Source organism: Meles meles, chromosome 2, assembly GCF_922984935.1.
Source record: "Meles meles chromosome 2, mMelMel3.1 paternal haplotype, whole genome shotgun sequence".
Lineage (NCBI taxonomy): Eukaryota > Metazoa > Chordata > Mammalia > Carnivora > Mustelidae > Meles > Meles meles.
This window is the reverse complement of record NC_060067.1, coordinates 198,886,847-199,031,025: the sequence shown is the minus strand read 5'-3', so window position 1 is coordinate 199,031,025 and position 144,179 is coordinate 198,886,847.

Sequence of the window (144,179 nt, the reverse complement as noted above, 5' to 3'; positions counted from 1 at the left end):
GCTTGTGTTCCCTCTATCACTGTGTCTCTCTCTGTCAAATAAGTAAAATCTTAAAAAACAAAAAACTAAAGAAAAACAAAAAACCCTTCCCTGCTCACTGAAGTATTCATATTATATTTCTCTAAGAAACCAATACTGATCCTACAAGTTCATGGTCCAGACACAAAGCAGGTGTTCTGTGGTCAAGGCTGTGCCCCACAGTACTTCTGGACCAGCTCCATTCCTGATCTTTCAGGGGAGGGATGGTGTCCTCTAATGATGAAACTAAAAAGCCCCCAAGCTAGGGGTTCCCTCCACAATGTCTAATATGTATTTCAGATCCTTAAATTCCCCAGTAAGTTCATTTCTAAAGGCTTTCAGTGTCTGGTCATTGGCTTGGATTTACTGACATTTTCATATCGCCAGAGATAGGTTTATAGACTGTAGCTACCCAGGGTGTCTTAGAAATTTTACGTTTTAACTTTGATTAAAACAGCAGGGTCTGGCCCATCTCCCTTGGAGTTCCATTTGGCAGTGGTTGATAAGCATGAAGAATTGAAATACCCTGCGGACGGAGGGAAGCATGGAAAAAATTCTGGAAAACAAATGTCTGGTGGGAAGTTGAAGGCCAGTCCAGAAGCCTGGTTGGCTTTCCTGTCCACAGCCCATGGTTTGGACTCATTTCTCTAGGGGAGTGAGGGACAAGGACAAATAAATATTCACCAACTGCCTCATTAGTGGTCCAGCACTGGGGAGAGCTGAACAAATCCCAGAACCCTGGTGGGACTTGTCACCACACTGCAGTCACTCTGCGGAGTTTGATGAAAGTGTGGCAGAAGGAAAAGGTGCAGACTTTTCAACCTGTATATATTAATAATGGGATTGCTCAATTTCAAAAGGTTACCTCCTGTAAAATACTATCCAATATGAAATCTAGCTTATGCAAACCTTCCTCGTGTACCTAATGCACATGGGTGTATTTCTTTGGAGTAGGTCTGGAAGGCTGCAGTCCTTCACCTCTGAAAGAATCCAGATGGATTGGGCCAAAAATAATGTGTGCTCTCTCCATTTAAAAGCCCGGAGCTTCCAAACAAAGATTGAACATCTAAGCGTTCAGAGATGGAAGGAACACATGCACTCCTATCACTAAAGGAGGGATCAGTGGATTGGGAAAGCTTGGGTATTAACCAGATGCCCTCAGTTTATGGAACTCTTAGTTTACTGAGCCCAGATACAACTACCACGTACTTGCTATTACCGTCTACACAGAGCTGGCTGTACATTTTTAATATATGCAAAACAGGCCCTCCTCCAGTATCCGTTCACTTTGTAATTAATCACATCTGACTCTGATTCTCCATTCACTGGCTGTAGTTGGACTCAGATGGAAACTGAGCAGCCCTAAGATGCTGATCCTCTAAGAAACCGTGTATATCCCTAGAATCAGGCCACTCTTAATAGTACCAATAAAGTGCTAAGATCAGGACAAGGACTCAGGGTCCCATTTAACACACACTTGTTACAAGGCTTCAAAATGTTAATCCACATAGAAAATGGAGCTTACCTAGTGTTTGCTTTAAGCTTTATCTCTGGTTATTTCTGACACCATCACCCTTTCCTCACCAACCCAGTTTTGGTAGGGAGGTCTGCAGATGTGGGTGGCTTACTTTTACTGTCATGGGAGCTCCTTGAGAATTGAGGCCACATTTTAATTTTGTGTACTTAAAAAAAAAAAACAACACACAAAACAGTTGAACTACAGATCTTGGATCATTTCTCTTTATTACATGCATGCTTGAATACATTTAAAATAAGCACATTTCTTTACTTTTTTAACATTTTATTTATTTGAGAGAAAGAGAAGTAGTGAGAGAGAACAGGAGCAGGGAGGAGAGGGACAGGGAGAGGGAGAAGCATGTTCCCTGCGAGCAGGGAGCCCAACACGGGGCTCGATCCCAGGACCCTGAGATCATGACCTGAACCAAAGGCAGAGGCTTAACCGACTGAGCTGCCCAGATGCCCCCATATTTCTATAAAAGTACATTACAAGGGCGCCTGGGTGGCTCAGTGGGTTAAGCCGCTGCCTTCAGCTCAGGTCATGGTCTCAGGATCCTGGGATCGAGTCCCACATCGGGCTCTCTGCTCAGCGGAGAGCCTGCTTCCCTTCCTCTCTCTCTGCCTGCCTCTCTTGTGATTTCTCTCTGTCAAATAAATAAATAAAATCTTTTAAAAAAAAAAGTACATTACAAAATAAATGCCATATTTAAATTTTTTTGCGTGGACTGCTAGTTGAAGTAGAGTACTCTGTCTGTTAGTAAAGCCTGAAATGGATTTCTGGGAGTTTAAATAGAGACATGAAACCGATGAAGATTACAGGTGTTCTCTGTCTCCCTTGTATTGTTGATGGTATCATAATCTCCTGCTACCCCTTATGTTTTCAAGAGTTACTTAAAAAACCAAAACGACCTAGACAAAAAAAAATTACCATTGAGAGAAAAAGCATTAAAATAGTAAAAATTAAATAAATAAGTGATCTATTAATTAAAAAAAAAATCTACAGTTTGAAACCAGTTAAAAATAGCCTGGGACTCTGAGGCAGAAAGTACATTCTGTGTCTGAAAACTGGCAGTAGGTAGGCTAATCCAAAGGATGTTCTCAGCTGAGAGAGGTACAAAAACTGATGAAACATCAGGTCCTAAATTTGACATAGAGTTTGTGTAATTGAAAAGCTTGCAAGTAACTTGAGAGTACAGTGGCGGTAATAAAGCCTTCTGCATCACTATTTTTAATTCTCTTTCAATATCTTTATATACATTCCCGTGGAAAAAACTCTGTCATTTCACTATCCAAACAAGATTTTATGTCCGGTTAGCCCAAAGAGGAATAAGTTTCTCTTGGAAAACCTTTCTGTCAGGCAGAATGTCAGTTTGCAAACACTAAATTATCTAATCCTTTGAATAAGGACTGAATCTCTGACCATATGTGAAGATTCTTACTAGAAGCAGAATGTTCCTTACCTCCCCGAGGAAGGACCTGTTTCATGTGGGTGATTCCTTGAGGCACATGATTGAACGCAGATGGCTTGGGACTTATTTACTTAAGTACTTTATTTTTTTGCTGAGTGGTTTGTTTTAACTAAGGGCAGTGGCTGCCTAGTGCCAGGTAATAGAAATGATTTTTAGACCCTGTGTAAAGGAAGAGAGTTGTAGTCATACACCAAGCCCTGGAGAGGCACTCTGTGTGGGGGCCGGAGCGTGGGGGAGGGATATACCGATGTCTTGTGGGGAATTTGATTGAGTTTCCACTGTGTGGATAAATGAGTCTTTTTCCCTGACACCCCATGAAACCTTTTGATAAAAGTGTCTTTATCTAGTTCGTGTTTGCTGGGTTGTAAAGAAACTTTCCTGTTGTGCATGGCGGCCACATGATGAGGCGATCTGTGAACAGATATGGCAAAGAAGTAAGTTACATAAAAATGGCACAAGAAAGAACAACCTTCATGGAGCTCCTGGGTGGCTCAGTCGGTTAAGCATCGGCCTTTGGCTCAGAACATGATCTCAGGGTCCTGGGGTCGAGTCCCACATTGGCCTCCCTGCTCAGTGGGGACTCTGCTCATGCTGTCTCTCTCTCTCTCTCTCTCTCAAATAAATAAAATATTAAAAAAAGAAAAAACACCTTCTTAAAAAGGCATGTTATAAACTAATCCTCCGTAGAAGTGTTTGACAGCTCAAGTCTGTTAATTCTTAATTAATTAAAACAAGACCTTCGTGATATACTGAGAAATTTATGAACAGAAAATGAGTGGTTGTTTCCCCAGTATGAAGAATGGTCACGTTTCAGCTCTAACAAAATGGAGTTTACACTTACATGAGAGCTACAAGAATTCTGAGGACCTGGTACCGTAGAGCACTGTATGCCAGCAGTAAATTTCAGAGAAACCAAAGCGACATAAAACAGGATAGGTAACCAGAAACACTTGATACTGTCTGATTCATAGTAGTGGAGTAGTTACCCTATGCCTCAAACGCTTCTCATCGTCATCCTACAGCTAGAGTAATTTATTTGGAGTGTTACTGTGATTAGTGGTGGAAACCTCTCCATGTTCTACAGAAGACCCAGAGTTTCTCAGCAACTCTCCTACCCCAAACCCCCTACATATGCTTTTTTTTTTTTAAAGCATTTCTTACCGTCCAATGAATGCATGCATTTGCCCATGGTTTTTTGTGGGGTTTTTTGTTTGTTTTGGGTTTTTTTGTTTGTTTCTTTGTTTCTTTGTTTTTTGTCACTGGAATTCATGAACTCTTTGCTTTCTTACAAATATTTTTTCCCCAAGTTACTCATCCATTGACGAGAAGCCTAGCAGAGTTTGGTTCTTCCACAAAACAAATCCTGACGTTCTTGTGTGGGGTAGACGCTTGTTGCCAGTGCTCACTGAGCACTCCAAAGGTGCTTTTGCCTTAGCAGATTGTTTTAATATGTCCTATGACATGCTGATGTTTATCTCCAGCCGTAACCTGTCTTCTGAGGTTAGGAACTTTCCGTCCTTCGTCTTTTGTGATGCTGGAGACAGAGCACCGTACAGAGTAGGAAGTTAATAAATGTTGGTTGAAGGTAAAGTTGAGTCATTAGGGAAAGTAGGGAGAATTTACAATCGATCCTATTACCTATTCTTGGCTTGTGCGGGCGTGTTTAATTGCCTGAACCGCATACACAGTCATTTGGCAGTAAAGAAAACTTTCACTGGAGAGTCGTAATAGATTCTAGTTTCACTTTGTCATATTATTTGAGTCTTTATAGGACAGTCCTTTATTTTCTCAATGACTTGCCAATTCTGGGATGTGGAGTCCAGAAATAGCCTTAAGAACTACCTCACCATCCCTGTTTATTGCTAGAACTTTATTTTCGGGCCTGTTTACAAAGTTGTCCAGTGGTCTTTTTTATTATCTATGTTATCTTCTCCTTCAAATTGTAGACAAAGTTATCCTCAGAAGATACAGACCAAAATTTCTGCTGCCTGACGTAGAATCCCAAACACTGATTTAGGAATTTAGTGCCTTCTTACGATCTGTTGCCGTCAGCCCTCTCTTCCCCCTCATGTATTTCTTTTTTTTTTTTTTTTTTAAGATTTTATTTATTTATTTGACAGACAGAGATCACAAGTAGGCAGAGAGGCAGGCAGAGAGAGAGGAGGAAGCAGGCTCCCTGCTGAGCAGAGAGCCTGATGCGGGACTAGATCCCAGGACCCTGGGATCATGACCTGAGCGGAATGCAGAGACTTTAACCCACTGAGCCACTCAGGCGTGCCCCCTCATGTATTTCTTACGTATCATCACACTGCTTTTACATCTCTTAGCCTTCGTTGCACTTCTCATTCACTGTTTCCTTGTGTTTATTTAGCTTGCACTGTCTTGTTTCTGTTTCTGTTGTCAACATGACACCCATCCCTTACTTCCAACTTCACCAGTCTCTTCCAGAAATCCTTTACATTATACCTCTTATCAGATCAGTGTCATTTTTTATAGTATCACGTAGTTCATACTACAGCTACTTATGTTTCTGTAACTCACTCAAATTTATTTCTGAGTAGGAAAAAATGCCTTTAAACTTCTAAGTTTATGTTTGGTATAATTACCAGTAGCACTAGAAAACTCAATGTTGAAGATAAGAATCTTTGAGTAGGAAGGGATCATGCTGTCTAAATTCCTCATCTGAAGAATCAAGATACACAAAACTGTTCCTAAAATTAGAATTTGAAGATAGATCTGGGTGGGTAGTTTATCTACCAATATATTTCTTTTTCCATAATACCTTTTGCTTAATACATACCCTTAGTTTTCAGCACCAGAAGCTCTATACCAGCACTTTCAGTGAGCACTTTGTACAACCATGCATCTTCTATAACTGTGTGTGGTCCAATATGGTGGTCACTAGCCATATATGGCTCTTGAGTATTTGAAGTGTGTTTAGTGCAACTGAAGAATGAAATTCTAAATTCCAGGTAATTTAAACATCTATAACCACATGTAGCTAGTGGCTACTCTGTTAAACAGTGCAGTAAATTTTTTGAATATTTTCTCAGATAGTTTGTTTTCCCTTGAGAAAGGGGATATGCAATACAAAAGCTGTTGTGGTCAAGAAAAGAACAAATACTATTATAGTTTTCTTTTAATTTGGTGCACCTTGTTCTCAGAGCAGTAATGGATGACTGTGATTTAGTCATTGAATAATGTCATTGGACTCTTCACCCTGACACCCGACAAGTGTAGAAAGACAAAGACTGAATTGCAAGCAAAAAAGAAATGTGCATCAGATAACTAATGAGATGACTTGATTCAATCTCTTTTGCATTTGGAAAAATGTTCATTAATGAGAAATAGCTTACAAGGAAGGAAGCCCGGGTTTTATAGACTACAAGGGAGCAATGGAGTCATGAAGAAGAATGGGATTGAGTCTTAATCTGAGGAATTGAGGAAGTATAGAGGTGGGAGTTCACAGAAGCAGGGTGGACCTTAGTTTGGTCATTTCTCTGGACACACAAGGAAGCCCGATGTGGGACTCGATCCCAGGACCCTGGGATCATAACCTGAGCTGAAGATAGCCACTTAACCAACTGAGCCATCAGGTGTCTCATATATTCTCTAATTTAAATAAATAATCTAGCATTCAGAATCAAATTCTGAAACATTTATTCATTATCAGTTATATATTAGGCAATTCATAATTTAATACATATTTTTTTCTATCAAGAAATAACATTTTACAAGCAAGGAAACCAGGGTATCATTGAAGTGATATACTCCATTTAGATCTGGACCTTCTATTTCCATGAATTTAGTTATTAGTAATGACTACATTATATATCTGAAATATCCTCTGGGATCACCTCAGCCCTATGGTTATCAGCAGTAATTGATGTGAAATTTAGGATGGTTAGATAAACTAATGCCCACTCTGAAATCTCTGCAAATACCTCTGCACTTAATATATGGTCACCTCAAATTTTAAGCTCTTGTTTTAAGCAAACAGATACTGTTTTTAGAGCATTTCACCACACCCTCTGAGTGTATAATATCTCTAAATTAAAACATAAAAATCAATTTGCATCTTAGCCCTCTCCTCGAATTACACATACACAATTTTATCTTGAACACATCAATGCTCTCATATACACGTCAATGCGAATAGAATGATACCTGTGATCTTATGAGTCCATTTCTGCTTACTCAGTTCCATGTGACAATATGGCAGTAGAAAGACTTCCCATATCTCTTGGTCTGCCCCTTCCCACCCCAGTTCCAACAACTTGAGTCCAACCCATGTGTCCAAGTTCTGTTTTCCTGCCTTTGGGCCCCTTCTCTGCCTAGGAAGGAGGAGAGCCTGGGGAAGAGGTTCCAGGAGGTCTTGGAATCTTCATCAGTGATGCTGAGGGTTTAAGGTCTTGTGATAAGGATGTGGTGGGGTCTGGATGGCCACACATTATTTGCCCTGTGGATTTCTTGCACCTTCGGGAGGGAGCTGGCTGGAGGAAGTAACGACTGAGGTCCTCTAAAGGGCAGAGCCCAAAGTAGGGCACCTCTTAGTTTAACTTTGCGATGAAACTGTGTTCTCTCTTTGGTCTCTGAAAGTTAATCTGGAAGCTGTATGAGGGATGGTGTGGAAGGGGCTGAGTCTGAAGGCATAAAGACCAAGGAACTACTTCACTATTCCAGTTAATCAGAATTAGGAGAGTGGCAGTACAGAGGCAGGGATGGACAGAGTCAGAACGACAAATAGGTGGCATCATCAGTAGAGCCCAGGGGCCAACCGAATCCCAAGAGGAAAGGAAAAGAGTTGGAAACTAGGACGGATCTGAGCTCTGTAGGGAGACCAGCAAACAGACAAATGGATTCTAGAGTTCTCTCTGCACTATGCTGTAACTAGGTTTTAAAGCAGTATGCAGCGGAAATCTGGAGAATGATTATTTGATGAAAATCAAGCTGTAAAACTCTAAAATGAGAACAAACTATATTTTTTGGTATTTTGTCTAAGGATCATATCATTTAGTGTGGTATAGTTTTAAATCCCACCAAAGCATAAACAGTTGGGCTCACTCAAAATACTACTAGTTACAAGTAATCAGATTACATTCCACTTGCATCACTTAGTTCATAGACTTTATTGAAGATCTTCTTGAACCCAACTCAGACCCTTAAAGTGTAGATGGAAGTCTTTGAAGTTGTAATACCTTTCGTCCAGTTACGACTCTCTGAAATACGGAGCACCTGGGTGGCTGAGTCACTTAAGCATCTCTCAGTGTCAGCTCAGGTCTTGATCTCAGGGTTGTGAGTTCAAGCCCTACATCAGGTTCAAAAAAATCCCCAAAACCAAACAAAACGAAACCCCCAAAACAAAAAAAACCCTCTCTGAAATAGAAATGATTTTATGTTTAAACCAAGCCTATGACGATAACCACTGAAATGGAAAGAAATTATTTAATTTCTTATAGAAATTTAATTATACCAGTTTAGAGGCTTGTCATAAATATTACTCAAACAAAAGATAATTATTTGAATGACATTACCACTAATAAAGCTACATAAACAGGCTAAGCTAATTAGGAACTAAAATGATTATACTGTGAACTTAATACCAGATTTTCAGTTACAATATTGTATTGTGTAACTTGATAAAGTAGTTTATTATTGCTGCCCTCATTAAAATAAGCCCTCCTTATAGCACTTATAATGTTGGACTCCTACAGATAATATTATAATGAGGGTATGATGCATTTTGATGGAGTTACCACAAGGGAGAAATTTAATTTAATTAAACTGGTCTTCATTAAAGTATTGCATTCAAGTGAAGTAATTATATGGCACATACAGTATAGAAGAAATCCTGCTGTTTTAAAGGGAGAACATTCACAATAGAACAGCCGTGATTTCATTAGAGAGCTTTTCTCAATAATTAGCCTATGACATGGTCATAATGATAAAGCAGACAAGCTAACATTACTTTATGCTCTGGTTTTTTTAAAATAAAGAATATCTTGCATTTAGTAACGCATACAGAATTCCTACACACGGATACGTGTGTGTATGATATACATAGTTACATACAAACACAGAATGTTATATATGTAAAACTGAAAATATATACATATTAATGTTTATGTTCAATAAAACATACATGCATGCATACTTGTATTGTTATTTAAATTATTAACATTTACACAGTCCTAAATCAACCAATAGCAAGCCAGTTTATTAATATAGTGTTAAAAATCTGAGAAACGTACAGGGTGTATGGATAGGCACAGTTAGAATGTGACATTGCGGAAAAATAGCTATGACTATTGCAGTATCCTAATGACAATGCCCAAGTTCGTATTTTACATGTAGAGAAGAAAACCTGACTTTAAATGCTAATAAGCGTAGAGATGATAACTTGAATTATTGCTACTACTTTCGGATACTCAAAATCAATAAAATCTATGAATTACCATTCTAAATGAATCCATTAGTTACCTGGATGTTTAATTAGGTTTATATATTGAAATCAGCAAAATACAAAAGTGTGCCTAACTTGATCTCCTGGCTTCATTGTCTATATATACTTCCTTGTTTCTTCAGTCACCCTAGTAAAAACTTCTTACAGAGGCTCCTTCCTTGGATTTTGTTCCATATCAGTTTTTCGCCTGGAAACTCTATATTCATTCACTAATAGAAGAGTAGGGGTTGAGTTCAGAACTTAGATGAGTGATATTATACTAGTTGCAAAGATTTACTGAGTAACCATTTTTTCTTTAAAATTGAGAAAATTAAAAAAAAATTTAAAAAATAAAAAATACTGAGGAAATTGTGTTCACCCATCCTAGAGAGGCACAAGTTTCTAGACAGAATATTGTGTTTATCCCATCTTCACTCAACTACTGTTTATACTGTTAAGTCTATGTTAAGGATCGTGTTTCTATGAGTCTTTTTTAATGTCTTCACTTATATCCAGTAGCTGTGTTAAAGAAAATTGGCCTTAAATTTATCCTCTCCTTCTTTCACAAACATCCTATTTCCCCCCTGGATTTTTTCCTAGGTATACAACATTATTCCTGTAGGAGGCTTGTATTAAAACTGTGTATTAAGGGGTGCCTGGGTGACTCAGTGGGTTAAGCCTCTGACTTCAGCTCAGGTCATGATCCCAGGGCTCTCTGCTCGGGCTCTCTGCTTGGCGGGGAGCCTGCTTCCCTCTCTCTCTGCCTGCCTCTCTGCCTACTTGTGATCTCTGTCTGTCAAATAAATAAAATCTTATTTTTTAAAAAAACTGTATTAAAATGCCATTCTAATGCGCATCAAATGGGCAAATCAATCTGGATATAGTTTGATACTTGGAGATACATTTTCCTCTCTGCTCATTTCCATTTCAACTAACAGTGTCCTACTCAAAGTTTTTGGTATTGAACGTAGGGCTGTTGCCAGCACCAGCGTCGTGGACATACAACTATTGTCGTGGCACAGACCTTCGTGCACAGAAAGGCCATAGACTTGGGTTTGATGCTCTGAGATCATGTCTCATGGCATGGACTGGGGGAAAAATCATGACTTGTCGAAAGGGAGGCTGAAGAAAGAAACTGATGGGAGTATACTCAATAGCATTGTTTTCCTGCTTGTTGAAAAAAGGGGCCCTTCCTTTTCATTTGCACTGAGTGCTTTCTGTAGTGTGCCCTGACTACAGTTTCTAGCCCCTTTCCGTCATTTTCGCTTCCCTGTGCTCTAGTCCCTGCTCACGTATGATCGGTCCTATCATTCCTGCTCTCGCTGAATGGTGCCCTCCTCCCTCTCCCCACCTGCCTGACAGGTTGGAATCCTCATTCCTCTGCTGACAGCAGGCAATCCTGTTTTCTCAAATTCTTTGTCATTGCTCACTCTGCTCTGGGTGACCATATTTTTATCCCTACATTTCTACCCCTTTCCTAGATGCCACGATTGAAATAAATCCCCCTTAACCTGTAGCTTCTTGCTAAAAGCTCTGCCTCCCTACGAGTATTTCCAGGGGCTCTCAGGAAACATGTTTCTCTTTTGCTTCCCTTAGCGTCCTTGACTTTCATAATGCTTATTTAAGTAGTTGCTGTACTTGTGTATATACTCCTTAATCCTCAAGAGCAGAATCCATGTTAATGATTTACATATGCCCAGCTCTATAATAATGCCTCAAATGTCCTGGGAGTTCACTGTAGGTTCCTTGGCTCTCCGTTGCTTCTTCATTAACAGTTGACATTTCATTGCCAAGCAAACGAGGTCCAAAAGTCTTGTGTAGGGTTAGAGCTGCATACTCTTGCTGAAAGACCAAAAGGACAAAGGGGTAGTTGGCTTTCCAATAGGAAACCTCACTTTCTTTGGATTCATTGCAATAAAAAAGGACTATTTGGATTATTAATTATTTCAAGATGAAATTCAATCAACTCCTTTTGAATAAGTACTTGTTTTCAGAATGACACCTTGGAAGACTTGGACATAATATTATGTTTTGGTATAACCATTCAAACCCATGTGAGAGCTGGTTTTAATGTGTGATCAATAGTATATGCAAAAACTTTAAGATTTTCTGAATACCTAGAGTCAGAATATTTTTAGTATGAGAAAAATATTTGCAAGGCTACATTGCTAATACAACTACCATAGCAGTTAGGGAGAAAATAACCTTGGACCACGGGTGTTTATAATGTTAAGAAACACGAGGTAATATATTTGAGTCTTTAAAGGTATTTCCTTATATTTTCACCAAGCACTGGTAGAAATGTCTATTTTATCACTTCTATTCTTTATCCTTTTATTTAGCCTTCTCATTTGTGGCATAAACATATATTTGAGGAGTTTGGAATAAATGTGCATGGTAAATTTCCTTGATGCTTTTATATGTATGACCATTAAGCTGTGAGGCAAGCAGAGTGCAGAGGACCATGTTTTCTCCCTTTGTACATCTTCAAAGACCTTTCCTTCCAGCAGCAGGCATTCCACAGGAGGCTTAAAGGCTTTGTATTTTCTAAAATGTTGTTCTCTGCTCAATTTCTTAAAAGTTAGAAATAGAAATCAAAATAAGAGCTATTTCTATTCACTACACAATTTTTTTTTCTTTCCATCTTTTTTGGCATATGGTAACATGTCCTATAATGTAATGCATTTATTTTGAATAAAAACTAAAAAAGCAGGTTGGATTTGCAAAAATGCGTATGTAGGAGTATCCGGACACTGATGGTAATCAAATTGAGGTTTACGGGATATAGTAACTTCTAATTTTACAAATTGCTTTAAGCGGCAGGATATCATTTGAACTCCTTAAAGTTGTTGCTGGTGCAGAGTTCAGTGTTACGGTATTTTCAGAGGAGGATGTTGAGGTTCCAGAAGGCTACTTGACTTGCTCCAGATTTAAGAACTGGAAGAGCTAGAATTCCAAGCCACATCTTCCGATACAAACTCTGGTTCTCCTTTACTGTTCCTCATGGCTAAAAATTATTAGAGACCCTTTTCTCCCCCTTCCTTTGTTTTCAAATTTATGAGGGCTTCAAGGAACGGATACATGGTGATAAGAATAAAATCTGAAGGTAAAACATATGTGTAAGCTTGTCGCAGAGACCATCTCTTTTGTATATAGTGCAGATTTCTTCTCTAGGATTTTTCCAGAGGTACACTTTAAAGATGCTTTCTAATATTTTAAACTTAGTTCAGACTGAAAATAGCTTATATGACACCACAAGATTCCTAGTTACATGCATGCACATCAATAAGAGTGTCCATTTTGGGGGCACCTGGGTGGCTCAGTGGTTTAAGCCTCTGCCTTCGGCTCAGGTCATGATCTCAGGGTCCTGGGATCCAGCCCTGCATCGGGCTCTCTGCTTAGTGCAGAGCCTGTTTCTCCCTCTCTCTCTGCCTGCCTCTCTGCCTACTTGTGACCTCTCTGTCAAATAAAATAAATAAAATATTAAAAAAAAAAAGAGTGTCCGTTTTTACTTTACCCATGTGAGTATCGAGGATGTTTAAACTCTCACTCATTTATAAAATGGGGAAAATACCTACAATAAGGAATAAACGCAGTTGTATATATAAAATCACACTATATGACAAGTAACATTCAATAAATCCTATCTTAAAAAACAAAATGGCAATCGCAGGAAATGACAACAAAAGAGTCAACTTCAAATGAAAAACTTCAGAGGATGATTCAAAATAGACGATTCTTTTCATCTTTGTACACTTGTTTGGTATTCATGTGCTTTTTAAAAATCCATTTAAATCAGCTTAACATAAGTGTAAATTAAAGATCAGATTCCATATAGATTACACACAGCTCATTTCTGATTATGTGAACCAAACTACTCAAAAGCTTATACTCTTGGAGAATTAGTTTATTCTATGAGAAAGGATGCTTTTTCATGCACTGTTTAATCTTTCATCAAATTACTTTTAGGGGCCTTATATCTTAAGGTACCATTAACGATGTTATATCTGAATTCAATAGGTTCTACAATTGTGTGTTTCAAGTTTTCCAGTAAAACTGACATTACATGACTTTGTACTCAAAATTTCCATACTATACCCACACTAAATAATTCATATTAAGATAAACATTCTTTGAGGAATGAAATAACTTTTCACATCTAATTGTTGATTCTACTATGTTTATTTTGTGAAATTATTCTCTTTACTTTCTCAAAATGTCATTCATTCTTAATTAACTGATTCTAATTGACTTTGTTTCGTTTGTCAGTAAGTATATATACTGTGACTTGAGAACTTGTTAAATTTTTGATAGAAAGTTTAAATGGATAGGTGGGTTCTTTTTTAAATGATCAGGATCTTTTTATATATTTAAATGTTATTGAAGGGAAATGATGCATACCTATCAAATGAGGTGAATTTTGTAGCAATGCTGATAGTGAAAGGAGTTTTGTGTTTATAGAAAACACACTTTATAACAAATGAAGTGAGTCTCTAAACTCAGCACTGAGAGTGAAATGGGGTCCCTATCCTTCGGTGTATTTTGCGGTAACCTCCATTTCTGCATACTTGGGTTTGAAAGAAAAATGATCTCAACTGGGTTTGTCTAGATATTCCTTTCTGCCTCTATAATGTGGAATTCTGTAGTGGGAACCAAAAAATGGAGTGATTCTTTAAGGTTTCTTTTTTTCCCCCCTCTCTGGAGACTGACCTGCCATAACTCTAATGCCCCCTGTGTCTCAATGTATGAAATATACAGAAGCATGACTTGTATATCAACAAGTGTGTCCCATAGAATTTGCAGAGTGACAGCAACTTGTGTATAAAGTTGGCTGCTTACTAGAACCTGTGAGAAGAAAAGCTCCTATTTCTTATTGTTCAGCATAATTGTGTCTTCCAAACACAATGTCTAAAACTTAAGATGTCCATGATGCCTTTACTGCATGGGCTTCCATAATATTCTGGATCGTAGTAGCTCAAAATAACTTATTGGACCTATGGTTTATGCTTTGAATGAACTCAATTTAAATGGACCATTAAAACGAATGATTAAGATAAGACTACAAATGTCTTAGCATATCCTTCAAAGGCATATTTTCTACTACATCTAACATATGAGTTTCTATTTTCTCTGACTGTTAGCTAGCTGCTACAGTTCTATCTGTAGCCCGCGTGAATGACCAAGAATTATTCAAGGCTTGGTTCACCTTGATGTTTCTTCACCCATTCCACTGTCTGCAACCTTTTCCTTTTTGGAAAAGCTCCTTCTTGCTGCACTTCTCCATCTGTCTTCATGAGTTTGCTCTCTGACTTAAAGGGCTCTCAGCTTTGTTGCTTCAATTAACTTTTCAATGGACCCCCATCAGCTTCCATGGTTTCCTGCTGATGCTCCCCATTTCCCTGCTGCTTTGAATCACTGTGCTTGGCTCCCCCCCACCCCCAAACCCTGTTTATCAAGTAGTCAGCTGGCTGAACTGTTGTTGGCAGCACTGTGGATTTCCTGCTGATTTTATCACTAATTCCCTACTGATCTTTTGTTACACTGTTATTTCATTTTCTACCCAGTTCTTTCATCTGGATGCTGGCATTATTTTGTAAGACCCAGTGTTAGGAGAGCAGTTTTCCCAAAAATTGTTAATGTGGAATCTATTTAGTTCCTTTCTCTATTCAGAATGATCAAGAGTGAACTGGAGTTCCCACTGTGTCTACTGGGGGAAAAAATGTACTTATATTTGACAAGGTGTTTATATAAATACTACACTGTGTCTAGTTGTTGTGATGTTAGCACTTCAATTCCGAAGTCTTCCCCCAATGACTTGTTAAGCAACTGGCTCCTTTCACAGACTTCACGGCGATATCCGGAAGGTGGTTACCTTAAAAAGAATTGGCATTACTATTTACATTATAAGAATGATCTCTGTGTTTTTTTCTTCCAATCTAGCAGTCTTCTGTGGCATCGTCTCCTGATGACTATAAGGTCCTATTCTCAAGGATGGTATTCCATCTAAGATCTAAGAAACGTATCCATTCTAAGATCTAAGAAACTTATTAATAATCGGTAGTTTCTGTGGGTGTCACTTAAGAATTGTGAGGGATTCCCCCGGGCCTTTTAACTCCCCAGAGGCCAAGAGGCCAGTGTTAAGTTCCACATCAGCTCTTAGTGTGATTTCCTGGTACTCAGGAAAGAAAGAAAGAAACAAACAAACAAAAAAACTGGGGCACCTGGGTGGTTCAGTGGGTTAGAGCCTCTGCCTTGGCTCAGGTCATGATCCCAGGGTCCTGGGATAGAGCCCCTCATAGCATCCAGGTCTCTGCTCAGCAGGGTGCCTGTTCCCCTGTCCCCTTCCCTCTCTGCCTGCTTGTGATCTATGTCTGTCAAGTAAATAAATAAAATCTTAAACAAACAAACAAAAAAACCCAAATTCACAAAGCGTGGATTTTTCTAAGGAAAATCAGATTTTTTTAGTATCTTAAGACAATATTTAAAAAAAAAACACAAAAACAAAACAAAACAAACAAACAAAAAACTTAGTTGACCTTATACATTCTAGTATGACTTTTGTCCAGATCACGAATGTAAAGTAACAAATACAATAGAATGTTAACAACTGTCTGGGAGAAAAACCCTCCTCTGTTCTATGGTCCTTCTAGCAGTACTTAGAACAAATTGCCCTGAGAAGATTAACCGGAGATAATCAAATCTGATAGGCTTCTGTACAGGGAATCCAAAAGATAGTGAGTCAGCAGGAAACTCACTCCTGCTAAGGACTGGGTAGGGTCTGAGGATGCAAAGGTGGGGAAGGCCATTGGCAGGAAGGTGAAAGGAGATGATTTAAAAAACAAAGGTTGCCCTGTTCTGCAGATATCTTTCTTAGGTAAAGGGGAATCTCTGTTAATAGCTTTCTGCTTCACCATGTCAGTACTGGGGATAGTCACAGTATGTAACTTAGACAGTTGAGTGCAAGGAGGAGAGCGTTTCTTCATCTGCAGGATTTTCATTACTTTCAACTCTAAGTGGCCCATCCTGGGGCAACCTGCCCTTGGCCCCTACATACCTATGGGAGTGGAAGCCGTATAGAATTAAAGCATGAAGGAAATAACACGAGCTTTGTAAGCAGACATTTTTTGTGTTAAATACAGCCTTCAACGTGTTTTAGCAGTGTGATCTCAAGCAGGATTTTAAAAAATGGGTTGAGAGCAGACCGATGGTTTTCAAGGGGTTTTTTTGTTCACGTGTTTTTAATAACAGCATTTTAAAATCGCCTATGACCTTGTACTTGTTTGACAAGAGTAGAGCTTCTCTGGTGGAAGCGGAAGTGAGGGATCCAGTGTTACGTGTTTTTCTTCGCTTGTCCCGCAGGATGGCTTTGAGAAACTCGTTTCTCCAGGCTTCTGTAGACCAGCTTGAAAGCCTCTGGACGGCTTATCTGCTTGTATTAATCATTAAATGCAGCGGATGATGCTTCTGTCCCTCCCGTGGTTATTGTGTTTCAGATGTGCTTCCATCCTTAAGACTAAGGATCCATCTTAGTCTTCAGAGTACTGAAGAGTACTTAAGAGTACCAGCCTATTCCACTGTTCCCTTGGGGTAGTAGAGAGTCCTAATGACAAAGCTCAGAGATACTGGAATTCTAGTAGCATGCCTGTGCCTGCCTTCTCCCAAGTACTGTCTCACCACTGTAAGAAGCTCCAGTAACAAGTAACACCATGGCCAGTCCCATCATGAGCTCAGCCCTGACTAAGTCGCCCTCAAAAACAAAGAAACAAAAGCCACACCCACCCAGGACTTTCCCCATCACCTTGACCCCCTACTCCTGGGACTCTGTTGTCTCTTAATCTGATATTTCATCTCCTCACATGACATCAAAATCCTTTCAACTATGCCCTAGGGAATTCCCTATTTACCTCAAGCCCCTGGCCCCCGATACTGCACTTGGTAGGTTTAAAATTCTATATGGCTATTCAGTGAAAATTTCTGCCAATTCTCATGCAGCTGAAGATGACTTTTTTTTCTTTAAAATTATGACCTCCAGGCTCAAATGCTTGGCAGATCTTCTCTATTAGTGTATTTTTACTCTCCCACATCCATTACGGCATGCCTCCTCGGTGTACAAATCCTACTCTTTTTTCCCTACCTTCCCCATCTACTGATGGCCTTTCTTCCCATGAAACCAAAAGAATCCATTAGAAGAACCTCCACATTGTTCCAGCCACCACAAACCCTGACTGTGTTCATTTTTCCTTCTCTCTTCTATTCCCATAGATCAACACTCTGCCTTCCTGCACACGCTCTCTCCTCTACGCGCTCTCCTCTTTCTGTTGTATCTAATCACAATTCTTGAGCAGTTATCTTCCTTCCATATCATGTCAGTTCTTTACTGGATTGTTCTCACCAGGACTTAAAACTGTGATAAAATCTATCTTCAATGGAAAAACTCTGCCTTGATCTCATGTCCCTTTCCAGATACTACTTTGTTTCTCTGCTGCCGAAATACACCCAAAACTCCTTAAGAAAGTTCTCTGTGGTCACTGTGTGCCATTCCTTTGGAGTAGCTCTTAATATGGCTCCACCAGAATTAGAAGTATTAAGGTCACCAATGCTCTTAGCTTCATAAATTGGCTAATTTTCTATCCTCCTTTGACACTTTGTTCACTCTTTCTTAAAAAAGGCTTACTTGAGGGCTCCTGGGTGGGTTAAGCCTCAGTGAGTTAAGCCTCTGCCTTTGGCTTGGGTCGTGATCTCAAGGTCCTGGGATCGAGCCCCGCATCCAGCTCTCTGCTCAGCGGGGAGCCTGCCTCTCTGCCTACTTGTGATCTCTCTCTGTCAAATAAGTAAATAAAATCTTTGAAAGAAAAAAAAAAAAAGGCTTACTTGGCTTTTGGTGTAACATTGACTTTTTTTCTCCCCTGTCTTTAAAGTCCACTTCTGTTCAGTTTCCTTTGCTAGTTTCTGTTCATCCCCCTACCTTTATGAAACTGAAGTGTCTTCCTTTGGGTTCATGTCCATTAGCAAGTAGGTAACCTCTGTGTGATGTCATCCAGACCTAGACCTTCGTATGCTGTCCTCCAGATCCACCTCTCCAAACTCTACCTCTCCTCCTCGCCCCCTGCCCCCGACACTAGCATGCTGTTGTGTTTGGATGTCTAACCGAGATTTCATATAACACAACTAAACCAAACTCCTGACTTTCTCCATTCATGAGACCTGAGCCTTACGAATCCTTCCCTGTCTTAATAACTGGCAACATCATCCTAAGATCAAACCCCTTGGAATTACCCTGAGTTCCTCTTTTTCTCAAGTACCCCACACCCAGTCTATTCACAAACTGTATTTGTATTCACTTCAGACTGTTTCCACAATCCCACCCGTTCTCCCATTCTCCCCACGTTCAACAAAAATTACCTTGCTTGCCCTGCCCACCGCAAACATTTTTACCTGGATTAACCAGGTTCTACCACTATTCTCCTTTAACTAGCTAGGTTCCCTTTGTGTGACTGATGTAGGAAAGACATGATGGCTCAAAGCTGACAGCCAAGTAAGAATTCTTGAGACATCTTTGGTGCAAAAAAGGTCGGTTTATTAAACCCTGAGACAGGACCCGTGGGAAGAAAGAGCTGCCCTGGGGTCATGAGGGGCCCATTATATATTTTCAAGCTGGGAAGGGGTTAGGGATAGTGTAAATCTCTAAGGCATTTTGGAAGAAGGTTTCCAGGACCTTGATGGGGCTAACTATTGTTGGGTAAAATTATTTATTACCATCTAATAAAACCTTAGTCATGAGAGCCTTCACATGTATACTGGTGAGCTATATGCTTGGGGATGATTGCCAACATGTATCTTGGGGTTAGAGACAAAGGGATTTTTATATGTTAAAGTAGACTCACAGAGTCCTGGGGGTTGGGCTAAGGTTGCCTTTGGCCCTTAGCAAAGTATTAACACGGAGGCAGTTGAGTCCCTAGAGGAAAGTCACTCTTCCTGTTTCAAGGACTTGTCAATGGGCTGTGGGTAATAAGGACATTTAATAATTTCTCTTTTGCCTTTGGTTCCTACATCGCTACTACGGTGTATGCTTTGTACACCAGCCAGGGATCCTTTAACGTTTAAGAGTTGGCATGTTTCTGATAGAGGTCTTCCACTGGCCTTTCGTTCTCACTCGGAAAAAAAAAAAAAAAAAGCGAAAATCACTATAAAGAGAGATTATTAGGGGACTGTATTATCTACCGCTCACACTAGGACACTCTTCATAGTAGAAGGGGACACTCATGATAATGCCACATGACATATTTTTTATTTTTATTTGTTTATTTATTTTTTGAATATAGAATTTAATGTCTTTATTTGAAAAATGCTAAAGAATCTTACAGCAATGCCAGGGATTGTGTGAACACTGACTTTTTTTTTTATTTATTTTTTTCAAAAATACATTATATGTTTATTAAAAAAAAAATTGGAAGGGGAGGCGAACCATAAGAGACTATGGACTCTGAAAAACAACCTGAGGGTTTTGAAGGGGCGGGGGTGGGAGTTTGGGGGAACAGGTGGTGGGTAATAGGGAGGGCACGTTTTGCATGGAGCACTGGGTGTTGTGCAAAAACAATGAATACTGTTAATTTTTATCTTTTTTTTTAAGATTTTTTTTATTTGACAGAGATAGAGACTGCCAGAGAGGAAACACAAGCGCAGGGAATGGGAGAGGGAGAAGCAGGCTTCCCACTGAGCAGGAAGCCCAATGTGGGGCTCGATCCCAGAACCCTGGGATCATGACCTGAGCCAAAGGCAGATGCTTAACGACTGAGCCACCCAGGCGCCCGCCCCACATGATGTATTAAATATGTCTCCTACCTTCCTACCTATAAGCCCCTCCATGATCTGCCCCAGCCTCTGGCGTGTACTGAGTTCCTCTCGTTCCTGCTCCCTCACACACACACACTTCTCACATACTGCCTCCGTGAACACCTCAGAAGCTGTGCTGCCTAAAAACATTCTCCTACATCACATCTCGTGCTTGCAGAGCACTTTGCTTCCAGTACCCTTTCTTCATACCTACAAAGATCATTCCCCAGTTTCCTTCACGTTTTTTGCTCAGATGTCCCTTCACCACAGAGACTACCCCAGACACCTAAACTAAATCACAGTTTTCCAGCACACCTGGAACCTTCTTCCTTCGTTATCTTCCTTCGTATCCCTCACATACCATTTGTCAGCACCTGATGTATTAATGGATTCATTGATCATTGCATTCCCTGTCCACTAGAAGGAGAGAAAGTTTTTCTGTTTTGCTTCCTACTGCGTTACTAGCCTAGAATAGTTTCTGAAACCCAGTGCTGAATTAAAATTGGCAAATTAATGAATGAAAAATATCTGCTTCATACTAAATTGGTTCTCATCTTCTAGCTTGTCTGGCAGCATTGATCAGATGATAACAAGCATGTCTTGGAAATCCACATAATTCTCACTCATGCACAGAAGGACAACGTGATTTCATGATACAGAAGATAGTCTTTGTCCTTATGTTCATACGTACGTAACTGCAAATACACACACACATGTACTCAGAAATGTTTCTTACGGCTAGTTTTTAAAACACTATGTTTTATTCTACATTAATATACATTTTCTATTGCACATTAAAAACAAACACCACCGCCAAAAGAAAAAAAAGCAAACAAACCCAAAAACCCTCTAACTAGCCTGTTCTTCCTCTCTTACTCTATGCATTACCAATTCTGGGTCCAAAAAACTTAATTGATTGAACAAACACATATGCTCACTTCCCAGTTAGGAGTACCAGTTTTAGTTCAAAAAGATGGTTTCATAAAAGTAAATTTACAGTGAGAAAATAGCATAGTCTCCATAAAATGAAGGGAAAGAAAAGGTCTAATTTCAAACAGATAAAACCTAGTTCATTTCATTCCTCAATTCATGGCCTTAAAGCAATATTTTTGTCAGCCCATTAAGGAAATGTATTTTCATGATCCTGTCCTGTTCTAGAAGATTCTTCATCTTGGATACAATCAGGAAGTCCTGTTTGTGGTTTGCATTGTTCCATCATCATTCCTGGCTGTGTGTTAGCTTGAACTTCATTTTTCTACAGTATTTTATTAGCTTTCCTTCTCCCTAGTATAATCCCCTATTTATGACCTATTGTCTAATTTAAGTCCAATTTTGATTAGCTCTCTACAAATCAATCCGTTGCAATAAATCCATTAAATTTAGTGTTATCAAAAGCATACTCTTCCTGAATATATATCTTTTTTTTTTTAATTTTTTTATTTGACAGACAGAGATCACAAGCAGGCAGAGAGGCAGGCAGAGAGAGAGGAGGATGCAGGCTCCCCGCGGAGCAGAGAGCCCGAGGCGGGGCTCGATCCCAGGACCCTGAGATCATGACCTGAGCTGAAGGCAGAGGCTTTAACCCACTGAGCCACCCAGGCACCCCCTGAATATATATCTTAATCCTTTATTTCATAACATGAATAACATGAATAAATAGGTTATTAGGAAATTTTAGAACTTTAAATTGGGCTTGGAACATTGAAATACATTTCAAAATACTTGAATTTCCAGGTAGCTCAGCTTTGTTTATCTGGTAATAATGTTAACCATTCTATTCATATAAGCAATTGAATTGCTGCTAGATTTAACATTCATTTTATCTGTGGTGGAAATAGTTTGCCAGACATTACAGTGCTATATAGGATATAAGTTAAATCAAGCAGATAAATTGAACCGAAGAATCAATAAGAATTTGTAGGTTCAAAAACTAAGTTAATGATAATATGGCAATATGTCAGACTTACCAGTTATCTACATTAAATACCTTTTAACTGAAGAAAAGGTTATTTGTGTATAACAAAAAATCTAAATTTCATTTATCAATTGGATAAAAATGATGACATTGAATAGCAAGATTATGGTGAACTTTAACTTTTTTTTAAAGATTTTATTTATTTCTTACAGAGATAGACAGAGAGCACAAGCAGGCAGAGTGGCTGGCAGAGGGAGAGGGAGAAGCAGGCTTTCCCCTGAGCAGGGAGCCCAATGTGAGGCTCGATCCCAGCACCCATGGGATCATGACCCGAGCCAAAGGCAGGTGCTTAACCAACTGAGCCACCCAGGTGGCCCTACCTTCTTTTTATAACTTAAATTTCCTGGATTATTTTACAATGAGAATACGTTTTAATTTTATTTGATCTTATATTATTTTATTTATTTATTTTTAAGATTTATTTCTTTTTTTGACAGAGCACAAGTAGACAGAGTGGCTGGCAGAGGGAGAGGGAGAAGCAGGCTCCCTGCTTAACAGGGAGCCCAATGTGGAGCTCGACCCCAGGACCCTGGGATAATGACCTGAGCCTTAGGTAGTCACTTAACCAACTGAGCCACCCAGGTGCCCTGAAAATGCACTTGACAATTAAAGGTTTTTTTTTTTCCCTCTCTTCTCCAATCCCCAAACAAAGACAAATAAAGCAAGCAAAAGATCAGTCTTCACATCCTGGTGAACTGATGCTACCTTATAAACGTCTGTTGATGTAGTTCAGGAGTTACAAATTCTCTCACGTATTCTAACATTATTATGACATCCTCCCAACATCCTGTCTTCAATCATGGTAGTCTGTAATCTAGCCTCTACATTATAGGCAGATCTTTGCGTAACAGAAAATAGTTACAACTTGACGGAAGACCTTCTTGCAGCTGGCCTGCTACTGCCTTCAGAATAGAACTTAAGCTCTTTAGCATGTAGTCCAAGACATGAGGGACTCTTTGTTCTGGTCTTCATATCCTGTCTCTTCACCATAGGCATGAATTTTCCAGGTGTACTTAGGGTCCTTCTCTATACTACTGTCTTAGTAAGTTCTCCTAAGCCTTTGAATTGTGACTCACTAGTCTACCATATGCTGATAGCCTATCCCTCACATTTCGTTACAATCCTTGATTTTTTTATGTGTGTGTCTATGCGCGAAGCTGTGAGCTTTTTTTTTTTTTTTAATATTTTATTTATTTATTTGACAGACAGAGATCACAGGTAGGCAGAGAGGCAGCCAGAGAGAGAGAGGAGGGGAAGCAGGCTCCCTGCTGAGCAGAGAGCCCGATGCGGGGCTCGATCCCAGGACCCCGGGACCATGACCTGGGCCGAAGGCAGAGGCTTTAACCCACTGAGCCACCCAGGTGCCCCGAAGCTGTGAGCTTTTTGAACTTCCATTAAGTTTCATCATCTCGGTATCAATTGTTCATTTAAGTCCCAGTTACCAAGATCATGCTCAGTAACTAGATGATGAATGGATGTTGAATGATGTCCATTGTGCTGCTGTTAGAGTATCTTTGCAAACATAAGTCACCGGGCAGGAAGTAACTCCAACAAACACAGGTTCTGGAAAAGAGTAAAGTTGTGTGAGATCACCTTTAAGCTAATATAAAATTGTTTAGTATCTTCGGATAGATCAAATACTACGCCATCTTTAGCCTCACAAAATTCTAACAATTAAACTCTTTTTTGATAGATGGCTTTGAAAGTTTGATAGCAATATATTTAAAGATAACATTTTGATTTTTTATGATTTTATTAAACACGTATTTTAAACATCTAGAAAACAAGCATTATGAGATGTGAAATTACTATTCCTCTGCGGTATGAAGTATACCACAAACAGACTGAAATCTTCCATAAAACATCCCTCACCTACGTAAGTCAGATTTGTGAACCAGGGTAAATACAATTTCATTTTTAATTGGTTTTCAGTTTGGCAATTCTCCATGATTTGCATACAATTCAATGTGTGTCTTAATCCTAGAAAACCTGTTTATTATATTTTTTCTTTCCAGAAGGGTATTGCCTAAGGGCATCTGGTAGCTACTGTAAATCTTGAGCTGGGGGGCGCCTGGGTGGCTCAGTGGGTTAAAGCCTCTCCCTTCAGCTCGGGTCATGATCCCAGGGTCCTGTGGTCATGATCCCAGGGTCCTGGGATCGAGCCCCACGTCCGGCTCTCTGCTCCGCAGGGAGCCTGCTTCCTCCTCTCTCTCTGCCTGCCTCTCTGCCTAGTTGTGATTTCTCTCTGTCAAATAAATAAAATATTAAAAAAATATATATCTTTAATCTTGAGCTGGTAGGTACAGTGTACGTTTTTAAAATGCTGTAGTGAACTCCTCTGCAGTATGAGTGTTTTGTTTTATTTTTGAGAAAGTGGTGCCCCGTCTAGATTGCTGTTTTATATGCATGGATGATAATGACCTCTAACTCATGCTCACTTCTGGTCTGACTCATTAAGAGAGGGGATTTCATTTACAGATGTGAAAGGTGACTGTGCTTTCCCCATAGCGTACGGTGCCACCTGGAAAGATTTTACGCTGAAACGATCAGGCAAAATGTTTGTAAAGAAAATGAGTGACAGGCCTACACTGTATGCAGGCGAGCCTCTGGAGCTTTTATGCATATCAGATGTTACAGGGAACAATTTATGCAGTTTTAGTCCCGCTGTTGACAGACAACTTCTGCTCAACTTGAGACACGTTGAACTATACAATATACATTGACATGATGCTGAGAAGCAAGTTACATACTGTTTTTTTTTTTCTTTCTGTTTTTTGGTTTTTTTTTTTTTGAAAGGTTTGTGATACCAGACTAGTAAACAAAAGTATATCCGTATTACCCAAATATCTAATCTATCCTTTTAGAAAGTGGTGAAATCCCCAAGGACATGTAGTTCGAAGAAGATGAACCCCAAGGAGCACGCTCTAAGCCATAAAGCTCTTATCTGTCAATATCATACGCGGTAAACGTGTTAAGAAAGAACATAATGGTGTGCTAGTGTTATTGCTGAGACATCGGTCTTCTTTATGTTTGCATTAGGGACTTGTTAAGGTGCAGAATGTTTTGCCCACTAAATGTCTATAGGAGACAAGATTGTCAACTCAGCTTAAACAGAGGGCACTCTTCCTAGAAAAAAGTCTCTGAAATTGGCTTTATACGTGTAAACAGCAGAAAGGTTTCTCAGTTTTTTCTTGTACTTCATAATTGTTTAAGGGTTTGAAAGCAAGCATAAATATAAATGTAATTTAAGAAATTTTGGAAAGCTTACTTTAATACTTGTTTTCCTTTCAGTTTTATTAAAGACTGATTGTACACTAGACAGTGGTCATAAAGCAAGTAGTAATCTCCTGTGCCCAGGGGAGTCACAAAAGCACACATTGAGGATGGCTTTAAAACAAAGATTTTTGTGTGCGTGGAATTTTTCTGGGAGTAAGAGGGCTCTTATTCCAGTATTAGATCTAGGGCCTGGGTGGGGTGGCTCAGTGGGTTACGCCTCTGCCGTCAGCTCAGGTCATGGTCTCAGGGTCCTGGGATGGAGCCTTGCATCGGGCTCTCTGCTCAGCAGGGAGCCTGATTCTTGCGCTCTCTCTCTCTGCCTGGCTCTCTGCCTACTTGTGATCTCTCTCTGTCAAATAAATAAATAAAGTCTTTTTTAAAAATTAAAAAAAAATTAAAAGGAGTTGCTTTCTACACTTTGTAGATTTTTTTTTCCATGTGAAGAACTTAACAAGACTTTGGAATTTAGATCAGATTTTGAGGGGGGGATAGTAGAAGGCCTTTCAAGATTAATCTGCCTGAATGAGAATGATAAATAAGAAGAGAGAGGACCAGTGTCTTCAAATGTGGTATATCAGCCTATTACTCGCTTTCCCGTCCCTAACACCCCATGTCCACCTTAGGTACCAATCACCTTGGCCACAGAAACCACCAAGTATGGTTTTTTTACTTATGGCTGCCATGTACCTCTATGACTAACCATAAGGGACATGTGTTTGTTTGTCTTTAAAGCTCACAGAGGAGAAACTGGGTGGCTTAGTCAGTTAAGCCTCTGACTTTCCCTCAGATCATGATTTCGGGGTCCTGGGATCAAGACCTGTGTTGGGCTGTGTGCTCAGTGAGGGGTCTGCTTCTCCATCTCCCTCTGCCCCTCCCCCTGCTCGTGTGTGCGCTTGCTCTCTCTCAAGTAAATAAAATTTCTTAAAAAATTAAAAAAAGAAATAAAGCTCGGGGGGAAAAAGTTGACCATGATGCATTTCACCAACCAAGGTACCAGGGCCTGTGTTCTATTTAAGGCCAAGAGAAAGTCTAAATATAGTACAAATGTCCAGGAACAAGATGGTCTGCTGTTTTGTCATGTTATAGATCCTCCCCGGTGACTGGGGTATCTTGCTGTTCTGGACCGAATTAAAAGACACTTTTAAACATTTAAAAGCTATTTAAAAACAATAATCTGAAGAATTTATTGCAAATAAAAAGGATCTTTTGGAAAATAGAAATTCAGACACAAATATTATAATACTTTAATACTCTAAGCCTAATTTTACATATGACTCTTAGGGATAACTTATATCCCTTATATAAAAAATACACTAAAACTGTTCATTATGTTAGTGTTCCTTAAAAATAAAGGAAAAATCTAAGGACGTACATAAGCTTTTTACTCAACAACGTTAGAATGGTGGAAATAGTAAAAGAACTCAGTCAGGACTCAAACCCTCCTTCATGTTCCATTGGCCAATACTTTTCAGTGCTTAATAAACTAATGACAGAGACAAATGTTAGGGATTTCCCTAATACCCATTTGTAGTAAGAATACGTAGAGCTTTTTTTTTTTTTTTTTTTTAAATGGGCGTTATTATTCCATCCCTGTTTGCGATTTAACTTACTGAAAATATTTTAGCTTTTCTTGCAAGGAGGTCTAGCTCCTTCAACACGTTAAATTTCAGTAGAAAATGAAAAAGTTGGAACAAGATCTGCAACTGTACCAGTGACCTCCGAAGATCTCTGCCGCTTTTCCTCCAGTTTCTTCCACCAGTCCCAGCAGACTATGATCTAGTCTTTGAGAAGAAACAGGATGGAAGTTATCACCATCCTAGACCAAAGAGATCTCTCCACTTCCAAGGGAAAGAGGGGTCAAAGAGCAGACCATTGTACATCCCCCCACTAGAGGTCACTGAAGTTTCAGGTCAAAGCTCTGATTATCCTAGGGGAAGGGACAGCATTGACCTTGAGACAGACTGTTTAAATTGGACTGTTTTTTTTTTTAAGATTTTATTTATTTATTTGACAGGCAGAGATCACAAGTAGGCAGAGAGGCAAGCAGAGAGAGAAGAGGAAGCAGGCTCCCCGCGGAGCAGAGGGCCCGATGCGGGGCTCGATCCCAGGACCCCGAGACCATGACCTGAGCCGAAGGCAGCAGCTCAATCCACTGAGCCACCCAGGCGCCCCAAATTGGACTGGTTTTAATAAGGAAAAGTGAGAAGCTAGGAACCCACTTAAGGGATGATATTAAACCGGAAATGACAGTTCTTAGTCTGGGACTTTCTCATTCCGTAATCAAAATAGAAATTTCAGGGGGTGCCTGGGTGGCTCAGCGGGTTAAGCCTCTGCCTTCAGCTCAGGTCATGATCTCAGGGTCCTGGGATCGAGCCCCCGCATGGGGCTCTCTGCTCAGCAAGGAGCCTGCTTCCTCCTCTCTCTCTGCCTGCCTCTCTGCCTACTTGTGATCTCTCTCTCTCTGTCAAATAAATAAAATCTTAAAAAAAAATAGAAATTTCACATGAAATTTGAAGCTGAAAATTCAGAGTCTATGTCCATTGGAACAGACCTGTCACCTATCTGAGCTGGAAAGAACATCGGCATCACCTGTCCCAGCGCCTAATTCCATCAACGAGGACTTGAGAAAGTTGAATAAATGACCAGGGTTACAAGACGGAGTGAGAGCCAGTTCTGGAACTCGGATGTACCGTTCAGTGCTCTTTGTCCTTAAGAGACTTCCATGGCAGAACTTGACAAGGGCTGGCACTGTGAATCTGGACAAACACCGAGAAAGTAGTAGAAATAAACCTCAGAGTTTGTTCCCTCAGAATGCTTCTAAGCTTAGACTTGTTCAAAAATGATGAAAATTTAAGTAGCATTTTATTTTAATACATGTCCTTGTGATCTCTTTCAGTGAAAGAGCCTAATTCTTGATACTCTATTTCATTATGAAGAGTGTATAGCTTTTTAAAAAAAAAATACTTTTTATTTAATGGAGAGATCACAAGTAGGCAGAGAGAAAGGCAGAGAGGGTTGGGGGAAACAGGATCCCCACCGAGCAGAGAGCCCAATGCGGGGCTTGATCCCAGGACCCTGAAACCATGACCTGAGCCAAAGGCAGAGACTTTAACCCTCTGAACCACCCAGGCACCCCTGTTTCTTTGTTTCTGGATCTTTATATTAAGAGAACACGTATTCAGGATACTGTCTTTGTTGAAATGTGGGCAAGAGCCAAGAATATTTGACTGATACTGTAAGTTGTTTTTAATAATTACAACAAATTTTAGTATCTTAATTAGTCCTGTGCCTGGTGCTAAATTCTTTGAATAGTTGTGAGCTAATTAATGAAGGCAGGCAACATTGATACTTTCTGGATGTTGATGAGAAGCTGACGCTTAAGAAGTTAAAATAATTTGCTCATTCACAAAACTGCACAGCAGTGAGACCGAGCCCCAAGCCGACTTATTCTCACTGTCTCAGGTTTCTGCTGTCCACTGCCACTCTTGGAATAAGTATTCCTTGAATTTTGTAAGGAATCTACACACTAAAGGAAATGTTTAAAAAAACTTTTAGCTATGAAGGAGTCTTTGATACATATGTATTTTTTTGTAGTAAGTTTATTTCTTGTGTACTTTGTTTCTTTGTTTCTTCCTTTTAAAAAATTTTTTAAAGATTTTATTTATTTATTTGACAGAGATCACAAGTAGGCAGAGAGGCAGGCAGAGGGAGAGAGGGGGAAGCAGGCTCCCCGCCAAGCAGAAAGCCCGATGCAGGGCTTGATCCCAAGGCCATTGGATCATGACCTGAGCCAAAGCCAGAGGCTTTAACCCACCGAATCACACAGGCACACCTGTTTCTTTGTTTCTGGATCTTTATATTAAGAGAACACGTATTCAGGATACTGTCTTTGTTGAAATGTGGTCAAGAGACCATAAGAAAATGATGGAAAGTTTAGGGTTAAGAACTTGAGTGAAAGGAGAACTACCTGTAATCAAAATCGGAAGGGATACTGTAGAAACACTGGGAATGTTAATGGCAGGAGGGATTTTATGCCTGAGAACCCTAGTTTCTCTCTAGTAGGTGAGGAGATGGTTAGCGATCTTCCCAGCTCTCTTCAGACCAGTCTCTGCCTCTCCCAAGGCACACAAGCAGTATTTTTGACTTGGAACTATACTGCCAACCCAGATTTGGCACAGGATATTCAAACATCACTTTAAACTTGGAAAATTATGACTTTAATTAAAGATTCAGCATAAAGTCAGCAAGATAATAAATCTGAAATGGAGTCTTCCCTTTGGGTTATATTCCAGTGACCTCAATGGTCACGTCCTCTCTGAGTGCTGTTAATGCCATTCCTACCTCAACCCTTCCCCTGGAGCAGTTTCTAACCCCACCCCTCACCGCCCCCCCCCCCCAACATTTCTAGACTCCTGATGTCAGAGATCTCGAAATCTTAGAACCAATGACTCTTATATTTAAGCTGTAAGAAATTGATCCCTGGGACCATACTAGGGAAATGCACGCAGTTGCTTAGATGTCAGTGAAAGCAAAGAATGAAACTCAGCTGAATATAGTTGAGCTATTATAACTATAACATCTTCTAAAAAAAATTAAGTATAATCAGACTTTTTTGTTGTTGTTGTTAACTCACAGAAGCCTGAGTGAAAATTGATTAAAAACATGTAAGACAGAGACTTTCAACTATGCAATTTAAACTGAGTTTGAGCTCATTTTACCATAGAGGTTTTGAATTTCTGCTTTGATACATGGTTTTCTCGTGTGTTGTATTAACTAATGACTGATTTTTCCACTAACAGCTCTTGGAATACCTATGCATTATCTTTTTCCATTTTCTGATTTCTAGCTCGTTCCCTGTGACAGGAATGCCCTTTCCATTAAGGCACAAAGAAATAAGACTTAAAGGTGTGAGTAAATGCACTCATGTAGATTTGGGGGAGGATGTAAATAGAAATCAGGTGGCAGGAAATCATGGATTCATTTTCCTGTGATAACATACATTAAAATTTGAGAAAGTTCAGAAAAAGGGAATGGAGCTAGAAAGTCAGAATTCAAAAGAAAAGCTAGTAAGCTTCCCTCTAAAGCTTGAGGCTGTCATTTCTTAAAATATTGCAACTTGGTATGAGGAGATCTCAGAACAGTGGGTGCTCTTACATTTACAATCCATGCTTCAGTAGCCTGGCGTGACAGATGACTGGAGGACAGAGGCTGCCATCTTTGGTTGAAAAGGAATCCCCTCCCCCGACCACCACCAGTTGTCAGTCTTAACTCCTTTTCTGAAAAACTCAGACTCATTCCCAAAATCACCTTGGAACACAAAGTTTAGTAAACGAATCTCCAAAAATCAAAAGGACACTTATGTGTACACATTTTTTTTTTTTTTAAAGTTGTTTCTATTCAGCTAGTGTCTTGCTTGGGCTTTAAGTTTTGCAATAAAATGACCTGAAATATTTCTTGAAGTAATAAATATGGGCAGTAAAGTCTGAAACACGTCTTAGGCAGTACTGCATGCATTTATAAGATAGCTTGGACCAAAGGTAATTAGTACTCGAATAGAAGAATTATCTGATACTCATATTTAAGAGAAAAATCATTAGCATACTCTATACTTGGAAATGCATTGTCCAAGAATATGTGGCACTTGGTAGAAAACATTCGGACAGCTAAGTAAACGCTAACATTAAAGCAACATATAGCACGTTAATTGAAGGTCATTTCCTCACTAAACTTGTTTCCTTGAGTTGAGATACTGCCCCCTAAATGTCTTGTTACTCTGACTTCCATAAATGAGCTGGTGACACATTTATTTCCCTTCAAGTCACATGGTCCTAAGCAGCTTATTATTTCTAATATGTAAATGTAATTCTGTATTATGAGGGAAAAAATCTCTATAACCTGATCATAGTTTGAAACTCTAAGACTTAGTGTTGAAATTTGCCTATGGCAATTTCACAATCTATTTAAAAGTTCTACCTTGTCTGAAGGGAGCATTTGTGTCTCCTCACATCCTCTGAAAGACATTACACGATGACTCTGGGCCCCCAGGCCGCCATGATGACAGTCACTTTTCCAATTTACACCTGAACAACTCAATTATTTAATTATTGAAATAACTTCACCAGAGCTCTTAACACAGTGTTTCTGGGGGTGAGGGAGGAAGTGTTTACAACTATAATTTTATAATTTTATTATCTCTATCTTAGAGAAGGCGGTGGTTCTTGTTTGTGGCCCCAAAGACAAGCATCGATGATAATCTTCCATCATGGTTGGTTTCGTGTATTTAGTATACTATATTGAATTGAAGATGGTATGTGAATAGACACACTAAAGTTAAATTTACATATTAGGCTGAGGAATAAATGAAATATAAATGAATTTTGAATATTGGCAAATGAGATTGTTTCGTCTGTCATGATTTGACATGACATGAACATGTTGTCATGATCATATTAATTGGGTGGGGCAGGGTAAGCAGAATATTAGAGTGGATCATGAAAATTATCTTCACTCCTTTAAAATACTCTAATAAATTGGGGCATCTGGGTGGCTCAGTGGGTTAAGCCTCTGCCTTAGGCTCAGGTCACGATCTCAAGGTCCTGGGATCAAGCCCTGCATTGGGCTCCCTGCTCAGTGGAGAACCTGCTTCCCCCTTTCTCTCTGCCTGCTTGTGACCTCTCTTTCTCTCAAATAAATAAATAAAATCTTTAAAAAAGTACTCTAATAAATTCCTTCATGAAGACCAGGCAGGAAATACGTTTCTCTAAGAGCTAAAAGGCAGTAGCTTTTAAGAACTTGTTTAAATTCCCAGAAGAGATTGTCAAAGTAGAATTGACAGAATAACATTAGGAATCCTATCTTAAAAGATGTCCATTTGTCTTTTTTGTGCTCCAGGTGAATAAAATCACTGTTTTCAATCTTGATTAAATCAACCTGTAAGACCAATATGTTGTAAAAGGAGGACTTAGTGAATAAAAGCCCAAACCACAAAGAAATTCTGCACACGATCACTGAAATGGCTAGTTTCTTGTCAAAAACATAAAGGTTACCCCATCTGATCAGGGAGGGTCACATTCCATCACCCAATATTCTGTTTAGAATGCTGGAATATAATCTGCTCTCCAGTTGACAAAACAGCTGATGGGGAGAGTTCTTTCAACAAATGTCGTGGTTGCAAGTAAGAGAAAAAGAAAATAGTATCTTAAACATTGGAGCTTTCTCTGTGGAACTTTGTTCCAGCTTTTTAGATGGTTCTTACTATCAAGTGTTTTCTATTACCACCATTAATTATTGGCTTTTTATTTCCATGTTTGTTGGATTTTGATGCTAATATGGCTACAGCCTCTCCAGATATCATTGTCCTATTCACAAGCAAAAAAGCCCAAAAACCAAACAAACAGTAGTTTGAGGGCACAAGCAGTTAGCAAGAGGAGAGTAGAGGAAAAATCTCCCAGAAGGCTCTTGTCATATGCCCTGTGTGTCATTGAACAGAACTGGGTCCCATGGTTACTCTAAATTTGTGAGTCCTAAAAAAATAACTCCATTTTTTTTGCCCTAGAGTAAAAGGCCGGCAAGCGCTAGATGCGTTGGGATTGCCTTAGGGCTTTGCCGATGAAGAACATCTACCATTGCAGCTCAAATTGGGTTCCCCACTGTTGCCCAAACCTTTGTGACCCCTTGTTGTTCTCTTATGTTTGTTCCTGAAGCATATTTGACCTTCGTGTGCTTTATGGAGTATATCGTTAGACTGTCGAGGTGATGGAAGGCTCTAGAGTCCTAAGAAGATAGTGTTACTTCTGAGAGATCTACCTGTAAGTTGCAGAAAACTCACTGATACAACGTTTCTAAAGAAGAATCCAATCCTGAGCTCCTAAGCCCAGGTTTGTCCTGATTTCTACAGCCGAGCTCCAAAAGTTCTTCAGCTGCTGATGATAGGGACAGCCATGCTGATGAGGAGATGCCAGTCCTTGTGTCCTGTGGGGCCTCCTTTGCATTGTGAGAGCTTCCTTGGGTTGACAGTTGTGTTCTGGCACCAGCGGCAGATGACTTCTCCTAGACAGCTCTCTCTAATGTGCACCACAATGTTTTCTACTCTGCCAAAATCTTCGGGAAGTTGGAGGGCTGTTCTTGTTCTTGGACGTGACCCATCTATGAACAATTTCAGTTGTTCACTCCAGAGGGTTTACCAGAATTCCCCTTTGGGAACCTGATTTTTTGAAACCTCCTTATACTCAGTCCCACTGTTCACCAACTTCAGAACACTATCTCCTCTTTAGGAATGTGTGTTCTTTGTTCAGTGTTTTTCTCTGTCATCATTTTCTGCTACTCAAAAATCCATATGGCAGGCTTATCCATGCTCTGATCTATGTCTCTCATCCTCTCTAAGAGCAATTTGTTCTATCTTTGCTGGACTGTGGTGACTCACTAGAGGACTCCTGTGTTTTCCCAATGAGCCTCATTTTTCTCAGCCAGATCGCTCTGGGGCAGCCTTTTTTGCCTTCCTCCCATGTGTTCTCCAGGCATCGGCTGGTCTGAACCAGTCTTTCTCCCTCGTGTTCCCCTGTGTCACTTTGTTTTTGCCTTTCTGGAGTCCAAAATGAAGCCTCCACTATCCACTTGCTGAAATCTCTTTGGGAAACTTCATTTTCTTTTTATCCTAATTCAACACACTCTCTTCCTCTGCCTTGTTCTCCTATGATGGCTTATACCACTTATACGGTACTTACCAAATATTTTCTTTGAAAGGAATAGTTGAAAGTGTTCTTTGAGTGTATATCATTGCATTTTAAGCCAGTTCAAGAAAATGGCCATGCACATTTTCAAGATTGTATGTAGTTTCTGATCAATAAACATCTTGGGATACATGCTTCATGTTAAATCACTCAACAGAAGTATTTTCACCTAATTAAAATTATTCTCGTATAAAAGCACAAAGGTAATATTGGTAATTTTAGGGGAATTACAAAGTCATTAAAACCAAAAGATGACAACAAGAGGAGATTGACATCACAAGAAATGCAAAGTGCATTTGTCACGTAGTAACATTGAGCAGAAGAGCAAGAAAGCCACGCGATCTTGTCTCAGTTCTTAGAGTGCTGCTTTGAAAGCCCTCGTGCTTGGTTAGCTTTGCAGTTGTAGAAGTTACCAGAGAAACTACTTCGTCTCTCGTAGAACAACGGAGATGCTTGCTGGTTCCTTAATCGTTAGGATAATACCCATTCTCCATGGGCAGAATGGAGGCCAGGAGTAAAGTACAGGTGTGAATAGTAAATGAATCCTTAAGAGGGAATCTGTCTCCAGATATATATTGACTGGCTACTTAAAACAGTGGTTTCTTAAAGTGAGGTCCTAGAAGGAGCAGTGTCACCAGAGAAAGAGGTAGAAATGCCCCCCTGATCTGCTTAGTCAGAAACTGAGGACGGGACCCAGAATACTGTGTTTAAAGAATCCCTCCCAGTGGTTCTAATAGGCATTGAAGTTCAAATCCACTGGCAGGTAACCATTGTAGTATCTCCTATTTATAAATTCACTTCAAAATCATAAAGCATGCTATATAGTCAGGAGACATTGAACAATAACAATAAAATATTCTAGAGAAAATGGAAGGTGTTATTAATGCCTTGACATTAGCCGAATTGAATGATAATGAAATGCAAACCCTACTTGCCTGTTAATAAATATGTATTTGAGCGTCTTCCTCTCAAGTTCTATTTATTAGAGGTCCATCTGCCTCCCCCTCCCCCAGCCTCTCAGCCCATTAGACAGAGGCTTTCCAGAGGTCAAGGATTACTTTGCTCATCACCAAGCACAGCAAATATGCGTGTGCACTTGATGTTTGTGGAGTACATACTGTATACAAATCAGATGTGGATGAAATAGACGGATCTCTTGTCTCATGGAGCTTATACTCCAGCCAGGGAAATAGCCTAAATAAATAGCATAACATTTTCCAACTGAAAAGTACTAACTGGGTGCCTTGAAGAGAAGAGTCAAACGGGCTTTCCATCGGTGGTTGAGTAGGCTTCTCCAAGCACTTGTCATTTAAGCTGAGATCCGGAGCTTGAACAGCCTGAAGATCTCGAGGGAGAGCTTCCTGGAGGAAGCTCACAGGCCCTGAATGGTGGGGAGAGGTAGCGTTGCTGTAGGACCTGTCAGCGTGTCTGCTTAGTTAGTCGGGGGAGACTGGCAGGAAATGCAGTTGGAGAATCACCATGAAGGGTCAGAGATTTAGAGTCCTCTGTGCAGGCAAAGGGTTAACTATTAAAAAAAAAAGTCTCTGTTTTAACAGCCAGTGATTGTACAAGGTGATAGAAGGTAATTCTTCAAACTGTGTTTGTTCTTAAATTATGGTTAAGAGTGGAGGGGGAGAGTAACAGGTGCGCTAAAGAAGGCAGTTTCATGTCTAGTTTCACATTATAATGTTTCACGCGTGTCCTTACTGGTCAGTATCTCTCTGATCGAATGCTCAGGTCTGCATGGCTGCCTGGCCTTCTAGCATGAGACAATTTCTAGCATTTTGTGCATGAAAATTCGGAATGTCAGCTTTCACCATTTGCACCACAACTTTTGTGGTTTGGGCAGCACAGAGTTAGGATAATCCTGCTCGAAAAAGAACTAGAAGATAGTGAGATGAAACAAACTTGGCTAAAGATGCTATTTCCATCCCTCAAAATTTGGACAACTAGGTGAACGGTTATTGAAGACAGAGCCTTAACATAGAGAACATCTTTGTCAGTGGTGTCTTGAGCTTTTAACTGATTTGCTATACATGATACTAAGATTGAATATTGTCTTCAAAGGGAGAAAAAGGAACAGAAAACTTTCTACCTGACTTTGTGTCTAGAGTGACTTCATAATGTTACAGTGTGACTTTAAAGGGTCCCATTTGCATTGTTTTTCTTTTCTCTTGGAACACTTGCACATAAAACCAGCATGGCTTCCTGGTCTATAAATGTACCGTTCATTCAGTCTTCTGCTTAGAACACTTCATAAATTTGTGATTTCATCCCAGACAACATTCAATTATAGGTCGCATGACACCTGTTTTCACTATGTTAAAGCACGTTCTGTTTTTGTCTTTTATAATTAAATGATACAAGTGAGATTTAATATATTTGCACACTAGTTCTTTATTGTTAGACTTCTTGAAGAAAAAAACACCTGTATTTCTGTAGGTAAAGATACTGCTTAGCAGTAATACATAATTGTGTTCTCATCTGCTTTTTAAAACTTTTTCTTCTTTCCTTGTATTGTCAGAATTTTGAGGAGAGCAATGCTTGAATGCACTAATTTTATACTTTGCAAAGCATTTAAGTTACAGTGCAATTGTTGCCATTTTAGGATAAGTTTCAAGGAGGGAAATGGTGTTTAGAAGTGAAAATAATGGAAGTTTTATGACTTCTAGGTCATCATTAAGGATTTTTATTTTGGCAATGAAGTAATCTATATATGCATTTTTATAATAAAAATACTGCTATTTAGCATTTCGATGTTTCAGTTTTCCTTAGAGATTTTCAAGGAAGAATAGTGACATATTTGCTGTTCAGGAAAGACTAAATCTTGTAGCGATTTAATGACTTTGTGATAATGTTTTTGATGTGCCTTGTTAAAGAAATCAAAACACTTAATTTTTTCTAATTTGAGTAATTGCATTCTTGTACAGAAGTTATCAAAGTACACACACACACAGAGCTTGATCAGTATGGTAGGAATCAATCTATATGAGTTAAATGGTATTTGATTAAAAAACATAAATTTTTAAGGATTCTGTATTGTCTGAATGATACAGGAAGAGTAATACACGTGATTTCAGCACAGACTTATGATCCCTATAATAATGGCATTTAAAATACATGAAAATTGAGTATGGTGAGATGCATTAAAATGACATATCTAAAATATAAAATAAATGATCCGATTTTATCAAATAGCCATAAATTTGAAACAAAAAGTAAATCAACATAAAAAAGCAAGAGGTTAAACTTTATTGTTGATTCATTTTTTTCCCTACCTTGGGAGCTTCCTTATACTTTCAAACATTTGTGAAAAGTTATGTGTTTGCTATAGAAACCCACATTATTAAAAACCAGGCTTACTAGGTTAAGTGGAATGTTTGCAGTTATGATCCTTAATGTACAAACATTCTACACATACTCCACTAACGTGAGTAAAGGAAAGGGCCTGGCATTCATTCAAATGTAAAATGTCATGCAATAGAAAGCTATGTTAAAATACATTCCAAGTGACTAATGATAAGCTCTGCACATAGTTGGTTTGCTTTATTCATCTAATTATTTTCTATTCAGTAATTTCATTTTCAGTTACATGGTAAATATTTAATAACAGAGAAAATTAACATTTCAAGTTTTAAGCACTATGAAAATGGATTAGATCCAAGTTACACACAGTAGTCACTCTTTTATTTATTTTTTCTCAGAACTCAGAACTCTCAGTTCTCTTTTTAAATTTCCTTCATCTGCTTGCACTATATTTTCACTTAACAAAACTAATAAATTAGATGAGGGAAACCAGTGGAAAAACTAGAAGTAGAAGGAAAGTTAGCTAATCCAAAATTAATATTTGAACCAAATAGGATTATTACCTCGGGCTAACAAAGACAACTTTTCTTTCATCTGGAACATGTATATTAGCTTGGCTTTCTCTACCTGTCTGCAAAACATCAGTATTTTATTTTATTTTTTTAAAAAATTTATTTATTTGACAGACAGAGATCACAAGTAGGCAGAGAGGCAGGCAGAGAGAGAGGAGGAAGCAGGCTCCCTGCTGAGCAGAGAACCTGATGGGGGCCTCGATCCCAGGACCCTGAGATCATGACCTGAGCCGAAGGCAGCGGCTTAACCCACTGAGCCACCCAGGCGCCCCAAAACATCAGTATTTTAAATTCACATTTAACTTTTATGCCTTGCACTGTATCCTAGTAACTAAATACATTTCTTTCCTAACATTCAGTTGCTCCCCTTACATCAGTCATATAATTTCCAGGTCTGTTAAACCCATTGTAATTTTTCTTGATCAAACACTGGTTATTTTGTTACATGTGTCACAATGTTAGTTTTTTGGTTTTTTGTTTTTGTTTTTATCTGAAGGATGTTGACTCTGCTGTTTCAAGTTCAACATTGCTATAATGAGAGCAACATGAGAGAACTCAAGAGTTGGCCATCAAGCACGGGTCAACCGTTCCCTCTTGACCCCTGCATACATTCCATTATGGTTCCCACTTCCTCCATTTGGTCATCCATTATCTAAGGATTTCCTGAACGAAGAATTGTCAGTGACGTGGCCTTCCTATTAATGATTTCTGCCAGCTTCCTAACTGTCCACGTCATCCATCCAGAACGCCCAGATGTGGCTATCTGAATGATACAGCCACTTCCCTGGATTCAGCCCCGGTTATTTCTGTAACCAAACCTTGACCATCAGGGGTCACAGGAATCTCTTTCCTTCTGAAGGTTATTTCTTGCTTCAAGACACTCTCATATATGTATCCACTGCACCCACCCCTAAATATTTCTTTTTGTGACTTTTTCAGCTCCCCAGCTTGACGAAGAAGCTCTTCCCCACATCCTAGTTTCTGGGGAAAATCTAGATTAGAAAGTGACTTTCAGGGGCGCCTGGGTGGCTCAGTGGGTTGAGCCGCTGCCTTCGGCTCGGGTCATGATCTAAGGGTCCTGGGATCAAGTCCCGCATCGGGCTCTCTGCTCAGCAGCGAGCCTGCTTCCCTCTCTCTCTCTCCCTGCCTGCCTCTCTGTCTACTTGTGATCTCTCTCTGTCAAATAAATAAATAAAATCTTAAAAAAAAAAAAAAAAGAAAGTGACTTTCAGCACATTTTAATTGTTAATTTATAGGATTAGAATTAACCAGAGGTGCTGGAAAACGTAACCTATGTTGTTGGTGGTCAATACTTGAATGACATAATCTCTATTTGCCTTTGCTTCAACTGGCCAAAACAAACTGCCTTCTTTACCTTTTTATCCTCACTGATTACATTCTCCTTTTTCATAGGATTGTTGCATACATCCTTTATGAAGACCCTCCTGGAAACTGCTGGGTTCTTTGTATGTGTTACCAGTTTTCTTTAAGAACTCTTATTTTCTACCTCTTAAGTTTGCAAACAGGAGCTCAAGGTTGTTCCACTTTTCACAGATGCCACAGCTGATAACTGGTGGAAGCAACATGCATATCTCACCTTATCCGAAGTGAAAGCCCTTTGTCCCAACTCTAGATATGCATCTGATTTTAGAATCAAAGATAACCAGGGTAGTGCATCAAATATATAAAAATATATTCTGAGTTTAGGAAGTCCCAGAAGACGGCTTTCTGTTTACTGCTGTGAACTTCCCAAACTAACAATTACAAACAGATACTTGGATATGCAAGTTTTTTATTTTTATTTTTTTAAGATTTTCTTTATTTATTTGACAGAGAGAGATCACAAGTAGGCAGAGAGGCAGGCAGAGAGAGAGGAGGAAGCTGGCTCACTTGCGGAGCAGAGAGCCCGATGCGGGACTCGATCCCAGGACCCTGAGATCATGACCTGAGCCGAAGGCAGCGGCTTAACCCACTGAGCCACCCAGGCGCCCCTTGGATATGCAAGTTTTGTTTTTTTTTTTTTTTTTTTTATAATTTTTTTTCCCCTTTTTATTAATTTTTTCAGCGTAACAGTATTCATTCTTTTTGCACAACACCCAGTGCTCCATGCAAAACGTGCCCTCCCCATCACCCACCACCTGTTCCCCCAACCTCCCACCCCTGACCCTTCAAAACCCTCAGGTTGTTTTTCAGAGTCCATAGTCTCTTATGGTTCGCCTCCCCTCCCCAATGTCCATAGCCCGCTCCCCCTCTCCCAATCCCACCTCCCCCCAGCAACCCCCAGTTTGTTTTGTGAGATTAAGAGTCATTTATGGTTTGTCTCCCTCCCAATCCCATCTTGTTTCATTTATTCTTCTCCTATCCCCCTACCCCCCCATGTTGCTTCTCCATGTCCTCATATCAGGGAGATCATATGATAGTTGTCTTTCTCCGATTGACTTATTTCACTAAGCATGATACGCTCTAGTTCCATCCACGTCGTCGCAAATGGCAAGATTTCATTTCTTTTGATGGCTGCATAGTATTCCATTGTGTATATATACCACATCTTCTTGATCCATTCATCTGTTGATGGACATCTAGGTTCTTTCCATAGTCTGGCTATTGTAGACATTGCTGCTATAAACATTCGGGTACACGTGCCCCTTCGGATCACTATGTTTGTATCTTTAGGGTAAATACCCAGTAGTGCAATTGCTGGGTCATAGGGTAGTTCTATTTTCAACATTTTGAGGAACCTCCATGCTGTTTTCCAGAGTGGTTGGACCAGCTTGCATTCCCACCAACAGTGGAGGAGGGTTCCCCTTTCTCCACATCCTCTCCAGCATCTGTCATTTCCTGACTTGTTAATTTTAGCCATTCTGACTGGTGTGAGGTGATATCTCATTGTGGTTTTGATTTGTATTTCCCTGATGCCGAGTGACGTGGAGCACTTTTTCATGTGTCTGTTGGCCATCTGGATGTCTTCTTTGCAGAAATGTCTGTTCATGTCCTCTGCCCATTTCTTGATTGGATTGTTTGTTCTTTGGGTGTTGAGTTTGCTAAGTTCCTTATAGATTTTGGATACTAGCCCTTTATCTGATATGTCGTTTGCAAATATCTTCTCCCATTCTGTCAGCTGTCTTTTGGTTTTGTTAACTGTTTCCTTTGCTGTGCAAAAGCTTTTGATCTTGATGAAATCCCAATAGTTCATTTTCGCCCTTGCTTCCCTTGCCTTTGCCGTTGTTCCTAGGAAGATGTTGCTGCGGCTGAGGTCGAAGAGGTTGCTGCCTGCGTTCTCCTCAAGGATTTTGACGGATTCCTTTCTCACATTGAGGTCCTTCATCCATTTGGAGTCTATTTTCGTGTGTGGTGTAAGGAAGTGGTCCAATTTCATTTTTCTGCATGTGGCTGTCCAATTTTCCCAGCACCATTTATTGAAGAGGCTGTCTTTTTTCCATTGGACATTCTTTCCTGCTTTGTCGAAGATTAGTTGACCATAGAGTTGAGGGTCGATTTCTGGGCTCTCTATTCTGTTCCACTGGTCTATGTGTCTGTTTTTGTGCCAGTACCATGCTGTCTTGATGATGACAGCTTTGTAATAGAGCTTGAAGTCCGGAATTGTGATGCCACCAACTTTGGCTTTGTTCTTCAATATTCCTTTGGCTATTCGAGGTCTTTTCTGGTTCCATATAAATTTGAGGATTATTTGTTCCATTTCTTTGAAAAAAATGGATGGTATTTTGATAGGGATTGCATTAAATGTGTAGATTGCTTTAGGTAGCATAGACATTTTCACAATATTTATTCTTCCAATCCAGGAGCATGGAACATTTTTCCATTTTTTTGTGTCTTCCTCAATTTCTTTCATGAGTACTTTATAATTTTCTGTGTATAGATTCTTAGTCTCTTTGGTTAGGTTTATTCCTAGGTATCTTATAGTTTTGGGTACAATTGTGAATGGGATTGACTCCTTAATTTCTCTTTCTTCAGTCTTGTTGTTGGTGTACAGAAATGCAACTGATTTCTGTGCATTGATTTTATATCCTGACACTTTACTGAATTCCTGTACAAGTTCTAGCAGTTTTGGAGTGGAGTCTTTTGGGTTTTCCACATATAGTATCATATCATCTGCGAAGAGTGATAGTTTGACTTCTTCTTTACCAATTTGGATGCCTTTAATTTCTTTTTGTTGTCTGATTGCTGAGGCTAGGACTTCTAATACTATGTTGAATGGCAGTGGTGATAATGGACATCCCTGCCGTGTTCCTGACCTTAATGGAAAAGCTTTCAGTTTTTCTCCATTGAGAATGATATTTGCAGTGGGTTTTTCATAGATGGCTTTGATAATATTGAGGTATGTGCCCTCTATCCCCACACTTTGAAGAGTTTTGATCAGGAAGGGATGCTGTACTTTGTCAAATGCTTTTTCAGCATCTATTGAGAGTATCATATGGTTCTTGTTCTTTCTTTTATTAATGTGTTCTATCACATTGATTGATTTGCGGATGTTGAACCAACCCTGCAGCCCTGGAATAAATCCCACTTGATCGTGGTGAATAATCCTTTTAATGTACTGTTGAATCCTATTGGCTAGTATTTTGGTGAGAATTTTTGCGTCTGTGTTCATCAAGGATATTGGTCTGTAGTTCTCTTTTTTGGTGGGATCCTTGTCTGGTTTTGGGATCAAGGTGATGCTGGCCTCATAGAATGAGTTTGGAAGTTTTCCTTCCATTTCTATTTTTTGGAACAGTTTCAGGAGAATAGGAATGAGTTCTTCTTTAAATGTTTGGTAGAATTCCCCTGGGAAGCCGTCTGGCCCTGGGCTTTTGTTTGTTTGGAGATTTTTGATGACTGTTTCAATCTCCTTACTGGTTATGGGCCTGTTCAGGTTTTCTATTTCTTCCTGGTTCAGTTGTGGTAGTTTATATGTCTCTAGGAATGCATCCATTTCTTCCAGATTGGCCAATTTGTTGGCGTAGAGTTGCTCATAGTATGTTCTTATAATTGTCTGTATTTCTTTGGTGTTAGTTGTGATCTCTCCTCTTTCATTCATGATTTTATTGATTTGGGTCCTTTCTCTTTTCTTTTTGATGAGTCTGGCCAGGGGTTTATCAATCCTATTGATTCTTTCAAAGAACCAGCTCCTAGTTTCATTGATTTTTTCTATTGTTTTTTTGGTTTCTATTTCATTGATTTCTGCTCTGATCTTTATGATTTCTCTTCTCCTGCTGGGTTTAGGGTTTCTTTCTTGTTCTTTCTCCAGCTCCTTTACGCGTAGGGTTAGGTTGTGTACTTGAGACCTTTCTTGTTTCTTGAGAAAGGCTTGTACCGCTATATATTTTCCTCTCAGGACTGCCTTTGCTGTGTCCCACAGATTTTGAACTGTTGTGTTTTCATTATCATTTGTTTCCATGAATTTTTTCAATTCTTCTTTAATTTCCTGGTTGACCCATTCATTCTTTAGAAGGATGCTGTTTAGTCTCCATGTATTTGGGTTCTTTCCAGCTTTCGTCTTGTGATTGAGTTCTAGCTTCAGAGCATTGTGGTCTGAAAATATGCAGGGAATAATCCTAATCTTTTGATACCGGTTGAGACCTGATTTGTGACCCAGGATGTGATCTATTCTGGAGAAGGTTCCATGTGCACTAGAGAAGAATGTGTATTCTGTTGCTTTGGGATGAAATGTTCTGAATATATCTGTGATGTCCATCTGGTCCAGTGTGTCATTTAAGGCCTTTATTTCCTTGTTGATCTTTTGCTTGGATGATCTGTCCATTTCAGTGAGGGGAGTGTTAAAGTCCCCTACTATTATTGTATTATTATTGATGTGTTTCTTTGATTTTGTTATTAATTGGTTGATATAGTTGGCTGCTCCCACGTTAGGGGCATAGATATTTAAAATTGTTAGATCTTCTTGTTGGACAGACCCTTTGAGTAGGATATAGTGTCCTTCCTCATCTCTTATTATAGTCTTTGGCTTAAAATCTAATTGATCTGATATAAGGATTGCCACCCCAGCTTTCTTCTGATGCCCATTAGCATGGTAAATTGTTTTCCACCCCCTCACATTAAATCTGGAGGTGTCTTCGCGTCTAAAATGAGTTTCTTGTAGGCAACATACTGATGGGTTTTGTTTTTTAATCCATTCTGATACCCTGTGTCTTTTGATTGGGGCATTTAGCCCATTAACATTCAGGGTAACTATTGAGAGATATGAATTTAGTGCCATTAGTAGCCTGTAAGGTGACTGTTACTGTATATTGTCTCTGTACCTTTCTGATCTATTACTTTTAGGCTCTCTCTTTGCTTAGAGGACCCCTTTCAATATTTCCTGGAGACCTGGTTTGGTGTTTGCAAATTCTTTCAGTTTTTGTTTGTCCTGGAAGCTTTTGATCTCTCCTTCTATTTTCAATGATAGCCTAGCTGGATAGAGTATTCTTGGCTGCATGTTTTTCTCGTTGAGTGCTCTGAATATATCATGCCAGCTCTTCCTGGCCTGCCAGGTCTCTGTGGATAAGTCTGCCGCCAATCTAATATTTTTACCATTGTATGTTACTGATTTCTTTTCTCGGGCTGCTTTCAGGATTTTCTCTTTGTCACTAAGACTTGTAAATTTTACTATTAGGTGACGGGGTGTGGACCTATTCTTGTTGACTTTGAGGGGGGTTCTCTGCATCTCCTGGATTTTAATGCTTGTTCCCTTTGCCATATTAGGGAAATTCTCTCCAATGATTCTCTCCAATAGACCCTCTGCTCCCCTCTCTGTTTCTTCTTCTTCTGGAATCCCAATTATTCTAATGTTGTTTCGTCTTATGGTGTCACTTATCTCTCGAATTCTCCCCTCATGGTCCAGTAGCTGTTTGTCCCTCTTTTGCTCGGCTTCCTTATTCTCTGTCATTTGGTCTTCTATATCACTAATTCTTTCTTCTGCCTCATTGATCCTAGCAGTGAGAGCCTCCATTTTTGATTGCACCTCATTAATAGCTTTTTTGATTTCAACTTGGTTAGACTTTAGTTCTTTAATTTCTCCAGAAAGGGCTTTAATATCTCCAGAGAGGGTTTCTCTAATATCTTCCATGCCTTTTTCGAGCCCGGCTAGAATGTTCAGAATCGTCATTCTGAACTCTTGATCTGACATAGTACCAATGTCTGTGTTGATTAGGTCCCTAGCCTTCGGTACTGTCTCTTGTTCTTTTGTTTGTGGTGATTTTTTCCGCCTTGTCATTTTGTCCAGATAAGAGGATATGAAGGAGCAAATAAACTACTAATAGGGTGGCAAAGACCCCAGAAAAATGCGCTGTAACCAAATCAGAAGAGACCCCAAATTGGGGGGGGGGAAGGGGATAAAAAACAGGTTCTGAAAAAAAAAAGAAAAAAAAAAAAGAAAAAAATTTAAAAAATAAAACAAATAAAAAAATATAAAAAAGAAAGAAAAAATATATATATTTAGATGAACTAGTCAAAAAACGTTAAAAAAGAAAAGGGTAAAAGTTTTTAAAAAAATTTAGCAGAAGAAGAAAAAAGAAAAAAGAAAAAAAAATTGAAAAAAGAAAAAAAAAATAAAAAATTGAAAAAAGAAAAAAAAATTGAAGTAGCCGCAAGACTAAAGAATCATGGGGAGAAAGCCATGAGTTCCGTGCTTTGCTTTCTCCTCCTCTGGAATTGCTCTGCTGTCTTAGGAATTGAATCTGCTTTCTCCTTGATAGATGAACTTCGTCCTGGCTGGATATTTTGTTGATCTTCTGGGGGAGGGGCCTGTTGTAGTGACTCTCAAGTGTCTTTGCCCGAGGCGGGATTGCACCGCCCTTACCGGCGGCCGGACTAAGTAATCGGCTCGGGTTCGCTTTTGGGAGCTTCTGTTCCCTGAACGCTTTCCGTAGAGTTCCGGAGGACGGGAATGAAAATGGCGGCCTCCCAGTCTCCGGCCCGGAGGAGCCGAGAGCCTGGGGCCCCACTCCTCAGTGCGCCCCCAGAGGACAGCACCCAATCACTCCCGTATCCCCAGCCTCTAGCCGCGCTCCGAGCTCACCCAGCCCGCGACCAGTTCAAGGTAACCCCGAGCTGAGAGTTCAGTCCTCGGCTCTGTCTTTGCAGCCGGTTTCTCCGTTCTAATACCTGCGAGCTCTCCGACACTCTGACACCCCCGATCCTTCTGTGACCTTGCGGGGCCTGGGGCCACGCTGGCCCCGCGTGGGCTTCACCCCGGTTTAGCCTCTGGAGCAATGTCCCTCAGTGGAACAGACTTTTAAAAGTCCTGATTTTGTGCTCCGTTCCTCCGCCGCTTGCCGGGAGCCGGCCCCTCCCCCCGCGGTCTATCTTCCCGTCGTTTTAGATTCACTTCTCCGCCAGTCCTACCTTTCAGAAAGTGGTTGATTTTCTGTTTCTAGAGTTGCTGTTCTTCTTCTCTTCGCTCTCCCGTTGGATTTGTAGGTGTTTGCTATGTTTAGATAAGCTATCGAGCTGATCTCCTGTTACCTGATGTAGTCTCAGGCTGCTACTTCTCTGCCATCTTGACTCCTCTGGATATGCAAGTTTTGTGTTTGTTTTTGTTTTTGTTTTTCTAATCTGTTACTTGGATCAAAACAAGCTGTTGATACATCATTGTTATTTTGAATTCACATATAAAATATATGTGTAGCACTGTAGTCTATACATGGTTTCCTGTTTTCAAGACCTTTTTTCTTTACATATCTTATTTTGTTATTATTGTTGTTGTTGTTGGGTTGTTTTTTTTTTTCCAACTGAAAGATGAGTGCTGATTTCTGTATCCTAACAAAAAACTGAAAACATAGCATTCTGATCTTTGTCAGTAACGGCATTTACATCGACTAAAGTCATTTCTATTTTCACCTAAAATGTTAGGAAAACTCATCTGTGAAGGAGCAAAAAGTGTCGAGCTTGACATTCATTAGAATGCGATTGACATTTTTGCTGAAAATAAAACTTTCTAAAACATATTTCACCGATTTTCTGATGAGAATACATACAAAGACTTGAAGCATTTTTAATGTTCGCACAATTCCCCTTATTTTAAACTACTGTGACAAAGAAAGTCATGGTCCAGAAAGCCACATCACATTCACATTTTAGCAGAATGAAAAGGTCCTCAAGGCTCTGGCACCTGGCAGGGGGTCACTGATTGAGGACAAACAGAGCTTTCCTGATGTGACTTCGCCAACAGCATTCAGACAGCCCAGGTTCCACACCCAGAGACCCACTCTGTGATTTACCTTGCATTATCCAATAAATAGAATTTGCAAAGGTATAATTATAGTACCTTTGTACATTGTGGGTTAGATTAAAGCAAAAAAAAAAAAAAATACAAAATAGCCCTTGGTTCATCTAAGATGCTTTGCATCGCTTCATTTGCATGCTATAAATACTGTTCCATGAAAAGTGGTTTTAGACCTGGCTGCCTAACTTCCTCCATTTTTATAGCTTTTATAGTAGCCAACTCCATACATACACATTAACCTGTCTTAAGAATCTGCTTAAAATATATTTCCTCATTTTAGCTAGTATAACACAGATCAAAATAGAGGCATTTAGAGCATTGACTTAATATTGGAATTTTGCTAGAGTGCTTTCCAAGTCGGTAATTGCAACCTCTCCCTGAAGTACATGGTATTATATTGATCTTGGATTCATCACTGACAGGGAGCTGACCACTTGACTCTTGACCGTGACCATGCAGAGTACAGCAGGTAGGAAGCATTAGAGTCCTTATGGTTTCCTTCGGGTTTCACACTATATGTGTTCTAAGTGGATACCACGAATGACTGCTGAAATCGGGAGTGGGGGAGAGTGAGCAGTTGGGAAGTTTGTGATAAGGGTGGTTTCTTGTGCAACTTTTTAAAATTTTTGCATTTGTGACTGCTTGATGAAACTCGGTATTTAGAACTCTTTGTCATAGAACACTGGTTAAGTCATAGATGGACTTTCCATTGGGTCTGTGTTGTTCCTCTTGGGAGAGTAACACTTGAGAAAAATCATAGTTAAAACATACTGGAAATACCTTGAGTACCAGTCTGTGTTCTCTCTTTTGACCTCGCCTCCCACGTCTGCCTCCCTCCCTCTCAGGACAGATGATGGAGAATCCTAAACTCATCCTCAGTTGTATGTTCACCAACTGGCTAGATGCTTCTGCAGAACTTAAAGCTTGCTTTTGTGCAAAAGTTCTAAAGTTCTAGCCCAGGACCTCTTGCATCTGAGGTTCTGAGTACAGCAAGGCTTTATGCCTCATTTTCCGTGGTCACTCCTCATGGCCATTACTTCCGTTTCAGTTTTGTTACCAACTGAAGATATTTTTATAGCTTTTTTTTGTCCATTTGTTTAATGAGATCGGTGTCTGTGTGTGTGTGAGAGAGTGATGTGTGCCTCCGTTGAATGAAATAATGAAGACTCAAAGAGGGGTAATATAGACTTTCCATCTTCAAGGTACTTAAAATGTAATGGAGTAGTGGGACATAGTATGTAGGTAATGAGTGTAACATGATTGGTACTAGGAAAAAAATCTAAAATATCATTAGAAAATGAAAGGTAGGGGTGCCTGGGTGGCTTAATTGGTTAAGCATCTGCCTTCAGCTCAGGTCATGATCCCAGGGTCCTGGGATGGAGTCCCAAGTCGGGCTTCTTGCTCAGCAGGGAGCTTGCTTCTCCCTCTGCCTGCCACTCCCCTTGCCTGTGTATGTCTCTCTCTGACCAATAAATAAATAAAATCTTTAAAAAAAAAAAAAAGGAAATGAGAGATAAAACATCTGGGGATTGAGGAAGAACTGCTAAGACCCATGCCATGTAAAGGCAAAAGTATCAGAAGTACCCCCTTGAGAATCAGGTATTGGGAGTGGACTTTATCATAGAACAAAGTTCAACGGGAATGATAACTCTTTAAAAATAAGCAGTAGAGGCGCCTGGGTGGCTCAGTTGGTTAAGCATTGGTCTCTTGGTTTAGGCTCAGGTCATGATCTCAAAGTTGTGGGATGGAGCCCCGCATTGGGCTCTGTTGGGCAGGGAGTCTGCCTGTCCCTCTCCTGCTCCTCCCCGCCTCCTTGCTCACGCTCTTGCTTTCTCTCCCCCCCCCGCCCCCCCCCCCCGTTCTGCCCTGTCTCTAAAATAAATAAACAAATAAATACAAAATAAGCAGTAATAAAACAAAAGATTTCTAGATTACTTGAATGATTGTCCCTCTACCATAACAAACAGGTGATCAGACATTCTGCTTATTCTGATATCATTGGAGTTAACTGTCATTTCAGTATTGATTTTAAGACTCAACTAAAATTCTTCATCAGTTTCTCTCCACAAAGATAAGGCTAAATATAAATAACAAAAAAATAGTTTTATTTAACACTATCTATCATGCGGATGGATAATAATAAGCCACTCGATTCAGCAGATTAACTAATTTAGTTGTCCGGGAGTATGTCTGATGATTTATCCTGGCAAACCCACTGGGAAGCAGTCCGCTCAAGATTTTATTTTCCACAAGAGTCACATTAAAGCCCTCTCGTGCCAGAAACAGATAACTGAGAACTCAGCCTCCAGCTTTTCCAGGAAATGACAGTTTTTCTCTTTTCTTCTACAACTGTGGCTCACAGTGCCAGCCCTGGGAAGTGGGTCCAAAGCCGTATTCTGAAACACCTCATCCCTGCCTGTGGGCCGCCTTATAACTCACCCCCTTTAGAATTGTTAGTGGCTTTGAAATTAGGTGGACTCGAGTTCAAGAACAGGTTTTGACTCTTATTAATAAAATTCATTTCTGGGCCCTTTCTAATCACACTGAACTTCTTTCCTAATCTAAAAGAGACGATAATTTTTACTTCTAGGATTCTTTTCTAGAAAAAAATGATTTTTTCTGTCATTTAAATGATAAGAGCAAAATGGGTCTGTCCTGTGTCTGGCCCATAGGAGATTCTTGATAAATTTCTAGCTTGTTGGCTTTCATTTGCGGAATTGGATGCACTGTTGATCCGGTAGGGAGAACTTGGTAAACACGTTTTCCGATTTCATTGGCACTGTCAGTGCAGTTTACGTTTCATTGCTTTTGCCTCTTATCGATGACAAGTAACGTTAGAACTATCTATGCTGCCGTATTTCATTATTTAGCTTTTACTTTATTCCTAATACTCTGTTATCTGCCTCTTATTGGAAATATTAAAGAATTTGGTTAACAGTGAACAGTAACTTCCTTGGGACTCAATTTTCATAAACGCTTCCAATGTTCTCTCCTACCTTTCAGCTCTAAAAATCTAAGGTCACGTTTGATACATGCAGGCAAGTTAGAGTGAGATTATTCTGGTCCACATACTGTAATGTGTATTCTCTCTGATGGCTGGGGGGTGACGTCGAAGGAATGATTGCAAAAGCGTTTCATGCTTACATCCTTTAAGGAGTTGACCGTAGGTTGTGAGTGGAGCTATGTACACATTTAAGGGGAGCAACAGACGTGTTTCGAAGCCATAAAATGGATGAGCGTGATGGGATGCCAGCAATGGGACCTGCAAACCTACAGAGACCTTGCTGTTGAGAAGGTGAAGTTTGAGCTGAGTCGTAAAGGATATATTGGAATCAGAAGGGATATGATAGGTATGGAGAAGATGGGAACAAAGAGAAGTGACAGTACCATCAGTGAAACTCAGGGAGTTAATATACCTGTTTCAAGTACAGTATTTTTATAGAATGTTCTTTTCTGAACTATGCCAATGAGATACTAGATGTGAAGAAAAACAAGTTTCTGGAATGGCATGAGTGAGAGAAATGTTTGGTAAAATAAATACATTTATTCAATGCAGGACTTCTCAGAGCCTTTTTTACAAGGAATCTTTTCATGTTCTTGTGATCCTTGAAACTGTCTTGGAGGAGCTGTCACTATCTGTTATGACTTGCCTGAATTGTTGATAAAAGTGGTTATAGCAGGGGTATTTGGATGGCTCAATGGGTTAAAGCCTCTGCCTTCGGCTCAGATCATGATCTCGGGGTCCTGGGATCGAGCCCTGCATTGGCCTTCTGCTCAGCAGGGGAGTCTGCTTCCCCTTCTCTCTCTGCCTGCCTCTCTGCCTGCTTGTGATCTCTGTCTGTCAAATAAATGAATAAAATCTTTAAAAAAAAAAAGTGGTTATAGGATTAGAACCGTGACTTGGAGACAGAGCTTGGAGTGTTTAGACTCAGGGGTTTGGGTATAAACCTGTAGGGAGTGGATGACACCAGCTCTGAGGTCAGCCTCTTTGACCCTCCAAACTGCACCGCTTCATGGGCTGGCTGACCCCAGGAATGTTACCTCACCTGGGTCTGGACTAGAATTTCCGTGATACTATTGTGTTCACTAGCTGTTCCTTTGTAGAAACAGTGAGAGTTGACAGAGTTAATGGGAACAAACTGCTTAGATCAAGCCTAGCACAGAGCAAACCAACTAAAAGCATTAAATAACATTAATGGGGAGCGATTGAACAATTTTGAGCAAAGAAATGGCACCATAAAAGAAGTGTGTTAGGAAAGCCAGTCTTTGATGAAAGAACACAATCAGTTAAAATCCTGGCTGTACCAGTAGGAAGCAGAAGAAAGGATGGAATTTCATCGGTGAAAATGCCATTCACAGCGCCGCAAAGAGTGGAAATATTCCCTTACAGGCCTGGAATTCAAATCTCTATTGAACATGTTAGTGTGTAACTTCTTTAAAATGAAAACATTTCCTTGGATTAAAGAGCATCGTGTAAATATTTTCCTCAAGATATCCTGGGAGTATGAATGTGACTTTGGGGTAGTTGGTGTATGTTGGTGTAAGTCTCACATGCTTTTTGAGGGTGCCGGATTTTTTTCACATGTTTTCTGTTTCCCTTTGAGGCTTCTATTTCGGATCTTCATGCTGTCCTTGCTATGGCATTTTTAATACCTTTTGACTTAATTGGAAAATGGAACTGACTTTTTAATGAAAGAAAATTTCCAATAAGCATGGGTTTGAAAAAGTTAATTTTTCAGGGCACCTGTGTGTCTGGGTTAAGCATCTGCCTTTGGTTTAGGTCATGATCCCAGAGTTCTGGGATAGAGCCCTGGTTTGGCCTCCCTGCTCAGCTGGGAGCCTGCTTCTCCCTTTCCCTCTGCCTGCTACTCCCCTTGCTTGAGCTCTCCCTCTCTCTCTCTCCCTGTCGAAAAAATAAAATATGAAAAAAAAAAAAAGGAAAAGTTAATTTTTCTAATATTTGTCATGTGCTACTTTTTCCCATGATGAGGCATTCCTTGAAATATACTAAAACAGATGGAAGTAAGATTTTAGTTCAGGAGAATATAACCATTAACAACTTAGGAATATTAATCCTTTTTATTGTATTAGAGAAAAAAATGGATAGCATTGAACACATTTGTTTTTAGGCTTCTAATAAAAAGAATATAAACAAAACATGTTGTTCTACCTAGTAGACTAATAGATGGAGAAGGACCTAATATAAAAATTATTAGGGTCACAGATTTAAGTTGAAGTATATCAAAGATTATATCAAAGATCTTTAACTCCTAAGAATTGACATTTTTTTTATGAAATTGAAATCTTAGTTGGTCAGAATCTTATTTTAGAATAGTAGTCTAAATGGTTATAAAGTTTCTTTTTCAGAAAAAAGTACGAAATTGACTTTAGAACAGCACATAGTTAATCGTGATGGATAAAATCACTTCATTATGTATATTCGAATTGTCATTTAAAATATAGATGTGAATATAGCTAAACCAATACAAGGAATAGAATTCCAAAATAAGTGTTAATAAAAATGCTCTATAAATGCGCTATCAATATGGTATTTCAGACTGACTCGAAAGTTAATATTTTAGGTAAATTTTTAGCGCAGTTCTCTTGTTTCCCGAGTGAGGTAGTATGAGCCAGTTCTAAACTCCCATATTGAGTTGAACACAGTCACTAGCTTTAGAACTCTCAGGGTGAACTGCTCTCTTCGATCAAATGATTGGCATCCCTTAAGTTGATGTGAAATAGAATAAAATAGGAATGGCTGCGTTTGTCCCATTCAGCAATAGGATACTTTCCTTAAACGATTTACCTTAACTGGAGACTGTTGGGAAAGTCTTCAGGACACAGACGCTTTTGACTAAAACTGAGTCATGTTTACTCAGCAATTCCTTTCTAGTCCAAAAGTAGCCCCAAAACAGTTAAAATGCCCCCTTTTATAACTCTGTCAAAAGGAATGTGAGACAGCACTCTTGATTCACACTAGTTTGCCTGCACAAAAAACTGCTTTGTATCTTCCTGATACATTCATGATAGCACTTGGTCTATAAGCTGTTTTTTTGGTGGATCACAAATCACAATGATGTGATAGGTTTTGTTCTTTCTGAACTGTTGACCAGGTAGCAGTAATCTAGAGTATTTTGGGGTTTTAATTACAAAAACAGACAAATTGCCCAAAGAAATCTAGATTCAGCAAATTTCTGGTTTGATACCAAACGCTGCTTTGTACAGCTGAACACTTAAGAACCAACACGGTCTATTGAGGGCATGATTAAGTAGTTAATTCTACAGGAACTGCTCTCATTCTGGGAAAGCCTGGAGAGAAGATATTTTGGATACTTTGCCTTTTTTTTTTTTTTTTTTTAAGATTCTCCAGAGATGATACTCTTGAATTTTAAGCCTCTTTATTCTATGGAAATAAGTTTAAGACAATTGCCCTTACTCTATTTTATGTACAATTAGACAAATATTTTAGCTATCTTTCTTGTGGTCCTTTTCTTTTTTTCTAAATATCAAGTTGCACTACTTAGATCTCCCCATGTTATTAATGAAAAAGATGCTGGACATAGACCTTAGCGTATTTGAATTAAGTTTTCCACTAGGTAGTGACCTCGAGTTTAGCATTCATGCAGACAAAGCATATTTGTTACACCTGGATTCTTCTGCTCTTCTGTTTCAAAAAAAAAATTACCTCATTAACACTTCATTGGAGCACTAAAGTAGTCATAAACTAAAAAACAAATGCAAAGTCTTTCAAATATTCTGAGTGTTTTTAATATTTCCATTTCTCTGGTCTATTTTTTGAATAATTGACAGATACATAGGACATATAGATTTTTTTATTTCTAAGCAAAAGTATAAAACAATCCCATTACAAACCTAGTATACACTGTTTTGAGAATCAATTAGGTACTTAAAATTATAACCTGACTAATTTTCACCCTATCGTGTATATTATAGCTGAACTTTTCTGTGTGAAATCACACCTTCAATTGAAAATTGTAACTTAATATACTAAATGTCATATAGGTAACAGTTACCGCTCAGGCAGCTCTGCATTTTTGGGTCTGTTAGGACCATAATGGTCTGAGAACCCAGGACTGAGGACTTGAAGACTCAGAAAATTTCTTTGGTCTGTCTGTCTTTCTTTCTTTCTTTTTTTTTTTTAAGATTTTATTTATTTATTTGACAGAGAAAGATCACAAGTAGGCAGAGAGGCAGGCAGAGAGAGAGAAGCAGGCTCCCCACTGAGCAGAGAGCCCAATGTGGGGCTCGATCCCAGGACCTGAGATCGTGACCTGAGCTGAAGGCAGCGGCTTAACCCACTGAGCCACACAGGCGCCCCAATTTCTTTGGTTTGTCTCAGCTGAATGGTCAAGAGACCCTTCCCCAACTAATCAGCTTGACAGATTCTCCTTATGAGAAAATCAGTGATCTTGGGCATCTCCAGACTTGCCCTGCATGCTCTTATTAGTATGTATGGTGGGCATGCACAGGGAGGGATTTTAAACTCATTATTGAGTTCTTTATCATTTTTGGATATCTTGACCCAGTTCATTCCAAGAGCAATGTACTATCATTGTAAGGAGGTTTCAGATACTCGTGTGGAGTTAGCCCTGAGACTTGGAGTGGCTATGCCTTTGCTGTCTGTGTTCACACTCACAGACCTAGACTTGGTGGTTTTGTTCTCCTAGTTACGTCTAGTTGTAGAGCACAGTGCTTGAGGGTGCTGCTTTAGAACAAGATTAACTGAGTCCTAATCCTCCTACCGTTCTCTGGACCTCAAGTCAATGAACTTCTGTGTTTCAGTGTCATCTGTGAGATGGTCTTGTGGAGACCAGAGGGGCTGCTACAAAGTGTTTAAAATGATTCCCACACAGTATGCCCTCAATGTTCCACCTTATTACTGTGGTACTTCAGGTCATGTCTGGGCACATAACACTAGAGCTGTCCTTCTTGTTTGACGGGACCCACTAACGTAAAGTATTAGTCACAACAGCCATCCCTCCAAAGACACAAGCCTAAGTATTATTGAGGTCTCTGGAAAGACTCTGTAAATAGAACCTGTCTTGCCTACATAGCATTCAATTTGAGAAATAAAACCAAAGTGTGGCAGATTGAGGCCAAATCATATTTGTGATTACCTGGTAAGGAGCTGTCTGCCCCTAGTGGAGTACTGAATTTTCTCTCCCTGCAGGAAATTTCTTTCTACGGAGGAGATGGAGCTCAGGGGAGCTCAGAGAGTTCATAGGTCTCAAGGGTACCGATCAGACAGTGGCCCCTCCACTGTGTTGGAGTAGTTGTGCAGAGGAAAGTCAGAACTTTTTCTGTTAATTGGTAAGCACTTATGCATGGATGAGAAATCTGTCAGGAGTGGGAAACAGGATCTCCACCTTCACCGTGTCGTATGAGGTGGGGGAGTGTCCACAGTCCTAAAATACTTAGACCAGCTACAATATTGCCAGAGAGGCATATTTTCATTTGGATGGATTCTGAAAAAGGGTTCATCCACATTTTATCTATATAATATAACTCTAAGAATAGCGAAACCTTAATTTCCACAAAAATCTAAACAGAAATGTGTACTTCTTGACTGTTCAAGATGAGTGATTTGAGGGTATTTGGCCAAGGTGAATTTGAAATGCTCTTCACTTTTTGTCCTGCTAATTCATCGGGTCACACTGATGGCTCTCTACTACTGCCTTCCTCTCTGTTGGCCCTCAGTCTACGCGGGTCTGAAATGTTCTGTCCCTTCACCTTGGGCGCTCTGAGGAACATCTGTGTCTTTGCTAGTTTTGAAGGTGAATTGTTTTATCTTCAAAATAAAGGAGGCACATATGGGTGGTGAGCTACCTTACATGAAGTTTTAGCACGCATGTGAAGTTTAAGGTGCCAGGTGGCAAGTAGAGAAGAAAATAGCTCATGTTCTTTCAGTAGTACTCACTCCCTCCCAAATAGGTAGTAAGTCAATGTTCTTGAAAGGTGGGATGGTATCTGTACCACGAACTTGAATGCTCCTATTTGTTTTGTTGTTGTTGTTGTTGTTTGTTTGTTTCTTATAAATGAAGCAATGTCTGCAAAGACAACGGATCTCTGTCTGACCACTAAGCTCCGATAGATAATATGAATATTGATTTTTTGTGAGCTCTCTTTATTACTCTAGGAACGAAGAATCAATGTCTTCAGTGATTGTATGAAAAGAAAAAAGTAGGAAATGAGAAGCTTCTGTGAACAGAGGAGAAATTCTCTGGCAACATTTCAAAGCTATAGTAGACTACACAAAATCTATAGCTTTACTATGAGAAGGTCAAGTAAAGAAATGTAGTTGAAATTTGTCATAAGGTATAAGCCCAACTGTATCATATAAAACTATGAAAAACTAAAATGGTCTTCAGTCTTGGCTGGACAAGTACCGACCGACCAATCATGATAGTATTACTTTAACCAACTTCTTAGCATATAAGCTCTGTCTTTGAATCATGTATGTATTGACCGTGTGTACATTTGTTATCTACATAGAATGGGAATCCTGGAATTCAACACATGTATTTCATCCTATAATTCCCTGAGCATGTAACTCAGTTGCTTGATAAGTGGTTGTTCATATTAATGATACCTTAGGGTGGGATTGGAAAAATAGGGAACCATAGGGTATTATCATGTTATGACAACGACTAAAATGTAATGAGATATTTTCCAGGTTCTGGGCACAGTTCTTTACAAGCATTATTCATTCAATCAATACGACTATACTGTGTGCTACTGGGCATGAAAAATCTGATGTTCAATCACTGAATAAGTTACATAGACAATGATGTGTCATTTGTAAATCTCAAGATTTGTGCCCAGATGATTCCCTCTATCTGGAATGTTCTTCTCTAGATATTTCTTTGGCTTCTTTCTCATCAAGAACTGTTCTCCTCCAGTCTCAGACCTGACTCGGTGTCCTATCTAAAATAGCAACTTTTCCCCTACTCTGTTTTCCTTATTTCTCTCTGTTGAGTACCATTTAACATTCTATACATTTAAATTCTTTTACTTCTGCTCCCCAAAATTGAATATAATAAAGGTTTATTTTTACACTTAGGATAACTTACTTTTCTTGAACATAGTTGAAGAAATAGCAGCCACTAAAATAATTAAATTAATAATTGAATTGACAATTGAATTAATAATTAATGGATTTAGCCTACATGGGCAGAGTCACTTCAACCATAATGAAGTATTAAAAATGTTTAGTGCCTTGTTTAGAGCACACTGAGGAATCAAACAAGGATATCTTATGTCTGGTTTTCTCCACTGAGGTTCTGTACTCTTTGTTTTTTATATTGAATTGTATTCCCCCCCCCCCCACAGTGAATGTGTCCATCAAATTGCTGAACTGCACAACTATCTGGAGAACATTTTCAGACATAGTGGTGTATTCTTAAGAGAACAAAGAAACCCTCCAAGGCGTAGGAAGTTTGTGGATTTTGTACTGACTTCTCAGTAGTTCAAATGAATGGGGAGAAAGCTTGACTGCATCTAAGTTAACATATTTAAACTGTTTTGTATTCTGACTTCCAATGTAGACTGGTAACAAGTTAATGATTTGTGTTTCAAACACTGTTGGAAGTTGATTCCAGCAACATCTGCACAGGCTCATTGCCTTGGGGAAGACACAAACTGAAACCACATTGGTAAATCCACATTACAAATGAATTCAGAGGCTTCCCCCCGTTTTCAACAGTAATGTTTTCAACTTTATTGGCTGCACATGTCTGTGTGTCTTTCTCTCCGATGCACGTTGCACACAAGCACACAGAATAGTAGATCATGTCGGGGTAAAGTGAACTTACGCTTTACCCCCTGAGCATAATTTTAAATGACATTTTCCATGCTTTTCACCTAATGTGTGTGTGACAATATAGAATCTGAAATACTTTTTCTTTTAACCAGTTAAAAATTTTCCCATATTGTTGCCCATAGCTAGAATAAAAGCTGTGTGATATGAAGTATCTTCTACACTTATTTTGCTGAAATAAAACTTCCCTAAAGGTGTAGTTGCAGAGTAGATATACACAACTAGATCAGAATGAAACAATAGAAATACACTGTTATCCTCTTTCAAGAATAGTTCTTCACTGGATTTTCAATACAAAGAAATCTCAATATAATGTACATTCAGAAATTTAGTCAACACCTCAGGGATTTTGTTTTTTTAAATAAAATCTCATATTTTCAAATTTATTGGCCATTATTTTCAGACTGAAAACTGACTTTTTCACTTTTAATCATTGATCTTCGATTAAAAATGAGCTTTAAAAGGTGCTCTTCACTGAAGTCATATTTAATTTGCCTTACGGTTTGTAAACGACTAATTCAGAAGTCTTTGGGAATAATTATTGGTTTCTAACTTTGAACATTTATTATAGTAATAAACTCTTATTTCAACAGTCCATAATCAGAAACTAATAGAATTAATAAATAAACATGAGAAATGGAGAGATTTTGGCAATATAGATAATACTCTCCAACCATTACTAATGCTCGGTTTTTATACTTGATTTTGTTAGAATTTTAATTCATAGGCTAGCACTGATTTATTTTATTTTATTTTATTTATGTTTTTACCAAGTAGAATAGCAAATGCTGTGAGTTTACAGTGTATTTCACTGTATACTATGTATAGGCTGTGTAGCCTATGTATAGGCTAAAGTGATTTTTTAAAATTGTCCCCATTCTTTTCTATATGTTAAACTTTGATGTATTTTTCAAACTCTACCCTTAATTTTCAACTCTTTAGATGTTTATCCTATGAATTCAGGGAGATTGACACTAAATATATATGGTATAACATTCCTAGTAACTGGTTTAAAGACTTTTACAACAATCAGTAAGAGCAATTGGAATAAATTCCAATTTATTATTGGAATAACCAAATTGTGAAAGGAAGCCATCTGTAACGTCACAGAGATTAGCAGACACTTACAAAAACAGCAACCTCTTGAGATGGGCCTCTCATAAGGGTCCTTATCCCTTTGGGGCATTTCTTTATTCCTCATCTTTTTCCAAACCCTTGTGTCCAGAGCTGACTTTCAACAGATAGCAGTGGGAGCCATTTTGCTCCTTACAAAGTGCTGGCCAGTCATTTTCAATTTTGATCTGCACTGGGGACTCCGAATCTTTATAAAATAAAATTTTAAAAAGGACTCAAATATTCCCTAAAATCTGTATGTGGACTACTTCACCCTTAGTTTGGAAGAGGGAAATAATAACAAAGTTGTTGCTAAGTTAAGACCGAGAATTAATCCTATTAACTATAGCATCAGGACGGTACATTAAATCGGGAAGTTGAGATGGTAGAACCCCAGCCATAGGGGTAAGGAGTCACTATAGGAAGCTGGGTGCTCTAGGGTGAAAGACAGCTTTTCAGAGAATAATAATAATAAGTAAATGAGTCAGGTCTTGTGGAGATTGGAGGGCCTGTCGAACTAACTAGTGTGTTAGAAAATTACTATAAAAGGAACAGATGGGCTAGTTAACCGACAGACACAAAAGGCTTATTATGGTGAATGTAGGCAGAACAGAGAAAAGATTAGGGAATCTGGGAATAATCCCAGGGAGTCCTGTGTCCTGAGTTCCAGGTAATTTTAGGGACAATAGTTTCAACTTAGAACCCAACAGCAGACCAAAAAGCATGTTTTTTGATGTTTGTTTGTTTGTTTGTTTGCTACTTTTTCTTTTTTCTTCTCCTGTCATTGGAAAGAATCATGGTTGTCGGTAAAGATAGGGCAAGTAAGTGTGAGTGAATGGGATGGGTGCAGGGCAAACTAGGGTCAGAGGATCTGGCTTTCTGGAAATAGCCAGACATAGGCAGTGACTACAAAATAAACTCTTCAGATTTTTCATATGCAGGCAGACGCATTTAGGATTCTCCCATAGTTTAAGCCAACCTAATCAGTGTTGCTGGTAGCCATCTTGGTCCCATGGATATGTTCAGATGAACATGATGAGGGCATTTTTCTGACTGACGGTTTTTACCTACCGGGATCCTAAGATGATGTTGGTGGTGTCCAGGAAGACGACAGTAAACATTCAGATGTTTCCCTGGGTCCCTCCACTGTCTGAGTACCCATAACCACTTCACAATACCAAGTAACTTCCCAGTGTTCCCAAAAGCCTGCCAACAGGTGAATCATACTTGATCAATTCACTTCCTCAGAGATATGTCTGCAGCCTCCATTACAAGGTGCATGTTTTCCCATCTATTTCGTACCACACTGTGCACCTAACGTGGGCCATTGTACTCCTTGCCTCTCTCCCCCTGCCAGACCAAAATACTTTGGGGGCCCCCCACCTCCTCCATGAAGCCTTATCATTCTCAGTGAACTCACTCTTGCCAGTGTTACTGTATGTGTAACAACTCCCATGCTACTTCCAGTTTATGCTGCCTAGTATCTTGTGTGGGATTCGTGTGTGAATTTTGTCTCCCTAACTCAAAGGTAGAATTTTTTTTTTTAAAGATTTTATTTATTTATTTGACAGAGAGAGATCACAAGTAGCAGAGAGGCAGAGAGAGAGAGAGAGAGGGAAGCAGGCTCCCTGCTGAGCAGAGAGCCCGATGTGGGACTCGATCCCAGGACCCTGAGATCATGACCTGAGCCGAAGGCAGCGGCCCAACCCACTGAGCCACCCAGGCACCCTCAAAGGTAGAATTTTGATGGAAGAGCCTGTGTTTTAGAAATCTTAACTCTGTACCATGTCTGCCAGGCACATCGTAGACAAAAAATGAAACAAAAACAAACAAAATATACCCCAAAAAACATATGTTGAACATATACATTCGAATTCTTAGATTCTTCGCATCTCCATTCGGAATAAAAGATAAAACACTAAGATAAGTGGTTGCTAGTTCAGTTTTTCTCGTAGTCTCCCTCTGGAGCTTAACATACTCCATTCTTTTAAATAAGGAAAATCCTAAGAGACAGCTGCTGTTCTCATCTTGCCTGGCTGACCCTCAGGCAGTCACTTAAACGTGCCCAAACTCTGTCCCATCACCTGTAAAATGAAGAAGCTGACCTTATCTCCTGTGATTTTATCACAGTAATTTATGCCTAATTAGATTCAAAGAGGAGCTGTGTCTTTGTGAGTATCTTACAAAGACATGTCTTCAGTCATCTGTTGACCAAGAAAACCTGTCTTGTGTCCCTTTCCTGGTCCCAGACGATGGGAACAGAGGTGCCCAGTAAGAGGCCAGACCCAGCACTCAGAGAGAGGACAGACAGGCAGTAAGAGGGATGACATGGGTGGTCCCTAAGTGTATTTTCTTGTACCGGCATCAGCATCACTTGAAAGCTCGATAGGAATGCAGAAATGTGGTCGCCCACCCCAGACTCATCCCATTGAAGTCTTGGAGATCCCTTCCAGCGTCTGTTTCTTTTTTTTTTTTTTTTAAAGATTTTATTTTATTTATTTGACAGAGAGAGAGATCACAAGTAGGCAGAGAGGCAGGCAGAGAGAGAAGGAAGCAGGCTCCCTGCGGAGCAGAGAGCCCGGCGCGGGGCTCGATCCCAGGACCCTGAGATCATGACCTGAGCCGAAGGCAGTGGCTTAATCCACTGAGCCACTCAGGCGCCCCTCTTTTTTTTTTTTTAAAGATTTATTTATTTGACAGATAGAGATCACAAGTAGGCAGAGAGGCAGGCAGAGAGAGAGGAGGAAGCAGGCTCCCAGCTAAGCAGAGAGCCCGATGCGGGGCTCGATCCCGGCACCCCGGGATCATGACCTGAGCCGAAGGCAGAGGCTTTAACCCGCTGAGCCACCCAGGCGCCCCAGCAGTCTGTTTCTAACAGCCCAGTTTCACAGCAGAGTTTGAGAACCACTGTCACGATGAATGGAAAACAAATTGTGATCAATAAAGATCTTTTTCTTACTGGTAATTTGAGCACAGTTATTTCAATTTTTTGAGACTCATTTTTCCTTCTTTGTCAAATCGGGACTACTTGAAAGGTCGTTTAGTTCTTGTTTTTGTTTTTCCCTGAAAGTAATGGATATTTGCCAAGCCCGTGTTACGATACCTGGCAAACAGTAAATATAGGTGTTTATACAGTTTCTTGATGAAGTGAAACACTTTAAGTGAGGAAACTGATTTCATTACCAGGTGTGGTTGTCCAGGTGTCAAATTATTTTCCATTTCACATAAAAATTAAGTCTGTCATTATAAGACCAGCAGTTTTTTAGGAATGGACCTGGCTTATGATTAAAAATCTCTGACTTGGGGCGCCTAGGTGGCTCAGTGGGTTAAAGCCTGTGCCTTCGGCTCAGGTCATGGTCCCAGGGACCTGGGATCGAGCCCTGCATCGGGCTCTCTGCTCAGCAGGGAGCCTGCTTCCCTCCTCTCTTTCTGCCTGCTTCTCTGCCTACTTGTGATCTCTCTGTCAAATACATAAAATCTTTAAAAAAAAAAAAATTCTGACTCTGCATGCATTGGTCCGGTTGGTTATCGTAACAGGTTGATTCTTATTATTTCCCCCAGTGTAAACACCCCAATAGACCATATAGGAATATCTTACCTTGCCTTAAAATTTCCCTGTAATGGGGTAAAAATTAAAGTGTGAAGTGGAAAGAATTTTCACAAATGTAATTTAGCTGTATAATCGACGCCTCATCAAAAAAAAAAAAGGAATATTAAGAGCACCTGGAAACTCTCCTGTTCACTATTATTTCCTTTTCTACTTCCCTCTCTCCGAGTATAACTGCTCTCCTTAATTCTAATGGTGACGGTTAGTTTTCTCAGTGTTGAACCCGATATAAATTCTCACTCCCTATTGTGTTTGTGAGATTCACGCATGCCTTTTTGTAGATAGCAATAGTTCATTTTTGCTCTATTTTTCATGAATAGTAAAAGGAACATATGTGGGGAATTTAGTCCAGGAATCATTCCATGAAAGAGAAGGCCAAAGAGGGAGTTGATAACACCTGCAAAACATACTTGAAGATCTACGTTCAGATTTCACTCTGGGTGGTGTTCGTGTGGATACTCTGCTAGTTTGCTCAGTGGCCTCCACCCAGATGGGATGGCCTCTCTGATATTTGCTTAGAGTTTCTTCTTATTAAGCGTCTTAAACAAGGAAAGCACGCCACAAAAGCGTGGGTCCCCTAGGTGTACTAGAGATTGAACTAAGACTTCACAGAGTTAAATCCCCAAACTCAGTTCTGTCCAGTAATTCAAGATCTTCAAGTAAAATACTTAGAAATGGTTTCATATCATTAGGAATAATTGCAACTTGGCAATAAAGAGTAAAACGCGGGCTCTTGCCCTTATTTATCTCCTGCCTTAAAGTTTTGGAGTGCCGTTAGGTGTCTGGAACTCGGATGGGGTGACAGGAAAAGGAAGCCCTTTCCAAGAAACTGGTTCCAGAACCCAGAATTTAAATTTACACTTCTAACACCCACATAACCATGTGTTCTCTCTCTTTGTGTTTCATTACAAGCCTTATAAATGATCATTACTGAAAAAGACATCTTGAGGCAAATTGCACAGAACATTTGAATACACTTACCTCCCGCAGAAACGGGATTCAAATTTTAGTAACAACACTTAACTTTTGTGATATCTGTAAGGTAAATTTGGATTCCAGAAGCAGTTCCTTTATGTTAACATGACTAGATAATGTTATGCCACGGTAATTTAGATTTAATCAGATGCACTCGCTTGAGTTCAGAGCCGAATGTTTGTCTGGGTTTCTCTGTTGTCATATCAAATGTTAGCTGATGTCTTTTCTGGGTTGGCAGGACAGGAACGTATACAAATCAGCATCATGGATAAGAATGATGTGTAACTCAATTTAGATAGATGAGGGATGCGTATTTTAAATGATGTTGTGAATGTGCGACAAAAATAGCTAGCATGTGTTATTTAAAGTATCCCGTACCTGGAGGAAAAGTACATTTTATACCTTGTAATTAAATACAGGGAGAATCAGCAGTAACCATTTTACTCAAAGATAGTCAGTATGGTTTAAGTTATTTAAAATTTTGCATTAGGTATCCCTGTAGACCTAGAAAGTAACGTTTCCACATTTGTATTACTGCAGTGTTGAAGGAAATCAAATTATAAATACATATCTTAATTCATTAGCATATTTTAATTCTTCAGAATAAACAGCAAGTCTTATTTCTCAAATCAGGAGGAAATAACAGGACACAATCAGCAAAATGGAAAAGCAAGTAGACGAAGGAACTGTAGCATAACAGTATTTTTGCTAAGTGATCAAATGTAAATAATTATCTGTGCCATGACATCAAATATGTCTCACCACATTTGACTTGATATCTAGCTGCACCCTGAATTGAAAATGACTACATGTGATAAGGGGTAATGGAACATTCTAATGAAGGCACTGTAGTTACATTAAATTTTCTCATTATTGAATATCATTATTGTGGAAATCATGGATATTCTCGGATTCACAGACACATTACAGTTGATATTAAATTATATATCCATATAAAAAGAGGTTTCTTGACCATCTATCAATGTACAATTTTTAGTAACTAAGGTGAACATGAATTTTCTAACCTAAAGTGGGAGAATTTATGCATGATTTAATTTCAGTTCAAAATACAGATACAAATGATGTTTCCCACACAGTTTTTCAGGAATAACAAAAAAAAAAATTAGCTAAATTAACAAAATGCATCCTCACTCAACCGAAATGTTTGGAGTTTATTTTTGGTTTTCCTTATTAGTCAATTCTTTGTTGAATTTTTCATCAGTTTGTGAATTTGAGGCGTTAATGTCTGAATTCCTACTGCCAATTTTCTGTTCATTTCATTACTGCTCTTCATTATGTTCTATGATGGTATTTTTCTTATCTCAGACTTAGATTAAGAATGAAAAGAAAGGGGCGCCTGGGTGGCTCAGTGGGTTGAAGCCTCTGCCTTCAGCTCGGGTCATGGTCCCAGGGTCCTGGGATCGAGCCCCACATGGGGCTCTCTGCTTGCCAGGGAGCCTGCTTCCTCCTCTCTCTCTGCCTGCCTCTCTGCCTAGTTGTGATTTCTCTCTGTCAAAGAAATAAAAATTAAAAAAAAAAAAAAAAAAGAATGAAAAGAAAGCTAGAAATTTAAGGAAAGGAGGAGAGACGGATTATTTGTCAATCCATAGAACCTCCTAGTGTTTTCCATTCTGCTTTGTTCAAAGGAAGCCAGCCATTCTAACTTGCCATATAGTCATGCCCACAACTATCATTTCAGACTTCTCTGAAATATGCCAGTGTGGTTCATATTCATAATAAGTCCAATCAGATGTGTTGGGGTGTGTGTGTATGTGTGTATTTATAATATATACACAAAGACAGGCTTTTTCTAAGAATGTGCTCTGGGTTGTCAAGTGAGTAAGTGACAAAATTAAGATTTAAGACAACTTTGCCCCCAGTCTCCCTTTTATTAAGAATGGAAAGTATTATCATGAATCGCTGTATGACTAAAATCATATTCTACCACAGAAAAAAACCTTGTTTAGGAGAAGTTCTTATTTATTCATTTATTTACTTACTTACTAAGATTTTATTTATTTATTTGTCAGAGAGAGACACAGCAAGAGAGGGAACACAAGCAGGGGGAGTGGGAGAGGGAGAAGCAGGCATCCAGCCTGATGAGCACAGAGCCTGATGCTGGGCTCAATCCCAGGACCCTGGGATCATGACCTGAGCCAAAGGCAGGTGCTTAATGACTGAGACACCCAGGTGCCCCTAAAAGAGATTTTTATGACATAAGTGAGAGGACTTGGGACTTGTTTCCACCACATGTCATCAAGAAAGATCTATAACTTGGATCTTTCTCCCAATTACCCCCTGCCTTCCACCTCTAGAAAGTAGAAGGAAAGAAAAAAATAATAATAATAATAACCGGTGTAACATGAGTCTTGTAATCTGTTACCGTTCTCCAATGCCCTTTTGATGAGGAATATAGATAGTATGAATTTCATACCCTACTAGCAGATAAAATGGAATAGCCACTTTCCCTCACTTCGTATGTCTCTGTGTGTGTCTATATGTCCGGTGCTCTGTGTTTACAGGAAATATTTTGGAAGAGATTCTTCAATTCATGAAAGGCTCTGAGAAGGTGTGTATGGCCCCAAGAATATCAAAATCTCTGGAAGTTTTTGTGTCCTGTTAGTAAAGTATAGAAGGCTGAAATCGGACAAAAACTGTACAACATACTAAACATATGTAAATGGTGTAGAAGGGAATCATTATCAAAACAGAACGGTGGGGCACCTGGTGGGCTCAGTGGGTTAAATCCTCTGCCTTTGGCTCAGGTCATGATCTCAGGGTCCTGGGATTGAGCCCTGCATCAGGCTTTCTGCTCAGCAGGGAGCCTGCTTCCTCCTCTCTCTCTGCCTGACTCTCTGCCTACTTGTGATCTGTCTGTCAAATAAATTAAAAAAAAAAACAAAAACTAGAATGGGATGGCATCACTCTAGGTCTTGGCTGGTCCAAGTGTTGTCCTTGTATGGGTATCATCAGCATCCTCTGGGAACTTGTTGAAATACATATTTTCAGGCTTCCACCCCAGATCTATTGCATTCGAACTTTGATTTTAACAATTTCCTTACATGGTGTACCTACGCATTAAAGTCTGAGGAGTACTAGGCTACTGAATAGGATTAAAAAAAAAAAAAAAAAGAACATTTAGATTTATGTAATAGGATCATTTCCTACTGCTTTCCCATGATGTATGGTGCTGCTAGTAGTGGAAAGAATCACGTAGCTTTTATCATAAACTGTACCCATGTAATGGAATGGAGACTTTGCAGGTGAATGGTCAGTGGATGCCTCAATGCTAAAAGAAAAGAAAGAGAAGAAAAACAAGTGACCAGTTGATTTGCAGAGTTTCATCTTTTCATCATAACGGTCAGGCAGCAGGAGAGGGATGGTAAAATAAAAAAGAAGACAAAACTCAAAGCTAAAAATACATGGAAAATCATGTGCTCACATGTGATGTTAAAACAGTCTGATGCAGAATAGAAGTAGAATTGGACCGGATGGCCAACATTGATAGAAACTGGATTTTTATTTGGAGAGAAGTATCAGCAGCTAGATTGGGAAGTAGTTCAGATGTGACAGGTAGGAAACTATTTTCACTACGAGGTCCAAAATGGATTTTATCATTGACAGGACACATTTTCAAAAAAAAATATAGAATTATAATTTTTCAAGTATTCATTACAATTTCCACTCCGATATGTAGCTGTCGATGTGAATATGATCTAAATTCAGATGTGGACATAATGAACACTTGAGTGTCAGAGCACAGGTTTCCTTTGATTTACTACTTGATCTCTGACACCACGTTCTGTAAATAGCTGCTAAAATTGATGAATTGGAGCCTTTTTTTTTTTTTTTCCTTTACTGCAAAGTTATCCTTAGGGCCCATGCTATAGGAAATACCCCTAGGGTAAAATAACGTATATTATTTGTTTTTAAATGATTTCCTGCCTTTGCTTGAGGGTTAATGCTGCCTTAAAGTATGAAAACAAAGCATTGTGTTCAAGATCCAGGTTATCAATGGCTCAAGTCATATGGAGGGGATCAATTTAGCTCAAGTCACAGGGAAGGAATAGTTCTATTACTCTGTTTGCCATCTCCGTGCTGGTACAGTCTGTCAAAATATTTCTTCAAAAACAGTAACAGTGGGGTTGGCTGTTACTGGTTGGCTGGTTGGCTCAGACATTTAAGCATCTGACCCGTACTTTCAGCTCCTGTCTTGAGCTCATGGGTGACGGGATGGAGCCCTGTTGTAGGGCTCCCGGTGGAGTGGGCTTGAAGATTCTCTCCCTCTGCCCCTCCCCTCACTCTGTGCTAACGCACATGCTCTCTCTCTCTCTCTCAAATAAGCAAATAAAATCTTTAAAACAAAAACAAAAAATGGTAACAGTGAACACTTAACTGGGGACTTCCTGGACTAAGCACTGGGGTTAGCACTTGGTAAAGAGTTGTCATTTAAACTCACAAGTAATTGGGATGCTTAGGGTAAGCGTCTGTCCTTTACTGGGGACCTGATCCCAGGATCCTGGGACCAAGTCCAGCATCCGGATCCTTGCTCAGCGAGAGCCTGCTTCTCCCTCTGCCTGATCTGCCTGCTGCTCCCCCTGCTTGTGCACACACTCTTACACTCTCTGACAAATAAATAAAATCTTAAAAAAAACAAAAACAAAAAACCTCAAACTAAGCCAAGAAGTAGATTCTATGATAACACCATCTAACGGGTCAGGAAGTATCCTCGCTATTGAAGAACGCTGACAGGTTTCAAGCGCAGGTCTCAGGCATAAGGGATCGTACATATAAACATGGCATGATACTGTCTTCTTTAGAAGAAAAGATTTAAAGGGATTCATTGAAAAAAATAATAAAAATAACAATAAAGTAGTTTTAGGACATTATGGCTTATAAGTCAGTACCTTGAAATGTTATTAGCAACAGGAGAGTTACATAAACAATACGAATATTTATAAGCAAGCCATGATTTTTTACTCTGCCATGAAGTAGTGCTGATTTTTTATAAACTTAGTCATCTTAGAGAAAAAAGAATCTTTTTTTTTCCCTTTTATTTTAGCAAATTTTCTTGACCGGGAGAAGTAACAAAGGTTAAACCCACAGCCTGAAGACATTTCTCAAGGAAGAGGGGGGCATCTTTCCTACTTAGAGGAATTTACAAAAGACGCTGGTATATTCCCAAACGGATGAACTAAGCCCATTAAAACTAAACATTTTACATAAGCTGTGAAACTTTTCATTGTGATGGACTCTCATTATGTCCCAGCATGCAAACATTTCTTTTGTACTTTGCAAATGGCAGTAGTCTTTGGAAATTGGTGCCTGTAATGAATGGAACAACTACAATAATAGGTCATTCACCTGCAAAGTGAGTAAAAGTTAGGGGTATTCGGCAAGGAGATGTATTTAAAATTTCTGTCAAGTCAAATGTCTCTGGTGTTTTGTTCTCCAACATAATGGAATTCATTTTTGCAGTCCTTTTAAAGGTACACAAGTGTAGCTATAGCAACATGAGGGGGGGTCACTTTGTTTCCTAAAGCACATGGAGCCCTGTAACTAGGCAGAGGCATATTTCCTGAGAGATGTTGTGCTGTGCATCTGAAATAAGGCACTGGTTTTCAGTACCAATTTCACTCTCCTTAAATTAGAATATAATGATCATATTTTAATATGGAAAATTTGTCAAATTACCATAGTGCTGTGAAAGGATCTTCTATATTTGGATGCCTCCTCTTACATTTTTTAACACTAAGTGAGCACATACTTGTACCTGTAAATTAGGCGAGGAGAGAGTCACTGAACCCACGGCAGGGGAGAGCTGGATCCCAGGCTCTGAGCTCGCTGTCTTGTCATTTGATGACTCTGTTCAAGTCTAAACTATTTCTCGTGACCAAAGTCCAACACAAATAAATATTGTGCAGAACTGTTTGATTTTTTTTTTTTCCTTGAAAAATACCATCCAAGGAAAGCTGGATGGGTTGTGGAATTTGTAGACTCAAGGAAGGAGAAAATACAGAGATGGCCTAGAGAAGTCATAGCACCAGGCAACCCACTTTCTGTCTGTCTTTTGACAGGAATCTCTGAGCTGCTTCGGAGGACAGAACCATGATCTGGGGATTTGGAGGGAGGAGGGGTGAAGTGGCTATCACTGGTATATTCTTCATCTTTCTTATGAATGGAAAGCCAAATTTTGTACCATAGTTTGGAGAGAATTCATAAGAGCTGGACGGTATTAGGGGGGACTCTTGGATGACCTGTTTAACTAGATACAGGCTTTCCTCTCTGCCCTTGAGCTTCTGTGTATCCGAATGCATGGGACTAGTTCTTTCAGCCTCCAATAGGCTGCAGGGACTTATTGTGTGATGATATAAACCTCTTGAGAAATCTCCATTCAAGATGATCTCACCAGTGAACTTTGTCTAGTTTCTATTCTAAAGACAATGAAACCTTAAAGTATTGTATTCATAATTATCAGTGTAGTTCTTATCCATGTAAAGATTTTGAAAGATGAATTATAAAGTTCAAGCAGAAAATATTAAAAATACAGACCTGGGTTGAAGCTGCTTCTCTGCTAATATGTATTTTTATCACCTACATATACCTGTATTTAGTTTAATATCCCTTACTTTATAGCCAAATTCTGCCCTTCTAAAAAATATTAAAATGTATAAGAACATGATAGAAAATAATACTCATCAGCCTACCCATCATGCCTTGGTAATAACTGATACCTATTTAACACTTATTGCAATTCTGTATCTTGTTTAACCTTGTGCAATTGAAAACTACATTCTTCAATTTAAATTAGTTGCTATGTCATTTTGCTAGCAATATCCCTTAAGTCCTACTTTCACACTTACATTTTAGAAAAAATTGCTTTACATTTGCTTTTCATTTTGGACATTTAAATGTTTAAGGTGTGAAAACTCATTTGTACTATTTCAGATCGTGTGTTATGTAACCTCACATTCATTTTTTAAGGACTTTATTTTTTTTTTTTTTGTGCAATATTAGGTTCACAGCAAAAGTGAAGGGAAGGTACAGATATTTCTCATATCCCCTTCCCTCCCATGCACAGTTTGCTTCCTTGTTAATGTCACTTATCACAGAGCTACCTACCTTAAAGCAGATGAACTTACACTGACCCAGTATCACCCGAAATACATAGTTCACATTAGGATTCACTCTTGGTGTCGTATATTCTGTGGGTTTGGACAAATGTATAATGACATGTATCTATCCAAAGACCTGAAAATACATGTATCCATATATTTTCACTGCCCTAAACACCCTCTGTGGTCTGCCTGTTCACTCCCCCTCTTCCTCAACTACTGATAGTATAACTATCTCCATAGTTTGCCCTTTACATATAATTACAATATTATGGTCTATATATTGGCACATAGTTGGTCATATAATTAGAATCATAGGGTAGATAGCCCTTTGAGATTGGCTTCTCTTTCTTAGCCATAGGCTTTTAAGTATTTTCTGTGTTGTAGTTTGATAGCTGAGAATATTTTTGTGCTGAGTCATAGTCCATTGTCTGTAGATACCACAGTAGATTTGTCCATCACATCCTGAAGGGCATCCTGGTTGCTCCCAAGTTTTATCCAGTACAAATACAGGTGGTATAAACCTATATGCAGGTTTTTGTGTCTACCATCATTTCTCGTCTCCTTTGGGTAAATACCAAGGAAGGCAGTTGCTGGATCATATGGAGAGAACCTATCCAGTTTTGTTAAGAAACTACCAAACTGTCTTCCAAAACAGTTAGACCATCTTGCATCCCTATCAGCAAGTATGAGAGTTACTGCTGTCCCACATCCTCACCAGCATTTAATGGTGTTCTAGATTTGGCCGTTGTAATAGGAGTATAGTTCTCTCCCATTGATTTGAGTCACATTTTCCTCGTGACATATGTAGAGAACGTTTTCCTATGCTTATCTGCTGTCTGGATTATATATATATTAGTGAGGTGTCTGTTAAGGTATTTCACCCATTTTTTAAAATGAGGCTTCCTTGACTTTTAGCATTCTTAGTGTATCTTGGATTGTTATTGATTAGATGCACATTTTGTAAATATTTTCTCCTAAATGGTGATTTGTCTTCTCCTTCTCTTGACAGTGTCTTTGCCAGAGCAGAAGTTTTTAATTTTAATGAACTCCAGCTCACTTATTATTTCTTTCATGAATCATGCTTTTGGAATTCTATCTAAATTACATAAACACACCTGAGGTCATTGAAGTTTTCTCCAACTCCTAGAATTTGATAGCTTTGCATTTCACATTTAGGCCTATGATTCATTTTGAGTTAATTTTGATGAAGGTTGTAAAGTCCATGTCTAGGTTTATTTTTGCATGTGGATATTGCATTGTTACAGTGGCACCATATATTGAGACTTCTTTTTTGTTCCACTGTATTGTCTTTGTTCCTTTGTCAAAGACCAGTGGACTGTATTTATGAGGCTCTCTATTCTCTGTACTCTCTGTATTTCTGGGCTCTCTATTCTGCTCTATTGATCTATTCTTTCACCAATACCGTGCCTTCTTGATTCCTGCACTGTTAAGTCTTGACATTGGGTAGTGTCAGTCCTCCAGCTTTGTTCTCCTATGTTTTGTTGGCTATTCTGAGCCTTTCGCCTTTCTACACAAACTTCCGAACCAGTACGTCAATATCTATGAAATAATTTGCTAGAATCTTGATGGGAACTGCACTGAACCAATATATCCAGGTGAGAAGAACAGGCATCACACTCTTTTATAACAGACTCAAGAGAATTGTTTTCTCCTTTATTCAACTCTACTTGTCTTTCATTCCACTCAGAAATTTTTCTTGGGACAGAACCAGTTTGACAGCAATGTCCCCACCTCTCAGCCCACAAGTAATAAAGCAGAGAATCCTTAAAGAAAACTCTAAAAATTATTTCTAGCATCTTTCTGTGGTACCTAAGGTGTTCAGCTTGTCTCCATTCTCTCCTCAACTGCAATGCTACCTGCTTCTCCTGAATCTAAAGATTTATCCTGTCATTGAGAGAATAACTGCAAAATTTATTTAGCTACTATTATTTTTTAAAAGATTTTAGTTCTTAAGTAATCTCTGCACCCAGTGTGGGGCTCAGCCTCACAACCCTGAGATCAAGAATAGCATGCTCCACTGACAGAACCAGCCAGCACCCCTTTAGCTACTATTAGCTACTATTATTACCATTAACTTCAGGAAAAAAAAAATGAGAGAAGATTTGGAGTTGGCGAGAAGAATATATACCTATATACTTGCAGAGACTGCTTTGTTGTTAATAGAACTTACAAGATTAAAATCTATGTATAAGCATCTTTAGATCTCCCAGGATTTCCTTCCAGCAGATGATTTTAATGCTTGCTAGATGTCATCATGGTCTATACAACTACAAGGTAATGCAAGTTATCGGAGTTCATTATTGCAAGTAAGATAGGAGCCTGAGACTCAAGTCCACTAAAGAGACTCATTTTTATTGCATCTGTGCCAAATCAGCTATAGTGAAATTATCCATATATCTAATGAGCAGCTGTTTTTCTTGCTGCCCAGAGAATGTGTGGTGAAATTCTCTCCTTCACAAGGTGCAGATTAAGAGTGTCTCCACCACACCCCCTTCTTGCCTATTAAGTGAGAGCTTCGTGTCTCCAAGAGCCTGATGTTAGAAGTGCTCAGTGTTGTAGGAGAGAGTTAAACCTCTATGTTTTCTCCTGCCTAAGACCCGCTGTTATCTGTCTGAGATTTTGTGCCCCAGGATTCACTTAGTTATCCACAGAAGACAATATCAAGCAGAAACTGGGGTTTATGTAACTGAGAGTTAAGATCAGGCAGGTAAGTTAGGAAAGTGTATCAACCCAAGAAACATATTTTGAATTTAAGAATTCCTGAATAATTTTGCTGCTGGAAGAAATTGGCTCTTGGCTTTCAGATTTTGAAGAGTACAGTTACAGATACCAATTTAATTCCACATTTGAGTGCCTCTTAACACGTAAACCACTATGGTAGATTTTATGAAGAATTCCCAAGATGAATCTGCTTTGATAACACGGCCAGTACTTAAAGCTCATAACTATTTTTCCCCAGCATTTACTTTGTTTCAGGCATTTTACTTACATGAGATATTTCATTTAACTTAATGTTCATAATATTATTTTGTGATAGACTCATTCACATGTATAAGAATTAAAAGGAGACTGAAAAGGTCAAACAGCTTGCCAGGTGTCTTCACTCACTATATAACATGTACTGAGTGACATATATGTACACACGATGTCTGTGCTTTTTAGTTAGGACGTTGTTCTACTCTCTTCTTGACAAGTGGGTAGGAAAGGTGAGATTGAAGAGAATAAAATAAGATACAACGGGAGTCATAAAATGGAAACATAAGGTGGATACACAGATACAGGTCATTTGAGTATGAAGTAGAAGAGGCCGAAGAAGTCACAACAGAAATAAAGCCATCGGTGGTTCTTGACTTTAAAGGATGCATAGGATTTCCTTAGCTAAAAAAAAAAATGTGCTTGGTAGGGGTATGTGTTGAGCTTGGGACAGAGGAGAGGGAAGAGTTCAGAGGGTAATACAGTCCATGACAATAGTGTGAACGAAGATGTAGGAGGGTAATTACAAATTACACATGGCTCCTTCTTGGAATCCAGGCATAGATATGGAAAGGAAGTTGACTCTTATAGTTACTGCATGAGATCATTTTGGATGTGCTGAGTGCCAAGTTTAAGCATAAACAATGGAGATTTGAAAGGCTCTTTGACAATTTGGTGTGTGTATCTCCGTGAGGACAGTAAATACCAGAAGTAGTCAGTGGCAAGGTTCTTAGTTTCTGGAAACTCTTTTTCTCTGTTTTAGAGATTTCCTGCTGTAGAAATGACCTCTCAGGGAGGTGGGAGTGGGAAAATCTAAGACCGAGGTAAAGTGGTAGCTTCTGGAACAAGAATAGGGCATGGCTAATGCTCCAAAAATTAGGAAGCTTGGCAATTATGTATGATATTGCCACTGAATATATGATTATTTTGACGATTAACACTAAAATGTGAGTGGAAAAGGGATTTCTTCTCAAAGATCTAACTCCCTTCCCTGCCATCTTATTCTCTATAGCTCAGACTATGGCTTTATGTTTGAAGAAGGATGCTCAACTTCCAAACCACTTTGATGCTTCTGTTTCGTAGGGACATTTTGTCCAAATAAAATTCAAAGCTAATGCTAAATATAGATTAATGCTGCACTATGACCTATTTGTTATTATCTGAACCTAAAGTCTGATCAATATTTACAGACATCTAGCTTTTCAGAAGCCCAAAATGTGGCCCAAATTGCAGTTAATGGTGCAACTCTCCTTCGAGTTCTCTTTATTTTTAAGCTTTTTTTTTTGTTTTGTTTTGTGTCTGTTGAAAGAGAACAAAAATACTGCTCAATATTAACAAAATAGTAGTACTTGTTATATGTAAAAATAAGCAATTTAAATATCATAATTAGGGTTAAAATTTTGCATTTGAATTTTCTAGATTTTGCGTTCTTATAACATTTAGTGTACACGTGCATGATCAATATGCTAAAAAATCAATACTTTCGCTGGTAACACTATATTTAGAAATATATATTGATTTTGTATTTCTTTAGATACCTAAAATAAAATAATATACTGTCTGTGTATCACTTTATTTATAAGTCATAAACATTTATATATTTATAACAATATATTATTATTGGATCCATTATTATATTTGAACTCCTTCAACTGTGCAGGTGATCATTTTTATCATTAAACAAATAAACAGACCTTGTTGTAAAGAAACAGCTGGGTGTCCTGATATCCTGTGGACAGTCATTTCCTGCATTCTATTTTTCTTTAGAAAATACATTATGAGTCATATGGGAAACTGAAATCCCAAGGAAAGGGTCCCTTAATAGAAGAAAATAAACAGATACCGATTCAGAGACTTTCTTGGGTGAGTTTAAGGAGGAAGACTTCAGAGAATTATTCTTTTTTTTTTTTTTAAGATTTTTTATTTACTTATTTGACAGAGAAAGATCACAAGTAGGCAGAGAGGCAGGCAGAGAGAGAGGGAAGCAGGCTTGCTGTTGAGCAGAGAGCCCGATGCGGGACTCGATCCCAGGACCCTGAGATCATGACCTGAGCCGAAGGCAGCGGCTTTAACCACTGAGCCACCCAGGCGCCCCTCAGAGAATTATTCTTAAAGTTTGGTTCCTGTTAGCTTTCCCTCTCAAATGTTACTTCTTGACTCAGTATTCATCCTAGGACCCATCCTTCTTGCATTACTTATGGTTTCCTGAAAGACCTGATGGATAAATTTTCTCTGGAATGCTGCCTCTTGGAGCAGTTATTTCAGACTACAGTTACAATTCTCTCCCTAACACTGACTCTATTGAATTGACTACATTCTGTCTCTCCCATCAGTCTGGAAGACCTCTTGAGAGCAAGAGATGTGTTGCAGCCATAAAACTTGTGTCTCTACCTCCTTCTACAGTGTCTTAAACATAGCAGAGGTTGTAAGCAAGAGTGCTTAAAAAGAATTAAGACATAACATGAAATCCCTCATGAACTTTGAGCTATTGCAAGACCAAGGATACTTGTTTCTAAATGAACACATTTGAGAAACGTTGCAAAATTCTAACCAACTGTTAACAGAGAGAGACAATGTTGAATTTGTTCTTAACTAGTACCATGTGAGTAACTGTGGTAGGAACTATGCCCCATTTGGGTCTTTCTCTGTCTGTCTCCCTCTCCGTGTGTCTGTCTCTGAGTCTCTGTCTGCCTCTCTCTCTCTCTAATATTGGAAGGTAACCATTGCTGAAATGCCTCTTGATTTTACTTAAATCACCTGCCTGAGCTTGGCAACTGGAAAGGTAGAGGTTGATGGATTGGTTTATTATGGTTAAATTAAGCATGGCACAGTCTGAATTGATCACTAAAGAGACAAAATCCTGAACCATCTATGCCTGGGCTGTTGCAATTCAGTTCGGCCAAAATAGGGAGACAGAATATATACATGTATTTCTAAATATTTCTGAGCATTTTCAACACGTCTTTGTTACAAAGCAGTACATAGAGACACTTTCCATGACCAGATAAAAACCAAAGGTGGCAACTGACAGCATGTATTATCCTTTAAAACATTTCAGACTGTATTACTTTGCCTTTTCATTGTGTTTGTCATAAATCTCTTGGCAGAGGGATTTTTTTTTTTTTTAAGTTGTTTCTCTTTTTACTTTAACATTTCTTGTTGTATGGTGTGCTCTCATTCTTTACCCTTCACTCAGGAATGTTTCTACTTTTAGCCTTAACTGTCTCCTTATAAACTATGCTGTCGTTAGCATGACTTATCAAATGAAAATGAAAATATCTAAGAGGTACATTTTGCTAAATGCAGCTCAGTTCTCCTTGTTTGAACTAGACCTCTACGTCAAGCTTATTTTGTTTGCCTTTTTAAAACCAGATTAAGGGGGCACCTGGGTGGCTCAGTGGGTTAAAGCCTCTGCCTTCGGCTTTGGTCATGATCCCGGGGTCCTGGGATGGAGCCCTGCATCGGGCTCTCTGCTCAGCGGGGAGCCTGCTTCCTCCTCTCTCTCTACCTGCCTCTCTGCCTACTTGTGATCTCTGTCTGTCAAATAAATAAATAAAATCTTTAAAAAGAAATAAAAAAAATAAAACCAGATTAAATAGATAATATTCAACTCTCTGTGAGATCTCCATTTTCTAGCTGGTAACATGATAACTCAATTAATTTTTTTTTGAGAACCAGAGAGAATTAAACTTTGGAAACTGTTTTATGATACTCTGTGATCTGACATACATTGATAGGGACAGTTACAAATCAACTTTCAAGGTTGAAAAACTTTATCTTATTATAGCATTATGGTTTTAATTTTAGAAGACGGGAAAGCATAATATAAGAAAAAAAAGAAAAGAAAAAAGCAATTGATATCTTCCTCCAACACCCAGCTCTGAAGTACAGCTGATATTTTTTTTTTGAACATATTTACAGTGTTTAGGTTGTGTTTGATGGAAATTGTCTCTGGTTTTGTTTGGTGGTTCTTTTATGAAATTGGATCATTCTGTATTTCTAGGTTTTGCTTTTTTTTTTTTTTTTTAAAGCTTTTATCCGTTCATTTATCCGAGAGATAGAGAGCATGCACGCAAGCAGGGGAGCAGCAGGCAGAGGGAGAAGTATGCTCCCTGCTGAGTAAGGAGTCTGACTTGGGACTGGATCCCAGGGTCTGGGATAGAGCCAAAGATGCTTGACAGAGTGAGCCACCCAGGTGTCCCTGTATTTTTGGGTTTTGTTTTAAGATTTATTGTTATTTTATTTGAGAGAGAGAGTGAGTGCATGGGGAGGGGGGACGGGGCGCAGAGGGAGAGGAGAAAGAGAATCCCAAGCAGGCACCTTGCTAGGAGTGGAGCCCAATGCAAAGCTCTATCCCATGACACCGAGATCATGACCTGATCCAAAACAAAGAATTGGTTGCTTAACATGACTAGGCCACCCAGGCACCCCTGTATTTTTAGTTTTTAAGCCCCATTTTGTTTAAACTGTATGTATACATTTTTCCATTAGTGATAACTCTTCCCCAACCTCATTTTTTAATTGCTTCATCGCATTGCCTAATGAGTATACTGTAATTTCACCATTGTCTATTATGGAGCTATTAAAGTTCCTATCAATTTTTCAATATCAACAATACTTTGGTAATGAACGTTCTTATCATCCAATTTTGAACATTTTGTGAATACTTAGAATTTCTTATGTGTAGAACTGAAATTGTCACTATGAGAGGCTTGACACAAATACAGGATATGTTTCTTTAAATGTGTCTTCTTTTTTAAATTTTATTTATTTATTTGACAGAGAGAGAGGTCACAAGTAGGCAGAGAGGCAGGCAGAGAGAGGAGAAAGCAGGCTCCCCGCGGAGCAGAGAGCCTGATGCGGGGCTCGATCCCAGGACCCTGAGATCATGACCTGAGCCGAAGGCAGCGGCTTAATCCACTGAGCCACCCAGGCGCCCCTAAATGTGTCTTCTTAAAAGTGTCTTATAAGGCGGTGATACGGGAACTAGTAAGATCTCATCAGACAGAAGATATTACAGTTTAGTAGGTTTATTTTACCTGTTAATATGTTTGAAAATATTGAGGACTGTGTTGTAGGCATTTACGTAGTATCTGATAAATAAATATACCATGGAAAATACATATGAGAGAAGTTCCTTGTAATTCATTTCTGCAATAGCCATAAAATACTAATATAAATGTTACTTATTTATGTACTTATTAAGACAGACAGCCTTGGCACCAAGCTAATTATGGTCTGTAGTCATAGGACATGTTTTATGCGTATCTTCTGCATTTAGAAAACGGTGAAACAGGTTTAGCACCTTAATGAAGAGAAGCTCGCTCTCCCCACCCCCCTCACCCCAGCGTCTCTGTTTTGAAGGACACGGGATTGTTTTCACGTAGTGGCTGCTAAATTAAGTTTTCCCAATGCCCTAGCATGCTGTGCCCACGAAAAGTCTCAATGATCCTACATTTTAATATCCCTGAATAAGGCTATTCGGTTAAATAAGTGATCTGCGAGTGACCAAAATTAGGTAATTTTCTTTCCATTCTGAAATATAGTTAAGTAACCATTACACTTGTTTAGATATAATATGCCCCAAATAGGAGAAATATAATGAAATTAAGAAATGAAGTGTTCATTAAAGAGCACAGTAAACTGTTGCCTTTTCTGGCTATGATGGCCAGAAGGCCTAATTAACTCTGGTAGCAGTGGCCCCACCGGCAGGTTCCTTCTAGAGAGGATACACCTCAGGGAAGCAGGAGCTAAGACTCATTAGCTTTTAAACTGCTGTTCAGACCTAATTTCCATTGAATAAGGGCATCTTTATGATAAAGGGTAAAAATGTTTACCTTATTTTCATATTTAATTAGCCTAATGGTTTGTTATATCAATATTGTTTATTCCTTCTTTCTTAGGCACAGACATGGTCTCCTAGACTTTTCTTTTATTACCTATGAGAGTTTTTACCTAGGATGAAAGTAGTCCCTTTCCTTCAAATGCCCTTGGTGATTGCATTTATTCAACCATCATTGATGGGGAACGCAAGGGCTTGAATGATACTCAAGTAAATTACAGCCTTTAAATCATATTAATCTCTATACGTATTTATCTCCTTAAAAATTATTCCAATAGATCTCTTACAACCTCATTATGATTCTGTTTATCTTTAGCAGAACCTTGTTTTCCCCTAGTAAATCATTTTTCATTAATGTACTTTATAATAAACTCCCTATTTCATGTGGCCGAGGTAGAAGAGTCAAGAGTGAGTCTCTTCACCAGCACTGCAACCCTTTGAACAATAACGCATGCTCCTCCTCCTGCCTGGAGACCATACAGGGAGATAATGCAAACAAGAGGGGGTAGTGGGTGTGAAGAACTTTGCTAGAGAGGCATTGTGTTTCCTTTTCTTGAGCTGAGTGCAGCCCCCAAAAAGGTGCATTCAAGTTGGGTCAGCTGGGGTTATCACTTGCAAAGCCAAGTTCTTTCAAAATTCCCAGGTTCCATCAACTGAGCTTACTGATACATCTTTCTTTCCTCAGCTTCTTAGAGCACCCCAAGTGCTGTCTCCATCCATGTCCATTTCCAAGAGGTGAAAATCATCCTCATATTTTATTTTAAAAGAAAGCAGATACATCTTTTGACCCTCAGTATACTTTCTCTCTCTCACAACTTCAGTGTTCTCCTCACTGATCAGTATTGTAAGGGTAGGAAAATTTTCCCTTTTGCTTCCCAGTTCTCTGGCTGGTTTAGTAATTGACATAAGACAGATGAACAGGAAAAAAAAAAAAAATTCATGTGGATGGGATTCCTATAAAAATATGAGACCCCAAGGCAAGTTGGGCAAAGGGATGGGGGGAGGGCCTGAGGAGTTGGGGCTTCAAAGGGGAAAGGAGTGATTTTCAGGAAGGTAAGAGCAGAGATTTGGTAATCAAATGTTTGCCCCAACAGGTTGGTAAGCTTTTCAGATACAAAAAGTTACCCCAGGTCATAGCTGTCTGTGAGCACAGCTCCCCTCTCTAAGTTATTTTAGGCGGTTAAGGGAGAGGTCAGAGTTTTTTTGTTTTGTTTTTTTGTTTGTTTGTTTTTGTTTTTGTTTCTGAACTGCCTAGGTCTTGATTGATTTCAGCTTAAAATGATCCACATGCCAACGTGATACTTTTTGGGATGAAATATTCTGTTCCCTTTCAAGATGAAGAATACTTAGCAAATCCTTTCAGTGTTACATGTGAAACTGTTTTTTTCTGTGTGTGTTTTTTTTTAATATTTTATTTATCTGTTTGACAAATACAGATCCCGAGTAGGGAGAGAAGAAGGCAGAGAGGAGGAGAGGAGGAAGCAGGCTCCCCACTGAGCAGGGAACCCCATGTGGGGCTCAATCCCATGACCCTGGAAGCATGACCCAAGCCGAAGGCAGAGACTTTAACCCACTGAACCACCCAGGCACCCCAGTGAAGTTGTTTTTAAGATCATGCCCATGCTTTGTGAGCCTCAATAGTAGAGTCCATGTGACTTTGTGAATTTTATGGGAATCCTGTTAGTTTTGCTTAGATATGGATAGACATGCTTGATGTATCCTTTTTTTTTTCTTTTCCCCCAATCCATGTTTTTTGTTTGTTTACTTTGGTAGCTGATGTAAAACATATTTTAAGTTCCCTGCGTATTTAATCGAGACTCTACCTCCTTTTCTTTATTTCTCATAAGATAGTTTCTTTCTGTCTACGTATGGATTTCACGTGCCCAACATCTCCATGGTAAACATCTGTACCTCCTTCTTCTGCATTACGACAGCAGATACTTAAGAACCCAAGAACATTTGTGAAGCAGAAATATAGAAGATCCTGCTAGAAATGGTTGATTCCCAGCTTGAGCTTAGACTGAAGGACTCAAACATACCCACATATTTCTAGAAGAAAATTCCTAACTGCCCCCACCCCAGCCACACTTCCGATCTAAACTGGACTCCTACAGGTTATGAACCAAGTGCTTGTTTAGGAAAAAGAGAGAAGCAGATTTGACAGGGATGGGTGAATTCTGCGGATGACTCAGTGACTGTCCTTTAGCTCAACCACCAACTGTTCATTACGTTTCTCCAAGAAGAGGGAACAGCAAGCAAAAGGAAAACAAACACAGAAGGGTTATTTTCACTGGTGCGATGTGTCGACAGTCTGTTGGGAATTGCTGTCACAGTATACCATCGAGGGGTGGATTAAACAGCACACACTGATTTCTCACAGTTCTGGAAGCTGTGAAGTCTAAGACCAAGGCACTAGCCAAGTGGGTGGGTGTCTGGTTGAGGGCCCAAATTGAGAGCTGTCTTCTGGTTTTGATAAGGGCACTGATCGTACTGGTGCAGCCTCTCCCCTCATGACCTAATGACTTCCCAAAGGTTCCCACTTCTGGAGACCATCACATGAAGGGGTGGGGGGATCAGGATTTCAACTTGTGAATTCTGGTGAGATAGAAACATCTAGTCCACAATCTATTGTAAGGTAGGTTCTGGGCATGAGGACTACTGCTTCGGTCCCATCTAACATAGCATAAGGAAGGATGAAGGAGCATTGTTTTCCTCATGGTATGTGATTTGTTTTACATATGGTGGGGGCTGCGGAAAACATGATTTGACATAGCCAATGTCAAATTCTTCTTGCGACTTTCAGTGAGTAGGAGACAGTGTCCACAAAGGAAGAATACTGTGGTGCTTATGGGAACCTCAGGTGAAGCTTCCCTTGACTTTTCCTAGGAGTGGCCATATTTCCTAGGGTGGCCATAATAAATTAATGCAGTTCGGGAGCTTAAAACAATGGAAATTTATTCTCAGACTTCTCAAGGACAAAAGACTGTAATGAAGCCATCATTATGAGTTCTTGGGGTTCTTGGGGTTCAGAGGGAGGATCTTTTCTTTGGTTCTGCCTTTGCATCTGGTGGTTGACAATGACCTTGGGTGTTTCTTGGCTTCCTGGTGTTCTCGTTGGTGTGTCTGTCTCTCTGGCTCTGTTTGCTCTCATAGTGACCCCAGGCATTGGCTTAAGGGCCACTCTAATCCAAGATGAACTCAACTTGATTATATGGTCAAGACCCTATTTCCAGATAAGGTCACATTTAAAGGAGTTAGAACTTCCATACTCAATGGGGAAAAAATCCTTTGCTAGTCCTGAAGTTAGCAGACACCATTGTGGGGACAAATGGTATAGATGTAATGTAGTATCTGTGAGATAGCTTGCTTTCTCTTTATTTTTAAACTTGGGTCTTTAGGAAAGATTCTTAGGAAGGTTTGAGGGGACCAAACATGATGTTGAAGTAGTTGAGATTACTGGTTTTGTGAGGCAGACAGTTTTCATATTGGCAAGATTCTCATGATTGAACCTCAACTGCGTTAGAATGAATGTGGCTATTTAAAAGAAATATTTTATTTATTGGAAAGAGACAGAGGGACCACGTGAGGTAGAGAAAGGGAGGGAAGGAGAGGGAGAGGGACATGCAGACTCTGTGGTAAGCATGGAGCCCCATGAGGAGCTCTATCCCAAGACCCCAAGATCATGATCTGAGCTGAAATCAGGGGTTTGACCCTCAACCTACCAAGCCACCCAGGCGCCCCAAGAGTGTGGCTATTTTTATAAACCCTGACTGGCACTGTAAAAAAAAAAAAAAAAAAAAAAGAAAAGAAAAAGGATTGAGTTACATGAGAGAAAGGGTTGCTTTTTTACCTTGGAAAAATAGTCAACACTTAATCTAGTTAGATGCTTTTAAGATTTATAAGCACATTTGGTTGTCATGTATATTCAATGGATGTTTCAAAAACAGATTCTATTACACAATATAATCTTGCCTCTCTCCAGCGAGTCAGGCCTAGTGTGAATAAATACTTTCACACCATAGTATTATCTCATAGTAACCAGCAGTAAAACGAGGTGAGTTGAAAAGATTTCAAATCCTGTATAAACCTGTGAATTAACTTCAAGCCTTTTTAGTGATGAGCCAGATATCATTCTGTTTATTTACCCTTAGGATTTGCATAGTGATTTTTTTTTCCTCTCTCAACATTTATCTAGATTGAGCAGCAAATTTACTTTTGATTGCTTTCCCAATTTTTCAAGTAATTTGTATTCTAATACTATTTTATAGGAATTGGCTGGCCCAACTGCCATCCCCCTAGATTTGCATTGATATTGTTTTGAAATTCGTAATGTCATCTCATAGACTTGACTCAATTTGATTAAATTAATTTTAGATCTCACACTGCTGTTTCTAGCAGCTTAAAATGTTATCACCAAAGATATTTTCATATACTAACTTAGCATTGTTCTTGAGGAAAGAGTCGGTGTATTTAAAACCTGTTTTTGAAAAACACTTTTTTGATATCATTACTTTGGTTCATCAGTTTAGTGAACAAACCCTCATGCAATATTCATTGACAGGCAGCTGACGAGCTAACTGACTAAAAGAAGAGTTATTCTGATCCCCAGATTGGATTCTTGTTTTGGACTGTGCATAGTCCCGAAACTTGTTTAAAACCTACCAAGATTTGATCCAGAAATCAAAATTAAGAAACAATAAAGATTGGGTAGAACACGATATCCATGACCTTCTATAAGAACATGCCATTCTGTAGGGTGAACGGTATAGAGTTCAATCATACTCAAGGCTTTTTTTTTTTTTCTCTAAGTTTTTACTGAAAATCGAGACTGTCAACAATCCATTGACATTCAGGTATGCCTCTGGGGTGGGAGGGACAACCAAAAATACATGTTTTGTTTGGCATGTTAACCTGCTGCTCACTATGTGCATTAAATACATTTATATGTCATTTCTCCTTCTGTTGTACATTCTGGCTGCTTGAGATGAGCAACTGGGTATGGATACCAGGAGTTTCATTAGGCTATGCAACTTAGACCATAATGATAAATATGAAAAGCTCTGTAATTCTGACCTTGTCAGACTGATGTGGACAAATGCATCTTTAGCCATGGGTTTGGTTGGTTGATGCTGCACTCTACACAGGATAGCCTGTTTCTGATGGAAACCTTAGACAATGCCCCAACTTGAAATTAAGTCAAATTGAATAACTATCTGTACATTTTAATGAAAAATTAGACAAAAATTATACTTCTGACTTAAGAGTTTTTACCCTTAGGCTAGATTATGGAGTAAATGACATTAATTTACACTTAATCTGTAGTCTTTACAGTGGCAACTACAGAATTATTTAAATGTGTATATGCTGTGGGCATTCATAGGCTGGTCAGAAATCCCAAATCACTAGGACTGGTTCATCAGATCCTTAGTTTTACAAGTGTGTCTCTTGGTATTTTGAGGATCAATTCCATGAAATCTTTTTGGTGTATTCAGAGTACCACATGTGATAGAAAGATTAAAGGGGGAAAAACAGAAGGGTGCCTGGCTGGCTCAGTCTACAGGGCATGTAAATCTTGATCTTGAGTTCAAACCCTACCTTCAGCATAGGGCTCATTAAAAAAAAAAAAAAAGAAAGAAAGAAAGGAAAAAAAAATGGGAATGGGGGCAGGGAACAGAGATTGAAGAGTGGGCATGTCACCTTCTAGGGTGAATATATGGTAATTCAGTAGCAATAAGAGGTTATGGCTTTGTAGAATGAAAATGCCTACATTAACATTACTCCAGAGGCAACAGCCTGTTGCCCAGCCTTGAAGTACTTAAGAGGGTTGTCTGGTATCTCGGACTCTGGGTCAATCTGGCAAAAAGCTAATGGGCTTTTGGAATATAATGTTGCCATACCATGGACAGTGGATTTTCATGAATCTTTGTTCTGATCATGTGAAGATCTGTACAACTGTTACTTAAAAATACAAACAGCATATATATTACAAGCATGAAACACATCTTTTAAAAAACTAACACTACCTTCATAGTCCTTTGTACATGTCCTTGTACGTAACATGAAGAATTGATTATTTTACTTTATTTCCCAGTGGTCGCTGAACAACTGTAGAATTAGATAATGCTTTACCAATCACATTGTCTAACAGGTATTTTAGGAGAACGCTTTTAATCAAGAAAAAATTTTTGTGTGTGATTTTGCAGTTTTAGCAGAATAAATATACCATCCTAGTTGAGCAAAGACTGTCTTTGAGTTTAAACCCTGGATCCACACTGTACTGATTGAGACCTTAGACAGTTCACATACCTTCTATGAGATCTAATTGTACTCTTCTCTAAAATGAGGTTATTAATAATAAACAAGAAGCTGTTGTGGGATTTGGATGAGATGTAAGTAATGCATTTAGCCTAGCACATGATAAATGTTCACAAAATGTTATACACTGTTTATATACTATAGTGTGAGTGTTGACTTGGTCACAATTGTCTGTCAGTCTGTCTTGCAACAAGACTGGATATCCTGAAGATGACTGGCTCTCGGACTACTTTACATTTAACATCTAACTATTAATCAGAAGTATAACGATGGTTCACTGGTAATTAATACATTCTCCCATTTCACTGAATTATGGCACACATTTGAACAATTATTAGTTTTCAAAGCAACAGGGTATTTTAGGATCAACTTGGAAGTTTTCATTTGTATAAAGTGTTCAGGAAAGCATTTCACTTGATGCTAAAGACCAATTAACAGTATATGGGAAGACTTATGGTGGAAAACAACTTCTTTATAAAACCTATGGAATATTTTTCCCTGAATACCTTCTGTCTTTAAAGTTTGCCTCCAAAGTCCAAACTATCTTCCAGATACTGTTCTTTTACAAAATGCTTTAACACTTTGCCAACTTTCTCTATAAAATATCAAGATGATTTCCCCAATGATCGTCAAATAGACATTGTTGTTTACTCCTGTTGTTGTGTGAAGTACTCTTTCTTCTTTCCTCAATCTAGCTGATACCTACTCATGTTTCATGGCTGTTCTCAAATTCCAACTCCCTCTTCCATCAGTCTTAATACCTCTTTTCTACAGTTTGTCACATAAAATGTTGTCGAAGGATCTATCTGCTGTTCTCTTGTACTGTTGTATGTAATGATTTGATAAAATCATTATCATCCTTATATATCCTTATGTGTATGAAATACACATCCTTACACCATGCTAAGTTCCTCACACGTTTCTGTGTATCTGCTAAGAAGGCAGTATATCAGACCGCTTCTCTCTGTACGTAGGGACCATACTGCAGAAGGAAATATATTCTTCTGGGAGCTAGCAACATGAACACCGTTAATTGTGTTTGAGGTAAAAATGGATTGCAGTCCACAAGACATATTAGAGGGCTATGAATGGATGGACAGGAAAATCTGGCCAGTCGATGACTGGTATATTTTGGGTGGATTTCAGTGGTCAGGATAGGAAATGATCATTAGTTCTAGGAAGCAGACATATTGGAGTCAACACATCACAACTGCTAATGTGACTTCTTAAATGTGAATATCTTTTTTTATTTTTTAAAAAGTTTATTATTTATTTTGAGAGAGAGCAAGAGAGTGAGCACAAGCAGGGGTGGGGGGGAGGTGGGCAATAGGGAAGAGAAAGAAGCTTACTCCCCACCGAGCAGGAAGCCCAACGTGAGGCTCAATTCCTAGACCCTGAGATCATAACCTGAGCCAAAGGCAGATGCTTAACCAACTGAGCATATAGGGCATGGAAGGTATAAGGAATGGGGCAGTGGAGGTGAAAAGAAGTTATAGTTTTCTCAGTGATACTCATTGATTCTACATTTTCAAAAGGAAATTATAGGAAAAATATGTGTCTGACTTTGTTTTCATAAGTAAGGATCCCATGTACCAATGATCCTTGATTAACACCATGAAAATCTTGGGCTTTTTCTTAAAAGTATCAGAAATAGATTTCCTACTGACACATATTTACTGAGGATAAAAACATGAATTTACTTTTGTTTACCTTTATAAATGGACTCTGAAAGACAGATTTTTTTTGACTAGCTTCATCATACCTTATTTGAAAAAGACAGTTGCAATGCCATCTGGCTTGAAAAATGGAGAACCATGTTCTTACGTTGTTTTTAGAAGTGGAGATTATCAATCAACGTCACCTCTTGAATATAAAGGTTAGAAATAAATACAACCACTAAAAATGTAATAGTTAAGTGAAAGTCAGGAAAGTGTGAGATTTGTGGCCTGAATTTTATGATTTTTACCTTTGAAATACACAACTGCTAAGGTAAGGCTGTCTGATTTGTGAAATCAGTGATTGCGATCAAAGACTTTGGCCTTTGGCAACGTCAAACATCCACATGCCTACCATCTAGTTTACTGTTGCCATTACAATTTAACAAACAAACACAAACCACCAGCCTGCTCCTCCTTTTCAGTTTTCCTCTTCTTCTTACATTTTATCTGTTGAACTCAATGTATTTCTTTGTTGTTTTTTTTTAAGATTGTATTTATTTATTTGACAGACAAAGATCACAAGCAGGCAGAGAGGCAGGCAGAGAGAGAGGGGAAAGCAGGCTCCCCGTGGAGCAGAGAGCCCGATGCGGGGCTCAATCCTAGGACCCTGGGATCATGACCTGAACGGAAGGCAGAGGCTTTAACCCACTGAGCCAACCAGGCGCCCCGAACTCAATGTATTTCTATAAAATATATGAAACTCTTTTGGAAATGGTGAAACACAAATAAAGCCTCAAGATGGTAGATAAATGAACAGGGAAATATGTGGAGAAGAGAAAATACGTGAAGAAGAAGAGAACAGGGGCGCCTGGGTGGCTCAGTGGGTTAAGCCTCTGCCTTCGGCTCAGGTCATGATCCTAAGGTCCTGGGATCCAGCCCCGCATCGGACTCTCTGCTCGGCGGGGAGCCTGCTTCCTCCTCTCTCTCTCTGCCTGCCTCTCTGCCTACTTGTGATCTCTGTCTGTCAAATAAATAAATAAAATCTTTAAAAAAAAAAAAAGAAGAATAAGAAGAGAACACAGTCAGACAGGAACGTGAAAGCCTGCCGCTGTGTGAGAATTATTATCAAATGTTACTCTGGAGTTGCGGTTTACTCTGGTAGCGTACCCTGTAAGTTATGATATTTGGATTGGCTGATACAGCTTCTATTTTTTTTTAATCTCATATCATTCAAGAACCTTGAACAATAGACTCGCTGTGTGTTATGCGTATACCTCGTGGCAAAGTGTCCTAGATTATAAATTTGAGCAGTATCAATAGTATTAGGACACCTGAGCAGGTGTGCTATAGCCTTTCAATCCTGCTTTGGTACGGTCTGTCACTACTATAACATATTCGAGTGTTTTGTTCTCATTTTCTTCTGTCAGCACATTTTTGTTACGAATTCATATACGTATTACGTATGGGGGAAGATAGTCCTGGATGACTGCGCACAGAAGCAGAAAGGAAGGGAGGCTTATATTTTTGACAAGAGCCTAAGAGATGTCAGAAGCAAGTTCTAGCAGGTTTCAGAATTAAAGGAATTAGAAACTTGATAAGTACACCCAAATATAAAGTATGTAAAATTAAAATCCAGTATTATAAATTTCTATCACTTATATTCTCAACAGTAAAAATATGTGTATTTTGGGTTGGAGCCATGAATAATACAGGCTTGGCCTAGAAATGTAGATAAATAAAATGTGTAAACACACTTAAACACATTAATTTTTTTGTGTTTTTTTTTTAAGATTTTATTTATTTATTTGACAGAGAGAGAGATCACAAGTAGGCAGAGAGGCAGGCAGAGAGAGAGGAGGAAGCAGGCTCCCTGCTGAGCAGACAGCCTGATTCAGGGTTCGATCCCAGGACCCTGAGATCATGACCTGAGCTGAAGGCAGAGGCTTTAACCAACTGAGCCACCCAGACGCCCCCACATTAATGTTTTTAAACTAATAAAGCTGTATAGTTTTACAGGTATAAAACTGGGTATCTCAGTGGGTTAAGCATCCAACTGTTGACTTTGGCTCAGGTCATGGTCTCAGGGTTGTGAGATTGAGCCCCAAGACAGCTCTATGCTTAACGTGGAGGCTATTTGAGATTCTCCCTCTCACTCCCCCTCTGCCCCATCCCTGTTTGTGTGTGCATGTGTGCTCTTTTTCTCTCTCAAACAAATAAATGTTAAAAAGCACAACACTAATAGTTTTATATAGACACTTTATCATCCCTACTCTTTATTTTATCCATTATGAAACAGGTTTTAATTTGAAGCACTAGTTACATCCTAATGCTCTCTCTTAACAAATTATACTCCTTAAGGTCTTATTAATAAACCAAAATAATGAAATGACCAAATGCTCACTGAGGAAAGTTGAATGTAATATAAATTCATGTTTAAGTTATGACCACAAAGTGTTCATAAAAATACTCTTAAGTATTATATATTCAAATGGAAAAGCTGGAATACTGACCACTGCACTGCCTTTTACCAGCTAAATACAAATACATCCTTAAAATACTTTTTTATTTTTCACAGGCCAAATGTCAGAGTTCTTTCACATAAGGCTCATCAAAGATTAATATAATTATGTTTACAAAGGAGAAAAGCATCACAAATGTGGTTCTGAGTGAAACTAGATCTTTTAGTTAATGTTCACAATTTTCCAGTGTAGATGGATCATTTGTGCGTCATTTGTGGAATTTGATCTTTCAGGGGAACCTGTGGACTCTAGAACATTCTGTCACTCTAATTGCTGGAGGAGATTTTTGTCTTAGCTTAATAATCCAATTTTAGAAAGTCATGGAAATACTCCATAAAGAGCAAAACAGCAACGGGAAGAAATAGTTGAACAGGAATAAGCTATGACTAGAATTGTGGTTTTTGGAATAATGCATTAGGTTTGTAATCAATTATGGATGAAATGTCTAGTCCGAATTTTTCCACATCATCTCCCAGCATTGCGTCCCTCCTGCCGGGATTGATTATGGAAGGGGTACCTCTTCTGTCATCACTGTCTGGACCCAGAGGAGTAGGATACGTGCAGAACAGAAATTAACATCAGAAATCAATCATCCTGAGGCTGTGTTTTCTAGAGTTCATCTAGAAAAAAAATTACCCTCCGAGCGGCCGTGCATGTATGTGTGTGGGTAGGCGCACATGCCGCTCTTCATTTACAGTCTGTTGGATTGGAAACCTGACATTTTCTGCTTGTGTCGGAAAGCGGAACAAATCATTCTAGTTAAACGCCTGTAACTAAGAATGTGGCATCCCGGTGACAGAGAAAAACATTTCGACTTGAAGTTTTTTTTGTTTTGTTTAGTTTTTTAAATCAACAACCTATATTAACATATATAGGCTTACCAGCTGATTTTCTTGTTAATGCACACCAACTGTGATTGTTTGCATTTGTTCTTCTTTAAACATAGTTATACTTTGAAAGTTTACTTCCAGTTTCACTTTATGCTTCAAGGATAGCTCCATTTTGGTGAAGTAACAAGAAAAATGGAATCTTTCCAGGATGAATTTTACATATCCGTTTTTGTTTTTTTTTAATACTACTAGGGCTAATATTTTATTAATTAAATATCTAGGGGAATAGTCCTAAAAATGTAATTCTGATTCATAAAATAGTTAATAAAATTTTTTAGAGTTTAGAGATGATTCAGAAAAAAATTTAATTGAATAGCTTGACCATTAGGATTTATGCGATGGTGCGTAATTTACACACGCCTAATTTGTACAAAAATTAGGAAGACTTATTCCTGCTTGAGTCAAAGCATTACACCAAAATGTAGCAAAGCCCAAGAAAATCCTGCCTTATGGTTTTAATATTTTCATTTTTCACAGTATTTGTGGCAAGAACTAGACCCACATGGCTGGTATCATTGAAATGGACAAATGTTAAATGATGAGAATAGGACTGGAAGAAATTCGCACTGGCAAAACACAACTCCACATGGATTTGCAGCTTCTTTATCTGGGAAACATGTAACATTCAGGAGGCAAAATCTTTATTCTCCCAAGAACCTATAATCTGGAAGAGGGCCAATAAGAGTTCATCGTAATGCAGCCTAAGTCATCCGTGTCTTCTGGGAGTCACACCATCCAACTGTGACAGAACTTCGGGAACAGGGCAGGGTCCTTCTGGTTAGGAGACTAGGAAAAGTTCAGGAGGGCTTGTGGTTCCTCTCATGCTTTTTAGTAACAAGGGTTCCAGCAATTGCTGCTTTCTGCCTACCGCGTGGGCATCCATTGGAATAAGTCCATAATCGGTGTTTCTAATAGACATTCTGTTTTATTATCTGGGGTTTCCTCTACAAACACGTGAACACTGGGTTGGGGGTTGGGGGAAGAGGACCATGGTCTTTTACCTGTTTGTTTCCAGTACAGAGCCCCATGTAGCGACATGCGACAGATACTTGTTTGGCTTAAGTAAACAGTAAGTGCCAGTAAAGATAACTTAGCAAAGAATAAGATTTATCTCTTGTCAGTGTTACCTGTTCTTTAACATAATTAAGGCAATGGCTGAGCCTAATAGTGCTTAAAAATTGGTAATTTGTTTTTCTGAAGTTCTTTTTTGGCTTAAAACAACAGATTTATTGATAATTTGTAATTCGCGTTTGGAAAATGCAGCTTTCACCATGCCATTTTGGGGGAAAAATAAATCAGATATGAATATACGAAATTATTTCAACCAACAAAGAAAAATAATCAAAAAGCATTTTAACCATTTCCCCCTGAACGCGGAGGCAGCTTTAAACAAGGTATTGTTACCTAGCTGTTTTCATGATGATGCTCTAAAGTGTCTTGTAATCTCAAATGGCTGTACGTGCAAACAAATTAATAGGCTCTTGGTACTGAAATCATGAAGTAGAAGTAGCTGATGTACCATGCATCTATTAGTCCTCAGTTTTCTTTCATGACATGGATAACCTTGCAGGACTGTCTTAGCACAGACGAGTTGTGTAAATGTGTCTGAAGAACCAGAGTCCGAGTTATCCATTCTCGGTTGGCTTTGCCACCTCTTTGGTGTGCTACTTTCCGATTCCTGCCGTGACAAATGACTCCAAACAAGGGCTTCCAACACCACAATCTGATTATCTCACCGTTCTAGTGCTCAGAGGTATCAGGTGAGTCAGCGAGGCTGTATTCCTTCTGGAGAATTCCTTTCTTTGCCAACGCAGCTTCTCCAAGAGGATCTTGTTTCTGAGCTCCTGACTGTACAATGCTGTACTTCCCCTGTCCTGGCTTCTTGTCTGACTCTTACCCTCCATGCGTCTCTCTCATAAGGATCCTTGTGATTGCACTGTGCCCACCTGGGTAATCAGAAGAATCTTCCCATTTCCAGATTCTTCATTAAGTCACCTCTGCAGAATCCCTTTGGCCACATAAGGAGACGTCCTGTCAGGCTCCATGGATAAGAATGTGGACATTTTTCAGGAATCATATTCATCCTCTCTTACTTGATGATATTTTAGGTTTATAGGTTAATTTAGAAAAGATAGTTCTCCCAGTTGAGGGCAACTTAAATGTGTCTCCTATTAACAGTTGGTCTGTGAGGTCTCTTAGTGAGGGGGGTGGAGGGGAGGACCAGCAGTGAAAGAGGTAGAAGTAAGGCCAGTACTGTATCCTTGGGAAGTCCATAGCTGTCAAGTGTGTTTAATTTTATCTGGAATGGGAAGATAAAATCCAATCCCTTAGATCTTTATATGGTCACGTTTGCTCTCACATTATAAACTCCTTGTGGAACAAATAACCAAATTAGCCTAGAGCTAATTTTTTTAAGCAGGTCAGACTGAAAAGAGTGAGTTGTCAAGTTTTTATTTCACTCTTCCTTTCCAGAGGCTGTCAGAGGTTATGAATATAAATTATGTAGAATAATACAAGTTATGAAGAATGTAAGTGTACTCATATAAGTTATGAAGAATATTCTCTATGATCGGTTTATTTTGAAAGGCACTAAATAGGCTAAAACTGTTGGCAATAACTCTTAAAAACCAAAAAAGCTTACTTTTGTCTAAAAAATATTTACTTTGCCAAGATGTAGGTCTCCTTATTCTTGATATTTGACATATGATTTAGTGAATTTGTAGATATGTTAGTTCTAGCGGTATATTGATGATACAGATGTATATTTCTGTGTATTTTTTAATAACTTCTCATGAAGTATTAAAGATTTATTTATTTGTTTATTAGAGAGAGGGAGAGAGAGAGAGAGAGCACATGCGCAAGGGAGTGAAGGGAAGGGCAGAGGGAGAGGGAAAGAAATTTTGGCAAATTCCTCACTGGGCTCGGAGCCCAACCTGGGGCTCCATCCCACAACCCTGAGATCAAGACCCAAGTTGAAACCAAGAGTTGGATGCTCAACCAACTGTGCTATCCAGGGGACCCTCATTAAGTCTTTCTAATGTACCATAGTCAAAGGGGCCCCTCGTATAAGAGCATTTCTTTCCATATTTACTCTCCATACTCTGATTCAAAGAAGAAAACTTAAATATCCTGTTTGTCTTTAAATTCAGTATAGAAATAGCCAATTTCTTATCTAATGTTTGAAATCAGACAGAAGTGGGATTTAAATGCACTGCATTTACCGTTTATAAAGAACTCCATGACTCTTACTGTAACATTTCAAAATAATGTAACTTCATTCCACAAACATTTACTTTTTTAGATAGTCAAGCTATTTTCTGGGATGCTTTATGAGCTATTTTCTGGGATGCTTTATGATATATAATAAAAAACTTTTCAGGGAAAAAAAATCCCTGCGTTCCCCCCCCCCATGTTTTCAAAACTAAGGTTAAATTAGTATTATGTATGTTGAAAGTACATGTTCCTTTTAATGGCTGGTGTTGTTAAAGGTGTACCGCTTCCCTCAAAGCCTGAAATTGTCAAAGACACTTCTGGGAGTGTTCATGGGATGGGATTATCAACTGTGTTAGAAATACAGAAATAGCATTTTCAAAAAATAGTGATGAGTTTTGTGAAATAACTTGTATTTGCCTTAATCAAAATGTGAAATGTTCTCCACTTGATCCTTTTAAATTGTTTCTATGACATTTGCCACAGTGGTCATTAAATTAGATAGTAATAGCCCAATGCGTTTTTTGGATCCTTTCCGTTTTTCAGAAATAGAGAGATTGCATTGGCTACATTTCTGCTTTATGAGCCTCTGCAAGAACAAATGTGCTCATAAAATGTACATTAAGAGTTCTTCAATTATGTTCCTATTTCCTTGAGCACCCCAGCCTCTTAATAAGCTTTTTTAGGTGTTTCTGGTCTATAGTCCTTTAATTTCTACAACATTCCTCATAAGCTTTCATCATGATTTAAATGAAATCCTGTTATAAGCTACAGTAGAATTATAACCAAGTGCATTGACGAAATATAATTCCTCCCAGGAACTTATTTCACCACATTGGAATACAAATCAATTTGCATTTAACGTGTCAATTTTTTTTTTTAAGTTTTTAAGAAAATATAAACAGACACATATACATTAATATACTAACCTCTGCAATTATAGGTTTTAATGATGAAGTAATTGATTCCTAAAATAATGAGACCGATCCTCTCCTTTTTTATATTGTTCAAGCTAGGTAGTTAAGTACTTGACACAAGGTGAGCAGAAGGATAGCCCTGGAAATCTGATCCCTTTACTCCTGGTTCAGTGCATTTTCTGGTAAGACTTGTTTGCTTTTTGACAGTGTGCCGTGAAGAATAAAAGTTCTAGTTTGATAGCATATGAGGTACCTGGGCTGGAGACCCCATTAACTCTTGCCAGTGCATAGCATGAAGCTTCATCACGCTCAAGCTCGTGTTGTCATTGTGACCTGTCACTTCCTTGACACGCTGCAGCTTCTGCCTCCTGCACTAAGAGTCCAGGCAGGATGTGATTTTTAATTGTTGTATAAGTGATCATTGGTCAGATAATACACAGGTACGGGGTACAATAACATGCATCGTGTTGATTATGATTGCACTCTTGTTTTCTTTGTTCATCACTGTTTGTTAATTTCTGTTTTAAAGGTAGGATTATTTCAAGATCTGGGGTTTGGCTCTCAAGACTACTATTCCTACCAATGTTAAGGAAGGATTTTACTATTTACTTTCTTTTAGTATGTTTTAGGATATATATATATATATTAAAATATGTATATATTAAGAATATATATATATATATATATATATATATATATATATATATTAGTTCCTAGCTTTGTCTTGCAGCACTTTTGGCTGAAATTTCAATGTTTTATAGCATTGGCAAACTTCCAAACTGAATGAATGTCCACTAATTCACCAGGTAGCAGAATCAGGACTAATGAAATAGCTCAAGTTTGATATTGTAGTGTAATCTTTGAAAATCAGGTAGAGGTGAGGTTTAAATCTCAGACCTGTCGCACAGTTATGTCTACAGGGCTACTGGAGAGAATGACATAGACCCTTGTATGTTTTTTCCTCTCTGTAAAATGGAAACAATAACACCTATCTTGCAAGAGGATGGTAGGAATGAATGAGACCATCCTTAACAAATATTCTGGAATACAAGGTAGGCTGATTACTGAATGACTATTATTTTACACTCATTCATTTGAAAACTATCAAATGAAATGCAAGGAGGTATGAGACTTCCCTGGCCAACACACTTAAAGGCAGCTTGAGCTGAATGGAAGATTTAAGAAAATATTTTTAATCTCCTCTCGCTCAAAACCTTCAAAAACTTTAATTTCCCGAAAAGTTCAGCATTTTTTCAAAGAACATAAATAACTTTAGTTTCAACTTGTCTTGACTTAATTTATGTGTGTGTGTGTGTGTGCATGTATAACTTACTAGTTCTCAAAGATTCTTCACCAAAGATTGTGAGGACATGGTTAGAATGTATTAGTACAGTTAGTGAGATCTTCAAAAAATAACCAACCATTCCTCTAAGACTTCCTCATATCTTGATTTTAAAATATCCAAAGCATTGTCATCAGCATGTGTTACTTACTTGTAAATGTGTTTATTATCTACCTTTTCCCCCTGATGCATGGTGGATGGAGACCAGAATGTTGTAGGCTTTTTTTAACCACAATGTCCCCGGCACCTGGGGAAGATGCCTAAGACACTGTGGAAGTTCAGTTGGTCTATATTAGCTGGATGGATAGATGGATGAATTTTGAACTATTGTAAAATCTTCTACAGACTCTTTAAAAAATAGTAATCACTTCTTTTTAAAGATTTTACCTATTTATTTGACAAATAGAGATAACAAGTAGGCAGAGAGGCAGACAGAGAGAGAGGGGGAAGCAGGCTCCCCGCTGAGCACAGAGCCCAATGCGGGACTCGATCCCAGGACCCTGAGATCATGACCTGAGCCGAAGGCAGAGGCTTGACCCACTGAGCCACCCAGGCACCCCTTCTATAGACTTTTTAAAGACTAGTTGACAAGTATTAATCTTTCTGGAATATTTTAGATGAGACAAGATCTCCTAAAACCAAAACAGTTCTTGAGAATTTATTTTTAACACATTGTTAGTTGTTTGTATCTTTCTAGAATAAAAATTAGGTTGTTACATAAAAGTAGAAAAATTTGCCCAATTAGTAAAAAGTCAATGCATGTTAACTCTTAGTCATTGATTAGTTTATGCATCATATCGTTTCTTCAAATCTAGAAATAGATTTTTATTTTTTTATTTTTTTATTTTTTTTTAAAGATTTTTTTTTAAGATTTTATTTATTTATTTGACAGAGAGAGATCACAAGTAGACAGAGAGGCAGGCAGAGAGAGAGAGAGAGAGGGAAGCAGGCTCGCCGCTGAGCAGAGAGCCCGATGCGGGACTCGATCTCAGGCCCGATGCGGGACTCGATCCCAGGACCCCGAGATCATGACCCGAGCCGAAGGCAGTGGCTTAACCCACTGAGCCACCCAGGCGCCCCTTTTTTAAAGATTTTATTTATTTATTTGACAGAGAGAGATCACAAGTAGGCAGAGATGCAGGCAGAGAGAGAGGAGGAAGCAGGCTCCCTGCAGAGCAGAGAGCCCGATGCGGGGCTCGATCCCAGGACCCTGAGATCATGACCTGAGCCGAAGGCAGCGGCCTAATCCACTGAGCCACCCAGGCGCCCCTAGAAATAGATTTTTAAAAGTCGTTGGTAGATCTTCTATCAAATAGGGAAGAGAAAATAGGTTTTATCATAACAAGGTAAACACCTAAGAATTACCTCAAATTTTATGCGTGTCTCATACTTTCATGAGGCCATGGACAGCTCTGCTTTTAAATCTAGCAGAAGATATTTCAGCTCTGTGATTACTAATAAATATGATATGTCACTTCTCATTTTGCAAGGTACAGCATTATTATATGAATGTATAAGAACAACCATCAATAATGATGAATTTAGATGCATCCCAATGAGTTAATTAAAATGACAGCAGAATTTCCCTTACAATCTTGCTATAAATGAGCTGCAAATACTCACTCTGAGCTTGAACATGTTACCTTTTAAGTGCCCAGTGTACAACACAACACAAATTAAGCCGAAGTAATTAATACTTTAAAAAATGTTAAAAGGGGTAACTGCCATCTGGACTCGTCAGGGGTGTTAGTGTATATGGAATGCGTCTTATTATTGCAGCAGCTGGCAATACAATCGTAATTTCTTTACCTCTTAAAGATTAACTGGACAAAATGATTTAAATGTAGCAGTAGCTGCCATTGAAATTGTACAACTTCAAAATGTGCTGAAAAGAATGAACTGTGCACAGATCTTCAGTTTCAAGGCTTTGTATCTATAATGATTCAGTTGATGGTTTCAAATCCCATCCTTAACTATATTAACAGGATGTATGTATTTTTTTTTAATTTTAAATTTTTTAATTTTTTTTTAACATTTAATATATTATTAGCCCCAGGGGTACAGGTCTGTGAATCTCCAGGTTTACACGCTTCACAGCACTCACCATAGCACATACCTTCCCCAATGTCCATCACCCAGCCCCTCTCCCTCTACTCCCCTCCCCCCGGCAACCTGGGATAAATATTTTTGAAACACGTGTTTAGCTCGAAGTTTTTTGGAGGGTGACCGTAATTTTGAGTTATGAGTAAAGCTAGGTGTGTTTCAGATATTCTGTTTAATATTTGAAGATAAAATGTTTGAAGATAAAAATGATCAATTTTTAGATTCACCAAAGATGTTACCGGGTTTGTTTTCATAATACATGATGACTGGGTCATTATGTGGCAGTGTGAAGGTGACATTGAATGGGTTTCTTACATTCCAGGAAAAGTTCCCTGCCAATATGTGACCTGGGATTATTTCGCCCTTTAATATTAAATGTGATAGAATATAGGATTCTTCACTGACCTTGTTAAAAATAACTAAAATTTGAACCCTTTTTAAATGAAAACATCATCTTATCATTTCGAGTATTAAATCTGCTGACATTTACAACCATTTTCATTAAGAGATTTATTGTTCCTCTAATGTCATTCTCATTAACTTGTGTAAGGCATGCTTATAGAACTTAACTAAAATGTAACAAGATTCTCAGGCTTTCAAAAATATAATTTACGGAAGAGCAAAAGATAAGCCAATACTCAATATCATACTGAAATGAATCATCATTGATAACTGCTTCCTGCTCTCCCCCCTTGGCTTTTTATCTTTTCTCTTCCTAATGTACTTGCAGATGAGTAATGGGAAATGAATTTTGTTCTAACAATTGTTCGAACTGCTGTACTCCTGTCTTCCTGATAAACTAGGTACAGACTGAAGGAAATAAAGACATTTTACAAAACTAAAACTTTCTCAGGTAGAGTGTGAATGTTTGGGAGGGCCTGTTGGTTGTTGGGAAGCTGATACTGTTACTAATATTTTAATTACTCTCGTTAATATTAAATTAGTCTTAGCAACTGAACTGGCTTGATTCTCCCCTTGTGAAATATCCCATGGTCTTTTGCCAGAGGAAGATACTAAAATTGGAAATTTGGGGGAGTGGTACCTGTTGTAGCGACCAGGGGGAATCTGTCAGATTTCCCCTCTCTCTCTTAATGCTTAGCTTGCTTGACTTTATTCATCCATTCACAAAACATTTATTGGCAGACATCATTCTAGGTGATCTGAATGCTGATATAAATAGGAAAATATTCTTGTCCGAATGAGCACTGAGTCCAACATATGCCCTAATCATTACGACCCTATGATGAGGGCCTTAGTGTCCCATATGTACATGGAGTGCGGACACTCACAGAAGGGAGTGCTCTGTTGCCTGGAGAGATCATTAAAGTCCTTTGGGACTCTGAGCATGAAGTAGAGGTTGAGCATATGAACGTAGAAATAAGACATTCTTATCTGAGTAAGTGGTGTGGATAGAGAGAGGATGACATAAAATGTGTCCTACTCAGGGATTCTGGCGATTAGAGATTTGGTGACGAAGAAAATGTATATTCTTTTCTCTTTCCCTTCTTTGAAATAGTTCCTTTTGAACTCCTTGTGTTCTCATTTTCTGCCTATACAATCAGTCTGTAGCCAGCTCAGATCCCAGTATTGTCCATACATTGATGGCTGAGAAGGCTGGAATTTCTGACATTAAACATGGCTGCTACTTGATGAGGGTCTCAGGTTCTCTGCTAGTTTTCTACTATTGAAAGATTAGAAGGCTGGGACACTGGGGTTGCTCAGTGGGTTAGACCTCTTCCTTCGGCTCCGGTCATGATCTCAGGGTCCTGCAATGGAGTCCCACATCGGGCTCCCTGCTCATCATGGAGCCTGCTTCCCCTTCTCTGCCTGCTGCTCTGCCTATTTGTGATCTCTCTCTCTCTCTGTCAAGTAAATAAATAAAATCTTAAAAAAAAAAAAAAGATTAGAAAGCTAACTCACTCTCCAGAATATAGGAAATATTGAAACAATTAACAAATGTTGGGGGAAATGCTAATGCATGATTAAAATTTGCAAGAGAGAATTCTCTCTCTGAACTGCTTTTATAAATAATCCTTGTCTATTTAACTGATTTATACCTTTTCCTTGTTGCAGAGTTCATTGAGGTAACCACTAATTTCTAAGGGTGCAATTTACTTAGTAATGGCAGAGATAGAAATGATAATCCTGTCAGTGATTTGGAGAGAAAAATGGATACCTTGAGACAAGGCAATTGGGTAATTCTCATGCTTGCAAAGAAAAATATCACTGGAATGCACTGGTAGCAGAATTTAATTCCTAACTGATCTTCTTGATCTGTTTTACTGGGTGTTTGGTAGCTACTGTGTGTGTTAGCAGTCATCACGGACATGATTCTTTACGGGCTTGGCACACGCTGGGTGTAATCCAAGGCTGCTTTGAAGTCAGTTGGACACGCAGACGTGGATAATCACAATGTAGGATTGATTCTTACTATCTTAGGAGAGAAAAAAAAAAAAAAAAAAGCTACTCAAAAGATTCAAACAGAGAAGTAAGATTGATTGGTCTCTATAAAGTAGCTTATGCAGAGTTCCAGCATATAGAGAATGATAGTGGGCTTTCAGAAGATATCAATGTGGAGGTCAAGAAAATTAAGGCCATCCCACCTCAAGTTTAGCTGATGTGGGAAACAGAGGCAGAAGAAAATCATTAAAATTCCTCACCTACTGACAAGCCCCTGAAACAGACGGAGTGGCTCTCCCCTGGGGACTCAACTGCCCTCACCTTGAGGTTTTGCTAAAGACAATCCTAGCCTGACCGAGCCCCTACCCCAACAGATCTGACTAGGATCTTGTAAGTCTAATTCCTTTATCTCTACACCTCCAAAATAGTGTCGAGAATCATTCCCAAGTATATGGCCCACTGATATACATCTAAAGGGTCTCACGAGAAGATTTTTTTTATTGGTAATAAATAACCTTTCTCCCAACAATAGCTAGTCCCTCAAGGTCCTGGAGACCGTGCTTCCGAAATTCCTTACAGACAGACTTACGCCATCCCTAATCCCCTTTGTCCTCACCTCGGAATCCACCCCTACTCTGCCTTTAAAACTCTAACTGTAATCTGGTTCGGGGTCCAAGTCCCTACTCCGCTGCGTTGGGTATACTTGGGCCCAAGCTTAAGCTCGTCAAATAAACCCTCGTGTGATTGCATCGGTGCTTGGCTCCTTGGTGGTCTCTCGGACGCGAAAACTCGGGCATAACAATCAACATAGAGATACATAGGGGAAAAATGGTTGCCTATGTTCTCTAACAGAAACATATATTGCAGTTCTGCTTACTGGGTTTTGTTTTATCTTGTTCTTAAAGAGAAAATGTAGACTGAAATATTTGTGATGGACAGGGAGAAGGATCCAAAGTTTCAAAAACAAAATTTTAGAGCAGAGGTTTGCAAATTATGGCCCATAGGTCAAATGTGGCCACAGCTTGTTCTGTACCATCTGAAAACTATAAAAATGGTTTCTACATTTGTAAAGCATTGGGAAAAAAATTTAAAAAGATTTGTGACCTGTGAAAATAAGAAATTCAGATTGTCTTGTCTATAGCTAAAGTTTTATTGGAACAGAGCCACATAAATTTTTCACATATGGTCTATGGCTGCGTTTGTGCGACAACAGCAGAGATGAGGAGTTGTGACAGAGACAATATAGACTGCAAATCCTAAAATATTTACTGTGTGGCCTTTACAGAAAAAGCTCGACAACCCCCGCTTCAGAGAAAGGGAACAACAGTGATAGAGAATCAGCTTAAGAGAATCAAGAATGCAAAGACTTTCATGTAATTTGTTCTGATAAGTTTCAATTCCAGAGCAGAGAATAAAGGTATCTGAAACCAAACAAAAGAAAAAGATAATTCTTCCATTACTGCTTCGCTAATCAGTATCTTTTTTTTTTTTTTTTTTTTTGAGCCTCAAAGTTGGCAGTTCATACTTTATAGAAACAAGTGCCTCAGAGGACACAAGTCCGGCATATGGATTTACCAGAGGATGGGCAGTTAGAATTCAGCTCCAGGAAAGATAAGCAACTCGCAGATGGTATTAAAAGCAGTAAGAAGGGATGAATACAGCTGTATGCATCACCTCTTTCCTAATGTTATTATCTGGAAAGTCAAGTATCATATACTTCAGAAATCAGAGTTGCAATTCACAACTTTGAAGCAGGTGTTATATCCTTTATAAGCCGATAATAAAAATAAAACAAGTTACCCTCCGTGTAACAGAACTAAAGCTAAGGATAATAGATCCACTTTTGCCAAGCTGAATTGCAATATAATTGCCATGTTGAGGGGGAAAATGTAGTTCTGGACCCTGAATACAAAGCGGAGAGCAGAAGTCACAAGAAAACCCCCCGGTCGATGTATAACTTCCCTTCAGGATCTGCTGACTAAAATGTCAAATGGCTGAAATCCACATAAGTAAATGGAAATGGTTTTCTCACTGAATCTACTTATTGTAATCAGAATGGTATTATTTAGGTGAGGTGGTTATGGTGGGGAAAAAAGCTCTCATATTTAACTTATGTTTTGGAATCTTCTGTTAATAGAAAAACAAATTCTGTTTTTTCCTAAAGTTTTCTTATATACTAAATAAAAATTTTAAAAAATTGACCTTCATAGGAAATGTATAGATTCTCATACTTGGAAAATAATTTTTTTCTTTTTGAGGAAAAGATTCTATTTTATTTTATTGACAAGCCCCCTGTTTCCCTCAAAAAGGAAGGGATGTTGATAAGAAGAGTCTCCCAGTTCCCTCTTACTAGTTCTCCCTGGGAGATGATGCCCTACTTCTTTTCACATTCTCCCTCACTTTTCACATGCAGGAACTACATGGAAATAGAATTCTCTGGTGGCTGAATATCCAGGGTAGTTTTTAGTTTGTCAGAATATACACTCCCTCTTTCCACATCCATGCTCCTCCGAGGACAACAATATATTTTACTGAAATATGAGAGAAGCCTCTTTTACCTGTTACTGTGGTGGAGCCTGGCTGAGTATCCATGTTTCTGTCTGTTGTCCTGGGAGCCTCGTGCCTTCCGGTCGGTCACCCGGAACTCCCCACGCGGCCACCTTCTTACTACCGTGGACGGCCATCTTCATTTCTGCTTGTGGACCATACAGACAAAACAAGGAAATGGGAACATCTGCAAAGGCCCCACTTTGGTCACGGGTTCTTGAAGTAATGTTGTAGCATTTTCCAGTTAGACACCAAGTTAGCATTTTAGCTAGCCCTTCCTATCATCCGATTGCCTTGTTTTGCATGTTTTTATGCAACCTAAGATGGAAAGGTAGAGGGATGCAGTGGTGTTTCTACCATTTCCGTGGGCATGCTTCCTGGAGGCAGTCTGTAAATCTGTGTGAGGGGTTGAAGGAGCAATTCCTGATGTCTCCTGATGCTTTTGTTTTCCCTTTTACACTTTTAAAACCTATTTATTATTTCTGCTTAATGATGGCTCCAGGAATGGGGATGTGGGACAGTTTAATATGCTGTTTTTAAAACTATACATATAGGGTGCCTGGGTGGCTCAGTTGGTTAAGCGACTGCCTTGGGCTCACGTCATGATCCTGGAGTCTTGGGATCGAGTCCCACATCAGGCTATCTGCTGAGCAGGGAGTCAGCTTCCTCTGACCCTCCCCTTCTCATGCTTTCTCTCTCTCAAATAAAGAAAATCTAAAAAAAAAAACAAAAAAAAACAAAACAAAACCCAAAAAACCCCCAAAAACATACATATAGATAGAGCAAAGTCAGTATTTTTCCTTAGAATTTGTTTTATTGGGGGGTTAGCTGTGCAGGAAGTAGATGGTGACTACTTGGGGTGGAAAATAATGCTTTTCTCGAGGCACCTCTGGAGCCATTGCTTCTCTCAGCACACACCGGTCAAAAAAGTCATTTTGTTGAAGCATTTTGAAAGCAAGACTTATTTCTACCTTATGGTAATAGATCATTAAATCTTAGGCAAAATGATGCTTTTATATCTGGGAACATAGGTAATGCTGGTATGTTGGTTGCATCTTCTAAATAGCAAGTTTCTTTATAAGGCAATTAGAAAAATAAATATTTTTTGAAAAATAAATAATATTAATGATAATAATTAAGAAGTTCCAAATACCACATTGCAATGCCTTTATATGCCTCCTCAAAGGTGAAAAGTTAATATTTCGGAGAGTCGCACAGAAAATGTCTGTGATATAACTATGCCAGTGATGACATCGTTACTGTTTCTTACTGGGCTGATACTGGTGCTCTGCCTCCTGCAGACCTCGCCCACCCACTCTGCAGACTAAATATCTCATCTTGCGTGGCATCAAATTACAAAGTTGTAGATAAGAATAATCACCCATGGGGCGCCTGGGTGGCTCAGTGGTTTAGGCCTCTGCCTTCGGCTCAGGTCATGATCTCAGGGTCCTGGGATCAAGCCCCACATCGGGCTCTCTGCTCAGCGGGGAGCCTGCTTCCCCCTCTCTCTCTGCCTACTTGTGATCTCTCTCTGTCAAATAAATAAATAAATTCTTAAAAAAAAAAAAGAATAATCACATATGTATCCATCCTGATGTTTAAGGAATAGCACATTTTCTCTATCTTGAAGTCTCCTTTGCTCTCTGATTCCATTCTGAGTCCCCTGTGAGAGCCCTTTTGTGATGATTTTAATTCTCTTAATTTTACTTGTGGTTTTAGTACATATGTATATAGCCATAAAGATATTGCTTATTTGTTAGCCAATAAATGTTATACATTTGTTCGGCATATAGGTGTCATCAATCATGATGTGTGCACCTAAGATTCACTGACTTTTCTTCGAGGCTCCACTTTTAGTCCAACAGGCTTTTCTCTGTTTGCCCATCCACAAATATATATTCACGACATTTTTCTTTTTGCTGCTGCTGTGAATTGAGTGTATATATGCATTGGATTCTTGAGGACATAAGCAATCTGGGCATAGGATATGTATATTTTCAACCTTGTTGGATAAATCAAGATTATTAACCCATGGGCCACTTGGAAACTTTTTGAAGTGTGCCTTAAAGTTTGCAGGGCATTGTGGTTTTGTGTTTTTATTTTTGTTTTGTTTGTTTGTGTTGGTTTTTATTGCTCCTTGAGTGTGTTTTGGTGAATTAAGTTGTTTATGAATTCACCCATTTGTCTAAGTTCTCATTAGTTTATAGTTATTCATCAACAGTCGTTTTCTTCATGTCTTCGTAAATGCTAGTGTATTCCCTTTTAATTATCCCCTTTATTTTCTTTTAATTGCTGGAAGTTTAGTTGTTTATTACTGTCCTAGAATCTTTGGGATTTTTGCAGTGTCCTTTCTTTCTCTGATATCCTAAGAGATTATTAGGTCATTCATTTTCGTGCTCGCTTCGGCAGCACATATACTAAAAATAGGTCATTCATTTTCAGGGTATCTTATTTGTTAACAGAAGTGTTGAGCCTAAATTTTCCTTTAAAAAGTAGTTGAGTATCTACCATTGTGTTTGGAATTATAATGTATTCATTACCACAGAGTAGCTGATATTTTCCATTTTAATTTCCACAGTACGATTCTGACTTACGAGTTACTTAAAAATGTATTTTCAAATTTTCCTATGCATGTCACTCTGGTTATTTATTGACTTCTAACTTAATAGAAGAGCAGTTAGATAATCATATATCTATATGATACCATCTCTTGAAAATTGGTTGGGAATTCCTTGGTGGCCTAACATGGGGACCACTTTGGTAAGTACTCTGTGTGTTTGCTAAAATCTATGCGTTCTTCAGTTGCTGAGGACTATATGCTATATATGATCCACGAAGGAAGCTTAGTCTATTGCAAGTCATCTACTGCCTCACTGACTTCTTTGTCTGATTGATCACTTACGGAGTGACATTTTTTTATCTAGTATCTTTGTAGTTCATTGAACATTTTATCATTATCAATATCTTTTGTATTTAGTAATTTTCTTTTCTTACTACACAACTTATCTGAAATGAATGTATCCACAAAACTTTGTTTTGGTTAACAAGTTTTCATTCTTTTTTCTTTATGTACCATGTTTTAGTCTAGTTACTAGAAAGGTATAAACCCAGATATCCAAACAAAATGTAATCATTTTGCACTTTAAAAATGCAGAATTCCATTTCATTAATTGCACTCACCTTTCTATTTGAATTTATTTTTATCCTCTTGGTGTTTCCCTCTATCCTGCTCACCAATTAATTCTTATATCCCAGACTTTTTTATAAAAAGAGTTTCTATAGTAAGGTTCAATTGCTAAAAAATCCTCACATTTCGTGCCTGAAAATTTCTTTTTTACCCTCATTTTTTAATGATATCATAATATACATTCTGGGTTAAGTATTTTAAGTAGGTGTTTTTTAAATTTTGTATTTTAAATAGGTGTATTTAGGTATTTTAAAAAGTATTTTAAATAGGTTTTTTTTAAATTTTGTGAATACTCTAAATTCAGTGACGTTTTAGCGATTTTCAGATCGTTTTTTCTGCCATTATGACTGCTGCTGAGAAATCACAGCAGGTGTAATTTCTCCTACTTTCATTTATGGCATCCCAGAATTAGTTTCGAATTTTTTTTCTTTTTCATCTTGAATATTTTGATCCACAAATGTAGTGTTACATCAGTCCCCAAATCCACGTAGTGGTTAGCTTGGTTTAGCAGTTCTCGGAGTCTTTATCTTTTTTTTTTTTTTTAATTTCAATTTAGTTGACATACAATGTATTATTAGTTTTGGAGGTAGAGTTTAGTGATTCACTGGTGGTATATAACACCCAGTGCTCATTCCATCAAGTGCCCTCTTCATTGCCCATCACCAAATTACCCCATCCCCCCACCCACCTCCCTTCCAGCAATCCTGTTTATTACCTATAGTTAAGAGTCTCTCATGGTTTGTCTCCCTCTCTGATTTTGTCTTATTTTATTTTTCCTTTTCTTCTCCTATGATGCTTTGCTTCATTTCTTAAATTCCTCATATGAATGAAATCATATAATTGTCTTTCTCTGATTGACTTATTTCACTTAGCATATCACCCTCTAGTTCCATCCATGTGGTTTCACAATGGAAAGATGTCATTCTTTTTAATGGCTGACTAATATTCCGGTGTGTGTGTGTGTGTGTGTGTGTGTGTGATACTATATTTTCTTCATCCTTAGAATCTTTATCTATCTCAGTTTTAAAATCTATCCAAGGTCAACCCCAGATTTCATGTCCTCAAACTATTTACATTTTGACTATATGGTTTATAGGTGGAAACTGTCAGTGGCACCCCAGCCCCTACCCAATAGATATCAGCTACAGAAAGGCATCTGCCTTTAGTTGTAACAACCATGGATGTCACCAGATACTGCCATCTGTCTTCTAGAGGGAGGAGGAATTTGCTCGCAGTTGAGAATTATTGATCAAGACCAAAACAAACATAGTCCCTACTGACTCTCCTCTGGAAAGTATATGTGTATCTGCATATTTTTTTCTAATTACTTCTCTTTACTTCTTTCCTTCTTTTAATCCCATTTAAAAATTAAGTTATGGGGGTGCCTGGGTGGCTCAGTGGGTTAAAGCTTCTGCCTTTGGCTCAGGTCATGATCCCAGGGTCCTGGGATCGAGCCCCACATCGGGTTCTCTGCTCCACGGGGAACCTGCTTCCTTCTTTCTCTCTGCCTGTCTCTCTGCCTACTTGTGATCTCTGTCTGTCAAATAAATAAATAAAATCTTTAAAAAAATTAAGTTATGTATTTTGCTTATCAAGAAAAACTCTTTAAATGTAAGCTAACAATATTGTAAAGATTTTCCAATAACGTTTTTATAGAACTTGAAATATATGAAAGAAAAAAGTCAATGTTTAAGAAATGAAATATTTCAGTAAATTGTTACAGTTTGAAGAAATATTTATGGAGTAGCTATTATGTAACTGATACTAACATTCTTTGACACATTTTTAAAAATGTATCAAACCTGTTATTAATATTGCTTATAAGTGACCTCGATTGTGTCTTCAATATGGTAACAGTAAAATACTTGGAACTTTGGAAGCAGGTATGTATATAGGATAAAAGTAAATAAGGAATCAACTCAGCTACACATCTGAAGATACTGACCATCTATTATGACATGCCTCGTATTGCCAGATAGACAAAAGCAAACAAAACAAGTCCTTGCCTTTTGTGTAACTTAGATTCTCCTTACAAGACCTAATCAATACATTAATATGTTATGGTATGTTAGATAATGAAATAGGCATTGAAGAAAAATTACATTGTTACAAGGAGATGGAGAGTCCTAGAGGGTGGTGCTCATTACGGAAGGTCTTGAGTGCTTGCTAGTCAGTGATACTCGAGAAGGAACTGAAAATCTGAGGAGGCAAATCATGAGGATAGCTGGGGGAAAGATATTTTGCTTTATACTCCTACTCCATCACTTAGTAATAAACAAAATATTATTTTTTCAAAATATTATTAAAAGTAGAATTTTAAAAATATTTTTTGAGTCTTTCCCAAACTGAAAAGATGAAAATAACTGTACAAAAACACAAGCACATGCTTGCAGTAAAAAATAATTACCCAATTGTAGCTTAGGTCAAATAAAGAATTTGTGAGTATGTATACCAGTCAAGCCATGAAGTTTATGAGTAGGATTTTGAACAGTTCTTATTTCACAACTCCTCCAGGCCATAAGATTTCTTTAGAGACTAGTTGGAATACAGCCTAGATTTGTAACTAAAAACAAGTTGTGTACTAAAGATAACAAAACTTGATAGTTTCTCAACTTTATCTCTTTAGTGTAGCAAGCATTTGATGAGTTTTGCCATTCTAGATCCCATTTCCTACCATGCTAGGCAGTATAACCACCATCTTGTTTGTGTAAATGTTCTCTCATGGCTATATCCCTCAACAAGACACACATGTGCTTAAAAGAAGTTGATTGCCTCAGCAACACGGGTCAGGCCTAGAGATGAACCTCGTTAATTAATAGCGATTAATTCAGAAGTTCACATAACATCTAAATTTGTCCAATCATAGGGAGACTCAGCAATTTTGTTACATTTTTCATGGAAGACACACCTGTGGAGGAAGTCCTGACAGACTTCTTGGGGTCACGAGAGGATAGCCTCCCAAGAATGTAGGCACCCCTATGTGAGTGAATGAAGCCACTGCTGCTTGTTACAACAGATAAATGCAGTCTATTGGGGTTAATATGATAGAAATTTATTTTTAATTTATATAAATTCCAATTGGTAAGGATTCTGGTAGTATGTGACTCCATGAACCTAGATTGGCAAAACACCCATATTCAACATCCGTATCCTGAAGCTGACAGCTAGCTTACATACGGGGCAGAAAGCGGTAAGATGATAGTACTGGAAGGTTTTTGAAGAACCATGCTTGCAATATTACCCTCACACACATTCTATTGGCTAGAATACAGTCCATGGCCACATTACATGCAAAGAGGATTGTATGATATAATTTAGTTGTGTGTGTTCAAGAGGAAGAGTGAATAAGTTGGTGGAGAGACGACCAGTCTATGTCATATAAAGAAGGAAAACTGAAAAATACATGTTGCCATCATCATTTGAGTTCTGATCAAGTCATGCCTAAAGCCAGAAGAACCCTATTCAATTAATGTAATGAACCTTATTCAATTAACCTAATGAATTATCTTTTTGATTAAGGCAATATGTTTGACTTAAGTAGATCTTAGTCACTTGTAACATAAAAATTCCTAATTGAAACATATAGCAACATAATTATCACATAAAAACAATGGGTTATTAATAAATGTTGGTAGAACAAAAGAATGTATGCACCTCCATTCCCTATGCTTCCCAAATCATAATTGTCTGGAATGTCAATTTAATTATTTTAACTCACTAATTTTTTTCTAACTGCCAGAATCTTTTAATTTTTAAAGAAGAAAAAGGGACACATTTTGTTAAATCTGATTAGATACAGAAATTTTCTTTCACTAATTTGTGGTCAATTGGTAATATTTGGAAACGGGAGGGGGTATTGTACAGCTAGACAAAAAGGAGTGTGAATGTATTCCTTAAGTGTACCATCTAGGGAGACAGGTCTTGTGTGTTGAGCCTACTTGGATGGGACATTACACCAATCATTCCACAGAATTATTTCTAACACAGGAAACAAAAATCACAATCCCAAGAACATTTGGTTAAAATTTGTAGAGATAGGGGAGTGTCTGGGTGGCTAAGTCAGTTAAGTGTCCGAATCTTGAATTTGGCTTAGGTCATGATCTCAGGGTCCTGAGTTTGAGCCCCAAGTCGGGCTCTGTGCTGAGTGTAGAGATGGCTTGGAATTCTCTCTCCTTCTCCCTTTGCCCCTCCTCTGTTCATGTGAGTGCACTCCCTCTTTCAAAAAAGAAAAAAAGGATATAAAGATAAATGTTGAGTCTGTGCATTAAAATATTGCAATAGTGAGATGAATCTGAATGAGAGCTGGGTTGTACTTGGATATTGACGTCAATAACTAGAAACATAGATAACCATGGGAATGGGGCAAGATATTCATTAGAAGTGGTCATTGAAGTTGGTCATAAGTGAAAGAAGTGTTCATCTTTATTTTGTGGTGTGGGTGGGTATGGCTGCTTACCAGCAAACTCCATAGTGGGCTGTGAACACTCTTATAAACTCTGACAGTCACTGAAAATTTGTGTGTAGAGGAAAGTAATGTGTGTTGATTTTATTTTCCAGATGTTGTTTCAGGGATAATAGTGATTTATGATTGAGTGTGTGCCTTACAGCATGCAGAGGAAATTAAAGGATCCTTGTAACTTCTGTCAGCTCTTGTAATTTCTGGTGAAAGTGCCGTGGCTTTTGTTGGTCGTAGGAGTTTAGGTATCTTGTTTACATTATGCTACCCAAGTGCTCATAAATGAAAGCCGCTCAGCTCTTGGTGTCTTATCTACACATTGCGTAAAATGATGAGGATCTCTGACTTCAACTGAAATGCCGAAAAATTACCCCCATTCCGTTGATAGGAACAAAGATATTTAATGTCAAGTGGTTCGTTACTCATTATAGGAAACTCTTAAATTTTCATTAAACACCGGTCTTTGAAGTGTACCAAATTAAGAGACTAATGCTAAAGAAAAGGCATACTTTGGGAACCAAAAAAATCTTACTTCACCCTTAAACCTCCTGGTCCTGCATAATTAAATGGCTCACGTGACCATTGTGTCCTCTACCAGAACTCATGGAGCTTCAATCTTCTCATAGGTGGATAAACACAGCTCACGTGTGTGACACTTAAACATGATAAAGTATACATAAAATGCCAAGTACAATGCTTAGCACATAGTGGGAGCTTAATACGTGGTGGCTGTTTATCAGAATAATTTTGCCCCTGGAAGGAGCTCAGAGATGGCTTCGGTGGTAGCTGGGGATTTTTTATTGTTGTTGTTGAGGACAAAGAATAGATGCCCTTCATTGTTTTCCTCTGCTAAGACACTTGCACCAAATTCAATTCATTTAATAGATGGCTCAGTCTAGTGCAATTAAGTGACCCAAAAGGTGTGTTTTGAGAAAAAAGATGCTCCTGAGTACTGTCATATACTTTGTGTTTTGAACCCCCAGATATATACAATTACATAGTAAGCACCATCTTTTTCCCCCTCCTTTGTCAGTGAAAGTAGAAAATGGCATGAAGGGTTTTGACAGGTAATCTACAAAATTACTCTTGGAATTTGAACCTCATCTTGTGTGGTCCCTTTTCATGGTACTAAATAACTGAGAAGCCCCATTTCTTTTACTGATAAGGATTGTCAACTACTCTTCGGTATTCCGCAATCCTTAGGTGAATTTTATTGATAAGGTATTCCTTTTTTTCTTTAAACTGATATGGTATTCTTAACTCTATAAGAAAAACAAAAGGTAATTGGAAAATTAGAAAAGGTAATTTCTTTGTGCTTTTTTAAAGATAAACATCCCAAAGAATAAATAATGGAAATGCAATTTAAATCTAAGTTTAGTTTAAAATAGGGAGATAACTACAGAGGTAAATGAAATGACAATGTCTTCTGTCTTCCATTCTTTTATATTTCAATGCCCATCTTAACATTTTTATTTACAAAATATATTTATTTTTATATTTTATATTTCAAGGACCCATATTTCAAGCACACCAGACATTTCAAAAGCCCATCAAGTTACAACCAGAATTATACATTTCTCCACATATATTCTATACGTGAGATAATTTTGTGCTTAGCCCTCAAATTACCATGTCGATTACAATGCAAATGGACACAGGCATGCAATTTTATTTAAACGTTTTACCTTTCTTTGTCCATTGTATTGTCATGGTGCTACCCTCTTCTGTTTCTGTTCCAATGCATTCAGGAACTAATACTTACAATGAATGAGAAATAGTGATTTGACTCATAGAGGCAGACTTCTTTCAATAATCCTTTTTTTCTGCTGTGACATCCTGAATGATGTCATCATTTTTGTTTCTGTCCTTTACATTTTTGTTTCTGTCCTTTACATTTTTTTTTCATTACCTGGAAGCAATTCAGAATGTAATAGACTTTTTGAATTAAGGGGTGTCCATGGTTCTTTCACAGTCAAAAATGTCAAAATTTTTCTACTTTGGGTTTTTACATTCTCTGTCAGTGAAAGGAGGTGAATATATTTTCCTGGAAATTCGTACTTTATATTTAATTTTTTTCACACTGTCTAGTTGAATTTTTTCTTTCCTTCTCTAAAGAATATTATGGACCATCTAAACAATCATAACTTAGGGTTGAAGGGTGGGAAAATTTTAATAGCTCTATCTCCCCTGTAGATTCTGACATTTAGAAGAATGTGAAAATTTTGTCACTTTTGCATAAATATTCCTTCCTGCTTTTATAACTTCTTACTTTTTAACTAAGGGTTGGAAAAATCAAGAGAAGCAGGGATTGCTAATGCTATCATCTCGCTAAAAGGACTATTTAAAGTGCCACAGTTAATCAGTAATCAAGTCAGAAGCGGAGCTAAAACTAGACTTTGACTTCAGACATGTTTCTTTTCCACTCTACCAGACAGATTTTTTGAAATTTCTACGTTGGCGTTATTTTAAGCAATGAAATTAAATTATGTATTTTTTTCTACTCTCCAAAATACTTTACAACTGTTAATGCATCAAAGAGCCAGTGGTGTGGGTAATATAGTGTTGTCCTGTTATATTAGGGTATTTGTGGAAAACTCTGATCTAGAGAGGTCATTGGGGGTTTTGCTGGGACAAGTGAAAGATCCTTGTCCTCAAAATTGTCATGTAATATTTCATTATATTTACACAATATGTGTATATCTCCTGTTACGTTTAACCCCAACTGCAGAATGCTTGAAGGCCAGTCCAGGTTTAGAGAGCCCCATTGTTGAATGTTGTCTATTCTAACGTAATCCTACTTTCTGATTTTGCTCCAATGATTAAGTCATCTAATTTCTTTTGGAATCTCTCTATTGATCCTGTGAAAATAACAGCATTTCTCACCTCTCTAATGTAGGCAACTTTAATAAATTATTAATATTTATGGAGTATCTTAAACTACTGCCTTAAAACACGCACGCTAACAGATGATGGTATGGGGTGAGAAAAAAAAATGTGTAAAAGATGACCTCACATGTGCTACAGTGTTGACCTCTGTGCAGACTCAGATAAGGGCTGATGGCTTTTTCCACGAAACCATAGTTAATATATGTTTTTCCAACCCACTGGTACTAACAATCTCTTCTCCTTTTCAAGGAAGGCCATCAATAAGCTTTAGAGCTGATTCATCATCTCTTCCACTTCTTGTGAACAGTCGGTAACAATATATTTCAGGGCTTCTAGGACTATATCCATTTCCTACTTTCCTCTGAAATTGTCTCTTGCAGTTAAATAGGAGGAAATAAGGTAGCTAAGTGCTCAGGTTATGTGTACTCCATCAAAAATGAAACTTTATCCAACTCTTGATTATCTAGACTGTGTAAAGGGAAATTCAAAGTCAAGATAGCCAGAGTCAAAGGTAACTGAAAAAAATATGATAATTCCATAACATATATAATGTGACTTTGTATTATACATAATGTATGTTAATGAAAATTTTGCAGTAAAATTTTTCTGTATGGTTTTCTTTCTTTCTATTTTTTTTTAAAGATTTTACTTATTTATTTGACAGAGAGAGAGATCACAAGCAGGCAGAGAGGGAGGGGGAAGCAGGCTCCCTGCTGAGCAGAGAGCCCGATATGGGACTCGATCCCAGGATCCTGAGATCATGACCTGAGCCAAAGGCAGAGGCTTTAACCCACTGAGCTACCCAGGCACCCCTGTATGGTTAGTTTTCTTATATAAAGTAAGGATTGTATCAGAAAATTAAAAGATACATAGAACATATAAAAATACTTTCGCATTTGCAAGGAATTTTGTATTGGTATTTAGAGGGAAGTTTTATTAGATGGCACCAAAATTTATAGTCATTCACATTAAAAACAAACAAACTATGCTTTAGCTGTGCTAAGTTACGAATGTGTGTACACCTAAAGCAATCGATAGTACATTTGAATTCATGAAGTATTTATTGAATGATTGCCATGGGCTGATCACTGTGCTCAAAGATCAATGAAAAACAATTTGATCTTGGAGTACCTAACATATCAATAATTGTAGAGGACCAAACACTAACTGCTGTAAGAGCTTTTAAAACATACCTGAATCAAGAAAGGAATCAGACAGATTTTGAAGAGTGGCTAGGTTCTAGTCATAATAGAACACATAGTATGCTCCAGATATAGCAAGATGTTTTATTTAATTTGAAAGGAAAGAGAAGGGAGAAAGAGATTATAGTGGATCATGAGGATGGAGAAGATAAAATAAGGTCAGACTTGAAGCAATCCGAATGTCATCAGAAATTTGGATTTTAGCCTTCAGGAAATGAGACCTCTCTGGAGTAGAAGCTGTAATGTACATCAGTGATTCTCAAGGAGTTAGGTGAGGGTAGAGACAATTTTGCCTCCCAGGATTCACTTGATAATATATAGAGATATATCTGGTTGTCCCAACTGGGGATGTTCTCATAGGCATCTAGTGGGTAGAGACCTGGGCTGGTGCTAAGCATCTTCTAATACACAGGGCAGGTCATGCAAAAGAATGACCTGGTCAAAAATATCCATAGTTCTTTGATTAAGAAACCTTGATGTAGCCTATGGGGTAGTTAGAGAAGTCCACAGTTGGACTGCCCATTTCAGAGACAGTTGCTACTGTTGAATCATAAAAGAATGAAAACTAGAACTAAAGGCATTTTACAGGAGACACACGGATAAATACTTAAGAATAATCTATGTGACTTTGTGGCTTATTGAAAATAGAGTTTCAGACGGGAAGAACACCCAGAAATGACTCTGAAGTTTTCAAATGTGAGTGACTCTGGGGAAGAGTGTGCATTGCAATCAAGTAACACAGGTTACATCAGCTTCACTTATGATATATTGAGCCTGGGATTTATTTGTGGCTCATCAGATAGAGGAATACCACAGGCAATTAAACGTACGGACTTGAGACTCGGAAGCAGTTTGTTTATTCCAAGATCAAACACGGAGTACTCTAATCCTACACCAGTAAAAAAGACTTCACAGGTACCTACATTGAACATACTATACTCCTCAGTCATCAAGATAGATCAGCGACGTATAGGTGGTATTGATCACTTTTTATAAGAACTGAGTAACATGTTTTAAATAACATGAGATGTCAATGATGTGGTAAAATAGACTATTTCATACACTTACAGTGGAGTATTTTTTTTTAAGATTTTATTTCTTTGTCAGAGAGAGAGGGAGACAGAGCACAAGTAGGGAAAGTAGCAGGCAGAGGAAGTGAGAGAAGCAGCCTCCCCACTGAGCAAGGAGCCCGTTGCGGGACTCGATCCCAGGACCCCAGGATCATGCCCTGAGCCAAAGGCAGATGTTTAACCAACTGAGCCACCCAGGAATCCCTTGAGGGAGTGTTATCTGGTGTAACTTTATTTAAAAGATTTTATGTATTTATGTATCTATGAGAGAGTGAGATCAGGGAGGAGGGGTGAGAGGGAGAGAGAATCTCAAGCCGACTCCTCACATCTAGCACAGAGCCCTCTATGAGGCTAGATCTCACCAGACCAAGATCAGGACCTGAGAGAAACCAAGAGTCAGATACTCAACCAACCAAGAAACCTGGTGCCCCCTAGTATGATGTGTTTAAATGGTAATTTGTCAGTGCATTCAGGATCCTTCTATCTTGTGGCCAGGTCATTCATTTCTAGGACGTAAAATGAGATGAGTAAAAAAAAAAAAAAAAAAAAGTGAAAGGATACTTATCACAGCGTTATTTATAAAAGTGAGTAGTTAAAAGCAGTATACATGCCCCTAATCTGCTGTATTGTGAAATTAATGATAATTTTAGGGGAGTTGACTCTAAGCAGATACTAGATTCAGTGTAGAAAAAAGCCAATGGCATGAGGAAGTATCTGTGAATTAAGGTTAAATGGAAAGAGTGTGTGTGTGTGTGTGTGTGTGTGTGTGTGTGTGTGTGTGTACAGTTATTTATGCTTGTCTTAGGTGGATAGACATTTAAATGAAAACTGAATTTTAAAGTGGTTATATTAAAATATAATTAAAAGTGTTGCAAATATCCCTATTTTCCCTGTTGTATAAAGGGTGATCAGAGATACTCTCACTGCAAAACATAAACACCTTGAATGAAAAGTGCTATTCAGACACCATCCTGAAGGCACCTAGAAGCCATTCAAAGACTGTAAATGGAAGGATAATAGCTCACATACGCACACTATTCCCACATTTGCTTAACTTTATAGTTAAAATCTAATGCATATGGTTCTATTATATATATGCATTATAACATATGCCTTATATATTTGTATATGACTTAAACTGATATACAACGAGTTTAATGGAAATAAAAGACACAGGTTTTAAAAAAAAAAGCACAGAAGGAATTAGAAAATACCAAATCCATAAAGGATATCAGGTGTGCATGAGAGTACACAGTTCACCTTCAAACAATACCATATACACAGATTTTTTCAATAAATACAGCATAATTGCATTTTCTCTTTTGAATACCTTCTTGAGCTTAACTTTATTGTAAGAATACAATATATAATACAAATAACATACAGAATGTGTGTATTTATGTTATTGGCAAGGCTTCATGTCAGTAAGTAAGTTCAGTTTTCAGGGAGTTTGTTAGACACAGACGCTCAACTGTGTGGGAGAGGGGTACCCCTAATCCCCACACAGTTCAGTAGTCAGCTGTACAGATATTGGGAACATGGAGGGAAATGCCAAGATTGTAACTAAATATCCTTTGTTGGATCCAGTCTAGGTTCTCTGTGCCTAAAACACAAGCAGCTTTAAGTTTGAGGGGAAAGAGAGGAATAGGGACAGAGTGTGGGACTGATACACTGCTTTCCTTTAAATTCACAGATCAGTCAACTTATACAGATAATCACTTCCTGCATTCATGCTGTTGTTCTAGCATGTTCTTTCCCCACACTATGACTAAGCGTATCCTTTCTCTAAAAATAGCTTCTTATCCCTCTCTCTCCAGAGCACCCTTTGCTCACATGGGGTGGAGTCATGTCTCTTGGCCGCCATCTTCTCAGGGTTAACTGTAACGCAAATGTACTTGCTTCTATACCAATCTGTCCCATTTTCTTTCTGTTAAAATTCCTCTCAGATGTTCTGGTTCTCTGATGTTAGATTTCCTCAACCTAATTTAAGGAATTCTCTTCCCTGGTTATCTCCCTGCGACTTGTCTTGAAAGTATATTCTAGATTTATTATCTTTTTTCCCACTACCACCAACTCGTCTATCCACCTCAAACTGAATTCTTCACCCAACAATCCCTTGGAATTTTTCTCATTAGGAACAGTGATGGATTCTGCATCATTCTGTGTGTGCTGATTAGATCTTCATAGATTTCCCAGCAGGTTTCCATACAACCACTTCTTTCTTCTTGAATCTTTTCCATGGAGTCCTATCATCTTTTCGATTTCACTGGCCATTAGCATTAGTATCCTTCTCTGTTTTCCTTTACCTGTTCTTGGTACGTTGAAATCTTGAAGGGTGTGTGATATTAACCACTTTTATACCTTTATCTCAGTTTATACTATTTCTTGGGTTATTTCATTGCCTATGGTTTTAACTGCTATCTACTTATCCACAATTCCTGATTTTTTAGGGCCAGAATAGACCCCCTTCTGATTTCTAGGTGTGTATATACAAGTCTATCTCCTCAGATGTCTTTTTTTTTTTTTTAAGATTTATTTATTTATCTTTGAGAGTGCCCTAGAGGGAGGAGCAGTGAGAAGGGGAAAGAGAGACTCTCAAGCTGTCTCCCTGCTGAGCCTGAAGCTCAACATGGGGCTTGATCTCAAGACCCTGAGTTCATGATCTGACCTGAAATCAAGAGTCTGCAGCTTAGCCAACTGAGCCACCCAGGTGCTCCATTTCATCAGATGTCTTATAGCCTTTTCACATATAGCATGTCCAAACCAGAACCCCTCAATCCCTCTAAACTAGTTTCTCCCCCATCATGATGAATGAAATCATGCATCCAAACACTAGTTTCAGAAATCATTATTTTGATCCCCCTTAGGATAGCCCGTATTACATCTGTATGTAGTGTATATATCGTTATTTCTTTCTTTTTTTAAAGATTTATTTATTTATTTATTTATTTGATAGACAGAGATACAGGTAGGCAGAGAGGCAGGCAGAGAGAGAGGAGGAAGCAGGCTCCCTGCTGAGCAGAGAGCCCAATGTGGGGCTCGATGTCAGGACCCTGAGATCATGACCTGAGCTGAAGGCAGAGGCTTTAACCCACTGAGCCACCCAGGCGCCCCCATCCTTCTAGTTTTGATCTCAATACTGTCTCCTCAGAAATATTTGCCTTGACCAATACACTTTCAAAGCATTTTTTTTTTCATTTCAATGCACTATCTTTTCATACCATTTACAGTTATAAGTTAAATATTTATTACTTATTTATTGCCTTTTTTGATCTTGAGAATATTGTTTCCCTAGGGCAGGTACTTTGTCTTGTACAAAATTGTATGTATGGTACCTAAAATAGTACGTGATATAAATGAGGTATAAGTCCCTCCCCCAATAAACAGTGAAATAGTGCTGATAAAATAATTGAATAGGACATATTAATTAGAACATTAAGAGCTATTTACTAAATTTGATAATGTATCTTTAGTAGATAAAATGGTACAAGCATTTTGGGCATCTGCCACATCCATGAGGGCATGAAACCTGAATATTTAAAAACCTGTATCAGATTTGAAGTGGTTCAAAATATTAGAATAACCCGGGGAAATTTCCTAGACATCGACTCGTATATTAAATCATATTGAAAATGTGTTTATATTTTGAGGATAAAATGATAGTCCCTGGTCTTGAACGCTGCACTGATTTTAACAGAATCTCATTCAGACCATGAAGAAAGTGTGGCTCTCCTCCGTGTGATTTAATGTTCAATGGTTTGCCGTGAGAGCTCCCTCCTCGTAGTATGTCTTCTGGGTAGCAGCTGTGGCTGTGGCTTGTGGGGGCAACTGCTGTTCATATTTCTATCTCTTCACCTCAGAAGCTCCGCTCTATTTTTGTTGCCGTGAATGATGGCTACTTAGATTACTGTGTGCTGCTGCTCTCTCGTAGCAGTAAATAGCATATGCTGTCTTGTTTAAAGTTGTATGTCAGTGTGACGTTTCTCCTCCACACTTGGGATGAACTTAGGTTCTGCTCCTCACATCGCTATCCTTGAATTAGAGTTCGGGAGTGGAATAATGGCAATAAGGAGGAGGAGGAAGAGGAGGAAGAATGCGGTGACGTTGATTTTGATTACGATAGTGATAAATCAAGGATTTCTTACTTAGAGATTCTCTGCCCGTAGTAAACCACGGATATTGTGCTATTCGAATGACTTTAATCAGCACATGCTTACTTAATCAAAGTGAAGGCTAGATGCCATCTTGTTTCCCTAAGGCCGTTTTTTAAAGAAGGATCAGAACACATCTAGTTATCAAATTCTGTTTTTCTTCATTCCTCAGCCTCCTTTCCAAGGTACTTCATTTTTACTTGCTTTCCAGTGGACCATACAAATAGAAAAGATGCCTTATTTCAACAAGAGTATGCATTTTCCATTCACTAATTGTGAATTAACTTAAACGTTAAACACGATGACTAGAACTGGCAACACCGTGTTAAATGCTTTTCAACAATTATACTGTGCAGGACTTTTAAGTTTTAACTTCTGCATGATAATGAGTTGCCAATATATAAACTAAAGATTTTAATTTTTTTCATCTCAATTATACAAATGTGCTTAATCCTTTTCTCTTATTTAAAGAAATTCTATGAACTCATGTTTCTCAAAAAAATTCTTATCTAGCTTAATACTTTAAGATAAACAAGAATAATTACATACAAGTTTATACTTGGTTTGTTAGTGTTTTTAAGAAAATTCAATTATAGGGAATTAATTTACCCTTGATACATCACACATTTTCATCATGGAAATTTATCTGTTTATCTCTCTGTCTGTAACAAATTGAACAATCATGAATCCTCCAGCCAGCCAAATAACTTCCGGTTACTAATATGTTCCTACCTTTTGCTATGTCTCTGCTTCATCGAACAAATGTTAAAATGAGTATTTTTATACCAGAAGCCCCATAAATTTAGATTCAATTTCAGAAATTTCCATATTTCTGAAAATGTAATTTCAAAACATAAATGTTTACACAGCTTTTAGGAATTAACTGAAACCCTCAGAGATTATTTTATTTTTTAATATGTCTCAGTTCACTGTGTTAGTGCATTAGCCATGGCCAGTAGCATTTTCTAGGTTGCTCTAAGAGAGAATTGGAAAAGATGACAATTACTGAATTAATTTTATTTGCATGACGTGTAATGTGATTTAATTTGTGGATTTAACACATAAGGTCCTGAAAATTATTTAGCTACAAATCGTTTGGTATGGATATATTATGTAAATACTTTTACCTTTATAAAACTATGAATTAACCTATGCCGATTACTATTGCAAGATGCTGAATTTCATATGAGTATCTTCATCATTTGTGGGTATGTAATTATTCCCTTAATATTTCCTTAAGTTATTTTTTGTTGAAGTATAATTAACATAATGTTTTCCACATTCAAATGAATAGTTTCCTCTGAGTCCTTGTATATATGACATATGTATCCAAATTGACCTTGTTTGAGTGACTCAAAATTTTATATTTTGAATCATAAATAGGACTCTCAAGCAGTAAATGGATTTATTATAACCCTTGTGTTCAAAAAGAGAAAAAATATTGAAAAATGATGTAATCAACACATTTTCATGAAAACACTTTGAGATTAGTGGCAGAAAAGGGGTAAAATAATCTTATATCAGAGATGTAATCATGGAAGTTTCATATTTGAATAGTTCACCTCAAATTCTCTTATTTTACAGATGCTTAAGTTTGAAAAAGCAGAATGACTTGATCAAAACCATAGCATTTATTAGCAAGAGAGCAGGAGTGGGAGCCATAGTACTGAGCAATTTCATAGAGTCATAAAACATGCAAGTTGGGCATGATTTTCAGGAGTCTTCCATCTTGATCTGAGGGACTAAGTGATTTTGTGACCTATAACCTTTCACTTTTTACAGTGTTGTATATTACTGTGATCAGAATGAAGACCTTGAAATCAGGTCCATTAGAATATCAGCTCTGGAACTTATAATATATAATATCCATAATATTTACAATATAACAAGTTTCTAAATACATCTTTTCAAAGTTTTCTTTCTTCATCAGTAGCATAGATTTTGTGCCTGAGAGATAATATTAAAGGTATAAAACTGAGGACCCTGCTAAGAATCAAGAGATTTTTTTTTAGTAACTGTTAATTCTTTTCCCATTATGATGTTTCCAGGCAGATAGTCTTTGCGTTTGCAACTTGGAACTTCCAGCAGATAGAAAAGAAGAGGAAGAAGTTTAAAGTAAAGGCATAGTTAATTTTGTTCCCAAAAAGGTTTGCTAAGGAGATAATCAAGCTTTCTAAGGTCACAAAAACTCAGGAAAGTAGTGATTTTTACAAATGAACAGTAACAAGGGAGTTACTTAGATGGGGGATGGAAGAGGTCAGTTGGAAGAAGAGCGAATCAGTAATTCATCATTCTCTTCATTTAACCTATTTATAAGATGTGAAGTTCTTGCGTGGGAGGCATTTTGATTATTAGCAACTCAGTGTTTTTTGGAAGAAGGGGATGCTTAGTCAATGTAACATTAGTTATGATACAGTTAACGTGATCAGCAGGATATTGAGATTTCATCTATCTTAAGATCTATTTCCCCAGATTTGATGTTCTTCTGTGCTGAGAAATATGAGAAAATAACATTTATAATATAGGTATAATATAATATTACATAATTTCCTTTACTGCATTTGAGACGACTCCCTCCAATAATCCAAAGTATTCACAAAATACTGGTTCTTGCACTTTTCTTCTAACACCAGTAGTGTGGTGAGCTAGAAAGTCTAATCCTGACCATTGCCTGAAATGTGTGTGTAGCTGGGAGTGCCTGTGTTTTATCAAGAATGAACAGAGGTGCCTGGGTGGCTCAGTTCTTAACCATCTGCCTTCAGCTCAGGTCATGATCTCAGGGTCCTGGGATCGAACCATGCATCGGGCTCCCTGCTCAGTGGGAAGCCTGCTTCTCCCTCTCCGACTCCCCCTGCTTATGTTCCCTCTCTCGCTGTCTCTCTTTGTCAAATAAATTAAAAAAAAAAGTCTTAAGAGTAAACATAAATGTGGTTCTGGAACGACACTTTTTTTTTTTTTTTACTTTTTTTTTTTTTCCATTTTATTTATTTTTTCAGCGTAACAGTATTCATTCTTTTTGCACAACACCCAGTGCTCCATGCAAAACGTGCCCTCCCCATTACCCACCACCTGTTCCCCCAACCTCCCACCCCTGACCCTTCAAAACCCTCAGGTTGCCCCAACCTCCCACCCCTGACCCTTCAAAACCCTCAGGTTGTTTTTCAGAGTCCATAGTCTCTTATGGTTCGCCTCGCCTCCCCAATGTCCATAGCCCGCTCCCCCTCTCCCAATCCCACCTCCCCCCAGCAACCCCCAGTTTGTTTTGTGAGATTAAGAGTCATTTATGGTTTGTCTCCCTCTCAATCCCATCTTCTTTCATTTACCCTAAAGATACAAACATAGTGATCCGAAGGGGCACGTGTACCCGAATGTTTATAGCAGCAATGTCTACAATAGCCAGACTATGGAAAGAACCTAGATGTCCATCAACAGATGAATGGATAAAGAAGATGTGGTATATATACACAATGGAATACTATGCAGCCATCAAAAGAAATGAAATCTTGCCATTTGCGACGACGTGGATGGAACTAGAGCGTATCATGCTTAGTGAAATAAGTCAATCGGAGAAAGACAACTATCATATGATCTCCCTGATATGAGGACATGGAGAAGAATAAATGGAACGACACTTTTTTGAAGGATTTTTGCAATGGATATTGTTAGATTTAGGAACATGTGTGTAGTGCTTACAACTTACAGTGTTAAACCCAGACTGAAAAAAAGGTACTCTAGAAATGGCTATTGAACAGTAAAAAATATATTCCAAATCCGTGATCTTAATTATACTACTGACTATTTCAAAATCAAATTATGCCAAGATCTGCTCAAATCTGTATATAGAGAGTCTGGGGGTAACGGATTGTTTTGCAGCAGCCTCTTACTCATGTCTTTCAAAGAGAAAAGAAGAGAAGAAAAACACTTATGGCATCGGAAGTTACCCAAGACTGAAAGCATCAGCTTTTGAAGGGGAGAAAGAAAATCTCTTCCAGAAAAATTCTATTTTTTCAAGATATCGTTAGACAAACTGTCAAATATGTAGACTGCCCACATAGTGTTTGGCATCTGTAAGACAGTGAATAAATTTAATCAATTCAGGCAATCATTAGGATGTTTTGTCTAGATGGTGAATCCAAACATCTGTGCATTTGAACATTTGAATGTTACTAAGATATGTGGAGAACCGACTGAATTTTTACAATGTCGGGAAGGACATTTTTCTGTTTTGCACAGGACTTACATTGTCATATTTATCCAGCCCATTTATTAGTCTTTCATTATTTCAAAGTTCTAAGTAGTTTAAAGATTATACATTTGTCCTAATTTGTAGTTCATTTGGAGCACTGCTGATATGCATTATTTTAACCAGCTTGATGATATAGTGAGTCAGTAGTCACATCGGAAATGTTTTAGTGTAGAAGCCAGGAAAATTTGATGCAGTCAAGAAATATTCAGATCAAATGCTATTAATGCTCTAATTAAATCATTAGAGCATGATTTATGTAACACAACTATAGAATAATTAACTGCCTTCGTGGAACTCTGACCTTAAACGAATGCAATTTATCCCTATATAGTCAATACCCTGAAAAAAAAAATCTGTATTTTTGTGCAGATCATGGAAATATTGGTAGTAGTCAAAAGTACCAATATAATTTTTGTGAAAAGCAATGGGTTTTTTTAAGTTTTATGTGCCAGTTAGGTCTTGCTGTAGTAATATGTCTGAATACTAAATAAATACTTTGAAAATCATTCATAAGCAATATGCCAGGTCAAGAGTTGAATACTGAGTTAAGTTCGGGGAAAAATAAAGTGCTCTAGCTTAATTTTATCTTTTTCTTTTTTTTTTGGTTTTTCACTGTTTGAAGGGACATCAATAGTGGTTGGCATCTGGCCTGTATAATAGACCTAGGGAACATATTGGGCAAACAGGGTAGTCATTAATCAAGAATATCCTATGCCTTTGTATTTGAGACGAAGAATTTGCATTTACTTGAAAAGAAGCCCTTTTCCGTATGCTATTCAAAACACTTGTCTCCCCTAGACTCTTCCTTTTCCTGTCTAAAGATGGTGTTAACGTTTTCAAAATGTTGCTAGGCTAGTTCTCGTTTTCAAAGTGGTCTGTTGTAGTAAAGATTTGCATCCTAAGGTAACCAGCTGGCTGGGTTTCCATGGGATAGAGCAGTTGGCTGGGGTATAGGCATTTTAGTGCCAAGCCTGGGAAATCTCCAGATCAGTGAAAATACGTTGGTCAGTGAAAATCTAAAAGAAATTCACTTCCTCAAGTTTTTTGTTAACTTACCAGTTGGTTAGTAATCTTGGGGGGTGGGGGGAAAGAAAAGAAACTGTTACTTTTCTCTTCAATACCCAACATAGAAGTTAAGGAGTTTTTAAGATTTTTCCTTAAGAACAACACAAGAAAACAAACTCTTGTTCAGAAGCAAGCCTGGTTTTGATGCCATGACCGAGTCCTTACTGGTTATGCTCTCTCTGAGGAGAAGAGGTTTCCTACTCTTTTCTCTGGAAAAATTAAATATTCTCTTTATTTCTATGCAAGTGGATTTCCAACCCTCTAGCTTAGACTCCTTGAACAAAATAGGGACAAAGTCAGGAGTCTTAGTAGGAGGTGCACCCTGGCTATGGACACTTCGAAGTTACTGCATCTTGTTTAGAATGAAGGGGAGTATGTTTCTTTGCCCTGTCATCCTTTGGTACTTACCAAGTTGCCAGTAGTCAGCAATGCCCAGTCTCCTACAAAGAAATTGTTGTTAATACAAAAGAGGTATATTGGGGTGCCTGGGTGACCCAGTCAGTTGATCATCCAACTCTTGGTTTTGGCTCAGTTCTGTCTCAGGGTTGGGAGGTGGATCCCAGCATCAGGCTCCTTGTTCAGCAGGAAACATAGCTGAGATTCTCTTTTCCCTGCCCCTGCCTCACACCTTCACTCTCTCCCTCTCTCTCTCAAACCTTAAAAAAAAAAAAATACAAAAGAGGTATGTCTGTTAATTGACATATAATTTTGTGGTCTAATCCGCTTACTCTGAATCCCCTAAAAAATTTTGGTGTTAAAGATGTCCCCAATCCCCATTTGTTGGTTAGTTACACTGTTAAAAAAACAAAAATAGAAACAAAAACAAAAATAGAAACAAAAACAAAACTAGTTTCCCCAACCTTTCACACACAAGTGACATTAAATATTGGAAGCAAAATTAAAAATAGATTATCTTCTAGAAGACACTGGGATATTTTGACATAGATATTTGTCCCTATAACATAAAAAAAAAATCAGAAATGGAAATAACATAAAACAAAATCAGAAATCTCTATTTCTAAATAAACTATGTAGAGTTTATTATCTAAATAAACACTGATTTTATTTTCATTTCTATACATTTAGGATATTTTGGTATAATTAAATCTTACTTCCCAATCTATACCTTGCTGGAAAGCTCACTACCTGTTGGCTGGTTCTCGGTGCCATTCCATCACAGACAAGATGAGTGCCAAGAATCGGAAACCTCTGTTTTCTTAATCTTGTTTTTTTTAAAGTTTGGATGAGGTATAAGATAGGGTCAAAATTCTCTCTTGCATCTTTCAGTTCTTTTAAGACCAAGTTCTAAAAATGACCACGTTTTGTTTTTTAATGGTATGATCTATGGACTATATTTCATTGGCTATATAAAACATATCTGAAATAAGAAATTCTCTGTTACTGTCATTAGACAGACAACATTATTAAACATTAAACATTAAACAACATTATTAAAAAATGTTTCTTGGGGCAGGGTGTGGAGGAATCACTATGGTAAATATGGTGAGTAAAAGGGAATCAAGAGGGGCGTCTGGGTGGCTCAGTGGGTTAAAGCCTCTGCCTTCAGCTCAGGTCATGATCTCAGGGTCTTGGGATCAAGGCCCACATCGGGCTCTCTGCTCAGGAGGGAGCCTGCTTCCCCTGTCTCTCTCTCTCTGCCTACTTGTGATCTCTGTCTGTCAAATAAATAAAATCTATTAAAAAAAAGAATCAAGAGAAGACCTAGGACTCATAAAATATTCTTTTTGAGAAGGTAGGAATATGCATAAAACTACAGATAAGCATGCAAATTAATACATATTAGCTGCCCATTGAGTGGCTGGTGAGTGCTAACATAGGTCAAGATCATGAATATTCACTGAGCAATACAGTGCACGGGGAAAGCCTTAGGAAGAACCATGAGTTGGCATGAACTCTTGGGTTTTTCCCCAAATTCAACCTGAGAAATGGCAAAATAGGAAATATATAGTAGGTGAATAGAGTAGCAAATATAGAAAAAGCCTGCGTAAGGCAAGACTTTAGAAAAACTCACTCTCACCTAAATGAATGGTGATACGGAACACTTCCTATAACAGTTGGGATTTTTCAGTGCAACACCAGTATGGCAGAGGATGAGACTGTTCTCATGTCTGATAAGAGAGAAGTGAAATCATAAAGTTATTATAGTCTGGCTCAGTGTTTGAGGATGCATATTTTGAGAAGACACTCATTTATAGGAGAAATTTGATGATCTAATGGATTTCAACCACTTAGGTGTAGAATAAATTAAGCTATTGCTGTTAAGCCAACTGAAGGTAATTTGATCTATTCAATTCTAATGAAGAAAGCTTGATAAATATAAATCACACAATACCATAGAAACAAGTTAAATAGATTAACAAATATAGCAAATGTAAACTGAACTCAATTTTTAAAACAGTAGTATTCAGGTGTAATTTACGTAGTGTACAATCCATCCATTCTAAGTTTGAAGTTCATGAGTTAGAGTAAATTTGTATTAAATTCAATTTTAGAGTATCTTCACCACTAAAGATTCCCCATGTGTGTTTTTGCAGTTAGTTCCCACACCAACCCTCTGTTCTTGGACACTGATAGTCTGATTTTATCTTTGTAATTTTTTTTCTAAAAATGTAAATAAAGGCAATCATATAATATGAATTTCAGCAGCAAATAAGGAACATTCGTCACTCTTCTGTGTTTCCTCTACTCTCAAGAACGAACACTCATTCTGAGACTGGAGAAGCACTTCACTTCAACGATTCCAGAAGAACAAGGAAGGAAGCCCTACCATACAGATAGGCACACTGACCTAGTAGTTTCCATCAAAGTTCATATTTAGCAGTCTATAAATGTCTTGTTATATCTATTTTTTATAATAGAGCCTTTGTGTGGCTATCCATGTGGATATCCATGGGACACCAGAAGTCTCAATGGATTTAAAATGTGAAGTTCTATGTAATGTCAAACTTCTTTATTTTTGTACTAGATGTAAGTGCTATTTGTTTGTCTTACAGAATTTCTTTGATTTTTAAAAGTTAGGCACAAACTAGTTGCCAAATCTTACAAAGAATATAGCAGAGAAAAGTAGTTCAATCAATCCTTGATAGAAGATTGGATTAAAATCTCTGTCTCCCCCCACCCTTCTCTCTTTTTGATGTGATTCCATAGACTTTTATATCAATTTCTGAGATATGTTTCAGACTGTCCCTCAAACACCCATAGTGATGTATGTGTGTCTAACACCTATTCCAAACCTACCGCCGATCTCCCACATTCCCTACCCCCACAATAGACGGTCAAGAAAGCTGGTTTGGTGAAAAAAATGATAACTTGATTGTTCACATCTAGTTTATATAATTGAGATTAAAATCAAGATTTTTTGTTACCGTAAAGAATTTGTATATAAAGGGTATTATAAACCAGTCAGCCTATTTATTGCAAATATTTTCCCACAATGTCATTTGCTTTTCATGTCATTAATTATGGGATATTTTAATTATGTTTTCAAGGGTAGTTTTTTTCTTAGAGATGTATTTCTCTTGCTTTTCTGCTTAAACATGTGGGCATGTTTCTTAATCAGAACTTCACTAGTGAAGAAATAAAAGTATTTTAAAAAATATTTTATTTGGGGCGCCTGGGTGGCTCGTGGGTTAAGCTTCTGCCTTCAGCTCAGGTCATGGTCTCAGGGTCCTGGGATTGAGTTCCGCATCAGGCTCTCTGCTCGGCAGAGAGCCTTCTTCCTCCTCTCTCTCTCTCTCTCTGGTTGCCTCTCTGCCTACTTGTGATCTCTCTCTGTCAAATAAATAAATAAAATCTTAAAAATATATATTTTATTTAAGGGGGCACCTGGGTGGCTCAGTGGGTTAAAGCCTCTGCCTTCGGCTCAGGTCATGATATCAGGGTCTGGGATCAAGCCCCACATCGGGCTCTCTGCTCAGTAGGGAGCCTGCTTCCCTCTCTCTCTCTCTCTCTGCCTGCCTCTCTGTCAAATAAATAAGTAAATAAAATTAAAAAAAAATTTTTTTTTATTTAAAATTTTATCTTTTTCCCCCCGGGGCTTCAGTCTAAGGGTACAAAGCCTTTAGTACCTAACAGTATTTGAAGGTTTGTTGAATCAGGTAAGAAATCAAAGTGATTTACTAAATAAAAAATGTGACTGTATATCCTTTGTGAAATTAATACCAAATTCCTAGGTTTCTTTGGGAGATGATGTAATAAGGAGTATTATTTTTTTAAAAAAAGAAGGAAAAGGGGCGCCTGGGTGGCTTAGTCATTAAGCATTTGCCTTCAGCTCAGGTCATGATCTCAGGGTCCTGGGTTTGAGCCCCACATCTGGCTCTTGGCTTAATGGGAAGCCTGCTTCTCCCGCTCCCACTCCCCCTGCTTCTGTTCCCTCTCTTGCTGTGTCTCTCCCTGTGAAATAAATAAATAAAATCTTAAAAAATTTTAAAAAATAAAAAGGAAAGAAAAACTGAAATTTTACTTCATTAAATACCATAAACTCAATAATAAAACATTATTCACCTGACAATTCTAACTAAATAAATAGTTTAAATCTCTGCCCCCCACACTTGGGAAGTGGCAGCCATATAACCTTTATCCTCCTTTCATGATATGCATACTTCATAACATGTTCAAAAACAGATGGAAACAAATACTTGATGTAAATCAAAATGTAGAGAATTTCCAAAATAGAAATTCAAGATAGTCATTGTACCGTATAAATACATGCAGCCAGTCTGATTCCCATCCCTCTACTTCATTTTTTATTATTCTTTTATTATGTCCAGTTAGCCACTGTATAATACATCATTAGTCTTTGATACAGTGCTCAGTGATTCATTACTTGTGTGTAACACCCAGTGCTCATCACAACACGTGCCCTCCTTAATACTGGTCCATCCCTGCACTTTAAAGCTGGGGCCACACTGTATATTTAGTTTTATTTCACAATTTTATCCCAGTCTGACTTTAGGGAGGAAAAAAATGAACTGGTAAAGTATACTGAAGTATAATATAAACCATTTATAATGGTTTTTCTATATCCAGGGTATTTTATTAAGCACTGCAGACATGCTTTTCATTATATCCTCAATTATATACAGGTTGGCATTACACTCTATTAGAAGAGTCAGAGGTTTAAAAAAAAAATTGCCTAAGGTCACACGGTAGCATTTCTTTGGCCATATAATTGACGTAAACTAGTTCCAGGTGTACATCATAAGTGCACACCGAGAAATGGTGACCACAATAGGTTTAGTTATCTATTAACATACCTAGTTACACTCTTTTCACTTTGTAATGAGAACTTTCCTATTTTTTCAGCAATTTCCGATATGTAATATAACTTTAAATCTATTCACAATGCTGTATATTGTATCCTTGTGACTTATCTATAGCTGGAAGCTTGCACTGTTCATCTTCTCCAACTGTTTTGCGTACCCCCACACCACCCTACCTCCGGCAACCACCAATGTGTTCTCTGTATCTAAGAACTTCTTCTTTATTGCACATGTACGTGGGATACTATTTCTTTCTCTGACTTATGTCACTTAGCATAATGCTCTGTCCATGTTGTTGCAAATGGCAAAATTTCATTCCATTTTATGGCTGAATAATATTTGTGTGTGTGTGTGTGTATGTGTACAACACTTTTTCTTTATTTGTTCATCCGTCAATGGGCACTTAGGTTATTTCCATATCTTGGCTATTGTAAATAATGCTGCAATGAACATGGGAATGCAGATGTCTGTTTCAGTTAGTGTTGTCATTTTCTTTGGATATGTTCCCAGAATGGAATTGCTGGATCATATGGTATTTCTATTTTTAATTTTGGGGGGAACCTCCATACTGTTTTTCCACAGTGGCTATCCCAATTTATATCCTGACCAAAAATGCACAAGCATTCCCTTTTCTCTGCATCCTTGCCAACACTTGTTATTTCTTGTCTTTTTTGATATTAGCCATTCTGACAGGTGTGAGGTGCCGTCTCACTGTGGCTGTGATTTGCATGTCCCTGATGATGAGTGATGCCGAGCATCTTTTATGTGCCTTTTGGCCATCTGTATGTTTTCTTTGGAAAAACGTCTATTCAAATATTCTGCCCATTTTAAAATTGATTTCTTTTGACCATTAAATTATAAGAGTTATTTATATATTCTGGATATTAACCCCCTTGTCAGATACACAATGTGTAAATATTCTTTCCCATTCAGTATGTTGCCTTTTCACTGCTGTGCAGAAGGTATTTAGTTTGACATAGTCTCACTTGTTCATTTTTGCTTCTATTGCCTTTTCTTTTTATGTAGGATTAAAAAAAAAAAAATCATTGCCAAGACTGATCTCAAAGAGCTTAACAGACGGTTTTCTTCTAGGACTTTTATGGTTTCAGGTCTTCCATTCAAGTCTTTAATCGATTTGAATCCATTTTTGTGTGTGGTGTAAGATAGGGGTCCAGTTTCATTCTTTTTGATGTGGCCAGTTTTTGTAACACCATTTGTTGAAGACTCTGCTTTCCCCATTGTATATCGTTGCCTCTGTGACCGTAGACTGATGGTATACGTGTGGGTTCATTTCTGGGCTCCGTTATGTCCTATTGATTCACATGTCTGTTCTATGTCAATACCAGTTGTTTGTGTTATAATACGCAGTAACATTTTAAACCTAAATCTTCAGGGCAGTTGGGAAACCAGCGAGAAACTTTTAAGCTTCCTCACTGCCGTGATTGTTTCCTTCGGTAATGAAGTTGATGGCTTATATCTGCTTCCGTGAATCCCTAAGTTATACCGAGGTTAATCTGTGATACTTTTCTCCCTGGCCAATGTCTAGATATTTTAGGTCTTATCAAGGATGTCTTTTATGATGGAATCTACAGTGCTCACCACCACACAGCCCTATTTCTAGTACTCTATTGGCAAACGTAGCCTCCATTCATAGACAGGTTTTTGGACAGTAAGCACTTGTGTTCTAGTTCCCTAATTAGAATTAATTCTAATTCCTAATTAGAATTAGGTGAGGTGAATGGAAACCTCACGAGTTTGATAGAGGTAAGTGGCATAGTAGTCACAGGGCATTGAACACAGTGCCCGACATATAATTATCATCACATAAGTGATTGTTAGATATATTTTTAAAGCTCTTCTAAATTTGTTATTTTTATAACAAATTAACATTTCTCTATTGCACACTGCTTAAACTTTGCATTTAGAGTCAGCTTTTAATTGATTTTCTGAATCTTATATTTGGCTTCTAGACCTCTACACTTAAAAAGGGGAATCTTACTTTCATAAATGGACTTCAGACCCCATTGAGTTCACATACTTTTAATGGTGTTGTAAAAGAATTTATCTTAACAAATGTATAACTTAGCTCACACTAAGAATATAAAGCTTAGACTTAGAACAGAATATAAAGAATTGAAAATACATATATACCTTATTTGGTAAGGGTGTATATTATTTCATAAAACTTTTGTAATTTAGGTAAGCATTAGGTTGCTGTGTACATCATATTTCTTTTTGTGGGTCGTAGTCATTACAGCTTGAAATATGTGGTACTGCATTACATAAAAAAAACTTAAATTGTCTACGGTGACTAAAGAATCATAGAATTCTCCACTTTCATGTCAAAAGAGACATAACAATCTATTCATGTGCATAGAATTGTAAGCAACTCTTGACTAGCTTTTCCAATTTCTTCAAGAGAATGTAAATTTGTCTCTATACACCCATCCTTTTGTTTTTGTTTTTCCTTTAATTTGATGCTTATGAGACTTGTACACACAGAAAGAACAGTGCTATTGAAAGGGATAAAAATTCAACATCCAGAGAACTAGACTGTGTAAAGTTTTAGCTGATGTATGTATGCTGTATCAGCTGTATATATTATATACAATTTAGCTCAATAAATAGGTTTTAATCAAAGATCCTTGTCTTAAAAATAGAGAATATCTTAAAATTTACCTATTTCTGTCAGTTTCCTATTTATCTTATCTAATACTATCCCCCAGTTTCCTATGTAGAAAACATATTAATTAAAAATCCAAATTAAAATATTAACTTTGTTAGCTTTTTCTTGTTCTTTTCCCATACATTTTGCCTCCCTGCCTTCCTTAGTCTCAGGAGGTGGCTTCTTTTCTTTTTAACAAATTGCTACAGATATTGGAGAGCTCATTGAAATTCCAGTAGACATGGAGGGTCAATTTTAAGAAATATCTACATGCCCCTGAACATGTACTCTAGGATTCTTTAAGTACAGAAGAAATCTCCAACTATTTTTAGAGATTATCACTTATATAGAGAAGAAGAAACTGAAAGATAATTTTCTGCCAATGAAAGGGATGTAATTCATATTAATTCTTTTTAGCGAAGCATGAAACGGTGATTAACCAAGGGAAACAATTGGCCAGCTCCCTTATCTAGCTGTCTGGCGCGGAAAGAATTACTTATAACTTAGCTTTGTATTTTTATATGCTTCAATATCCATTAGGAACCTAGGTACAGTCATAGAAATGGTGTCTATGAAATTCCCAATTAATTCTTCAGTACTGTCACATTTGTACTGCCCCAGGAATCTTGTCGTGAAATATAAAGTAATTTTAGTCACATGGCATGTAGATGTAATATACTTTTGCCCCTCTTTTTTTAACTTGCCGAAAATGGACAGTTATTATAATTGATCTTGCCTAGTTGAGTCCTTCCTTGAGTGTAGACTTTATTAGTGTAGATTATAAGCCCTGTTAGACTTCAGAGATTTTACATACCTCATTACATTTTTTTCCGCACATTTTATTCCTCATTTCTTCTCTAGAGACACCTAGTCAATCAATGCTAGGCCCACCAAGAAATCCACCCGGTTTTTCACTCATGTTCCTTATCTGCAACAAGTTATCTGCAAATGAGTTTCTATCCTACCTATTTCATTCTGTATTTTATCTTATTTTGATCTTACCTTATCCCTTACAGTATATTGAGTGAAGCCTTGGAAACATAGTCACTTACAAATTCATTGAAGAGATTGTTCCCTGTTACTCTGATTAAATACTGGACTAGCTGTAATTACTCTAGAACATTACTTTTAACTTATTCCTCTTACTTAACCATGAAATATAAATTGTGACAGTTTTATTATTGTAATAGTTTTAGCAATTGGGATTATCCCATTGATATCCGTATTTATTTGGCTTAATTTCTACTATCTAAAACATGTATGAGAATCTAATCTACTTCAGTAGGAGTTTGAGTGCAGATTTTTTTTTAAGGAGAAACTGAATGGGGAGACAGGGAGAAGCAGGCTCCCCACAGCAGGGAGCCAGATGTGGGGTTTGATCCCAAGACTGTGGAATCATGACCTTAGTTGAAGGCAGACACTTAACTGAGTCACGGAGGGGTCCCACGTGCAGATATATTATTACTAATTGATTTATTCATCTTCCTTTGGCAAACTGCCAGTCCTTACATACACAGCAACGTTGCACATGAAGCCTGTTTTTGTGGAATTCACAAGCAAGTAGAATTGATAAAATGGTTATATAAATAGTTCAATAGAAGGAGAAAAATAATATGGACAGTAAGAAATGTCAAGAATTAAGCAATGATGAAATATCTTGTTCCCATCTGGTATTCTTCTAGTCCTTGTCTTTGGCTTTGATACCATTTGTTAGGAATAAAGAGTCCTTTCTGATCTAGCTGCCGTGCACCTGGCTGGCAGGCCTCAGACCACTCTGGTCTCTAGCCAGACAATTTGCATGCTCTTATCCCTGAAAGAAGTTAGCTCACTCCTTGTGCAGGCACTGCTAACCATCTGTTTCTACACCAGCATTGAGAACTCATCTTGAAAGACTTGATAGAGTAATTTAGGCAAAAACAGTTATTGTGAAATCAGAAGCTTCCCATCTTGACAAAGACAGTGGATTGTGACCCTGTAGAATCATAAACTATTGTTTCTTCAGTTCCGGTACTGTCTTCTCGAATCCCCTAGGAGTTTCATGCTGACTTTGGAAATTTGGACACCAGGAGGTAGGGTTTATGAGACAGGCCAGCTGGTTTGGAAGAGCCAGATGCTCTAACTGCTTCTATGCCTCTTAAGACAAGGCTGCTAATGCTCCATCCCAGAGTGCTGACAGCCACATGGGGTGGCTGGTTATGAATAAAGTAGACCTCATGGGAGAGGGTCCAGAGGAGTGTCAACTTCAAGTGTGATATTAAAGGTATAATGCCCGAAAATGAAATCTACAAATGAAGTCACTTATAGTGCCTTACTTTGGCAGTGCTTTTATTTATTTTTTTTTAAGATTTTTATTTATTTATTTGGGAGAGTGAGAGCATGATAGAGCATGAGGAGGGGAGGCAGCCTCCCCGCTGAGTAGGGAGCCCTATGTGGGACTCGTTTCAGGGACTCCAGAATCATGACCCGAGCCGAAGGCCGTTGCTTAACCAGCTGAGCCACCCAGGGACCCAAGTGCTATTAGTCCAGCCCATGCTTTCTCTTGCATCAGTCTCCTAACTGAAGAGATAGAGACTGTGGCTGCCCTTAGTTTGTAGCTGGAGAAAATGGAGCCTCAGGGAGGTCAATTTTCCCCAAGACAGCACAGTTAAGAAATCACAGAACTAAAACTGAAATCCAGGTAAGGCTAATTCTAGAACCAGTGATCTCAGGGATATGTCATATTGCACAGAGCAGTTGACATTTTCCAAGAACCCACTAATGATTGCAGCCAAATGTATTTTAAAAATGCCTTTTGAACTATTTTTAAACCAATGTAAACCCTTCTTTTTGGAGATTAATGGATAGAAGGATTCTGGAGAATGGTGTTAAGAGAACACAGGATACAGCACTTTAAAAAAAAGAGAAATTCTAAAAATTTCATTTGAGCTTAGGAGAATCAAGTTTTTTTTTTTTTTTCAGCTTATGACTGTTGAACTACTGCTGAAAAGTTATATTTTAAATTGACTAATTATCTGTTAAGTTTTTTTTTTTAAGTATGGCAAAGGGAAAAGAAAATGTTCATTGAACTTTACAGAGTTAACTTTCATTAAACACACAGTTATTGGGCATCTGTGTGGCAGATGCTGGAGATACAAACATGAGTATGTCCCATCGCTTCCATTAAGTGGAGAGAAGAAAAAAGCAAACAGGGAAACGAGCCCAAAGTCAAAGTTAGCACTGCCTGCCAATGGAATGTTCAGCACCCAATGTCAGTATGGAGGAAGGACAAAGTAGCGGCATGGGAAGGTCAGAGAAAGCTTCTGTGAGGCAAGATGTTGTAAAAATCCAGTAGGAGCTAGTGGGAGTAAGTGGTAGAATCCCAGGCACACAGAAGGATGGTGAGCGCTATGTACATGGTGCTTTCCAAAACTGCAGAATGTCTAGAGAACAGTTGCGAAGTTTGGGAGCGGAGGGGACCTCCGTTAAAACTGAGAAGGGAAAGGTAAGCTAGAGGGCAACACATTTGCTGTTGCCTATCGTATTGAGCAATTGCAACTTTCTCCTGCGGACAGGAAAAGTTACAGAAGATTTTAAACACGCTGGGACATGCTCAGATTTCTAATTTGGAAAGATCATCTCTGGCGATAGCCTCAGCCTGGAGAAGTGTTGGAGGCAGGCATTAATGAAGGTGCTCATACCTATCACGCACATTGGTGAGTGGAGCATGGCAGAATCGTCCTGTAGCTGTTGAGAAGGAAAGATTACTTATTTTTGATTTTCTTGTCCTGATGGGTAGAAAATCATATTTTTTTCCAAAGCAAACAATATTACATGCCCAAACCTCAGCGAAGGCAATATTGGATACATATGGAAGAACTTGGCATTAACCGTTAGTGTTCACAGTCATCGAGTTAAAGCAGTCTCTGCAATTTTACTCCCAGAGAATCAACCCGCTTGAAGAGAAGTTTTTCTGTGAAGCATCACTTCTCACTGCGAAGCCCTAGGGTTCCTCGATCTCCTTTCAGGGAATCTTGAAGCTCCAAGCTATATCCAGTGAAACAGCTAAGACAGGATTTGCCTGTTTCATCCACTAGAGTCCAGTGAGTTTATGAGATGCCATATGATTGTGGTATCAGAAGGAAAAAGTTGACTGGAAAAAATACAAAATAATGGCATTCTCTTCACTATGTTGTACTTGAAAAATATTACTTTGTCATGAACATTTGTCAGCATGTCTCGGGTTATTAGTAATTCAGGTTAATATTTTTAATAGTCTCAATTTTAGTCTTTAGTCGTACATATAATAGCTATAACCCACATAAGCATAAGCTTTTGAGGTTGTCAATTTTAAGAGCAAAAAAAGATGGAAATAAGACGCATATGACACCAAACTGTTTGAAAACAGCTGTATTACATGTAAGTAATGATAATAGCTAGCATTTAGTGTTAACAACATGTTAGGCAATGACCTGCGTGGTTTTGTATGCATTAATTGATTTAATTTTCCTATCAGACTTAAGCAAACATTTTACTCTTGTCAGTCCTGTTGTGCACATGAAGAAATTGAGGCACAAAAAGATTGTAGTCATTGTTCCAGCGTCATTAGGCTGCTGGCTTTAATATGCACTTAACCACTGCCTTTTATAGAAAAAAAAATGGTCCACTCCACTTAAAATGCAATTTTTGGTTTTATGTAAATGAAATATTTTAGAATATTTTTACAAAATATTAAGATACAATATACTTAATCTATGAGATATTCTATTTCTACACAAGAGTAGGTATTGTGTATACTAACCCGAAGTGTAATTAGTTCTATTCAATGGTAATTGGGCTGGTTGTTATGTAGATCCTAGATTATGTTGAAACTAAATGTTAATAGCAATATTCTTTCCTCGAGCTCATATCTGACAAGTAAATGAGACAGCATATATATTTATGTATGTATAGTTTTCTATAATTGAGATAAATGTCATACTACCTGCATCATCGTTAGACAGTGTTGCATGGAGATCATATTCCTGGCCTTTGAAGTCAGAAAATAATACCAAAATTCTCATTTGAAAATTTACGCATGTGTTTTTTTGGCAAGTTAAGCTCCGTAAGCCTCAATTTTCACATCTATTAAACATCGGCTGGTATGGTGAGGTTTAAATAAGATACTGTAGATAAATCAGGTACATATTTGCACATAATTACATGTTCAGGAAAGGTTGATAATTGTTACTATATAGATAAAATCTTCTTAGAGGACAGAAGCTATTATCCAGAAAAAAATGTTAAAGGTGATGCATATATCAGGTATGCATGTATATTCTGTTCATAAATAAAAGTGAACAGAGCCCCTGAGCTGGACTGTCTTTACTGTCTTTACAATATTGATTGCATATAAAGCATTGAGACTAAAAGTAAATTAATATTTAGATGTCACTTAAAAAGGAATTTAGTTCACGAGGGAAAGTAAATGGATAAAGTTTCTACCATTCACACAGATTTCTCTCTGTTGAAAAATCTCTGCCCCCTCAATTTTTTATTTTTGACAGTCATTTCCAAGTGGCATATGATGGGTAGAGTTAAGTGAAAAAATTTTTATCTGACAGAATACCTTTAAGCAGAATAATCAACAGGTGTAAAAAGCCTAAAAGATTAATTTGGGAATGGTTGTTAGTATTTTTTTTTCTTTTGACTTCATGTAAAATGTTTGTGATAAGTCATAATTCATAACACATTTAAATTCATGGATTTACACAATCCCTTTCTCTTGGGTAAGTCCTTTCATGGGTGCGTCTGCCAACAAAGCAAGGACAAAGGCAGCCGTGTCAAGTTCTGGAGCAGGGGAGTCATGATAAGCATGGGGCTCTGTGTGCCCCTGCAGCCAGCAGGGTGGACAGGCAGGGAGAGACAGGAGGCCAAGAGGACAGCTAGAAGGCTCTGCAGTCATCTGGGGTAAAGAATTCCACTGTTAACACGACACGGCAAGCTAGGAAGAAGCACATCAAAGAGCATCTGCAAAAGGGAGGACTCAAAAAAGAATAATCTGGCCTTGGGTGCTGATAGGACCAGGGTTGCCAGTGGTTCCAAGCTTCTCAGTATCACCATTCACCCCAGTGCCTTGTGGGCAGCCCTGAGGAAGGATCTTGCGGTGGCGGGGGTGGAGAATGAATTCAGCAGTGGACAAGAGTTTGAGTTCAAAGCCGTAGCAACAAATTAAAAACTTCATATTAAGTTGTGAATGAAGACCTCATGTGAAAAAGTCAGTATTGGAGACTCAAGTTCCTTAAAGCAGAGGCACCGTGATTGAAGTCACTTGAATGAATGATTGCCCCTGAGTTGAGGAAGCGAATTGGAGAGCTGAGAATGGCCGGCTCTCAGATACCCGTTTCTTGTAAGTCAGGCTGTATCAGTGTCTCACACCATTCCAGGGCACGCCTATTGTACAGAGCTCCGTGCCGGAATCTAGTTTCAGTGGATTTGATTTGTCATATAGTGGGGGTAGGGGGAAGTGCACCGGTTTATTAAACATGTGAGGACTATATTCTCAGGAAATAAACATGAACTTGGAATGAACCTATACTTCATCATTCGTATCTTTATCATCTATCTGGATGCGATTGGCTTCACTGTAATTATGGCATGTTTTTGGCATTATAAAAAGTAGCCCTGTCCGCCTGCAGAAATAACTAGCACATTCTCCTATTGGGATAGGTATAAGAATGGCAGCTTCTGACAGTGGGAACTGTAAATAATGGGCTTCACTGTTTATTTGTTGAATTGTCTAAGAAGAAAGAATGACAAGTAGGTCTATAACACACTTAGCTCAACGGCCCGGTACCGGCACTCACCTTATGTGGACGATGTTTAATGATACTGGGTATTTATGAGGCATTTTAACCTCGGTTATTTTTAACTGTGAAATACCTAGATCATATTATACATAAGAAATATTGATGAAGAATCAAATTTATGGAGAGAAATATCACCCTTCGAGTTGAAAAATTGACCACTACTAGAATATAATTTCTGAAAATGCAGCCTGAAGGTAATTCACTGGAGGGTAATTTTTCAGCACAGAAGGCAAGTTTTCACAGGATGCTGACAGTCTCTCTCTCCCTCTGTCTTTCTTTCCTTCTCTTTCTCTCTCCCCCTCTCCCTTTTAACCTCTGAGGGATATTTTTGTTCTAAATATGCCTCACTCTGTTATTCCCTAAGATATCTTCTTTAATTCCTATGATCCTATGACTCAAGGCATAATTAATGCCTAGTATCATAAACAGTGATAGTAGGCAAAATTTTGAAATGATTAATATGCAAAGCAATAGACATATTATAAATCTAATTTTGATCACTAATGATAGATACATGCACTATTTTGTACATTACTTAATGAGCTTCCTAAATAATTTCCTTGTTCCTAGATTTTCTCCTTCCTGAAGGATCCAAGCACGGCTGTCAGACTTTTCTTTCCAACACATGACATCGGCCATATCACGGAGCTCGAAAACCTTCACTGGCATCCTACTGTGTTTTGAATAAAACTGAAAATTCTTTGGCATTCAGGATGCTCCAATCCCAATATCTGTATCCTAATTATTTCCCTTAAACTGTATACTAGTTCTCCCCTCTACATAGTTGCTCGCTGTGATCATTTTAATATTAGATTTTATAACATTGTAGCCAAAGGTGAAATTTAGCTGAAGCATCCCATAGGGGCAGATTTTAATATTCACTGTTGTACAAAGTTTTCAGTTTCAGGCATTCTTTTTAGATTCATGGAAGGAACACATGCTTTCACGGAGAAAAAAAAGGGAAAAGAGAAGAGAGATGGGCAGGGAAGAGAGGAAGAGGGAAAACAAAAAAGAAAGAGAGAGACCTAACCCTTTGTTTACTTACAAAATAATTATGCTACAAATCCAATCAAAGGAGAGGCTCTCACAAAGTGTTATTTTTGGACATAGACTTATTTCCACACCTTTACTTTGTTTCTCTGGGCCACTTTGGCATAACTAATATTAAGATGTCAAGTATTAGTAGTTTTATATATTCATGACATCCTTTGTTCTATTAATATACCTATTTTATTAATGTTAAAAGTCCATATCTCATGACATGATGTAGATCTTAACAACAGATACTTAAAAAATTATAATAAACCTTTTTTCAACATGGTACTTGCAGGATTTTGTGTTACATTGGCTTGTTACTTTGTACATTTTGTTCCTTTCATTATGAGCTATATATGTTAATAGCTTTTACGTATTTGCATTTAGAATTAAATCTGTTATTTTATCTGTATTTTTGGTATTTCGATTACTGAATATTAGCATTAAGATAGCTTTTGTTCATCCATTGATATTTCATTTGTCCCTTATTAACCTTGCAAGTTTCGTGATGATAAATTCTGTGTTGCCCTTAATAGAGTTGTTATTAAATCTTCTTTTGCGTTAGAAAGACCAGTCTATTAATATCCTAATGCCTCCGTGTCTTTATCTGTAAGATGGTAAAAATATTATCCAAGTTGGATGTTGTGAGGAATAGATGTTGGGCAGTTTCTGCTGTTATTATCATTTTATGCTGACCTATTAAAACATTTGCCCCAATGCATCTTAACATGATACCATGTTCACTGAAATTTTGTCATTGTAATTTTGATTCTCAAAAATAATAGTACAACCGGATAATTTTTATTCTTAAAAATAATAGTACAAGCCAGATTTTCATAATTTCTAAGTAACTCTATTTGAAAAAGAAAAATACCACACAAATCAATGTCTAGAGATACTCAAATGAAGTATTTTTAAACTTTTCTATTGCTTAGAATTATGATTTCAAACAGTCTAATATTCTTTGAGAGATTGTGGTTCTGAAACCTAGCGGTGATAATACCCTGTATCAAACCCATATGCATACATCCTAAGGCAGGTGTAGTTCCTTGTGAGTTATTAAAATTCGACTTCGATATTCAGTTCCGGTTACTACTTCTTGGAAAGCCTTTCTCTCCAGCCACTGGCTTAGGTCTCCCTCTTATGTAATCTCAGAGCACTGGCTTTATTGGGTACAGAAGCGCATCTTCCCTTTCTCGTCTGCTAGACTCCAAGGCTCCGGAGGCCAGGGCTAAGTCCCTCATCTCTGCGCGCCAGCACCAGAACAGCCCCCATGATCACCACGCATCACTGAATCCGTTGCCCATACACCTTGACAATCCTGTGTTACTTAATATGTCTGTAATGAATATAGCTAATTATTATAGACTACAGGCAACACCCGTGTTTTCTGTGGAGATGGGTATGAAAATCTACTGGTCACCCAGATTGATGCTGAGTCAGCAGAGGGCTTTCCGATGAGTCTGTAGACTGCTCCCTACCGTCCACCCCAGGGAGCTTCTCTCCTCAGTCCATCTCTCTGCTCTGGGCCACTCCCTCTCAGGCTGAAAACAACACTTACGTCATTCTTCCTGCTACCAAATCTATCCTTTAGCCTCGTCACATAATGCAATTTATTTCTTTCCCTTTATAGACACCAATGGAACTGCTTTCTCTGCCTTCTACTGTCGCATGAACTCCTCAGTGCTGTGCTACCTGGCTTCCTCCCTTCATCCCAGTATTCCTCTGGAGCTGTTATTGACTTAAAATCCAGAAACCCACTGAATGTTCTTTTAGTCCCTAAATTTACTTCTCTTGACTTCTAGCTCCTTTATAATAGTTCTTCTGTCTAGCTGAGAGACACTGACTGAATGTTTTTTCCCTAAGTGTTCATTAAATGCCCTGTTTCATGACTTCCTAATTTTTGACCTGACATAAATTCCCTAGCTATCTGAGTCTGTATTTTCTTGCCTGTATCATGGGGATATCGATAGGGCTCACCTCAATGAGATGATCCGTGCACAGAACTTGTGTGTTTAGAACCCAGTAAACGTTCTATAAGAACAGAAACATGCTATCAGGGCCTCCTGGGTGGCTCAGTGGGTTAAGCCTCTGCCTTCAGCTCAGGTCATGGTCTCAGGGTCCTGGGATCGAGCCCCGCATCAGGCTCTCTGCTCAGCAGGGAGCCTGCTTCCCCCTCTCTCTCTGCCTGCCTCTGCCTACTTGTGATCTCTGTCTGTCAAATAAATAAATAAAATATTAAAAAAAATTTTTAAAAGGATAGAAACATGCTATCAGAAGCATGTAAAGTGAGTATCAATGGGTGTTTAACTGAACAAATTATTGTGGGGATCACGTGGATCTTTTCTCAGCTCTGGCGGCTGTGTTG